Below are 121,896 nucleotides of genomic sequence, written 5' to 3'. Positions count from 1 at the left end.
GAGTGAAACCCAGAGTCAATCCGCACTGCACTGTGAAGTGCATACCGCCACCCCAGCTTCCAGCCAGTAGTAGGATGCAGACGTGTACTGGGAAAAAAAAAAAAAAAAAAAAAAAAAAAAAAATCATTTGTAGGAATCCATGTGACAGCACAGGCTCCGTCAGTATTCCTTCGAATGTATTCCCATGCTTCTACCACAGCAGGTGGTACTCGAGACCCACAGGAGCCCGAGCACGCCGAGTGCTCATTCACTTGAGGCACCCGACCGCTTCACCGCGGCTGCCACACCGGCTCCGCCCGCTTCCCCCGGCGGGGAGCTCGCTGCCGCCTGCGCCCGGGGCTCCCGGGGCTCCCGGGGCTCCCGGGGCTCCCCGCTTCCCCGGGGGAGGAGCCCCCCCGCGCCTTCCCCCCGCCGGGTGCCGGCCGGGGCCAGCTTCGAGCTGCGATTCTGTGGGGAAGCAAACTCTCCTACCCCTGCTCCGCGCGAGCCCTGCGCTGGACGCTCTGCTTGCGCTCCTGCTACCGAGCCCAATATTTAAGACCACAGCCACGTACTAAAAGCAGCGTGCGGCCGCGCCGGGGGGGGGGGGGGGCGCAACCCCCAGGGCGTGCAGGCCCGCCCGTCTCCGTGAAGCCGAGAGCGCCGCGGGTCGGGGCAGCCCGCGAACCGCAATTCTTCGCGGCCGTGCCCCCCCCCGGGCTCGTTACCGCGGCGGGGGGGGTGGGCGGGTGTGTGTAGGGGGGGGTGGGCGGGTGTCCACCCCGGCGCCCCTCACCGCGGCCGCCCCGCCGCTGAGGCGAGGGCCCCGGGGGCGGGGGGCCGCCCCAGGTGAGCGGCGGCGCTGCCCGCGCCTGGCCGGCAGGTGGCGCCGCCCGGCTCCCGCGGGGCGGGGCGGGGGCGGGGAGCGGCCGCGGCAGCCCGGCGCCGGCCGTCAGCGCCGCCCTTCGCGCGGGGTGGCGGCGGCGGCGGCGGCTGCGGACGGCAGAGCCCTCCCGCGCCATGGAGCCGCAGGCACAGGGTGAGTCTCGTTGGGACAGAGCCCTCCGGCCCCCCCCCCTACCACCCCCCACCGTCCTTTCCGCCGCCGGGGGATGCCGCTCCCCGCCTCAGCGAGGGCCGAGCCCGCGCGGGGACGGCGGTGGCGGTGCCTCCGCGGCGCCCAGAGCCGGAGGGCGAGGGGCGGCCCGGGGCACCGCCCGCCTCTCCGGCCAGGGGAGCGCGGTGGGGAGGGACCCGGGAGGGGCTCCCCGGCACCCCCGCACCCCCGCTGGCGGTGGCGGCCCCGGGCTCTGCCGGGGAGCGCAGGCCGGCCCGCGGAGCGCCCTCGCCCTGACCCCCCGTCCCGACCTGGGCTCCTTTCGGCTGTCCTTATTTCGCCGCCTGGTTGGGATGGTGGCGTCATTTTTCTCCTTCTGCCTGTTTTAAACGTTTCACGGTCGAGCAGCCCGCATGGCAACTTCGCGTTGAGTTAATCTCGGTAAGGGTCTGGGGCTCTTGTGGGTTTAAGTGGTTCTGTGGGCGCTGCCCGGGAGCGGCGTCCCCTCAGGCTCCCGTCCCCTCAGGCTCCCGTCCCCTCAGGCTCCCGTCCCCTCAGGCTCCCGTCCCCCGTCCCCTCAGGCTCCCGTCCCCCGTCCCCTCAGGCTCCCGTCCCCCGTCCCCTCAGGCTCCCGTCCCCTCAGGCTCCCGTCCCCCGTCCCCTCAGGCTCCCGTCCCCCGTCCCCTCAGGCTCCCGTCCCCCGTCCCCTCAGGCTCCCATCCCCCGTCCCCTCAGGCTCCCGTCCCCCGTCCCCTCAGGCTCCAGTCCCCCGTCCCCTCAGGCTCCAGTCCCCCGTCCCCTCAGGCTCCAGTCCCCCGTCCCCTCAGGCTCCAGTCCCCCGTCCCCTCAGGCTCCAGTCCCCCGTCCCCTCAGGCTCCAGTCCCCCGTCCCCTCAGGCTCCAGTCCCCCGTCCCCTCAGGCTCCAGTCCCCCGTCCCCTCAGGCTCCCGTCCCCTCAGGCTCCCGTCCCCTCAGGCTCCCGTCCCCCCAGGCTCCCGTCCCCCGTCCCCTCCGTGCTCTCGGGGGGAAGGCAGGACGGTGCCGGCCCGGGCCGAGGTCGCAGCCCTCCTCTTGGGGAGGCAGCCGCCCGGCGAGAGAGGCGCCTCCAGCATCAGGGACCCTCCGACTGGGCTTCCAGCAGAGCTCTCCGCCGAGACCAGCTTCGGTTTGCATGTGCGAAAGCATTTCTGCGGTTTTGCAAAGGCGGCTTTCGTTAATTTAAAGTGAACATTTCCTATCGCAACAGTTAGCTATTAAGTTAGCTATTTCTCTCTCTCTCTGGGTAAAGTTAATTGGCCTCCAATGGATGGAAGAAACTTTTCATGCAAGGTTTAGATGATGTTTGGGTCAACCTAAGGTATTTGGCATAGACAGATCTTGCTCACCTTTATGGTTTTGCTTCTAGTTTTCTGAAGAACCTTATGACTTTGCCATGCATATCCAGAAGTGATCAGTACTAAGCAAGAGGTACAAATATTTATTTGAAAGCAGGCTGTTTAGAGACCAGTTTATGTCATCTATGAAATAGGGAGATTAAGTAAGGGCGAGACATATACTTGTGGAAATTAACTGACAAAATAGCATTCCAGAATAGTTGAAAACTGCCTTAAACAAATAAACATCAAAGAGTCAAATGTTGATTGCAAATATGATTGTACATAAAGGAATAGAGTGGGAAATTCATGAATACAGTGGGGAGTTCATGATGCTTGTGAAGGAGAAAGCCTTTCTAGCAAAGTTGTGGTGTGTGTGCTATCCTAATGGATACATGATTGAAGCTGATTGGCAAAATAAATTGATCTGTGGCTCAGTTCCCAGGGTTTTTAAAAGTCAAGATTATAGCTTAAGGCTGTTATTTAAATTAATTTTCCAGATACGTCTGTACAGATACTATGGTGAGAGATTTGTATAGTAAAGAACTGATGGATACTGGTATATGTGATTTTTTTTTTTTTTTTTTTTTTTTTTTTTACTTTCCCTGACTAGTAAGATGAGTATGTTCTTAGTACATGCTAAAAACAAGTCAGTAAATGTGTTTTGCTAATACATGTTTTGTTCAGCAGCTCTGTTACTGCTGCAAGTCTTTAATAAATTCTTCTGGATGAGTATCTATTGGCTAGTGAGAGAATATAAAAGCATTTTGTATTGCTTAATTTTATATAATTCGAGATTTTTAGCTCTTCATTTTTCTTCATGCAATGCAGGAGCTCAGAAGCTTTTTCTTTTTTTTTTTTTTTAAGTCTTAAGCGCAGTTGACAAAAAGACAAATATGGTAATTTTCAAGTCTATACTCAATTCTTAAGTGACTTTTTTCTATTTCTCACCTGTGGGTTTTATTTCTACAGTTTCTCACAACAGTCTCCCATTACTTAGAAAAAAATATCTTTCTTTGATACACTAGCAGTACAAGCTAAGATTTTTTTTTGGTGTTTTCATGCCAGCAAACATTCATTCTAAAATGTCCCTATTTCCTTCTAGACTTAATTCAGTGCATGCTATTGCAGTTATGGAACCTTGCTGGCAAAAAGAATTTAACCTGTATGTCTCTAATGCAGTTGAATCCAATTAAGTACATCTAAGCACTGGTCAGAAATCTGAATTTTTCAAGCCTGCTAGGCAATTTGCAGGGCATAGTTACAGGAGGTTACCAACGGAACAGTAGCAATTTGCTTGGGGGGGGGGGCAACTACCACTTCAAGTATCTGCTTAAGCAGCAGGAGAAATATGTATACATTTTAATGAGTTTATGAATTGCTTCTAAGGAACCTTTAGATGCCCACATAGAAAAGCATCCTGAATGGTTTGTTGAAGTGTACTCTGCTGGGGAATTGCATTCCAATTGAAATGACAAAGTAAAAGCCATAAATTTGAAACCACTGTCAAATTTCTCATATTTAACACTTTAAAGATTTTCTTCAAAAGGACTTTTCTACATAATTATGTTGTTTGTGCCATTTTGTATTGTTCTGAAGGGAAGCTATGCCTGAGTAGATCAATTTCACATTCAAGAAATACGCACATGCAAGTATACAGTGTAGATTTCTTCAGAGCGGGAAGATAATTTTTGTCAGTGTTTTTACATAGCAGCATGAATCCACCTTATAAATTGTAGTGCAGCTGTGGACAAAAAAAGTATGACTACGTGTAACTGTATCAAGCTACTGCATACAGGTCACAGGAATTTCTGTGTGGTTGGAGGCACAACGTAAAATCTGTCCACACCCCAAAGACTGTGAAAGTGAAATGCTCTGATAGTTATCTTAAAGCAGTAGAGACAGTTCACAGACTGAAATGGAATTACTATTATACTTAAGTATATTGAGCATGTCTTGCATCATTCATGCTAACAAGATGAGACAGTCTACCAGACAGATAGTAGTAGTGATGAATGTTAAAATGATTTTCAAAAGAAATAACCGTGTGTTCCATATAAGCAAATTCATATGTATAATAAAAATCATAAACTGTGCTTTACATAAATTGTATCTTTAAGCCTCTGGGTGTTTTTATCTTCAATCACTTTTTCCTCTTACGGGTCCCAGAGCTAGCTGATCCAGGAGCACACCAGCTACACTTATGCTAGGTGCTAAAAATTCTGTAAGAGCGTATTTGTTTTCCTTCTTATGGCTGTCAGTCATTTTTAAAGTGAAAAGTTTGGAAGTCTGAAGAACAGTGTTTCTCTCTAAAGATAGGAAAATCGGAAATGTGTATTTGCCTCTCGTCATACTCATTCTACTCTAGGTCCAGATTAACTGTCTGTCCTGTGTAGTCCTGCTTTGTAGTTTAAAACTGTGAATGTCCTCTAATAATGACAGTACCACAGATGTCTTCATCTGTGTCTCATCTGAGAATCCCATGTGAGTTTTAAGACTGGAGCTTTGCTCTTAATATATCTTTCTCCTTTTGCAATAATTCTCCTTTTTTTACTGTATCCAGCTATAATTGTACCTCCTTCTTTCTCTGTCATATCCTGTCTTGATTCTTACCCTGATAAAGCTTTGGTGTGCAGCTTTCTGCTCTTTGCCCTTTTACCTACCCGGGTAGCTCAACCAGCTCCTTGCTTTTCCAGCCCCTGAAAGGGTTTTGAGGCATCTCCCTGCTCTTGCAATTCTTCTGATAGCTGTTCCTGACAGATGTCCTGCATCCTCTGCTAGCTGTGCACTGTAACCACAATACGTGTATACCTGCGAAGTATTGTGATGAGAGCTGTAGTTAGTTCAGCTGTTGGATGGCTCCTCCTCGAGGTCTGTGTCTCACAGGCCTGCAGCACCGTGCTGCTTTCCTCTGCTGTGTGCAGCTGATGTGCTTCATCTGTGGTCCTCAGGCCACTTGCATCTGGGGTTAGAGAGCGGAGAGGCAGCACCTGGGCACATGCCATTTGGCTGGAGTTTATGATCAGAGGAAGATCATTAGAAGTCACAACATCAGCCCAGTCGCCCTCTTCCTGCCACAGCGGCACCTGTCATCTCACAGTCAGATGGTCTGAGGCCTCCCATGGTGGGAGGCAGTGGTGTTACTTGCAGTATGGTGTACAAGAGTCACTGAAACAGGGCATTGGCAGCTTGGTCAGCGTTCTCTCTCCCTCTTTCTCCACACTAGCTGCTCATGTGGTTATTAATACAGAGGCAGATCTGGATAGAGTCAGCCTCACAGTGGGAGGATGGGGATGAGAAGCACACAGATGTCATTTCCCTGCAGCAGCAGTGCTGTGGCCATCGTATCAGAGCACAGTCTCACTGGAGAGGGCAACATCTTCCCTAATCTCATGTTAGAGGTTGGTGGCTTTACCGAGGAGCAGTGACTGTTTTGTTCTGTGTTCACCTTTCCCCTAAGGGCTGAGTAAAACTAGTGGCTTGGGGCTGATTTAGTGTAATTGTTACAGGAGAATAAAATCTCTCTGCTTGTGTAAGTCCATCAGCACACAGGTTGGTCAGTGTCGATACACATGATAAAATGGGAAGGATGAGGCACGGGGAACCTTAATTTTCTTGTCCAGCAGCAGCTGCTAGTTCCTTCCATTGCGAGAAGTGCATTTACATTCCCCACCTACGTTTGCAAGAAAAGTACCTGGCCATACCGTAATTCCGAGGAGGCTTCAAGAGTCACTCTAATTAACCAGGGGTTTGTGCCGTCTCCATACTGCCCTCTGGAGCTCGCCATTGCCGTGCTATGGAAAACAGGAGAGAGGACTTTGCAAAGGGTCAGGAGGATGTTGGAGTAATTGAACCAGCCAGTGATAACCTGCATATTTGGTGGCATGATGGAAGTCTCAGCTGCCGTGTTAATAAGATCACATGAGGATGAGGTCAAGTGAAAATGGTAGGGTTGTAATTTATAACAGGATTCTTAAAAATTTAACGAGAGCGCAGAGCTCAAGATAATTGCTCTTTCATCCTTTTTATACAAAAATAAGGGGAAATACATGCATGGATTGAGTTATTTGGTATGTCAGGTTTTAAGCAAATGTCTGAAATCAAATGCAGTGCTTCTGTTTTACCCTTTTGAACCTGTACTGCTTTCAGCTTTATGATACTTGTCACAGGATGAAAATCAGTTTCCCAAGGCTGGGAAAATTTGCGTGGTTTCATGCTACACATGAGAATTGAGAATAAAATACGGTGGAATTTGTAAAAGAGATATAAAAAAGCTACCTCCTCTAAAATCTAGGGCCAGTCTTAGTAGGCATTGTAACTTTTCCAGTTTTACAGCCAGGAAGATAAAAAATACAGAAAGCGTAAAACCAAACACATCAAACCCTAAAACGTATTTTAAAATTCTTGCTCTACTTTTTCTTCTGTATCTTCTTATTTTCACAGGACTGCTGGTATGAGTCCTACTGTGAGGCAGCACAAGTATAGTCCAAGTCTGCTGTCAGTGTGTTCAAGTGCACTAGTGGAAAGATGAGTCTGCTGATGCTGTTCTGATGTACCTTGGTGACCTATGCAATACAGTACAGAAACGTGTGGAACTTCTGAAGTTCTTTGCTTAGGCCACGTGCTGCATGAAGGTCAAGGATGTGGCACAAGCTTGGCAGAAGATTGCAGAGGGGTTGAAGTATGTTCCGTGTGGTCACATTTAGAAATTTAGATATTGTTTAGTAGCTTGTTTTAGTGTAATTCTGGAATTTGGATTTGGAAAGACTAGTCAGCCTTTGTTTCAGAAAGTGTTTTAAGGGTAGAATTAGATCTTTCTTACTAATTGGAAAATAGCTCTGTCATGATTTGAGCCCAGAGGGCAACTGAGCACCACTCAGCGGTTCACTCCCCCTTTCCCTCCCAGAACTAAGAAAGGAGAAAATGAAGCAAAAAGGCTTGGGAATCAAGATAAGGACAGTGAGGGGTGGCTCACCCATTAAGGTCATGGACAAAAGACAGACTTGTTATGAGAAGAAAAAGAGCATCACTTCAATCCAAACACTGACAAAAACAACACTTGACAGACAAGGTGAGACAGTGAGAAGCACCACCACATCCAAAAACCACCTCCCCCACCCCTTCCTTATTCCCTGGCTCAGCTCTGCTTCTGATCTCTCTACGTCCTCCCCCAGCAGTGCAGGGGATGGGGGTCACAGTCAGCTTGATGATTCTTTCTTCTCAGGAGGGAGATGAACACCTCACATTCCTCCCCTGCTCTGTGTGGCTTCCCTCTCACTGGTGACAGTCCTCCATGTACCTTCTACAACATGCGTCCTTCCTGCAGGATGCAGCTGTTCCCCTGCTGCTCCGGCGTGGGTTACCCCACATGCTGCAGTCCTCCCAGTGCCAAACCACTGCAGCAGGGACTGCTTCTCTTCTCAGAGTCCTGGACTGGAGTCTCTGCTCCAGCTCACTTCCCCTGCTTCCTCCTTCTTCCTTCCACTGACTTCTGTGTTCACAGAGGTGTCCTTATAATTCCTCCTCCCAAGTCCCAACCCCCTCCCAGGTTCCCCTTCTTAAATAGTTATCACAGAAGCACAGCCACTGTCATTATTTGGCTCAGCCCTGACCAGAGGCAGGTCCAACTTGGAGCCGGGGGGAGATTTTGAGAAGCTTTTCACAGAGGCCACTGCTGTTGTCCCCTCCCCCACTACCAAAAACCCTGCCGCAGAAACCCAGCATAACCTTTTGGGGTAATAGATAAATATGAGATCTGGGCAGGCTGGTTTTATTTGTATCTTATAGAAATGCACAGTTGCAGTGCCAAATTTTAAAAATGTAATCTGCTGTAGTCACGTTGCTGCTCTCTAAACTGGGCATTTTGGCTGCTGCATTCTCTAAACCCATCGTGTATGAGAAATAGTGAGAGGGGACTGACAAATCTGGATTTTAATATCGCACTGACCTTCTCCAAAACCTTGGGCATATTAGTTGGTTGACTTGATTCACTAGAACAGAGGTAATGCTGCTTAGCTATTTTTGAGATCCATGGATCAAAATCGTATTACAATCGCTAACTAGGCTGTCATCATTACACTGCTGCATCCATGGTGTGGTTGAGTGTTGCAGGTGGAGAACTGTAAAAGACAAAATTATTTAGCAAGTGTTTGTATTGCACTTTAGCACTAAATCTAATTTTCTTTCTCTTGTGCTGTCTCTCATTCCCTCTCTCTTTCACTTTGTAAAAAGTAGTATGCCAGCAGTGAGGATCTTCCTGCAGATGTTCCTTATCTGTAAGTGTAAAATGAATGCAAGAACGCAACACGTGTGAAATGATACTGCCTCAAATACCATCTTATCATGATGGTAAAGGTCTTGCACCAAGTCTTCCCTTTTCCCTCTTCCACTTGGCACATTGTACCTTTTCTGTGCTTGTAGGACTTAAACTCTCTGGATAATAAAAAGGGCTACTAAAAAGCTGTTCTTGTTAATTACTTCTGTGTAAGGTTTCTTGAACTTTCTGTTTCTTTTTCACTTAGTCCAGTAAAAAGGTGTTTTGTTTATAGTAATGTCACGGGGTTAATGGCAGGGTAAAGTGAAGGATCCACTCTTGGATCCCCAAGCAGACAAGAAAGTTCCACTGCAAATAGTCGCATAGAATACTAAGACTTTCAGTATTCTCTCCACACTGTCATTAAGTTTTCTTATGTAAGACTGGTTGCTGAAAGACATCTCATATTCATAGCTGAAAGCCAGGGCTTTTATAACAAGCAATAGCATTTATAAAGTCAGGTTTACAAAAATAAGGAAAAGTCATGATTACGTGTGTGCCTCCTGTGGCCAGATACAATAGATTCTCTCGTCTAGCCTGCTGTCCAACTAACTGGCTTTCAGATGCTTAAGAACTATGGAGTCAGGGATCCAGTTCTTGGCTAATTTTTACATCTTGGCATATGTAGTTACTGAAGGAGAATCCAGGGAGTTTGGAGAAGCAGGTAGTGGGTATAAATATCAGGAGGACTAATGCCTTGTGTCACTTCCAGAGAAGGGAAGGTAACACTATGCCTTGAGCAGTCAGTTCCTTCTGAAGCAGAGGGCTGTCAGAAAAAAAATGTTTGCTTCTGATTTGTTTTGGGTTTTTTGTTGGTCTTCTGGGGTTTGGCTTTTGTAAAGTTGTCCTGCTGTCACCACTAACTGACCTTAGCATGCAGTTATCCTTGCTGTCCACCAACAATCTAGTCAGTAAAGTGTTTTAAAGTAGTGAAAATACTTAAACTGTAATGGAAAGCAGTCGCTTATCAGCTTTGCTGTCTCAAAAACAAAATTAGACTTATAATGTTTTTGTAAGATAATAGAATTTAAAGTACTTTTAACAACAACAGATTCCTCAAAATGAAAACTCAAGATTAGCTTTTAGTATAGCACAGAACTAGGTCTGTAATGGTGCTTTTGGCAAAGAGAGATATAAAATTACACTCTGAAAACATTTTTGATATTCATGCAAGCGTAAAGTGCATATAGATATGATGTTGGTTTTCCCAGTAGAAAGTGTTTGCACAAAGTGTTTTTGTAGAAGACACTGCAGTTTATTCTCATCTGCTTCTTGCTGAAAGGGCTACTTTCGTTCGCTGGTCAGTGAAGTTATTTGCTTTCCCAAGCTCCAAGGGACCAGATCCTGCCCCAACCATATCTACTTCTTTTGAGAACCATTCTTTTTGGTTTTTTCTGTCCATTTGTACCGTCTGATTTCTGTCTGGCTTTTGCTTTAACTTGTGAAACACCCCTCCTCTTTAGCAAATACGTAAGTTCTGTCTCATTAGTACCTGTGCCGCACTTTAAGGTTGTATTTAATAATTGCCTAAGAACTAAAATTACTAATTTATAAATTGTATGGAAAGCATGATTAAAAACTATGTATGCTATGGATTTAAAAGGCTGTATGATTTATATTCTGTAAATATAAATGGTGGCTGAAGTGAGCTGATGCTTGCCATGTTTGCTGGTTCAGTAGAGTTAGGTTTTCCTGTGTTTGCCTGTTTCTTCAGGTGTTCTCTTTTCACTGGTTTCCTCACCAGGAAACTGCTGTGCCACCTGGGTGGAACTAAGGTGGCATAGGTTTGTGCTTTCAAAAAGGTTGCTCATAACCATCTTAAAGTTTTAAAATACTTTTGCATAGTTTAATTGGAATGATTGTATTCATTGTGCTTTAGGTGGATTTAGTAATAACTTGTCATGCTGATGTTGGCTCAGGCATTCTAGGTGCTTATCTAATTCCTCTTCCTATGTTTCACACTTTAATTAAAATGTTCTTAACTCCACTGAGTAGATCACAGATAGGTCACTCTAGGAAATAATGAAATTTTCAGAAAATGATGTGGAGCAAATGTGTTTAGTTAGAATATCTTCTAAAGGCCTCAGATGTTTTATGTTCTTTCTCTGCTGGATTTGTGCATGCTAAATTTTCATTAAAAAGTGATCAAAGAGTTGTATTTAAACACAACCAGATTTTCCTTAGAGACAAGTAAAATGTATGTACATTACAAAGTTAGAGGGGCAATTATGCCAGGAACAGAAGATTATCTTCTGCTCAAAGTATTTTAATAGGCAGATGGCAGCTATTAACTTATTGTGGGAGGAAGGAATCAAAGTCATAATCAGGGAGAATGATGTTTGCCATGTAATTAAACTATCTAACCAGTGCTGTACACTGTTATGTGCATATGAGAATACTGAAGAACCAATGAAGCCATGTGGTCTTGCAAGAGTAAATCCTTCAGTCATGTTGTGGGTCAGATGGTGTAGAAGCTTTTCATAGCTAAGGAAAGATGATGGTGAAGAAGGATCAATTAATTGAACAGCCTGACTGATTAAAAAAAAAAAAAAAAGACTGCTGAATAATGTAATTCATATAAACTGAATCACAATGTGGTTTTGAAGATTTAAATAAGGACTTTGCAGAGTTAAATAACATATTGTCAGGAAACAGGAAGTCAAATAGAGGAAAAAACATCTCCTCTTGTGGCTTGAAATTCCTTCAAAAAATAGAGAAGCATAGATACTGAGCAATATAGATGAAGTCTGCATTAAGCACAGGGAGTAAAGAGGAGTACCAAATGGTAATAATTTGTACCCATTCAAGAGAGGTTCAAGGATAGGAACTAGATTTAGACCTAGATCTAGAATTTGATGCTGCTCAGTTGTGTCCAGATCCGCACAGGAATGTGGAGCATGAACACATCCTGAAAGGGGAGTAGCACTATTCTGGTCATCACAGTTAGATGCTACATGTGGGAATCAAGGACAGGGGAAGGGTAAGAGAGAATAAGATTTTAACAATTAAGTTGAGTAGGGATGAAAGTGTGAATGGAAGCTGTTAGCAGAGAGGCAAGCATTGGAATATTGGTTTATTTTGGCAAAGTATGGTGGGTTATGTCATCCTGCAACAACATCCTCAGAAAAATCTTGCGTAAGGTAGTAGAAGAGCAAAGAGAAGACAAGGACTGTCTTGTGTCCTCCTTCTAGACCTTCTTGAGGCACTGAAGTTACAATAGACATGATAACAGACTGGGTGATCAGTATGGCCCTAGGGTGGTGGTTTGAGTGACGTTCTTGCCACTGGGTGTAATCTAATGCAATCTCGAGGATGTAGCAACTTGTGCCATCTGCCTAAACCCCTTCGTTCTCTCACCAGCTGGCCTTCCATTACCTGTATCCAGAGCAGCTGTCGGAGAAGCCAACCCTTTGTGCTTCAGGGCTTATCTTCCAGGAGGAAAAAACACCCTGTCTGTGGTGGCTGCCATTTTGGCTGGGATTTGAGGGGAAATCAGTGACCTCAAAGGCTGAGACAGTACAGTGTGGCTGAAAGTGCCAGTCTCGTCTTTTGGTCTGATAAATAGCTTCCCCTCCTGCTATATGGTCATTTGTATAACTGGGTCAACTGCAGCGGCATGCCTCCTGTCTTCAAACCCTACCCAACAGAAGGAAGGGCCAAGAAACCTGTTTCTATGGGAACTTCACAGATACCCAGAGCCCCAAACCCCAGATGTCTCCACCCACAGCCTCACTAAGCAAACATTTCTTTGTAATGGCAGGCTACAAAACACTGAGTGGGCAAATCCACAAAATTAATGATGCCAAAAACTCTGAAGGCCTTAACGTGGAGCTTAACATTAAGAGCAAAATAATAAATACCTCATTTCACAGTTCAGGGTGCTGGCAAAAAAAACTGCGGGGAAAAACAAATGAAACTTTGAGTTGAACAGGCTGGGCTAGATGGTGCTATTCTGATGGAGAAGTATTTTGTGTGCCCTCTGTCCAGAGAATTAGTGTGACACTAACTCCAAGTTCCAGGTTTATCAGAGCAAGCCACCACAACAATGACTGCCTAGCTGCGAGGCAGTGCATTTGCAAGAAACGAGGTGGCACAAATCAGAGATGCTTTTCAATATATTTGGAGTACTTGTTTTAACATTTTTTTTTTTTTTATCTTAAACAAAGGGCCTGTGCAAGGGAATACATGGCCTTTGTCTCTGGTATAATGGATTGTTTTCAAAAAATATTTCTATGAATGAGCTTTATTTTTATTGGTTTTAAATGGGAATGCAATTGTGTTGCATGTAGATGCATCCAAGAGTTTGTTTGGAGAAGCCTGGGGGAAGTCTACACTGTCAGATGAACCCCCTTGGGAAGGCAAAAATGCACTGGTGCAAAGTAGTCTTAATTATGAAGGGATTAAATGGTATTGCAAACTGAAGCAGGTGGTTCTTAAAAAATGGGGAGGTGAAGGAAAGATACAAGACATGTCTGCTCTGGGGAGCACGTTGCCTCTTCTTGGTGGCCGTGAACTCTCACATTGTCTAACATAAAAGCTTAAAAACTCTTGGGACAAGAACTGTGTCATATTCCATTTTAGTGAGTCATTTATTGTTGTTAATTTATAATTATGATGTTGCCTACAAAGCTTAGTCACAGATCATGGGCATTTTGTGCCAAGCAGTATGCAAAAAAGACTGTCCTGGTCCTTAAAAACTGTAATCCTTATTCTCCCAATGTGAGAGATCAAGAAGATATAGGGGAGGATAATTTGTCCCTTCTTTCTCAGCATTCCTAAATGTGTATTTTAGAATATGTAACAATGCTGAGACATTTAATCTGTATTAAATCAATGGGAATAATCAGTTTGATCCTGAAGAAAATAAAGAATCTGTCGTGTAGCCAGTTATAATTGTTTCCTGTATATTTTCCCTGCTAAGTTTACAGGATCAGAAGTGACACATTTACTTCACATTTTGAGATAGCTGGATGGGTGTGTGGGGAAAGTAAGCAACCTGCTGTCTGCAGCAAGATTTTGCTCATTTTAAAATCGGATTTATAAAGATCTTGTTTGCTATGTGTGTTATGATATAAAGGATACAAATTATAGGTACTTGAAGAATTTATTTTTTAATTAAAAGTATAATTTTATCACTTATTGCAGCACAGATACTTTGTTGGAAGATAATTGAGGAGGCTTGTGAGTTTAATTATACTGCAGTTAGATTGCTATCTAGTGATATTCTTTTTCACCTGGCTTTAGAGAAGTACAATAAATTGATCCTTTCTTAGTAGAGAAAGATTATTAAATCTTGCCATTAAGTTTCTGTGATTTTGATTGTCAAGCAGATGTGTGAGTTTAACTATACAGTTGATGGGATTGCAGTCACTTCTACCAGCTGAGGATGGGACCCAAGGTGCCTGTCTATTCTGAGATTAGAAAAATGTACCTTCATGTATTTTTAGTATGAAAGGGTGGGTTTAAGAAATGTGAGTGACAACTTCCACCTCTGATTGCCAGCATTTCCACGTCATAGCTCTGATCTCTCCCTACATTTCTTTTTCTCTCATTTGATTAGATATGCTTTATTCCTTCATTTGTTTTATGCAGTCTGTTACAGTTTCTGGAGAACCTTATTTGTAGAGAACAAGTCTCTTTTGTGACTCAGTGTCATCCACTTTCTCATTCCCTATTATTCCATCGTGACTTCATCTTTTTTCTTTATTTTTTTTTCTGTTCTGCCTCAAGAAAGAAAAAGAGATGATAACCCTTTCACTTGTGGCATCTTTTTCTTACCCTTGACCTCATGGAAAGTTGTGCAGAATAATCAATAGAATACACAGTAAGTGGTACAATACTGTCATTACTTTCAGTATTGACATAACAGAAAGAAGCATCTGCTGTCTTTAAACAGTTACATTTCACAACAATTGCTTTGTATTTCCATAGCTACAGCATAGAAAGTGATGTCGCCCTTGTTTTCCCCAGGCAGGCAGGATTATTATTTTATAAAGAGAGCTGGCTATTGGATAAAATGTGTAAGATCATGCCTTTCATTTCTGGCCATTTCAGACAATTATTTTGTTGGGAAGATCACCTCTCAAGTTACATGCTTTTAGTAAGTGATAATATTTTATTTTTCCATGATTGCTATTTTCACTTTTTTCTATTTCACTTCTGTCTTTAGGATTATTATCAAACTCCTTACCAATGTCTATGGCTTCTTGGTGCAGTGGTCAAGCTGTGGAGTCTGGTTTTTGCCAGTTATTTGTGTGTGTAGATTGTCTCTCTTTACTGGCATAGATTGGCAGCTGTGTCAATGGCTTCTGGGGGAAAAATAACAGAGAGCGCCTCAATGTATGATTAGTTTCTTTTTATTTTACTAAAACAGATAAAAGAATTAGCACACTACGACTGGCTGTTTATCCAGGAGCTTCAAATAAAAGTGTTCCTTTGTTTGGAAACCTGCCAGTCTATCTCACAGCTATGGATAGATTTATTAATGCCTGGTTTTGCAGGTATTAGGAGAAGGAATGGAGAGCCTTATTAAGGTCTGTAATGAGCTGCTCCAGGACAACTGGGGACACTTATTCTGAGGTGGTAGGCTAAGTCCTAGAGCTCTTGAACACCCAAAAGCTGTACTCCTTCCATCTCCTTGATGCCACCACCAACCCACAGCTCAGTGGAGAGAGGAACGGAAGACACTTGGCCATCCATATGTCTCTTCCAAGGAGCATACTCAGAGAAAAAGAAAGATTGAGCCCCCGTGGTCACAGGAAGTAGCAGCTGCAGTTTTGTTTAATGTTTATGCTTTTGATCTATATGCCCTGCACACCTTGAGTTCTTCCCTCTCTGAACCAAGATGAACCCAGCCTCTGGGTTTATTTTCCAGTCATAGCTTTGAAGTCAACCTTCCTTCTAAGTCCTCTAGGAGAAAGGCAGGCCATATGGTAATTTCTAGGCTCAAGCAAGCCAGACGTGTCCACAGTTAAAACCAAACACAGAAGAGATCTTCCTTCAAGTAGTTTGTTTCCTAGGTGGTTTAAATTAAAGCATATTTTCCTATTTGGATTCTTCCATAATAACTTGAGTGGCAAAAATGGTATTGGAAATCCTTGCAATTTTTAATAGCTTTTCCATCAATTTAGTTATTTACTGTACATGCTTCTAGTCCCCCTTTTTCCCCCTTAATCTCTGTATCTGGCATTAAGACTATATTATAACAAAGATCAGTCACTAATGCAATGTCTGGACAGTTCCTTTGTTTTGTTTACCATTTCATCCATTTGAAGACTTAATTGCAATTTAAATTTGTAAACAAGTGTTTTCCAATTTCAAATAAACAGTTCTGCATACCTTGCTATGCTGTTAGCTGCACTATAATGACATGGCAAAAGAAGCTGTAACGTGTCATTTTGCTTACTAAAAGGGTTATATAATTGGAAGATGTCTTCTCATTATTTGATATCAATACTAAGTAACAAGGTGTAGGTATACTATTTTTAATTGGTTGGGAAACAAAAAAATAGAGTAGTAAAAGGGCTTCAATTCCTAAATGTTTTGTTAGAATAAAGGATCATCTCTATATATTTCCCTGAAATGAACATCAGAAAATGTACACAAGCAGAAATTTGATGTTCTTGCCTTTGATTTTGCTGTCATTATGGTTAATTCAACAGACATCACTGCCAATAGTGTGGACTTTTTTTTGGTTGGGTTTTTTTGTGTGTCTTTTTTTTTTTTTTTTTTTAACATGGTCAATATACAAGAATTAGCTTGATATGTAATACTCTAGAACATGAGCCTGATACGAATATGAAGAAAATACATAAAAATCACTAATTAAAACACTTTCATCTAGTCAATCTTCAGATACCTGAGTGAGTCTAAAACTTTTTCTTGAATTTTATCATTATATTGTTTGGTTAATTTAAATTTTGTGCAACAGTTACAGATTCTGTAGTTTCTAAGTGGCTTATTTAATTTGTCATCCCTACAAATCTAGTAGCATACATACATACAGGTACAGAGCAGTGCTGAAAGAGTTTCTTGCATTAAATCAGATTTAACAGCAGACTGAAGAATTTGGGTTACTAGTCTTAGCCGCAAATACCATGAACTTTGTGAGAAAACTCAAAAATGCCTGTGAAGTGCTTGAGCGTTCTGTAACTCCTTGTACAGTTGTTGTATTATCTTGTCGTATGAATCTTTCAGAAGATCACATTAAATGTGTTCCCCCAGCTATCCACCTCCTACTTTTTCTGTATAAATATCCTAGTACAAAGGATTGTCTGCTCAATAGTTTTGAGTTGGATCCTTCTGTATGACTTCTGTATGATTACTGATAATCCCACACTTTCAATGTTTCCTGCATATTTTATCTAATTATATGTGACAGTAAGTACTAACACTTTATTTAAAGTAAAAGCCAAACAGCTCTTTGCACTGACTCATACCTACTATATGCTTTCCCATACCTCCTGGGGACTTTTTTTTTTCCCTTTTGAAGTAACATATGTCCAGACAATCACTAGTCTGCTTGTTTGTGGGGAATAAATGATTTACACATGAGTATATTCTTAGTGTCATTTGTTGTAGGAATATAAGGTTTTAAGAAACCATAGAGGCATTCAGATCTTATCCCCAGCAATCTTAGACCACGAGAAGAGGGGTTGTTTGGAAGAGATAATGAGGGAGGTGGGCTGGGTCTTGCATGTGTCTCTGGCTATATCTCACAGCTAAATCTTGGTTGAGCTTGATTCCAACTGGAAGAAGCAGGGAGAAGGGAATAGGCAATGAGGACTCAGCTAACCAGGGGAGTAAGGGTTGGAAATTTCATGGAATAGGTTCTAGGATGGCTTCTGCTCTGTTGATGCCTCGTGTGTGACTTTTTCAGTGCAAGAGAATTGCTGGGCACCAGGCACAGCAACTGAAATTAAATTGAGGAGAAACATGACTGACTTAATCTGGATAAGATGGAGAAGGAGAAGAAAATAGATGCTAGTAAGTGGTGGTGTGGGGGCTCTATCCTCATGTCCTACCTGTTAGTGGCCTGCTTGACTGAAACTTTGAAAACCTGTACTTTAAACAAGTATGAGGAGGTCAATGCCTAAAATATTGTGCTGTTAATGAAGGACATAAGAGGTACAGGACATCACCAATGCAGTGGGTTCTTGTGATAGCTGGTAATCTATTTGATGAAGCTACTAATTAATTCTAGGAAGCTTGCAACACTTGTACTACAAAGAGAAGCAGAAGCTATTCACCCACCCAACTACTAAATTGCTGTTCTAAATAGATGGAAAGTTAATTCCTGATTCCACACCTGGATGTTGGTATAATTCTGAAATCATAGCAGCTGTGCATCTGAACAATTTCAATAACCATTGTAAGTATGGGTAAGAGGAGCAGGGAACGGAACTTGTATGTGACTCCTCCATGAAGAAGCACGTACATACTAGTCACAGTAGTCAGGGAAAGGACGAGCATTGGGAACCTCAGATGGACTTCCCCCCCACCCCCCCCCCCCCCCCCCCCCCCCTTTCTCTGCTGCCAAAGATTTTATGTTAATCTTGAAAACATCTCAGCTACTTGTACAACTCCCTTGCCAAAGTGACCAAATCTTTCACGGCTCATAACTAATACCTCTGCATCTTTAAGCAAAAGTACTGTCTCTCCCAAGCCAAGTTACCTGTGTGTTGTCAGGTTATATAGCTGGGCAGGAGAGCTACCAGGTACGCAGGTACCGTGCCTGCCCAGGATTTTGAGACTGTGTGAGAACAGTGCTTACGGGTGGGCTTATATGACATCCCTTAAAGTGCATTGTGGGGTTCTAGGCTGCTCCTTGGAAACCTGCCCTTAAGGGGTGGCTCTATCGTTGTCAAGGTCTCACAGTACTCCCCTTGGTCTGGAAACTCTAGTTGTAAGTGTGCAAGATGACAGTATCTACAGACAGAAAGCAGTAGCAGCAAGAAATGTTCTGCTGTCTTTGCAGTGTAGCACAGTGCAGAGATACCCACAAGCTCTGAGCAACTGGTATACGTGTGATCCAGAGCAGACGTCTTAGCTCAAGGCTCCAGAGCAGTGTGTTATGTTGTTCGTGTGCCTGAGCTGGTAAGACGTGTAACTTGGCATGGCTACCTAGGAGAGAATGAGTTTATACTGATGCAGCTGTAGTCTGAGTTCAAGTTGGTGGGTGCTGACCTATATTTTGCTCTGTTTCAAACATCATAATGTCGTAATTGTAACCCCTCTGCTTATTGTTGCTGCTTTAGCAATGCCATTGACTATGTAGAAATTGACTTCCATTTAGCAGGATTAAAACATCATTATGTATTGGTCTTGGGGAGTATCAGATATCTTGCAGTTCTAGAATTACCGTGAATCTCAGTGCAGTGAAGTCAGTTAACTTTAATAATCAGGGATGGGAACCCTAGCAGGGTAGGATCTTTTAGTGGCTTTACTTTTGTGAGCATGCAAGTAAAACTGCTTTAGTTCCCTGCACATAAAACCAGTTGGTAATTTGGCAGTAATGATTCTGACTGGGCATATATTTGTCACTTCATATGGAAAACTAATTTAGCCATTGGGAAATGTTTCACTTTGAAATTTTATGTTCCCCATATTTTGTCAGAAGGAAACTTCACTGAGTGTTAGTAAGTAATAAATATTTTCCCTAATCCTGTAAGTTAGGAGAAAGAATGACTTAAATTAATTTTACAGCTTCCCCATATTTTCAGTAAGCTATTGGAAAACAGAGCCTTGAAATGTTAACTGACCAGATTCCCAACTTCCCATCAAGCTTAATTTAATAAGTAGCTAATGATCATTTGAATACTATTATTTAAGATAGCCTAAATTTAAAGTAAAAGATAGGTTCTGTGTAGAGATCAGCAAATGGAAACTGAGGTGCACTGTAAAAGTTATAGTATTCCAATGCTGCGTGAAAGATTTGCCTTGGGCATCTGATTAAAATGCCGTTCCATATTTTAGTTTCTGTGAGAAGTTACAGATTATTTATATAACTGTAGATACATTATGGCTATGTGTAGATATACAGTTATATATATAGATACATACTATGTAGATATATTTAATTCCAGGTGAGTAGGAAACCAGTTAAATTCCTTCAACCCCCAAAGGAAGAAGTGTGAAATTAAAGAGCTGTGTTACATGCTCAGCTGAAGCAACTGTATGTATAAACTGAATGTCTGTACATGCACAAAGATGAATGTCTTCATTGCTAAAGTGCAGATTTCTTTGTTCCTGGGTGAGGTACATAATTGTTGAAATTGGATCTACATGGTGAAGTATAAAAATGTAGTGTTATCTTAAAATTCTGGCTTTTAGATGCTTAAACCTGGCACTCTTCTATATAGTGTAGAAAAATACTTAGATTCCAGCACTCAGCTTTAACCATTTAGTTGAATCCACTCATCCTTCTGTATGTGTTCACAAATTGTTAGGTTGTGTTTAACAAAATGTGTAGCTAGATTACACACACTAAACAGGATCCTACCTTGTTCCTTGTTTCATAAAGAATTATGCGGTTAATTCAAGACATATCAGGAATCCCACTGAGCTCTTGTATGCTATTTTGCTTCTGTACTTGGTGCATCTATAACCAATGTCTGAAAGGTATATTTTCCAGATTGCCTAGTTGAAAGAACCCTACAGGGAAGCTTGAGAGGAGGCTGTGCTTCCTGCAGAGTCAAAGGTGAGAGAATATTTTGGGGTCAGCAATACTAGCAATAGGAGCTGTTTTACTACCAAAATCATTACCGATTCATGTATGTATTGGTGTGAATTTTGCTTCAGGTTCCTGCTCTCCTTGGAGACTGCAAAACTAACAAGTTGTCTTACGAATAGGAAAATGTTGATGGCCTTATTTCCCGTGGTTTTCTGTCTGGTGGTTGGCTGGCTCCCCTGAATCAAGTTAGTACCATAGAACCATGTTCCTCCTGACTCTGTGCTGAATTCCTCCTGGGTAAGGTGCTGTAGGAACCTCACAGAAGATGTGCTTTGATGGAATAGGTGCTGTGATGCTCAGAAGTACAAACATGGACATTTTTTTCTGTTTTTTTAAAACAGATTTTATGAATGACCCTTCTTCCCTATTGGATTTCTCTGATGCCTCATATAAGGATGAGCAAATCTAGCATTATCTCTGTCTATGAAATCACTTTAAATCTTCTCTACCAACTGACTGTTTTCCTTAAACTTGTTTTAGGAGACCTCTAACTGTTTGAAATCTAATACAGGACACAGTGACTATGAAAGGGGAAATAGGGACAGGCACAGAAATTGGAGAAAAAAAAAAAGACTAAGAAGATCAAAGTCTTGGGAACCTTGCCTGCATACTTCCTGCAGAAGATTGACATGCATATGCTATTTTGGAATGGATTGTAATTTTAGTTCAATCTTGAAGTTTGAACTTGACCATTGGGTCTAGTTAAGTATTACTTGGTTGTCTTTGGTGATTTTGGCCCATGTTGGTTTACGTATCTATCTAACCACTGTCCTGCAATTCTACCCTCTTTACCTAGCCAATCCCAAACTAATGCTGTCCCTTGAGCTCAGATCTGCCTTCTTTTTAGCTCACGTATCAGTTGCTCCAAGATCATCTCACCTTGCATCTACCTCGAGATTTTCCTTAAGGATTTTCAGCCTTAACCCTGTTGCCCCTGAGATTCTTCACAGCATTTCCAGGAGCTGCCCTGTACTGCTGCACCTCCATCCATGAAAGAGACTGCTTTCAAGACCGATGGGACTAAGTTTAGCCTGATTCCCATAGCAACACTATTAATCCTCAAACAAATACCAAACAACAATTGTGGTTTGACATGTAGGGATGTTAATAAAGGTGATTTGAGAGTATTCCTACTGAATAAATGTTCTTTTCCTTTGTTGTGGCTTTGGCAATCTAGGTTTTCCTGGCGAGCTGCTTTTTGGGTAATAGCTAAGGTATCATCTGTATGCTTTCAAGTTTTTTAAAAGGTTTTGTGCTTAAGGGTGGTGCTCTATTCTTGCATATGGTGCCATGCAGGGGTTCAGCACCTGTGTTGCTGCTCTTTATCTTCCCACTCAAGGGAGGTTGTAATTAGCAAGGCTGAGTTCTCCACATTGTGCTCTGCAGTGCAGTTGGTGGTATGAATCAAATCAATTCTGTTCTGTTAAATAGAAGGAAATCCAGGTACACTGGGGGACTCTAGATAGAAGAAATGGCAGAAAGCTGGAGGGAGTTTTGTGCTCTGCATGAAAATATAAAGTACTCAATTTCAAGTTGTTGAGTGCTACAGCCTTGCTTCTTGTAACCTCTATTCCCTACTGCCAAAATTTAACAAAGTTAAATTCTAAGCGCTATGTAATAGAGTATACAGGCCTCTCTGGACCTGGGAAAGAAGTTGTTCTCTTCTGTATTAAGCAGTATACAGATGTCAGGAGTCAGCTGAGATGGCTAATTACCCTGCTAAAGAACTGAAGTACAGGGAAAAGTATCATCCCAGATGTAGCCTGGAGGAGAATTTTCTTCCACAACAGAAACAGATTGAGAATTTCAAAACAAGTTCCAAAGGAACGAGAATATTTTCTGTTGTCTCATGTTTTGCATTGTTTTGTTTGCAGACAATAAAGAATGAGAGGTTCTTAATGGCTGGAACCCCGGCAATCATTCTTCTCTTTACTGAATGATTGAGAGATAAGTTATATTTTGTTTCATCTGTATGTATTATACCAGGCAGGCCCAGGTCTAGCAAACATTTATGTATGTGCTTATCTTGGTTATCATGCATACTGATCTTGATCTTGGACACACAGAAGAAGGAAGTGACTGCAGGTCCAATATAATTGTTCACCCTTAACAGGTTTAAAATGAGCAATCAAGGTATATGTCTCTCTAACATTTAGAAAATTTGAACAGTAGGTATAGCATTTGCTTCTGCAAACTGTGTACAACTGTAAGGTTCTCCAATTGCTGCAATCAGAGGTACTTTTAAAGCAAATTTGGCTCAGTAATATACTTCCTATATTGCTCAGTGTACTGTTGCTCCTATTCACATCTGTGATCCACATTAACCAGCTTTCTTATTTTGAAGAAAAATATTTTTTTTATTTTTTTTTATTTTTATTTCTTTTTTTCTTCTGTATTGTTAGAATCAAGGAAATGACTTGTCAGGGACTAGTGGGGTCCAAGGTGATTGTTTTCTGCCAATGAGTGGCGTTTTCACATATTACATTGCTTCTATGCAGATATTACCATCTGATACTTCCAATAGCTTTTTAGAAGCAGAGGAGCAGAATCTAAATGCCCTTTAGCAGGGAAAGGTTGTTTTGTTTTTCTTTGTTTTTTTTATTCCTAGTGGGCAAATATTATATCATTCTTAGATTTTTTAAGGGAGGTCAGTATCATAGCCGAAATAATTGATAATGGTTGTCTTGACATTTTAACTCTTTACTTTAAGGCCTGTTGGAAACCCAGTCTTTTCATGAAGCAGATGAAGATGTGGTCAGTGATGTTGATTTCACCAATATGATTTCTGAAGAAGAAAAGGAAGAGTTAAAGATTGAGCTAGCCAAGGTAATGAATTTGAATTTCTTTGAGTGTTACTGTTTCTGCTTCCTTAAACGGGAAGATATTAATTGTAGGATGAAGTACTCATCGTAAAGGTATGCTCCTCCTTTTTAGTAAAACTATTCTAGGCTACAACGATGTGAAGCAGTTAATTTCCTTACGTATTTTTTTGAAGTTTCAATATCCTTCTGCTTGATGATTGTAGAGAGAAGGTTAAATATACCTGACCATTTAGCCGAGACGTGTCTTTATTTATAAACCTTCCTTTATAAAGAATGAAAAGTGTTCTTATTGGATCTGTGGTATTGTTGTTACAGTGGTTGTGACACCTGATGGAAAAGTGTGGTGCTCAGAGGAAAAGCTGCTGCTGCTGAGCACAGTAATTTTACCACATTTTTATTTCCTTTGGCACTGATGTGTTTGGAGAGGGTTATATTTTTGGTTTGTATTTGTTGTTTGCTTAATGAAAGAACTTCGGGAGATATCATGACACCATGAAGAGATTTAAAAATAGTACTTAATAACAAGGAGATGAGAGGAAAGAGGTGTGAACCATGTGGTCTTTTTATTACGAAGATTAAAGAGATTGTCTAGATTGGTCTGCAATGGGAGGGTGGATTCAGTTTTAATTACTGCTGCTGAATACCTCAGAAACAGAAGTGAAATTCCAAATTGGAAAATGAGAGAATGGGAAAAAATAAGGATTTACTTATTTTAAATATGAGATAAATAACATAAATCACAGCTGTATGAAGCAGGGGGAGTTGGTTTTGTCTTAGTTGAAATAATGATTTTTTTAAGACAGTAGATTGGAAACATAGCAAGAATAAAATAACAGCCCATTTGAATAGTAAGAAACCCAAAATTTGGGACTGTGAGCATATACCCTCAAAGTGTAAACTGGCTAGGGAAAAAACGTTCTTTCCTAATTGTTCCATAGTGCTCTGCGAAGCATTTGCTACTACTACACACACAACAGGCACATCCAGAGGACAGTTCTTTTTCAGAGATTGATCTCTGTCTTTCATATTAAGTTGTAACATGAAATACTCTAAGAAGTGACATTCTTAATGACTCTTTAGTCATTTACCTTCAGTGCTGATGTAGGATTTTCTAGTGAAACAAAAACCAAAAGATTAGGTTTTTCTCTTTAATGTTTTATTAGGCCTTGTGTTTCTGAGTTGCTAGTTAATTTTTATTTATTTGCTGTTCCTTCCTATCACACCTGTAAATAGTAAGAAGGAAAATGAAACTTTACATGTTCAGTTCATCACATAGCGATGAGATAGGAGGTGGGATGTTCATTATTGGCTTTTCATCAGGACCAAGGGCAGTGGGTGCACACTGAAACACAGGAGGTTCCCTCTGAACATCAGGAAACACATTTTTACTGTGAGTGTGACTGAGCACTTGTGCAGGTTGCCCAGAGAGTCTGTGGAGTCTCTATCCTTGGAGATACTCAAAAGCCATCTGGGCACAGTCCTGGGCAGCTGGCTCTGCATGGTCCAGCTTGGGCAGGGGGGTTGGACCTTCCAACATCAGCCATTCTGGGATTCTCTTCTCCTTTTTGGTGAAAAGGACTTAAGAGGCAGATGGAAACAGTGAAGAAAAGAAAGAACTTCCTGCAACCACCTGAGAATGATATGCCTCTCTCAAGAGAAGTAATCTCAAGAGTTTCTGGGCATTCTTCCTGCTTGGTGATTCTTGTGGGAGCGGAGAGTTCTCAGTGGCTCGTGGTAGAAATGCTTTAATTCTTGTACAAACACACAAGTGAGAGATTGCCTTTCAGATATTATGATCTTGGTTGATCTAGAAATTATTTTTTGAATTGCTCGCAGCAGATTACTGGCATACAGTTCATGCTTAAAAACAAAATAAAACTGATAATTATGCTAAGAAAGGTTTGGGAGACTTGAATTTAGAGTGAACAAAATTAAACTTAAATGAGGCTTATGATTCTTAGAAAAGACTGTAGAAAAGGTGTAAGACCTTGACTCCTTCAGAAAGAAACCTCTGTGGGAATTGGCTGATGTTTCCTTTTGAAGAGCTGTTAGTCTTTACTTCCAAGCCCCTTTGGCTCCATCGGTGGTAGTTTTGTTTTCTTCCATGTCCTTATGTGTTGGGTAATACCTGTTTGAGCCTGTAGGAACAAGCACCTTTCTTCTTATTGTTCTGAAATGTTCAAATCTTCCTTAGTGCTACAGTCACTTAATGGGGAGCTATTGTGCATGTATTTAAACAGAAAAAAATATGTTCCATCTCTGTGTTGTGTATCTTTGTCTTCTTCCTCTTCCTCCTTCCCTCCTTGACATTAGGAGGGGAACTAGCATGACTGGTTTTCTGTATCCTCTTTACCTATTCCCCTGCTAGTAGTCTCTTTGTACTAAAAGCTTTTCAGAGCATGGACTAACTGTTCTAGTCTGGCTAACACAGCTGGGCTCTGACTCTAATCAAGCCTTGGAATTTCTACAATGCAAGTAAAATGAGTAACTCTTACAGAAATTTCTAGCCGTCATTTGAATAAACAGAGGTCAGGCTGACACTTTGGGATAATAGCAGAAAATTGTAGCTTGAAAACTTTACATAAGGCCAGAAGCTTGTTAGCAGAACAGATTCTTTTTCTCCCCCCTTCCTCCCTCAGTGTGAGGAGCATGGTACAATGACTCTTGAGTCATGGTGGGGGCTGAGGTTTTGAGCTATCTCACTCACTGCTGTCAGTTGTCCTTCCATTGCAGTCATCAAAGTTCTCATTTACTCCTTGCTGTCTTCCCCCTCCCATACCTTCACAAAAGCAGCTATCTCATCTGATTTACAAGCTTTCTCGGTGATGCACAGGTTCTGAGTTCAGCTATGTGTGTTGCTGAATGTTTATTCCCAGTCCGAGGAAAGATGCAAGCACCTTTTTCTGCAAACTGAATTTATTTATGGGTGTCCCTGATGTCTCTGGGTGCTGTTCACCCAAGGAAAAACTTATAAATCAACAGGTACTCAGCCTGAGGGTGTAAAATATGAGCTATAGAATTTGATGCAGAGGTGAAGTTCCTGTTATTTTTTTATGCTATGTTATTCTATTACACTTAAAACTATCTTCTTTAAAAGGCTACTAGAGTAAGGTGCTCACATCTCCTTACAAATATTTTATGCTTGTTAGTATACATGTTACAATACTCAGCAATTTTGAAAAGGGGTAACAATTCAAAACCACTTCTTTACTAAATACAGTAACTAATCAAAATTTAAGGGTCCCATGGATTGGCTTTACTGAGACAGTTTTTCTGTATGTTTGCTGTAACTTTCTTTGTGTCTTCTGACATAAAAAAGATTATGTGAAAGAACAGTATAGAGAAGATGCAGTCTTGTGTTTTGTTTTGTTTTGTTTTTTTTTTCTGAAAGCAAATGAAATGAAGGAAAAGATTATTTTCTTCCTCACAAAGTGAACTTCTTTCTGTTATCATGTACCCCCTCATAGTTGCTCTTCCTACCAGTGATAGAGCGGGTCCTTCCTTATTACATTTTTTGTCTGTTACATGTTTTCCAGCTTTTCTTACAGGATAATAGCTATGCAGAGAGTTGATGTTCAGTTCCAGCACAGGCAGGCAGGTGCACACTGCAGGCTGATTGCCACAGTGGTGGTGAAGTGTGTGAGCCTGCCCTGAGAATCCAGAGTATTTCCAAGCTGTGGTTCCATGATGTGAGACATTTTGTGGCAGTGCCCTTTCAAACTTTGTACCCCTATTATTTTCATCTCTGTGCCTCCTGGCTGGTTTTGGCAGCATGACTAGGAGGTGCTGTCAGCTAGTGAGTGGTGCAGCTGTGCAGGGGGGGAATTCTGATCCTGCAACTGGAGAGGGGTGTACCAGCTCACAGGGGCCAAGGGGAGTTCCTTGGGACAGCACCTGCTCCCACACCACCCTGTCAGGGGACTGTGGCATAGGCTTCTCTGCTGGCTTTGCGGTAGTTGCCAGCTCCTTCTCAAGTTTTTGTCAGCATATTATCACACTGCTGGTGTTGGTTGCATAACTTTTTATTTCTTTAAACAATACCTGACAAAGCCTGTCCCTCAGGTAGTTCTCACTCCTGAACAGCCATATCTGCCTGCCTTTCAGTAGTGATGTATGCCTGTAGTACCTGTCACAGAACACAACCTCCATGGGTGTACTGCATGTGCTGCTTTAACTGATCACTGCCTTCCTCTCTTCTCCACCTCCAGCCACTTGTTCTTGCCCTCTGTGCTGTACCTGCACAGGTGCTTGCGCACCTCTCTGCACTGGATCTAGGAAATGATCTGGTTTAAAAATAGCCCGTGTTTTTTCTGTGATGGCTTTTACCTGGTTCAGCTCCCCCTGGTGAGGAGGGCTGTGCAAACAGCCAGACCAGACCATACACATTTGGGTGATTTAGAGGTAGGGAAAAAGGATGCTTACTGTAAATTAGAAGTGTACATTTAACTATGCTGGCTTCTTTTTGCTGTTGGGGCTCCGTAATATTTTAATCACTTACTGTCTTGATCCTTAAAACAAGCATAGTAAATAATTTACTATTCAGCTTACCATTCAACCCATTCATCAGTATTATTCCAACCAGTAGCTGAATCTTTCCGCCTCCACATTTTACATAGTACTATGTTTATCTCAGAATATAGATAATATCAACTGACATATTTTTTAATTAATAGTGGTTTATCCAAAATGCTTCATTTTTCTGAATAAGTACATTCTGGTTTGTTTTTTAAGAGCTGTTTTGTGAGTGTCTACTGGGAAAAATGGGAAAAGTTAGAGGTTGGAGAATTAGTGGGGTGGTTTTTTTCAGGCATGCCACCATCTTAAAAGGATGTTCAACCCCGTAAAACATACAATTTGCCCTAAAATACTTTAAAAAGGTTAAACAAGAGAAAATAATTTTTTGTGTTTGTGTACTGGACTTCTTCCATATTATTAGTCAGTCCCAGATTTCAGAGAGATCTATCTGTAATTGTGGATTTTTTCCAGAGGTCTCACCTTTGTGTGATTTACATGTTACTCATGTCAGCTAACCATGGGAATCGTAATGTCTTAGGTGGTCAGCTCCTCTCCTTGCTTTTACATGTCCCACACAATAACACAGGAAAGAAAAAACAGCTATTAACTCATTCATAAGCCCACAAAAAGGGAGAAGGGAACTTTGTCCCTATATGATGCATCTATATTCTTCTGACTCTTGCACTTAGAAGGAAAGGAAACATGGGGACTAGAAGCTTGTATTTCTGTTGACTTAAGCCCTAGTTTCATAATGGAGTCTGCATTTATAAAAGCGGACTTTTCAAAAATGCCTAAGCAGGTGATGCCTGACTTCCATGGGAGTTAGGTATGTAACCTGCTTAAATGCTTTTTAAGATGCTACTAGAAGTCCCTAATCCTTTCTACCTACTTCACAGTCTTCAGTCACTGATACCTGAGCACTTGAAGGGAAGCTTTGAATCTGCCATTGTTTTAAAATGATGGAACTTGAGGAGGATTTTGTCAATTGAAAACTCATCTCTAAAGAAAAATACTTTATTATTTTTAATACAGTCAAAATGTTGTTCATACTTATGCCATTGAGCACATGGTTAATGCTAGCTTAAGGCTTTACAGCTTTAGGCGTCTGTTCAATGGAACAGATGGAAAGTAATTTTAATAGAAGCCCCCAAATGTTTACATATCCAGGTACCTAATGATCAGCCTAATGCTAGCCCATATGGAAAGCATTAATCTTTAAGTACATGTAGGCATACTGGCATTGGTTTAAATTGAGTTCTTTAGCAGTGTTACTCAGGCAGACGTGTGCACTAAGGGTTTTGCTGTGGGTGGGAAACAACTACAGGGAGCTCTGAACTGCCCACTGAGGAGTGCTGACATAGTGATTTGTAAGTATAGTGATCTGTAAGCATTTAACCAGTTATCCTCTCAGAAGAGAAACTCATGCTACCTCTTGACAATTTCATTTGCAGGTTAGGACTATAATGGAGCATAAAGGACATGGGAAGGAATAAAGCCATTTTGGATTGTTATGTATTCTACCAGTGAAGTGTTGGTATCACAGGCATTGGTGAACAGTGGTATCTGCTTCACTGAAGTGATGATTTTGCTTTGTGTTCATAGTCTTGCTGCTTAATTCCTGAACTGCTTGAATGATTTAGATAGCAGGTAGTGACCAAAGAGAAACTAATATCTGGGGGATTCAAGGGCAAGACTTTCCTAAGAACAGTGAGCTTGCAGCCAGTTTTACAGGGAAGCAGAATGCCTATGTGTGTAAAATAAAAATAATGCTGTTACTGACATCCTAAATATAGCCCTGGAGGTCAGCAACTGATTCATCTGGTGCTTGCCTCATCCCGTGCAGCCTATGGAGTTAAATCACAGGGAGGCTGTGGTTCCAGGGAACTTAACATATGGTAATCAGATACATTACCATATGCTATCCTATTAACATATGGAGGAAGGAACACAGTTGGTAAGGGAATTTCTAAACCTGAAGTGAAAGGCAGCTGCTCTGGTGTCACTTGCCCTTGTTAGCTTCAGTACCTCTGAGTGCTGCTTGTATAATTGATTGGCTTGGGAGGCTTCTGGGCAAAGAATGCAAACCCATGCTGGTAGGAGTGCTGCCCAAGGTGGGGATCCTGCGCCAGTGGCAGGCTGATTCAGCCATCCCCCCTCTCTGTCAAGTGTTCTGGACTTTGCCTTGCTAAAACTTGGTTTAAATATGTAAATGTTTCAAACAATATCCACTTCAGGGAGAATTATATCCCTCGGTTCGGGCTGAATGGCATCTTTACAACTTGAATTCACACCGTTTGGTTAATGCCTAGGAGCTCTGAAAAGACTAATCTGCTGTGTCTTCTGAATGCTTCTATGCTTTGGGGAGGACCTGTTCACTCATGTTAACAGACCATCTGCTGCATATTTTTATGTTACTATTTTGAAATATGTAGGGTCTAAAATATATAGCTAAAACTCATGTGACAAGGATGTAACTTTTTATGGTACTCTCAAGTCCTATGTTATCATGTGATTTTTTTTTTTTTAACCTACTTCTAAGAATTTGCATCTATTTTTTTCTTGAGTGAAGGCTAAAAAGCTGCAAATGTGAAGTTGAAAGCCTGTGCATTCAAAGAGAGATGTTTTCCTGAATTATCCTGTCTCTTCTTGTTCTGCTTATTGCAATGTTACTAGTGAATGAAAAGCTGATGTTCGAGACTCCTAATGCCCTAAGGCAAATCTTGGTCAAGTTGCTCAAGAGTCACTGGAGTTACTGGAGAATTCTCTCTGGTCAGATGCACGTGTGTGATGGTGCACACAGGTGACGCGGTTTGAAACATTAACTTAATGTTAGTGTCAGCTCTGTTCTGGACATGTCTTTGTGATCTCCACAAGCACTTGAATCTCTCTGTCTCTAGTCACCTAGAAAAACCACAAGTTTATGTGAGATTCATTTAATCTTTTAACATCATATGCTTATCATTCTGTGGGAGCAGGTTAACACCTTTCTCCTCCCTCTTTGTTTCTCTCAGCTAGAGGATGAAATTTCAACTTTGCGGCAAGTGCTAGCAGCCAAAGAAAAGCACCTGGTTGAAATTAAACAAAAGCTTGGCATAAGTCTGATGAATGAACTGAAGCAGAACTTCAGCAAAAGCTGGCATGATATGCAGACAACTTCTGCGTGAGTACAGACCTTGCACAAATTCATCCTTATGTGTTATGTAGCATGTTGGAGGTGTTGTCTTGATGAGCCCTGGTATGAAATTTAGCAGTAGAAATACTTGCCAGGAGTAGAAGATGGCAGGGACAAATGTCAAGCTTCTCAGAGCAAGGTGACCTGAAAAAAGCCTTCCACAGCAGCAACATGCTTTTCTACTGTGTTGTACCTCACTCTTGCAAAATCACAGCAACTAAAACTGTTGTGGTTCTGCGAAGGTTATCTTCCTGTCCCATGATGCATTCTTACAGAGTCCTTACTGCAGAGACAGAGATCCTTTTTTTTATCTTAATGTATTATATTTTTCAACATCCAAGAGAGACTATGTAAAAAACAAACCAACCAACCAAACAAAAAACCCACCAAAACATTAGCAACTATTTAAAAAAATAGTACCCTCATCTGAATTATAAAGAATACTGGCAGCATCAGTTGATGTTTGACTGTTTAACTCCTGCTTCTGACTGTCCAAAGAAGCAACAAAAAAAATACCTTTGGAGTAACTGTACCATCTTTGAGATTATCGTAAATCCTATGGATGTTGTGGTTTTTGTTATTTCCCATCAGTGTTTTTCTTAGACAAGTCCCTGAAGCTTCTCGCAGCCTGGTTTTACCACTGGGCAGGGTATGTAGCAGGTTCACAAGAGTTCAGTGAAACTTGCTTTGTGTAATATGTAAGCAGCTTTGGGTTCCCACCAGAGTGAAAGGTAATGCATAAATATGAAGAACTGTTACTCCACTGCTGTTATTTAAATGGTCTTAATTTGAGTAGTGGTTTGTTTTTGTTTTTTTTTTTTTGCTGAACCAGCCCAATTATACTGTAGAAATCTGTAGTCTAAGTCATTTGCTGCCTTCCAGCAGGGTCTTTTAAAAATATACCAGTTCTTGCATGAGGAACAGGGGAGGAAGGTTGCTTGGGCTTCAGCTTGCTGCCAAGAACTACTGGTGCAAGTCTCACATAAGGAAGGAGTTGAAAATACATACATGGACATAGTGACAAGACCTATCCTGAATCTGCCACAAAAAAAAAAAAAAAAAAAAAAAATGTTTAAACCCAGGATAGGTAGTGTTACTTGTGAGCTTCAAACTCTTTTTGCTCTGTATCTCTGATGGAGCGTCATTGAGAAAGATAGTGAATAAAGTTATGAATTTCAAAGCTCTAGGAAGGCCATGATGATTACTGAGGGGCTGGTCTCAGCTTCATACTGATCTTTATACTTACACATATGAACATACCATGTTCATCTAAAACTTTTCAGGCTGAATTAATAGCAACTTTGGTAGAAAGAACCACCCACCTTTCATCAAATGCTGCCTGAAAAATTACTTGATTTTTTTTTTTTTTCTTTTCAATTGACAACTGAATTTGACACTTAGAGAGAAGCAAGAATGAGCTGCTCCACAACAGAGCTGAGCTGGGAGTTGACAGCAAGGCAGGCAGGGCAGTGGCATCACCCGTGAAGGAGCATTCCCACAGAACCTGAACAAAGGTAGCAGAGCAGGTCCAGTGACAGTAAACAGGGTCATGCCAAGAGTTCAGATCTCCAGGTGAGTCTGTAGTGATGAGCCAAGTCCAAGGTCAAGCCAGGACGTCAAATCTGTGAGTCAATGTCAGTGAGGGGCCTGACCAGATGCAGGCACACCAGTAATGTAACTCAGGCAAGGACTAAGGGTTTAAATGCTGTCTCAGCTTTAGTGTAGCTCCCAAGTGAAGGGGAGATGTGCCTGGCAAGGCTTCTCCCAACTCCTGCACACCACTGTCACCACAGTCTTACCCAAGGTTACACAGTTGTGCAATGTCAGAGCTGGCCTTGAGCCCAGGTGGCCAAACCTGTAGGAGTGTGAGGGGGAATAGTTTGCAGTACCTCTTGGTGCACTCAAGGCCTTGACAAAGACTTGGAAAAAATATGTTAAAATGTACATTTTTATATTAAAATAATAATTGTTTGTATTTTAATGAGATGTCAAATAAGACATAAACTCTGTAATAGGAAATGTAGTTTGTATGTCTCCTACCTCTAACTTTTGGACAGTTTCTTAATTAGGTCCTATTTCTCATGGCATGTCATTAACAGGGGCACCCATGCTGGCTCAGTGAGAATGTCTGGCACGTGCTAGAAGAGGACACTCTAGAAACACTGAGCTTTAGAAGAGAGGAGGGGCACAAGCCACCTGAACTAGAGTTACTGGGAGACACTAGAAACATTCTGAAACAAAAACTTTTGTTTTTACTTGAAATTTGGTAGCAAATTCCAAGACAGCTTTTCATTTTCCCTTCACAACGTTGACATTTTCTACAGGGTTAGAGAGTCATACGAGACTTTATCAATATGGTAGTTGTTACTTTTTATTTAAGATAAGTTTTAAAAACAGCAAGCCTTGAACAACTAGTTAAGACTCGTGACCTAACTCACAGGATAGATGCCACCTGGAATGACTAAATTTAAACTTGAAATTCTGACTTTTTAAATATTTACATGTTAAATGGTTGGCCATGGATAATTTAGCAGTTCACCTGAGCATACTTGACAAGTACGTGCCAGAAATTGTCATTAAAGGATTTCTGTGATTTATAAAAAAAATAAAAAAAGTCATAGTTTTCATACTGAGGAAAGCTAGAGCTGGAGGCCAATGGGCTAGTGTGCTCCACAGATTGAAGATTATGTCAGGCTCAAAACGTACAGTTCTGTACGAAGTCTGTTTTCTTGTCACTAATTCATGCTTAAGGTATGCAAAAGAAATTCTAACTACCTCTAGTAAGACATTACATTTGCAACAGTAATGTGCAGCTATTTTTGTATCAAATCACAGCTTTTAAAATCAGCTTTATTTTTCTCTAAAGAAAACCTTTAATGTTGTTTTGCATTTTCCAGCCTTATATGAAATACACCTGAAAGTCATTCACTTATGATGATGACCAGAATCATAATGCATTTTTTAAGTTCCTTGTTCATTTTCTCTGCTATTCTTCAGAGGTTCAACTATAGAGGACATCGGTAACTACAGAGAAAATGATTGCCTCAAGTTTAATTTTCTTTCATGGTGGTAGGGCATTCAACTGGAATGACTTCTCCCACGCACCTTTTTAAAGATCAGGTTTCCAGTGAATAGAGGTGGGTGGATATTCAGATAGCTTCTAGCAATGCACATTTTTTATTTGTATTTTAAACATAGATAATTCATTCTAATTTAGATGTTAGAAGCAGGATAACGTTGGCAGATTTCAAGGTTATTTATTTTAGCTTAAGAAATAATTAAAAATGTCTTCAAAGGGATATTTACAAAGACCATCATTGAGCTCTTCTAATTAACATTTTGCTACAAAGGAAAGGTTTTATGTAACCTGAATGCAGTATGTTTACTTAGTTAAAGCTTTTTGGTGGTGCTTCGTAAAGTTCCCACAGCTCTCTCTAGCCCTCCATACGTCAGATTTTCACTGCATAGTGCATTAAGGTAAGAAGATAGCTTCTATAAAGATTGACCTAGTTTTATATGGTATCACAGAATAGTTAAGGTTGACATCAATGTCAGGAGACTGTCTAGTCCAACTCCCCCTTTCAGAGCGGGGTCAGCTAAAGCAGGGTGCTCAAGACTATGTCTGGACAGGTTTTGAATATCCCTCCAGGGATGGAGACTCTACAGCCCCTTTGGTCAACCTGTTCCAGTGTTCACTTAGCCTTACTGTGAAAAAGCTGCTTCTTTTGTTTAAGTATTTCTTGCGTTTGATTTGTGCCCATTGCCTCTTGCACTTTCACTAGATACCACTGAGAAGTTTGCCTCTGTCTTCTTTACTCCCGTTCATCAGGTTATTGATGTGATCCTCCCATAAACCATCTCTTCTGTCGGCTGACCAGTCCCAGCTCTCTCAGCCTTTCCTCATACGAGAGATGCTTCAATCTCTTAGACATCTTTATGGCCCTTCACTGGACTTGCTCTGCCATGCCCACATCTGCCTTGCACTGGGGAGTGCAGAACAGGACCCGACACTTCAGGTGTGGCCATAACCAGGGCTAAGTAGAGGGGACGGGTCACCTCTCTCAACCTGTAATCACTTGTCCTGATTCAACTGAGGATACTGTTAGACACCTCTACTGTGAGGGCACATTGCTGACTCACGTTCAACTTGTCTACCAGGACCCCAGGTCTTTTTCTGCAAGGCTGCTTTCCAGCTGGTCGATCTCCAGCCTCTACTGGTGCATGGGGTTATTAATCCCAAACTACAGGACTTTGCATTTCCCTTTGTTGAACTTCCTGAGACTCCTGTTGCCCCATTTTTTTCATTCAAGTTCCCAAGTAATAGTATTCTTCAATGCAGTTGCAGAATTGCATTGTATTATATATGGAGAAGGTTACAAGGGTTAATTTATCCTCCTCACCAGTCCCTCACATGAAGCACTAAGGACATAAATCCACAAGATACCTTGGCCTTTGCTAAATATATATGTTGTAACCATGCTCAGCTTTGTCTCTCAGCTTTTAATTTGGTGCTCTTCTTCTCTGGAAAAAAACAGTAGGACATTATAGTGTTGTCCTCTCAGGAGATATTTTGGTATTGCTGAGTTTCTAAGGAGCAGTTATATCTGTAAAATAACCCACCAGTAACCTCACTCCAGCCTAATATTTCACGGAGGCTCCTATGTCATTCTTTATTGAAATGTTAGCAACTGTTAGAAGGCAAAGGCCTCCTCTATTTTAAATGGGTAACCTTCCAACCTACAGATGGAATAGTAGTATAAGTACAGAGATAGCTTCTAGGCATATGAAAACTTATGGTTTTACTGCTAACCCCCCCAAAAAACAGTAGTCCAGATGTTCAGACCACTGTACGCAGCAGTTCTACCATGGCAAATAAATTATTAGAATAGCTAAAAACTTAAAGAAAACCCATTCTGTTTTTGAGTGCTATAGTAGTGAAATGAGGTAAAATGTCTCAAAGCCCATATACTTAGTGATTCTGGCCAGGAGATGGGGAGGCCTTTGGTGTCATGGAAAATGGACCCATGCAAGACTGCCATTTAGGATGGGAATCTCACAAAGCTGTTTTCAGAATGACTTTTCATCTTTTGCCCTCACAGACAAAAATTGTTCCTTGTTGTAGAAAGTCTCATGATTTAGAGTCTGAAATCAAGAAAATTGTCGGTGTTAGCTCTGAACAGTATGTGTCCTAGGCAGTGCCTGAGGCTTTCTCAGGTGGTGGCTGTCTTTTGAAGCCTTTTTAGGAAGGTTTCAATATTGCTCTGCTCTTTACATGTAATACTTACCTGAGATTTGGGACAAGAGCATTCAACATGGACTTGGCTTTTCCCTCCAGAGACAGAATAAAGATCTCTTAGTTGACGACTGGTTGAAAACTCTGTGAGCAAGCTTAGTTCTGCTGACAGGGAACCTGAGGACAATTGTATGAGTTTCCACAAAGAGTGAGAACTTAACTTTTTGTAGTTCAAATTTCTGCTGAGTGATGAGAAAATAGAAAGCAATAGTTGCGCTGCATGTGTTTGAGACTTACAATTTATGGTACCTGCAATCTTCATTAGTATAACTTTAAATATATAATAATGTGTTCCAGAGGTTCAGAATTTTCTCAGGAAGTCAGATATAATTTGTGGACAAGCACAGTCCTACTGTGACTTTTAGGAATTCAGCATACCGTGTTCCCACACACAGACTTGTTATGCGTGGTAGTAAAAGAAATGTGGGTGTTTCTGTTCATTGCAATGTGTAATCACCTTTTGACATTTTCTTCACTAAATTTGCAAGTAAATGTAGCAGTTGTGTAAGTGAAGAAATTGCATGTGTTCTTTAGCAAGCACATTACCTGCGTGTAAGCCTGTGCTGCGTGGAAGGGAGCCTCTCACTTCCACTGACTGTGTCCTTTGGGTCAGATCAGGCAATGTTCATGATTTCTTTAAAAATATTTTTTTTTTTTTGCTGCTTTTCCACATGTATCTCTGGCCTTGAATTTGGAAGGTTGGAGTAATAAGGTCGGAGAAGGGACTTTGAGAAGTTAACTTAGTCTATTCTCACTGTCCCTTTTCGAAAGGTGTATATCCACTTGTTTACACCAAAACCTTCAGCTAGTGGAAGTTCCCCAGCAAGGTTGGGTGATCTGTTCTAGACCAATTAATATAGTGTTAGTTTCTCAGGAAAAGCCCCCTGTAATTATCATTGAGCACCAGAAAATATATACATGTATATTGTAGTTATCTGTATATATGTATATCTAACTGCAAGGTGGGGAGAGGAGGGGAGGCCTGAACGTGAATTGAACTCTTTGAAATGACCAGGATTAAAAATATCTAGGAAAGGATCAGTGGAAAAGGAAGGAAAGGAAAAGGAAAGGGAGAAGTGAAAGGAAAAGGAAAAACAGAAAGGAAGCAAAAGGAAGGAGAAATAAGGAAGGGAAAGGGAGCAAGGAAAGGAAAAGAAAGAAGAAAGGGAGAGGAAGCAAAGGGAGGAAGGAGAAGAAAGGAAGAAGGAGGCTGGAATGTGTTTAATCTGCGTAATTTTGTTGATCTAGTACAGTACAGAGCCCATGGTGTTTTACTAGCATAGTTTAAGTTGTGATGAACTATGAAGTTTCAGCCTGGGATATCTTAAACTCATCTCTGCTTAAGCCAACATATTGTGGCTTTTCTACTTGGAGATTAGCTGTGTCAAAACTACTTGGTTTTCCACTATTTTGTGCTGCATTGCACAAATAGTGCCTTTCACACAATTGTATTTGCATTTTTTCCCAAGTTTTTGAAGATTACAGTGCAGGACAGCACAGACTATTTGTCACTTTTGTCTGTCACCTTTCCTGACCCGTGACTTGCTCCAGCCTATGCAACAATCATCTTTTGTGTGCCACGCACAGATTTCTGGCTGCAGATGGGTCCTCTGCAACCTGCAGAGGCGCAGTTCCCTCAGCTCTGCCCGCCCTCTCTCTGTGAGAGAGGAACTACCTGGGGCATAATTCCTGTGACTGTTTTAGGCATACGTACCCATCCAAGTGCCAGCACAATTTCAATTAAATTCTTAACATACGTGGCAAAGGGAAGAATGTCTAAAAAAGTACACCTGTCGTTGTTTGGTTTTGAAGTTGGAATGAATTTAAGGTGAGCACTGAAAAAAAAAAAAAAAAGAAAAAAAAAAACAACAACCACCAAACAACCCCATGGCACATTGAGTTCATTTGTGAGCAACATGGCAATATGAATGCTCTTAGAGCATGTTTTATATACATGTTATCTGCCGTTCATATATGCATTTATCTAGTGTGAGCATTAGTGTAATTTAATTAATGCTGAGCCCTGTTTTTCACAGGAAATCAACAGAAAAATAGTTTTCTAGCTGAGAGTTTCTCAGCAACCCAGATGCTTTACACTGATTCCAGAAATGTCATTCTTAAGCTGACTAATGGCTTGAAAACTAAAAAGAAGCAAGCTCCATGGGGCATGGCTTGTGCTACCAGTCTCTGCTCTGCTGTATGGTTTTGTTGTTAATTGTTTGCATTTTGTAGTATCTTATGTAAGCTTTATCACAGAAGAGGGTTTCTCAGATGGATTAAGTTTGCCAGCAAGCATAGATGGAGAGGCACAATGCTGAATGAAGATGTACTAATTAGCAGATGTACTAATTTTACAGAAGCAGTATTTAAATTCTTCATAATTTACTGTAGTAGGTTGAATGTGCAGTTTGCCATGCAAAATGTGCATATTATATTTGTAGCCTACTTCGGTCAGCAGTCCATGTACTGCACCTATGAAGGAAGGATAGGTTTAACTCTGCCACGTGAAGCACAATTCTGTACTGAGTTGAGATGAGATCAGATAGCATGCAGTATGATTATCCTGTCTTATCCTGCAGATGATGTTGGTCATTTAAGCGCCTAGTTCTCTGAACTCTCTTTATGCCTGCTACCTGACTATACTCTGTATGAAGCACTATTTCCTTCACATGTTGTGTTTCATGTATCTTCTTTCATTTGCTTTCACTGGCTATAAAAATCAGCTAGTGAGACCTGGTTGTCATACAATAGTACAACCTAAGTGCAGTATATGAAATAGTCAGGTCAAAATGTAGTCAAAATATGCTGCAAATCTACTTTACCTAATTAGTATGTTACAGTACTGGAGAGGTGAGTTATCTTTAAAGCTTCTTTTGAATGTTTTTGGCATATTATCAGAATATAATTGCAATATCAGCATATTTTATGATAACTTCTAATAATCAGTTTTATAAACAATTCCTTTTGTTAAAGAAATAAATATCCTATTTTAAAAACCAAATTATAATTGGAAGTTGATGGATGAAATTCTTCCGTTAATGTCATATAAAAAAAAGTAATATTCAGAATGATCCAGGTGAGTTTTATTTATAAGTTTACTATTGTGACAGCAATTCCCACACCATACTTGTTTAATCCTTCTTGTCTGTGAAATACGTTATAAATATTTACTGTTAAGTGCTAAGTGAAAAGCATGGAATATGATCCTTGTTAGCCACTACCAGCAACTCTTCCATGCTATGGCGTGTGTTTAGATGCCACAAAAACAGAGAAGGCATTCCTACTCTAACTGCATAAATCAAGTAGCTTGTTTCTACTTTTACCAATGGTGCTGGACATCTGGCTTAATGCTGTTAAACTCAGGTTGACTTTGTATTAGTGTAAGAAAGGCACAGAGCCTAACGATGTATTTGTGTACAAATACATGCTGCAGGTTGGATAGAAGATGGTATTTCTTGAATATCCATGTCCTAAATTCTCTGAGTTTGTTTCTGCTGGAGCATTTCTGCCTTAAGGTTCAGGGTCACTGACCTTATTTGAGCCAATGGCTGACTGCCTGCTGAGATGCTGTCACCTGTCCTGATGAGCTGGGGGGTCAGTACTTGCCGAACAATTGACCGCAGTGGCTGCTCAGAGGACGAGAGCGGGCAGGTATTGTAGATGATTTAGCCTGTTGGAGCAGTTAGTTGGTGGTGTTAGGAGGACCTAAGCCATACACACAGCACTTTTTCCAATGAATAAATGTTACTAGGTCTTCAGTGGAGTATCCGACTTCATTTCTACTCTTGAAGGTTTCTCAAAATTATGTTAGCTGTGCAGTGCATTAAAACAAAGCTGCAAAATGGTGTGTGTTACATGAGGTTATGAAAACTGCTTGCTCAGATTATTAATACAACTGAGCAGATTCCCAGAGGCCAGAGAGAATATGTTGAAGAGATCATTGTTACCAGTGTTTGGCAAGGTAGCAAACGAATGCTGTAAATACAACATAACTGTGGTGATAAAAATATCTGAACCAAAATACTGTGCTGTATATCAATGTAGAACATAACTAACTACAGGAAGGCACTGTGCTCTGTGGAAAGATAATTTATTTATGAAGAAGGCAGTGATATGCATAATGTGGAGAGGCAGGGATGAGGGGGACTTGATTTTTAAGCTATCAGTGAGCTCTAATAAAATGCAAATTACTGTTTCTTGTCCCTGCTGACAGGTAGTGCGTGTTGCACTGCATTTTAACCTTTGTTTTTTGATGTTCCTTAAAGCTCTTCTCGAGCTTTGCGGAAAGAAGGAGGGCTTCATGTCAAAGGTCGTTTTTGCTGAAGTTGGTGCTGAAGAGAGACCAGTTGCGTAATAGTCTTAGCTGCATTTATGCTGTTATGTAACATCGAAAGCATTAGGAACATAAATGCAGTCTCTGTGTCTTCCTTGCTAGTGGGGAGGTAGTTGGGTTTATGGGATTTACAGAGAAAACACAGTATTACTTGAAATGCCAAAATCAGTGTCATTTCAGCTAATTCTCTGAAGGTGTGTTCTGACCAGTGTAATGTTCAGAAATACATAGGGAACTCTAATGGTTCACAATTAAAGCTGAGTCCGTTTGCTGCATGAGGTATTTGGGACCATTCTCTTAACAGTTTTACACGGTGTGAAGAACCTGCAGCAAAAGGGTAAGACATGGTGATCGTTTTTCATGAAGCTAAATATACCCATGAATAAAATTAACTCCAAGGTATCTTCTTCAAAAAATTAGTTCAGAAGGATATCGGCAAAGTATTTTACTGTGTACAATCAACCTGTACATAAGTTCTGCCACCAAGGACATTTTAGACCTGGAAGTCAAGTCTTGGACTTTGTCAACAGCAAAATTCCACTTGTGCTGAATGGTTTAGGAAACTTCTCTGTTAGGAAAATGCTAAAGATTTTTATGCAATAACGTCAGCATTTTAAGAAATGCCTGTATATCTATTTGTCTATATATAAGCCCACAGGCATTAGAATATTTGATTTTTTTTTCCATAGGTAACACTTATCAAAAAGATACATGATTATAATTTGACTGAAGTATCATTAATGTCTATTTTAGGGTTTCATCCCACTCTAGTTTATATGAGAGTTTGTCCACAGGCAACAAGAGACTGACAGAGCTATTAAACTAGTTAATCTAGAGAGTAAGACCTCAGTGAAATAATAAGCATTGCAGTCTTGCTGTGCCCACAGACAGCAGAGCTGAGGAGAAAGGAGACCCAGTGAAAACAATCTTTTTCGGTCTTCTTTGTATTCTGCCAGAAGAACTAAACCAGACATAACTAATGTTCCTGCCTTTCTATAATTATAATTTGTGTTCCTTCTGTCACTGTTGCAATGTTTTAGCCCTTGTTGTCATTCAGCATTGTTCACGTGATTGATTCAGCTTAACTAACTCTGGGTTTCTAAAGACTTGGTACCCTGGTCTAAGTTGCTCCCTGTAGACTGTCTTTCTAGTCAGTGAAGAGAGACAAGCACCTTCATAGAAGGAGCCATTTCACTTGGCAGTTTTAGAACTTGTTAGGTCAGTAATCTGTAAGATATTTTGTGTGTTAGGAACATAAAATCAAGGTATTTGTATTGAGAAAAATTAATTATTGATAGACTGTTGTCTGAAAAGAATAGAGCTTTACTTGGCATCTGCCTTCTAACCTGTGGTTTGTAAAACACAGTCCTCAACGGGGGACTTTCAGCAATAGGTATTGCTAAGGCTAAGAGGACCCAGCGTGAAATGTGGTGTGCCATACTGCAAATGTTAATCTTCTCTTATTTCCCCGCCTGCTTCCACAAAGTTATATTGCTTTCATATACCTAAAAGTAAGAAGAAAATATTCTGTTTCGGGAATTAGGCAGTAGGACTTTTTTTTATTAATCACCAGTGTATTTTGGTACATACTTACAATCTTAGAAAATTCGTTGAAAGGAGAGTTAGAAGCAGTGAAATTGTATTTCTGAATTTTTCATGATCATTTCTTCAGTTTTTGTCTGCCAATGCACACCACGGGATACAAGACTGATTATAATGTGCTCTCCTTTTGTTACTGGGTCAGTACTTCTAATTCTGAGCTTGTCTGCATCACTGGGAGTATCAGATAATTTACTCAGAAGGAGGCCTCTGACATGCTCAGAGTTACTTTACTCAGCAAAAAAGCGTTTGTGTAGAAAAGCTTATTGATTACTCTGAGGATGCAACTTAACTGTACTGAAGAGTCAGTTTGGGTCAGAGCGTATATTCAGGATCAGGAAATTAAGATGATTCTGTGTTGGAATGCGTATGCTATATGTGAAACAGATGACTTCTAAAAGGATTCAGTGCTATTTAGAATAAGCATTCACTGCCTAGATTTTTTCGTCTTTCTTTCTCTGTCTTTCCCCAAACCTTCTTCCTTTAAAGAATTTTTTAAAAACTAAAATTGTAGCATATGGAAACAGATTTGATCAATTTTGTCTAATTTGAAACAGCAACAAGTCATTTTGAAGTGTACTGGTTAAATATACCTAATGTGTATATGCATGGGTGAGTAGACTTGTGTATGTCCTGATTCTTGTCTGTGCTTTAGACAGCAGATTGTGCTACCGAGTCAGTGTCTGCTGCTAGAATGCTTATCTGATGTAAATTTACAGAAATTGTATTCAACAAATCACTGTATTCTACTTTTTAAACATCTTGCCCTGACCCACTCAGGGCATGCTATCTGCAAAGGGGAGAGGCACAGTGAAGGATTGCTCTGGAGAGCATTTTGCTCGTATTGGGATTAAACTGCATTTAAGAAGCTGTGCAGAAGTGAGCATCTTTGTAAATTGTTTTGTGCTAAAGTTGTTATGTTTCTTAACCTTTCAGTGGATAGGACTTAAGATGTGAAAATAAGGGAAAAGTGAACTAATTGCAAGGAATTTTAGTCTCTCTTTTTTAATACTTACCACTGTTTCTGTTCTTTGTTTTGTTTCCAGTTACAAGAAAACCCATGAGACCCTGAGCCATGCAGGACAAAAAGCAACAGCAGCAATCAGCAATGTAGGAACTGCTATCAGCAAGAAGTTCGGAGATATGAGGTATAGGGTTCTGCTGCTTCTGTGGTCTTATTTTGAGGTCAGAAAGTATAAGTCATCTGTCCGCTCTTCTTTTCCTTCTACATTAGTGTTTTAGAGGTTCAAGTAGTTTGTACTCAGAATATATTATAACGTTGATGGTGTCAACCAAAAATAAGGGATAATGATGAATGAAGATATAATTCTTATTTGAGTGAGCCCAGGTTTAAAAAAAGAGTGCAATTTTAAATCCTTTTGGAATAATTTTGCAAGGTCAAGGAAGTGTACAAGTAAAATGGAACAAAAAATTTAAAAAATACTTCAGGCTGGTTTTCATCAGCTTTTTCAAGATGTACAAAGGCAAAGTTTTGTTCTGCAGTTACATGTATAAAAAAAGATATGATGAAAGTAACAGGAGTTGAGGTCAGGAGAAGAACTGTCATTTAAATGGAACATAAATGTCAAGCTTTATATGTTGCTGTATCTTTAAAAATATTGATCTTAAAGTTCCTCAGAATGACAGCATAAATGAAGACAGCACTTTGGTTTTTGACTTGGTAGCAGGATTACAGAACTTCTCAGGTGTATGAGGGAGCTGACTGTTTTTGTGATGAAATAAATGGACACAGATAACTGAGCTGCAGAATTAAGGTCTCTAATAAATGAGAGACTGGTATGTACTCACTTCTTTGGTCATTTTGTAATGTATGAGGTAACCTTAAGGACTGTGTGAATCCATTTCACAGTATTTCAATTTTTTTTTTTTTTTACTGCAAACGGCTAAAGCATAGTTCTTGGCAGCTAAAACTTATTTTTTCCACTTTTTATACTGAATCTTAAGAAATTTTGAGTCCTTCCTTCGTACCTACCTTTTACATACATCTTAATAAACCCTCTACAGAAGTACTACTGTTTTTCTAGGTGAAACTGAAAATGGAAGATCTTCATCACTGTATGATTTGCTTTACAGTGTCTTTTTCCACATAGCAGTTTAAAATGGAAATCCAGTGAGTGACTTGCAACCAGAGTGCAAACATGAACTAAGAATTGTTTGACTCGATACAGTTAAACATCCATAGATAGTATATGTCTAGAAAAGGATATAAGAATAAGGAGGCATGCAATTACATTTTCCTAGTACACTTTTTAGCACTGAGCAATCTGAGAGCTGAAAACTTTCTAAAACAGAGGTTTGAGCTTTCATTTAAATGTCTTTGAAGGGTTTTTCCTCATGATTTTTCTGTTTCTTTAAATTCATTTTAACTCGTATGAGCTTTTGACATTCATAATACCTCATGCCTTCCCAGATGAAGAGATAATTATGTTGTAAAGAAGTGTGTGGTTTATTTGTTCGTTCATTCATTCCCTATTCTGAGTCTCCCTGGTCTTTCCTTTGATGCCTTCTGGCTCTTCTATTACAAGAAACAGTGAGTGTAGTCCTTCTGCTGTCCTTCCTGTCACTCATTATTTCCTGTGGTTTTATTGTATTTCACTTCAGTTCCCTCTTTTCCAGGCTGAGGCTCCAGTTGCATGAGTTGCTTTCACAAGCCTTTTTCCTACCCATGTTTATTCTTACTGCTTTCCCTGCATTTATAGTTGTATTCTGTATTTCTGAGAAATGCATGAGATGCTTGTGCTGCATGTGTCACCAGCATATCCTCTGTTTCATTTTTTGTTCTTTTCTAACACTTCTCCTGTAACAAAGACAAGCCCACTGCTCAGTGAACAAGTCCTGTTGCTGCTTCCATGCTTTAGATCCTACAGCAGTGACCAGAGTTGGCGTGCAAATACCTTGAACGCTGCCTCTTCATCATAGAGGGAAGGATGATTAACATTTCAGTACTTCTCAGGTCTTGCTGCTTGTGCTTTGCATAGGGTATGAGATGAACTGCAAAGGCAGAAACGTCTTCACTGTAATACAGCATGTTTTTCCTTTAATGTTTCCCTTAATTAATCACTGCTACCAAATTCCTTTGTCCTACCTATCAGTACCAACCCCCCACCCCCATGGTGATCTTGCTTCTGACTGGTGTTTGGAAAGCAAATGGGTGGTATTTATCCCATTAGCCCTTTAGCCACAAAGCAAAGGCTGAGTCCAAAAGCATTTTGATTAAGTGAGAGGCTTATTTCTAGTACTTTTCTTTGAGCAAAAATATTGCCTTGAACCTGCTTCGGAATTTTTCGGGAAAATGGGATCTACCAGCACTGCCATTTTTTGTGGATGCTTATTGTTTTCAATTAAGTTCTCAGCTAGGAGAGTTTTCATACTTGATGATGAAGCAGCAAGCAGTGCAGCCAGTATCCCATAGCTACATAAAGCATGGCATGACTTGGGCCTTCTGTATCTGCTGACCATCCTGACCTGGAGTAGTGGTCAGTATGCTTCCCTCAGCAACAAACCTGGCCTAAGGTCTTGGCTCAACTTGAGCAGATGCTGTCGTGTGTTGGAGTCACACTGTAAACCTTATCACCTGGTTTTAAAAATCTTCCCCTCTGCTACTCCAATTCCAGCCGTGTTTGGGGGAGTACACTGTAAAGAGGCATGCGGTTTTTTGTTTCATTGTTTGCTTACTTTTTTGCTAATCCAAATCATATTATGTCCGTGGTGGGTGTAGTATATGGATTATCACCACCCACTCTGACTTAATACTCTTGGTTAGGCATTAAGGCTGATGGTCACCAATGGCATCCAGATGCAAATCCGTGTTCTGCTTACATTCAGAGCAGACACTTGAAACTGATTTCTAAAATCCTGACGATCATCATAATTCCTGGTATTTTCAGCAGTCTGGTGTGTTTGGCCTTTACCCCCTGCCTATGGTCACAGTAATTTTGAAACAGCTTATAGTCAGCCTGAGTCTAAATATTGAAGCCTGCCTTCTTTGTGAAACAAAATTCTGTTTTCCAGGTTGCCTGCTATGTCAACTGTACAGAGCAGCGCACAAAGCACATATTTCTGTTCTGAAAATACAGGGTATTAATTTTCACCTTGTATTATCTCTACGAATATTACTAATATATCATAGATCAGCAACAGGCCAGATAGACTACCCTGAATGTGCTATTTTGCTGTGTTAGAATTCAAGAACGTGGAATCTACAAGAAAGAAAAATGCTAAAACAGAGAAGCCACCCTTTTGGGACAAAGTGCTTTTCATGCAGCTGCTGCGCTTCTCTTTCATCCCCACCCCAGCTTCCCAGTGTTGCAACTTTCTAATTCAGTTTGTGCATGAATAATCACTAACATTTTACATTTCTAAATTTTTGAGTAATTATTAGGGTTTGTAAGGTCTCTTTGCAGTTGTAATGCATTCTATTTAATATTATCATGTTACTAGAAATACCAGAAATGCCTATAAAAATAGTATACAAATACTTCTGCTTTAGGACAGAAAAGAGGCACTAGTAATACAGTAAAAATAATACATTCTTCCTGAATAGCTCTTGTCATTGATGATATGCCATCAGGATTTTTTGTAGCCTCTCCATCCCCAGCTCATATTGTCTCCTTTAACATTTTCTGACGTGGAGAAGGAAGGCAAAGAGGAAGAGGAGAATCCCAGGTCCCTCATAGGGCGGTAGCGTGGGCTCAGATCTCTCAGCAGTAGAGGTTACAGTAACATTTCAGCATGGATCTTGCCACGTAGAGCACAGACGTGATACAGAGTTGAGGGTCTTTATCCCTTGTGCCTTTGCGTATTGGTAAAGTCTGGATCTTTTCATACAGTACTGCTGGACTGCTCTGCAGCTGTCTGTGTGGATCTAAGACTTTCAGCCCTACTGATGGCTTTTTTGGAAATAAGTTGTGAAACCAAGTGGAAGACTTCCTGCTTTTCTGGTTCGCTTAAAAAAAAAACAACCAACCAACCAACCAAACTACATACACTACACTGCTACATGCACACTAACAAAGGCATGCACGCAAATCAGGATGTCAGCAGTTATACTGCTTATACATCCTTCGTTCAACTGTCTCGTACATTTTCTTTAACTACATGATCACACAGACCCCTTTCAAATTCAGTGCCTGGGATGAACCAGCTCTGATAGATGATTGAAGGTAATATACTGGCTCGTTCCTGCCAGGAGTTGGAAGACTCATGTGGAGAGAGACAGAAGACTGCAGGGAGGGATAGCTTGGGGACATGAATGTGACAGTTGAATGTACCCTTCAGAGATGATGGGAATAGGCACAGAAGGCATATGAGGTCCCAGGGGGGGTGGAGGAAGGCAAAGTTCATCCCTCTGGAAAGGGTCAAGGAGAGTTCTGGGAAATACAAAGCAGATAGTGGGGGAATGCATTAACCTTCTGTTTTCTAAGTGTCTAGAAGATAACGTGATGGCAAAAACATAAAAGCATTTGTCAAGAACGATTATCTTGAACTGACAGCACCTGTCATGGAGGACAGAGGGGAGGCAGGAGATGTGATAGAGCTTGATTTTGATAAGCTGTCCATGCTGTTCACAGAACTGGAGAAATACAGCTTAGGTGTTACTGCTTTAGCAAGAAGAGGGCATAGGGAGTTGAAAATGATATTCAAATAATAGATCTCAGCAGCTCACCGTAATGCAGGATTTTGCAGGCATCTGTCCTGAGTCTGTTATTCTTCAGCATTTTCACTACTGGTTTAGATGATGGTATCATGGTACACCCTGGATGACTGCAGTGGGAGGGAATACAAACACTTTAGACACCAGGATTAGAATTCAAAATTATTTTAAATGTTAAAATAAAATTCAGTGTAGGGAAGTGTAAGGTGCTTTATTGACAGATGGAAAAAAATCAAAAGCAGAGATGGGAAGTACCAACCAGCCAGCTTTGCAGGCAAGGGCCTTGCAAGTGCTAGGCTAGTGGCTCACAACAGCAGCTGAACAGGGGCATAGATTATTTCTGAAGGCTGTGAAATCTCTCTCATTGAAAGTTTTTAGAAGCAGGTTAGGCCAATATCTGTTGGCGATGGCTTAAGTATAATTCATCTGCTTTAGTGCTGTGGGAGTTGATTTTTGCTGTGCTTTTATTGTTGTGCCTTTTTGAGTTTTTTGTTGCGGTGGTGAAGTTTTTGCACAGCCTTTGACTGTGCATTTCCAGGATTTCTCTGCTCTAGGGATGTTCTGGGCACTTAAAACTGTTGCTGAACTCATTGGGAGCTGAATTCCTTGAAAATACTGTATCTGTCATACCCAAAAATATCATTCTTAAACCTCTGGGTCTCTGATATATCCCCTATCAAAGAAATAGTAATTCTGTCTTGCTTCAGAAGGTAATTTCATAAGCATTTCTTTTGCTGATGGGTGAAGCAGTTGTTTTCTCTCATTTCTACTGACACTCTCCCTTCATTTGTGCTGGTTTTTAGAGCTCTGCAGTAACAGTTTTCTTGATCATATGGCTGCACAAGTATCTGTATTAGCATGGAGAAGGGGGTGGCTGTTAAGTAGGAGTCAGCAGGTAGTAAAAGGAGACTATGTATGGCAACAGTATTACTTAAGCTGGCCTAAGCAGAAGTATGTTGTGAAGATAAATTCATGAATGTTTGAGAAGCACTAATATACATGATGATGAGCCCTGTAAATAACCCTGAAAAAATCAATGCTTTTTTTCAGAGCAAGGTATGAATATTGTGCAGGAAATCATGCATCACACCACACATTGAAAAAGGATGTGAAAAATAAGTATGGAAGAGTACACCATCTATCTGGCTCACCGCATGAGGCAGGTGTTTCCTTGAAGTGGTCTGTAATTAAAGACTACATCAATACACACAGATGAAGGAGAGGCTGCCTCATCATTTCTTGACTTTGGAACCTTAATGACATCCTTTGAATATTGTATATCAGTGCACCTCTCCCAGTTCTGCTGCCTTAATTAAGTTTCTTGTGAGCTGGAAAACAGTGTCAAAGTGTTTCAAATATTGTTTTCAACAAGGAAGAAGTATTTTTGAAAATGTCATTTTAGGAATTAAAAGCCCCTTGTTTTTTCCATACTCTTCTCAACTGAGAGATGATTAAGAAATCCAGAGGGGGGAACAGAGACATTTGCTGCTGATGTACATGTACAATTCCAGTTCACCTATACTTTAATGAGATTAAGGTAGGATTTTGGGAGGGAAACCAGTTAGCATTGTTTAAATCCGATCTAATAAAGAGAACACAAAGTTTAGCAGATAAAACTTCCATTCTTTGTTGCACACAGAATAGGTGACTGTGTAGTGAAGGAGTGTGTGAAAATTTTTTCTTTGAAGGAATCTGAACTGATCCACATTCTAGTGTGAATTCCATTATCAAGGTTTGAATGCAAATGATTTTTTTTCTCCTTGGATAGTTTGATATTCTACAGAAATGTATGTATATTTTTGTTACATTTTCATAATGCTTTTAACTCTTGCTTTTCTTTCCTTGTGCATCCACCACAGATCGCATTCAATTGGGTAAGACACATTACTCTCCTTGAATACTGCCTCTGTTTTTGACAGAATTTGTTTTATGGAATATAATGCGGTAACCTCATTCCTTTCAACATCCTTATGTAGGATATAAAAACATTTGCTACTTAAACTGTAATGCCTCAGCATGGTGAGTGTAATGAGGAAAGGACTAGTCTAAGTGTTTGCCGTGCTGTTGAGTAGGTTAGTCTCGAATTCAAATAATGAACACATTCAAAAGATGTTGCTCTTGGGAAAACCTATTTATATGTAATCCCATTCTCTCAACCATCTTCCTCTGTCAGAGGTTGGACTGTAAACAAACGCACACTAAAAATTGTGTTCAGCCATCAGAATTTTATAAAGATTGTATAGAGTATTTAATTACCTCCTTTTAAATAAGGCAAAAGTATATTAGTCATGAAGTGTACTCAGTGACTCTTTAAAAGTCTTGAGTCCTGGGGAAATTTCCGGTAGTAGGCCACGTTCTTAACATGATTAAGAGGGTTCTTTAGAGCTTGAATTTATTGATGCTATAAAGCACTCCAGTATATGATGAATTATAAAACAATTTTACGTGTGCTCAAAGATTCTGTAAGCAGTCTGGCTTTATGTCATTTCACCCGCAGAGGGGCTGAACAGCCCTGAGTCCCCTGCAGTCCCTCTGGTCTTGGAGCATCACCAGTGCACAGGAAAGCTCAAGAACCTTTTCTCTGTTATATGAAGTGATCCTGATATGGACTCTTACTTCACTGAGAAAGCTTCAGAATGGGGCATAGGTTGACCTTCCTATCTTATTTTGACATTAAACAAAAATGTAGTATTTAGTAACCTTTGTCATGAAGGATCTCTGTTCTCTGCCTCTGCACTGATCACTATTACAGATGTGTGTCTTTAAAAAATCTTAACGTTTTAGGCTTCTAGTAAAAGAAGATGTCACTGTTGCTGTAATCCTTACCTCTTTAGAGGAATTACAAGAGGAACTCTGTAAAACATGCATTCAGTATTCAAACTGTGTATCACATGCCATCTCTCAGCTGTGCAAATTTAATTTGCCACAGTGTAATCTTCTTTCCTAAACCTTTGTATTTGGAATGTTTTGCTATTAGAAGAGGAGCAGCCTATGCTGAAATACTTCCAATCTCTTGTTTTTGCCTGTTTGTCATGTGTTACAAGACTAAAATGGCAAACATGCTTGTTTCATTTAACTAGGATTTTTAAAGATCTGCTGTACTTGTGAAATATTTGGGCTGATCTTTCTTAAGTCTTAAAAAGGGTATAAGAAATTGAACATGAAATATTTGCATTGTCTGCTGTCAGTTTGTGTATGTCTGAGCTTAGCAGAAGCCTTAAAATATATACAACAGCAAATAATTAGTATAAAATCTCTCTGTCCCACCTGCATGCCAAATAGCTCTTTCCTTCCTACCCTCCCCCCTACCCCTTTTCTGAATCTTTAATCTGGAGAAAAAAACAAACAAACAAACAAAAAAACCAAAACAATTTACGTGCATATGCACACAGTGCTGCTCTGAATTTATATAGTTTAGAACAAATACATGTGCTGTTTATATGAGAGCTTTCATATCTAATGCTATAATCATGCTTGGCTTGATTTCAGCCAAATGTTAGTGTCCCTTAAAGTAAAGCTCTCACTGTTTTCAGTCAGACCAGGCTACAGCTGTCAGTCAACACTGAAAGTAGCCACACATGTATTTTTGAAACAGTACGTACTCTTGCAGTGCACAATTTACTTATAACGTTCAGCTCTAAATGTACTTATGGACAGTTCTCACACTTCAAATAAAGATTCATACTCAGAACAGGCTCGATGCTTTGCAGCAGCGGGGAATGGGTGACGCTCTGATGGCAGAGTTGGCTTTGGTGGCTCCGGTGGGAGAATGTGGTTGATGTAAGTCGAGCGGCTAGAGTGGGCAGCCATCTGCAGGGTTAAAGGTGTGCAGGGTGACCTGGGGATCTTTGAGTGATGCAGAGGCTCCATCCTCTGCTTGCCAACCTTCCAATACTCTGGCTGCTGGGAAGTCTGAGGAGGGAGGCGTCGCAAAGAGAGCTGGACAAGAGCTGTGAAAAACAGCTTTCTACCCTTGGTAACGTTGAGGTGTGATGGAAGAGGTGAAATGCCCTAGAGAGATGGGGACATCAGCTGCTGCAGCTGAGGGAGCTGCCTCTCTGGTTGAAGAAACCTCTTGTTTAGTAGCCTGTTGTGCAGGAGTCTGTACAGATTGGTGGCTGGCACTGGCTATTTGGATTGTATACGTTGTACATGCAGCAAAGGCAGTTGCCCACTTGCCTGCAGCCTTGAGCCAGCTCTGTTTATGTTGGCAAACCCGAGGCATGCTGCACTCCCCCAACACAGAGCTTATCATCTGTCACTGCGGAACAGGGAGGTAGCTCTCTGTTCCTCTGCCACACGTCTTCGTAGGTAGCAGGGGTCTATGTCATTTAAATGGATATTGCCAGAAGCTGTTTTGCATCATTCTTTTGGGTCCTATTAAATTGCTGATCAGTTGACATGAGAATGAGGTGGTAAGATCTTCAGTGCTGAAAGTGAGCTGGAATTCACAGGTGAGTTTGATAAGCTGTTGCCATCAGGAAAGGAATAGTACCAGCACACTTGAAAATATGTATATATATTTTTAAAATTAAAAAAAAAAAAAAAAAAAAGTTGTAATTATGTTGCAGACTGGGTTTTACAGCTTACTTTCCTTCTCTTTTGCTTTCATCCCACAGTTATTCCATTCGCCATTCTATAAGCATGCCTGCAATGAGGTAATATGCTACCCGTATTCTGTTTGTCATGGTGATGTTCAGCAGCGTTGTAATGAGGGGGGATTTGCATACTTTGATCCTGATCCTGCAGTTTTTAGTTGGATGAATAGTCCCGCTTCAGTCAATTAAGGTTATTCGTGTAGGTGAGGGCTGCAGGACAGGCCATCTGTGTTTTTTTCCTTTTAATTGTATTAACTGTTTAATCTCTTGTACAAGCCTTTGAGTAAATGAAGCAGATCTGAGATGTATTTGGGTAGCTGATTGACATCAGGTTTGTATTACTGAATCTGAAATTCAGTTGTTTTGTTCCCTCTAGAATATCATCCAAAGCCCATTAACGTCAGAGATGCTTTCCACTCCAGCAGGCTTTGGATCATGCTCCTATGGAGGGATTTTATATGAGTGCTTTCATATTTTAATGGCTGTAATCATGCTTTACTTGACTGCAGCCAAATATTGATGTCTGTTCAAGTAAAGCTCTGATTGTTTTCAATAAAATTAGGATCCAGCTTTCTTTTTAACCCCTTGGCCTCTAACTATATGAATATCCCCACTCCCTGCCAAGCGTGTGGGGAAAACAAATCTCCTAACTATACGAGGGATGATAATTCATTCAACTTCAGCAGGTGGGTAGTTTAAGGCCAGTGTTCGCCGGTGTGATCTATGAGTTAAATGCAAATCATAAAACTCAATTTCTCTCTCCTGTTGACTCTTGCCCTGTTTAACAGAAACCAAAATGAAATCTGCATTATTTTTCCAACTGGCTTCCTTTTGCCCTTTCCTTAAATTAGGGCCAGTTTAACTTAGCCTGATGAGGGATATGATGTAAATGTATTTGCACAAATAGAGGCCATCATCATGCTCCTGGTAAGTTCCCAGAATGTGCAAAGGTGATGAATAGGAACACTAAAATTGTAGCAGCTGTTGGCTTCATCACTTCGCAGAATGAAGCGCAGGCTCCTGCATGTGTTTGCCCTTCCCTGTGGCTGGCACAGACGCAGGTGAGCCTGCCAGGGTAAAGTGGTTCTGCCTCATTGTTCCACTGGGAAGGTACCTTCTGTTATGGTTAAAGATCACTGTTACGTTTTATTTCGTGTAGGAACAAATAGATATAGTGAGTATCACTGTTATGTTTTATTTCGTGTAGGAACAAATAGATATAGTGGGTTTTGTCCATCCTGGTGGCCAGGTTGTTAGCAATTACCACTGCCCTTTCAGTGGTAGTAGTTTCTATAATCTCTTTCTGAATAAACCACAATAGACAGGTGAAAAAAAAAAAAAAAAAAGCTGAAGAACTAAATACTCAATTAAGTAACTGCTTCATTATACTGCACTGGGCTTAGAGAGATCCTGTCACCACTTTGTTTCTTGTGGTAAAGAAAGTACAAGAGGAACCCTGCTGGACAACGGTCTCTGGCTGCAGAGTCTTCACTAATAACGAAGCACAAAGTATGCTGTAACTGAGCTCTCAGCTGTCAAGCAAGGAGCAGAGAGCAGGAAGAAAGTCCTCTTCACCCTCTGTAGATTTGTCCCAAGTCCTTTGTGCTGGTTGAACTGCTGGAGGAGGAGACAAGCTTTTATACTCACGCCAGCTTGCTTGTTTCTAGCATGTCATCTTTCTACATGGGACAGAGACTGTCAGCAGTGGGGAAGCTGCTGTGAAGAGGGGAGAAGAGACATTCATCTTATGCAACTCAACTGAGGGGCAACTTGAGTACAGATCTCTATGGGTTACCATACTCTCACTTCAAAACACTGAGTTTAAAACAGACAATATTATATTCATAATATTATGTGGCAGATATTGGTTGTGGTCAGTATGTTCTGTTTGCAGGAAGAGATTTAAAAAATTTAATGCATTTAAAATGAGAGAGAAGCTATGTTTAAAGTTTTGGCAGAAGGAAAGAAGGAAAGAGAGAGAAAGAAAAAACAAGGTTATCAGGCAAGCCAGCAAACCAACTATGTGATTTGCTTTAAGAAGGAAAATCACAGCTGTTGCCTTTTTTAAAATTATTTTAAGATATGTTCAACTCACAGTTTTCCCAAAACCATTGTTGTTTTCTGTTCCACAGGGAGTGAAAGGCAGGGAAGAGCTCGTCTTTGTCATAGGGGCACCCCTGGAACAGAGTCTCCCTAAAGTCTTTGTCTTTGAAAGCAGCAAGATACACAAAATCATCAAACGGGGTGGGTCAGGATTCCTCAAAGGCATTTGGGACCCAATTCCTATGTAATTCTAATCTCCTTCAACCTAGCTTCAGGACATTAAACTGTCATCTTTTTAATTATGTATATTATAAACTTGCTCATCAGCTGAAAAAAAAATGTTGATTTTATTACAGCAACAGCACAAATGGATAAAGCCATAGAAATGCAGCACTACAGTCAGCATTCCCCGATTGTTCTTCTGAGAACGTGATAAATTTACCAGAGGGACAGGCAGGCCAGTTACTGATTTCAATTACTAGGCAGGTTCTGCTTTTGCAAATTTGTACTCATCTGCTTACTGTAATTGGGTTTGAGTGGCAGAGCACAAGAGGCTGGTCATTCCCTGCCAGTCTGTAGCCCTGTGCTGCCAGCCAGCCATCATCAGCCTTGCTGCCTGGTAAGAACTGATCAAATTGTGGAGTTACCCCATTATGATTGCAACTGACTCTTCTTTCCTTCAACTTTCTTTTCCTCCTAGGAATTCTCCAACTTTCAAGTCGTTTGAGGAGAAGGTTGAGACCACTGTTACAAGCCTTAAGGTAAAAGTTGGACTCCGAGTTACACGGCTGCGCTTGTTAAAGCAACAGCTTAGTTGTCGCTATCATTGGTACAGGAGACAGCTTGAATTCGCTGTCCCATCAAGAATTTCATGGAACTGCAAGAGCACTAATGGAAAATGAAGGCAATGTGCAGAGAAATAGTCTCTCTCTGCTTTGTTACTAAGAAATTACTTGTTGTCTGCCAAAGTAAACAAATGGTCTCAGAAATGCCCAAAATATGGTCATACTAAAATGGAAAGCAGAAGCATCTCATGAGGTGTGACCACGGCTGATTATGCTGTGCAAGGCAGAGCCATGGGGAGATGCAAGGTCAGATTATGAAAGCAGTGTGGCCTCGTGAGCCTTGTGCAGTGCCCTGCCAGATGGAGACGTGTGCCTGCAGAGTGAGCTGCCATCCCCGAGCTACTCCCCCTTCAGTGCTAGAGATGTACTCGCCAAGTGGCTCCATACTCAGCTGGTGTAGATGAGTAAAATGAGTAAGATCCCTTACTCGTTCTTTAATGCAGGTGTGTTTCCTCTCAAATTCCAATGTTTTGTCTGAATTCAAAATTTCAAAACTATATTGACATATTTGCTGTGGGACAGGAAGATCTGATGACAAAGCTACCAGTTACCACTAACAGCACTTGTTAAGGCTCTTATTCAGCAGGACAGAGCATGGCAAATTTGCAGTGAGCTGATCTCTGCTGCATGGCGAGGCACATTCAAGGTGGGGAACAGGAGGGTTTGACTCCTAATGGTTCTTCTTCATCAGATAAAGTCAGGTGTGCTCATGAAATGGCATTTTACTTTGCTGTGATAGGAAGATTCCAGTGCATTCCAAGCACAGTCTGTTAGTGGGCAAGGGACAAATTGATCACCCCTCATTTTAGGGGGAACTGAAAATAGTAGGTTAATGCCAAAGGGTATTATAGCTTGTAAAGCATTAAAAAAGCAAGAAAATGGCCTTCCACTTGGGACAGAAGGACGTTCCTTGTTACAGAAAATGCAAATTACAGCTAGAACTGAAGCAGCAGGTGCACAGGGCTTTTCCACGCCACTGTGAAATCATATAGTGGGTAAAATTTTCCAGTCAGTGTCTGAGGAAAGCAGGCAGCAGAGAGCTTGATTTATGTTTCTAAAGACCCATGTCCATCAAAGAATGGAGATTTGCTCTACCATTTTCACGTTTTGAATGTTCACATTTATTTAGTGATGGGCTGTTCTGACAACTTTAAGTTTTGCTAGTGTAAGGTAATGTCACCTCCATTGCACCATGCCAGAGAAGGAAACATCATCTCAGTTTCACAGGTGAGAGGCAGCATCCCAAGGAAGACGAGGAGCCACAACAGAACACAGGCTTGCAGAGCCCCAGCTCAGTGCCTGTCTACACCTTCCTATTCATTCTTTTCACCGTAGGTGCAAATGCTTTTTATGCTACACTCAAGGAGGAACCATTCATACAGTCGTGTGCATCAGCCTGGAAGGTCTGAATTCCTGTTTGTCACTGTCAAGTGTATCGCTTGCTTATCTCTTTGTTCCTTCTACACATTTAGATAAGGGATGCAGCTCACTGGAACACCCGAGGTCTGAAATGGATTGATTTTTTTTTTTTTTCCTTTGCATTTTTCATCACTCACAAGTTAGAAGAAACTACACTGGAGAAGTGCAGCACTTTTGGGACCCATTTAGTCACTAAACCTTCTCTCAGGGCTTTCAGTAGTACCTCTAGATCCCAAGCTTGGTTCTAGACTACTCTAGACTCCACAAATCCATTCCTCCTACACTTATTGCCAACCTGTGAGAGGGACAGCTTAAAGCCTTTTGCTTTGCTTTGAGGGTTAAAGGACAAATGTGAGTGATGTCCTCTCAGCAGCAGGGGTGGCGTGTCTATTTCCAGTCACCTCAGCGTGTCATTCAGAAAGAGAAGTCAAGTCAAACTGCACAGCTCTGAAGATCATTTCTTCTCAAAGTGATCTGCTTGAAGAGCCTGATCTTACTCTGCTTGATTAAGCGGAGGATTCTTCCAGAGGAGACTGTCCTGCCAGCTTCTAGCCTGTCATGTTCAGGGTGCTCCTAGATCATCTTTTAAAGAATCTTTAGTTAAGCAGGACAAAACGAAAAGTCTTGAGTCTAAAGTCATCTTCCACATCCCATGAAACCTTCATTGTCCATCTTTATTGGCAAACCCACTGACATTTTCTGAAATATTTTCTCTCTGTACTCTCTTTCTTTCATTTCTTTGTGTAAATGAGGAAAGGAAGGTGGAGTCATGGACCTAGGGTGCCACCAACATAAGCTGTGGACAGCTGGGAGTGTCTCAGCACTCTTCTTGCTTTTCCCTGCCCCTGTTGCAAGGCTTGCAACATTTGGAAGGCAGCGGTGGTGGGCGTGGGGGTGGTGAGAAATCATAGGCTGTCTCTCCAATTCTAGGATCCTGTTACGGTCTGAAAAAGTGGAGAACTTCCCAGAGAGGCTTCTGAAAAAAGAACAGCAGTAGCCTTATCACCCACCCCCCTCCCCAGCCACGTTAGCTACAGATCTTCAGTGGTCCTACAACGCTCTGGAGTGAGCCAAAACTGATGTTCTGATTTTACACATTTAGAAGTCAGATTTCAAATTAGATTTTATTTACTCTTGGAGTTTGGGTTTCAGCTTTCTTAAGAGAGTATATTAGTTCAGCTTCCCCTGGAAATCAAGAGGACCTGGATGGCCAACTCTCTTCAGCTTTTCTGAAAATCAGAACACTGATGAATGAAATGTTTGCGTAAACACCGGGGTACTGGCCAGAGGCATTCAGTAAAGTGACTGACTTACTCTTCCACCTGAAATCAAGAATGATGTAAGCAGAAAAACAAGTAGAAAATGAAACTGCATTTATGTTTCTGATTTTAAGGTGTCCAAATTCAGATGCACCTTATCTGAATCATTTGAAAGAGTGCAGGAATACTTCCACAATCGCTCTGTTCAGTTCAAATCAGTTTTCTTTTGAGAACTTTAATTGGCAAATAAAAGTGGCTGCCTTTTCACTGCCAGTTTGGACCTACTAACATTTAACAATATGTGTATTTGTATTGCTGTTTGCAAAATTCAGTGATGGACTGATAACTTTCTGGAAGTCAGCACAGCCCACTAGACTGGATGCAGATACCTCTTGAGATGGGAACTTCCAAAAACTGTGACTCAGACTATCAGAGCAAATATCAAGCCTAGTACTACCTCATTTTATTTTATTCTCAAGCTGGACAAGCTCCTGTGATAGTTGATGGTACAAAGGATTACGTAGGATTAACCCTTTGGAAACCTAGGACACAAAATTGATTTAATTCAGATAATCTTCCTAAGCATACAGTGGCTGACAGGCTGGAAAAAATGCCAGCTTGTCTTTAAGTCTTGCTGTAGTTCTGGGATGGAGTAAAAAGTTCTGCCCCATTTTCAGGCTTAACTCAACTTCAAGTGGGCATATCAGCAAGCCAAGCCATAAAAGAACGTTCTCTTACCAGGAAAACCCAGTCAAAACAGCTGTCTCTGTTACTTAGTCTTGACCATTTCCAATTCTTTAGATAAAGTTCTGTCTGCTTGTTTTATTCTTTGGTTACTATATTCCATCTACTGTCTGAAATCCCAGTAATATTTAGGTGTTTTGAGAGCAGCTGTGCTACCACTGCTGGCGGATGGACCACCTGAAAAGGGAAGTGACCCAGTTGGTTTTAATACCCATCTCTTATTCGGCTTCTGCAGAACCGGAAAAAACAGGGGAGCCTGTGTGAGCTACTCATATGAAGAACTGCACTAAGTTTACTGGTAGGATCTAGGATCCTGCCTGGGATCTACTTAGGGACTGGTTAGGATCCTGCCTGGGATCTACTTGGGGACTGGTGCCTTTAAGCGAATGATAAATGCCACTGGCAGATTTTATGGTTGCAACCTAGGAGTTTAGGAATTGAAGGAGGAAAGGGGTTGCTTTATTTGACTGGTTTTATAGCTTCTGTTCTAAGAAAAACCCAACCCTACGTGTTCTCTGCCTGCTTTGAACAGTTCCCAGCCCCCCACGGCCACGGGGTGCAATGCAAATGGGACTCGCTACACAGGGTGAGCAGGGGAACTTGCTGTTCTCTTTGTTTGCCTTCTTTCAGACCAAGGTTGGTGGGACAAGCCACACAGGGGGCAGCTTTGAAGAAGTTCTCAGCTCTACAGCCCACGCCAGCGCTCAGAGCTCTCTTGCTGGCACCCGACTCCCTGAGAGCGAAGAAGAGCTTCAGTGTTAGACCGCAGGCCCTGCTGAGCCTCCCCTGCCTCTTCAGAGACTTGCCTAGCCAGTGATTTTTAGACCTCCCTCGCTATCCAACTCATGCAACAATGTTTTGCCAGCTGTGGAAAATTGCCTCCCTGGCCTTGTGCTGGAGAAATGTTTCCTCGTTCTATTTGTATTTTAGATGGGCCGTTCTGTCATCAGGAAACCACCCGCAAGTTGTTGACTTAAAATGCTCTACGTTAAGTGACCAAAGTAGTTTTAATTTTCATGTAACTTCCTTCCAACAATCTTCCAGACTCTGTTTCTTACTTCTGTTAGTTTGCTGTTTTCTAGCTGTTGGTTTCCAACTCCCCTCTCAGTGCCACATCAGACAGATGGACCTAGAGCTGTGCAAAGGTTTCTACTGCCAGCAACAGTCCATACACCAGCTGTCTACCAGCCATACCGGGTGCCCTTTGCTCAGGAGTGTCTGTACATGAGTTGTTTCTTAACAGAATTAAATCACTTGTCACAAACAGTTTTTTCTCCTTCACTGGTACAGTCTGGCATTGCCCCCCACCCAGAGTTGAGGAGGACAGGAAGAGACACCCGGTTATTCATACAGAAACTGATCACAGCTGCTGATTTAAGATGGACACTGTAGGTGGAGAAGCTTCAGTTTAAAAATCCGTTCAATAGCTTGCTCCCTGTGGCTTGGTAAGACTGGACAGTGTAAGTTAATTACAAAAGGAAGTGGAACAGAGGGAACCTCTCATATTTATGCCTCCATATCTTCCCTTCAGAAATAAGGGAAGGTTTATTTTTGAGCCTCAGTCAAGATACAGCCTTAAGTGACCGAATACAAAACCAACAACTGGCTTCAGACATGCCATAGGTTAGCAAGCCCACGCCTTCAGTCCGCATTTCAGAGCTGCTAGTGTAAACCCCGGGACCTTGCCATCCACAGGACGAGTAGGAACTTCACTTTCGGTGTCAAATTCTGTCATGCTTCGCTCCAGGACGCAATTCCACCAACCGCATTGCAGCTGCTTAATCACCAAGAGCCAGTCATCTCTCAGCTTCGATTCAGCATGTTTTCTTGCATCCTTTTAGCATTTTTTTTTTTCTAAGAAAAGAGCAGCACACTCGTGACACTATCTTGCTGTCTAGTGAGCACGTGTCAGTCTGGGTGCTGCATGACTCCGTTCACCAGACTGAGAGGAGCACAACTTTATCGGTAAACAGGATGGAAAACAGTCTGGCTACTTTCAAAATGGATGCATTTTCTGAGCATAAGCCAAAGCTTCCAATCTGTGCTAGTGAGTTTGACGTTACAGACTGCTTAAAATCTTGTGAGAAAACTTGGCTTTAAGTGATCTTTTTCCTGTGTGGCTTTTGTTACAGTTTTTACAAGGTTGGAAGTCATTTCGTAATGTTCTACTGGCCATAAGTTAACTTTGGACATTTAGATCGAATGCCTCCTTAGTGTGATTTGTAGCATGGAAGCAAATCTAATTAGATTTTTTTAGTAGTTTTATTGTGACAGTTTGCTAGCTTATTTCACATGGGTTTGTGCATAAATGTGGATTTATTTAAATAAAAAAGATATTAATGGCCAACTTAGCTTGTGTAAATTAAGTTATTATTATTAAAAATAAATTTCTCTTACTCTTTTACACTTTGTCATGTTTTCTTTTTAATTCTGTGTATTTACCAGTATTACTGTGCATCTCTAAGCCTCACTCCATCACTGCAGAGTATCGAGGTAAATCCTAAGAACATAATTTGCCATGCCTACAGTTTTTAAAACCTGTTCGGTCCCTTCTGGACCTGAAATTCCCCATGGAAATCTGTGGCACAAGTTCTGAAATTGTTGAGATTCAAAGCAGAAAAATGATGGAACCGCGTTCAGTAAAAGTGAAACGCATGGCAGAAAACATCTTCTAGATCTGGAACTATTGTTTTTCTTTTGAGCAGGGCCAGCAGCCAAACCGAGGTTAAAACGCGGAGCCCAAACTGCCACTTTCTACAGGACACCAACTTAGACTTCATTTATATATTTATGTACGTATATATATATATATATATATACACACACACATACACACACATAGAAAAATGTTTGTGGGAAAGCAGTAAATTGCTTTTATCTACATCCATTAAGATCATAATTCAAAGAGCTTCTGCAAGTATGACTGTGGAGGTAGGCTGGCCAGGTAAGCTTCTCCTCCACATAAATCCAGACACGTTACTGGCTGTCGTGGTTTGGGCCTGATTGGCAGCCAACCACAATGCAGCAGCTCTCTCTCCCTTCCCCTCCGGCAATGAGAAGGGACAGAGAGCCGGGCTTGGGGTTCAAGATAGGACTGGGATGGGGGAAAATCCCCCTTTTATGATCACGAGCAAAAGGCAGACTCGTTAGGGGAAGAAAAAAAAGAACATACATTTATCACAGACACTAACAACACATAACAGAATAGGACAGTGAGAAGTGTTGCCACATCTTAAGAACACCTTCCCCCCACCCCTCCCTTCTTCCCGGGCTCAGCTCTGCTCCCGATAGCTCTACCTCCTCCCCCAGTGGCGCAGGGGCAGGGAATGGGGGGTGCAGTCAGTGCTGACACTTTCTTCATCTTCGGTGAGGGGAGTGTCCGAAACTTGTTACCCCCTGCTCCATCGTGGTCCCCCTCTCACAGGAGACAGTCCTCCACAAACTTTCTCCGACATGAGTTCCTCCCACGGGCCGCAGCGTTCCCCACATTGCTCCGTCATGGGTCACTAACTTCCTCCGACTGGATTCCCTCCCACGGCTGCAACCCTTCCCGAGCTGCTCCAGCGTGGGACTCCCCCGCATGCTGCAATCCTCCCAGCACTGAATTACAGCAGCAGGGCTACCTTTTCCCATGAGACCCCGGCCTTCTTCGGGCACAGCACCTTGATCAGGCGAACAGGAGCAACAGGCCATAAATCAATGTCTGCTCCACTGTAGATCTTCATAGGTGGCAGGGGGGGCCGCCCTGCCATCTCACCACAGGATACAGGGAGATCATTCCACTAATATGTGGTATTATTGCAGCAGCTGCCGCGCTCTGTAGGGCCAGTGTGGATAGAGCAGAAGGACGTGGGAGGAGGCAGTTTCTCCTCTTGGAAGCGGCGTGTCCAGGCTGTAGCACTTTTCCTGCCCGTGAACCGCGCGCTCCGGGGCTGCGTTGGGAAGCCTGGAGCCCTCCAAGCCGTTTGCTAACCCGTATTAGCAACCTGGCATCACGGCTCAAGCCTTCCCATCACCCTTTCTTCAGTCTCTTTCCAACCACCTCCTACCTCTCTATTTCTACTAAAATGCAGCGCCCAGACCTGACATGGGATTGCAGTTGCCGTGAGTGAGTAGAATGTAATTTTAAGCACCTGCTGGATTTCTTGAAACAAAACCAAGCCCCACACAACCACGTCTCCCTTTCCCAGGCACCTTTCCTGCAGCACTGCACTGCTGGCTGGGGCTCGGCCCTCCAGCCCCTGCCCCCCCCCCCCCCCCCAAGGACAGCCTGGTGCCAGCCAGTAAATCCTGCTGCGCTGGAGGCACAGACTGCTCCCACCAGGGCCGTGCTTGCGCTGCGCCCATTTACCAAACAGCTTTTTAAGGCCAATTCTCTTGTCAAAAACGTTCTCAGTTCTGCCTTCCAATGCATCCGTAGCTCTTTCGTGCCTGGCATTCGATACAAACTACTGGAGACTACAGCTCGCACCCATCCCGGGGCAATAAAAATGCTGAACAACAATGGGCCCACCCCACCTCCCTCGCAGCGTGACCGTCAGCCACCCCTGAACAGTTTCGTGTTGCTCAGTGAAGCGCAGCTTGTTCTTCCAGTGCCTCCGCAGGGCAGAGCCCGAGCCAGAACCCCCCCTCTCCCCCCTGGACCGACACACCCTGCCGATCCGGTGCCTCGCACCACGCCTCTGCCAGAGGCGCCAGCCCCAGAACGCAGCCCCAGCTTCGGCCAGCCCGCCTCCGGGGGAGGCTTCCCCGGTCGTGGTGCCTGAAGGGGTGGCGCTCCGCTAAATCGCCTTTAAAAGGGGACGACAACTGAATTTAGTTCTCCTGCTGCCTCACCTGACAGGAGGCTGAAGACACAGCAGCTAGCTCCAGGTCCCTAACCATGTAATTTCTCCAGGTGCCAAGTTGATCTGGCAACTGGGACATCGCCCGCTGCACGCACAACACACTTGGTAGAGCAGACTGGCCTCCTTAGAGCATTTGCCACTACAGCTTTCCATGACAACCACGCTGTGCTTTCACCTTAGCAGAAGGAATAATGCTAAAAACTGCCATTTACAGCAAAATCGGCGCCGGCACGTAAGGGCATTAACGCAGGCGCGCCAGCTTTGCAGGGGCGTCCAGGCTTCTGCATTAGACTGAGCAAGCCCCAAAGGTGCCTCCCAAGCTCAGCTACTCTGCGACTAAAACTCCCTGGGTAAGCGTCTGGAAAACCACCAGTGTGGGGTGAGGGGGAGTCGGGCACACTGGCCTTACGGAAACGGCAGCACCATTCCCCGCTACAACACGTGAACAATGGAAAAAATCATAGGGAACAACAAACATATTGAGAAAGTGTAATTAATGAGCTTACCAGTTTTATCCACCGTCACACTTCTTAAGGCTTACGCCCGCCAGAGAAATCCCATCTCTAAGCCTGGCTCTGTCAAGAGCTCACTGGTCTCGCCTCGGTGTAGCGCACTGAAGAGGCATCAACCCATTTTGATACAGGAGGCACCTAAATCCATATAGACTTAGAAGTCACAGAACAAGACTACCCGTCCCAGTCAGTGCACCACATGAACAGGTTGCACTGCAATCAGCTAATTTTTACACTTACCTGAATTTCCCCAGTAGAGAATCTGTAACTGAGAGTGCATCGATCACAGGCTGATTAAGAAAAAGAAAAAACCCAAACGCGCTAATTCTAAATATTTGTTTCTTGACACAACCTCCGATCTGGGAGGTAACTACCCTACCTACCCTATCTAAGTGGTCCTGGGATTCTCAGCAGTAAACGCACCAAAAAAAAAATCTGCTGGCAGAATTAATGATGTTATAGGAGGAAAAATAACGCACAGAATATAAAACAAAGTATTTATTGTAGCCACAGCATTTAATTTAAGAACACCTCAGGAATGTGGATGAGATGTAGCAAGTTTTTTATTCCTTTCTGTGTTAATCAGAGATACAAGCTGGAGTATTTCTGGGTGAGCAAACTTTCCTGCAAAGCAAAAGAAAGGCAAAGTTAATTAAAAACGCTCTCATTTTCCTACATGGGAAAGGCTGGCAGTGAAACATTAGCAATGGTGTCGCTTTAGCCTCAGAATAAATGTCAAATTTTTCTTCTGAGAAAGAGATTACTCCCAGTTTAATCCAACTACGGAATAACGGTAAGAGTAGTTACAGCCATCCTTCCCCAAAAACTTGTAAAAATATTTTGTGCTCTATTAAGACAATTAAGAGCTGAAAAGGGGATGCACCCGCCCCGACCAAGGTAATCCCATACTGTCTATCCTGCTACAGGAAACCACAGCAGTTACGGGTGCACTCGGGGTACATGCTGTGGCTCCTCCGAGGCACCAGCTCAGTGTAAGTTCCTGAATTCTGGTAGGAGGGCAAAGACATCAATCAGGAAGTGAAGTGCTCCACCTCTGTTGATATTGTCTTTTTCTCCTCCTGTAATCAAATTATTGCATTTTTCAGAGAGCTTATTTTCCTAATGAGTCACCAAGGTATAAATGAGACATGTCAGGGACCGTGTCTGGTGATTGCTGGCCCCCTTCCTGAGTTTGCCTGTGCCTAGTTTTTTCCCAGGATAGGATAACTTGAAGTCACAGTCCTTTTCTGGTGTTCAACTCCCTTGCTAAAATAAAGACTATTATTTTACCTATTTTTCTTTTTGACTATCGGTTTATTTTTGAAAGGATGAAAAGCAGTGGACAGAACAAAAAGTAATACAATTGCACCTACAACACTTCTCTGAGCTGATTCTTACATGTGCCTTGGCCAGGTCACACGAGGCCACAGCTCACGTAGGGATAACAAATTCCACTTCACCGGTTCATGAAACACTAACAAAGTAGAAACAAGCTGCTGTCAGAACATCGGTGAAGAGAAGCGTCCTTTACACCCCCTCTGATGTTACAGGGAGATCCTTAAAACACACGCAGATGTAATGAAAGTTGGGCACCTCTCTAGGTAAAAAGTGATGTAAAAGAAACATGGCATAAAGGAAATTCAGGTTCAGTACCTACAGATAAACGCACAGTATTTTCACACTGCAGTAAGTTTCCCCCCAAATATTTTGGGTACTCAAGCAATGAGTGAAATAACCTCACTTCCTCTGAATGTCTATCAGAAAAAAGACAATTAATACATTTCACTTCATTTTCAAAAGAAGAAGAACACAAAATGTCATACCAGCAGTTGAATCGTAAAAATCCTGCAGTCTGCCAGGTGTGTTTTCCAACTCTTCGTACTCAAATGCTTGCAGTATCATCTCACACTGATCCAACTGTTTTACAAACTTGGCTTCCGCAGTACACTGGTTTTCATATTCCTGAACAGATTTGCAGTTATAAGAAAAAAATTTTGTTGTTCTAAACCAAGAGTATTAGAAGCTCTTTAGATATCTAGAATTTTCTTCATTAGTACAAGCCACTCTAAATATTCACAACAGCTATGTCTTTCACTCTCTTTTTAAGACTGCTATTCAGCAAAACACTTTAAATAAGTACATGCTAAATTTCTATTAAATGTAACAGGAGTTAAGAACACAATTCTTTGGCATACTCTAAACATACCAAGTGTTTTGGCTGATTCAGGGATGATATGGAGACAACCCTACACAAAATACAAGTTAAATAATAGGTTTCATTTAACAACATTTTATACATAAAGATCTTTTCAGGCCAGACTAAGGCTATGCATTACCATTATCTATTTTTAAAGACCCACTTTGCACTTTTTTCCAGCACTTGCTGTTTTTATAAGGAGTCGTTCTTTACATTTCTCCCGTCACCACTTCTTAATCTCTTTGGTCTAATCTGTCTGAGCTGCTTATGTCTTTACGTCTCTCCTAGGAGATAAGGAGGGGAGTTGTTAAATTCTGAAGGGGAGGAAACCCCTTAAATCCATTAATCTCTCTGCTATCTTCTTCCCCTCTCCCCAGTCTTCACCAGTATACATTTGTGAGTCATTCACATTTCTAGGCAACAATTTTGCTGTCTTTTGCTTCCAGTGATGGCTGTGGACAGGTTTGCCATTTCATTTTCTCTTTCCTAACTCTACTGCACTGTATTTCATGTCTCATCAGCTGATCCTCTCCCAGCTTCCAAAACCAAGCACAGGAAAAGGCTCCTACCACTGCAGGCTACCATCTCCCTGACACCCTCAGCAGGTCTGGCCCCCTTCATCACCACCACCACCAAGAACCAGACCAGAGGCCCAGGCCCACACTGGACCCACCCGTGTTTTCAGATCCACACAACCCGTGACACACCACAGTTGTGCAGAGGAGAGCAGCACCAAGTGCAGGAAGAGTTCTATCTCCTGAGCACAGGACACGGCATCTCTTTCTGCATCTTAAGGCTCCAGCTGTGGGCATGGGTGTCATTCACAGTGGCATGATCCTGGGTTGTAACTCCAGCACAGTGATGCTCAGGTAAGTGTCCTGGTCTTTCCCTGTCTGACATACTATAAGGAGCATGTTTGTTCTTATGCTTGTTGCTTTACATTTGAAAGTCAGAAATCCGTATTATTTCGATAGCCACCACTGATTCATATACTACTCTATTTGGATTTGAACGATGCTTTGCATTTTTCAATTACATTTTGATAATTATTTTAGTAATCAATTTCATTTAGACATTTTTACACCTTCCTTTCCTCCTTCCAATCCGAGCTTTGGCTCATCTTTAAAACGTTCAAATACTACTTCTTAAGTTCTTAAATCTATTTCTATTCTTTTTCTTTTTTGGCCACCAGAGAAAACAAACTCTTGGCAGTATTACAAAGGAGAACTTCAGGAGAAGGAGAACTACGGCCGTTTGCTTGTAAAGGTCTGTCCCACCTCCAGCAATTAACTGGGAATATCAATCTGTTACCAACCTCTCTGTGCCACACAACCCACCGGATCTTATTCATACCTCAGTTCACATTAACCTCAAGAAACATCAGCTATTATATGTGCAACTGTGCACAGTGCTGAAATAAACACTTACTGATTCCTCCCCTCAGGTGTTTAAGAGTGTGAAATAACAGTATACTCTAAAAAAACAGTAACTGGTCTCTCAAATGCCACAGCCTGACTTTTTAAAAAAAAGACTCCTGTACTTTTGCTCTTGAAAATAAAAGAGCTTAAGTGTGCCAACTCATTTAATTTTTTCAAATATATTCTGGGTTAAATTATAAAGTGAAAATATATCAGAAGCATCTTTCTACTACCCTTCTCCCCTACCCTACACTTGCAGAGAGCCCACCAACACAGCCCAAAGCAATAATCCTCCTCAGGCTGAAAGGGAAAGGGGCGGAGATGAGGGCAGAGCAGTGCAGGAAAGACTTGCTAAAAGCACCAACAAATTTTTGTCCTGGCCACTGTTCGAACAGCTCTGGGCCACAGCTTCCTTCACTCACAAAAAGAAATCAGAGGGAAATGCCTCTGGCTAGCTGAGAGCAGAATACCACACTAATAGAATACCACTTCTTATTTTCTGCCCTCTTCTTTTTAAGAAGCACCTAGTTGTTCCATTTAAAATAAGACTAGAGGGACTACACGCGAATATTAGATTTTTAGGTTACACTCGCGGCTATGTGAGTTACATTCATTGGAGACTCAATGCCAATTAATTACCCTAAAGGTAGAAACAAAGAACAAATGATCAAAAGTGTGCATATGTTAAATTACGGTTAATGAGAATGATAAAAAGCTAACATGCTGAAGAACTAACTGCATACTGAACCAGTACAATCATAAAAGAAGACTGAGGCAAAGAAAAACAATATTCGGAAAAAAAAAAAAAAAAAAAAAGTCTTACAGGACTAATCTGATCTATCAAAAACTCTTTTCCCTCAATTATAACAGCTTCTCAAGGGAGAAGGAACTAGTGCTCACGAAACAAATGCACACACATTATTTCCCAGGTCTGGTTATGATGGTTTACCCCCTTTACCTTGAATTATAGCACTGAAAACACATCCCCCGTTGCCAGTTTCACCACACAACTACAACAAGAAAAAATCCCAAACAAACAGGCTGCTGTAACAAAAGGCTGAAGTTGGCTACAAATATCTGGAATTTAAATATAGTCCAAGTGGGAAAGTAAGAATGTCAGCACAAAATACAGTTTCAGCTCACAGAGTCCAAGAAACATGTAATGCTTTGTATGCAGCAACATGTGAACAAGAAATTGTTGATGCACTTGTCTTCATGCGACTGTATGCCAGGAGAAGATAAAGCATAGTAATAATAAACTTGTATTGTTTGGAAATAATCTAATGATCCCTAGTTTGCAAGTATAAAAGATCTTATCAGTTAACAGCATGAGTTCACATTAAAAAGTTAAATCACCTTCAAACAGAGAAGATACTTTCCAACACAAACATTTAAGGTACCCAAGACCAGCCAGCAGTCTGTGCTGTTTGCAGAAAAGAACTGTTCTGGGTCAGTACACCACATTTAAGTTTAAACCAGAAATTACTACTAAGTATTTTAGCCTAATGGGCTGTACGATAAAGAAATGGAAGCCACATAAACTATTACTTGCAGAAAATACTCCACAGCATCATCAGCTCCCATTATTTTCTCCTGTATTAAAAGATCATGAGCTGCAAATGGCAAGATATAAACAAAGGAGATGATGTAGTGAAAAAAAAACAGATTTATATCTAAGAGGGCTGGATATAGAAGACAAACTCTTCCTTCACCTGCACAAACCAAGCCCTGGACAGGTTCATCTGGAACTCTAAGAGGCCAAAGGCAGAAGTTGGTTATTATACCAGTTTGGGTTATCTATTTGAAAAGGATCCCAAAGTGGCCTTGACTCATACCATCAGCTTCATCTCCCAAGCAAATGAATCCATCTTGCTTGAGGTCAAAATAAGAGATGACACAGTTTCAGTGATAAACAGGACGAGGACAATGGGTCACCCTGAATTTTAGAAAAGGATTAAAAGAATGCAAGCTTACTTCCCAGAGCTCATAAATTTCTTTTCTGATGTCCTCTGATAGAAGATGGGTCAGTTGTTGCATAGCTGCCTGAAAAAAAGAAGCCATTTCCATTCATCCATTTTGTGAGCAAGCACATTTTTATCCTATCTTTTTAAAGAATGAACTACTTGTTGCCAAATTTGTAAAAACATACACTACACTATATTTTATTCTAAAGCACACACGTACATAAATCTGCCAGAGAAACAGTAGGACCACGCAGCAGAGAATCTTTTCTGGGAGCTGCTTAAGTAAATTTTTAGAGAACTAGTCTAAAACATGAAAAAAACAACCTGAATGTGCTTCCAGTATCTTCAAGAATCCAAAGCAAAACAGGCAAGTCAAATGCCAGGAAACCGCCATCAGTTATCTGCTCTGCCTTCCAGATTTAACTAGTAGTGACAAAATTTGAACTTAATAGGTTACAGGTGCAATTCATAAAGCAGCTTCAATACTAACTGCCAGTGTTGACAAGCAACTGTCCCCTCCCAAACACTCAACCAGCACATTTCCACTAGCAGGACTGAGAACAGCTACTGTCAGGCTGGCAACATAACAGAAGCCTCTAAAAATCTTCAACTTTGAAAAACGAGAAAAAAAAAAATCCATTTAATACCCTGCAGCAATAAAACACAATGCTCCCAGACTGAGATACCATTTGTTCAACAACAAAAATCTTGGTGTGAGGTTTAAGGCAGTATCAAACCGATGGTATAACCAGCAAGCAGAAATCATTCTGCAGGCTCTTAGTGCTCTCCCGGCTGAGCAGTCTCGTTTCTGTGCTATTTCTACTGTTTTCCTAGTAGCACTAAAGGCTGCTTCCAAAACAATCAACATCACAGGCAAGACAAAGGTTTTGTGCCGTGACTGTTTCTCCACTTCAAATACAGGGTATAGTTTCCCAATATGCCTGAACTGAACCGGCTGCTCCCCACCACCGAAGCAGCAAAGTCTTATTCCTTCCCACCTCCTTCCAGCTCTGGAACTCATCAGATCTCAAGGTCACCAGGCCAAAATGACTTACCTGGCAATAAAAACCAAACCAGACAACCCCAAAGAAAGAACCCAAACTTTCTTTCATTTTATTTCAAGTTCATTTTCTGGTGCCTTAGCCGTGGTGAGACTAGCCAATTAAACTTACTGCACACACAGCAAACTTCAGAACCAGCTCAACATCAGCTGTAGAGCAAAGGGAAAAAAAAAGGAGAACTCTGCAGCAGAAGCAGCATATTGATAGTTCAGCTCAAGCCACTTCATGAAGCCGCTACCCTTGGTGTATTTTTACAACAAAGTATTTCAGTCAGCCTAAATGTTTAATGCTTGACCTTCCTTCCCACAAAGTCAACAACAAAATCGTCACTGAGTGAAATTGGAGCAGGAGCTGCAAGTACTTAAGAAAACTTCTTAAGCATAATTAGGCATTCAAATATCTTTTTCATTGCCTGATCACAAATGAGAATTCCCTCTAAGCAAAGTTGAAGCCTGATCCTCAGTGACAAAACAACCTTTGGAGGCTTCCAGGAAAGAGGTTTTTTTGATTTATTGTAAGAATATACTAGGAAGTAGATTGAAAAAAAGAAATACCAAAATTGCAGTCAGTAAAGACAGTTCTTCAAGAATGATGAATACCCCTTTGATCTTTAATTTCCACTTTCTTAGCAAAGAGCTTACTTCCAGAGTTAGTCATAACCCACCCAGCTCCCAGTTTTAAACAGGTAAGCATAAAAAGTGGAGAGGAAAATAATCACAGGAACAGTAGTTTTTTTTACACTCTTTGAAGAGCTAATTGTAGCCTCTGAAGAGGTTCTGAGGCATCACGTTGCCCTCTAGCTGTGGTTAGAGGAGTGCTTTACATTTTCTTCAAATAATGCAGCAGACCAGAAATGACAAACCAACAGTCTGGATATGTACGAGGCCAAAAATAAAATAACTCCAGGCACACTGCACTCAAAGACTCATGACCTGTGCACCCATGTCTGAAGTCCTGTGCAAAGGATTTAAATAAAGTATCTGTCACAACCACACGATCTGGCAACACACAACTATATGCCACAAACTGTCATCCACCCCTCTTGGTGCACCAGCTCCCTGCTCCCCACCTCTTGGTAACACCAGTCAACATGACCAATTCAGGAATAAACAGCCAACGTGAAGAGCACTTCAAAGGTTCACCTTCTTAACTTGGTGAAGTTACACGTACAAAAATCACAAGTAGAAAACTTTGGTTGGTTGTGGCATACTTGCCCAACGCCAGTGACAGTATGATGTTGCTTAGAGGGTCTCTTCGCTACCACCGGAACATTAGAAACATGCAGAGCACTTTGCAGATGTGGCTTCGCTCCTTATGTCCTCACCTCTTCTCTCCTGTGTTTTTCCTCTTTTGAGATATTATCTGCAGGAGCAATATCTCCAACAATGCATTCAGCCATATCATGAACCAAAGCTAATCGTATGCATCTGAAAAGAAGCAAAGACAGAATAGTTTTTCAGCATTTTAACCTCAACCTCGTTATTCATAAAGATAAGAGACTGCATAATTTATTCCCTTCACATATTTTAAAGGGTTTTTTGTTTTTTTGTTTCATTTTATGTAACATTTAACTTCTTTGGTAAGGAGAGTAGCTTCCACCTAGACATGAATTTCATTCCTGATTTCTAGCTACTGCTGCCTGTACATGTAGATTCACGTATAAACACAGTTGTTGTAAGCCTGGCTTCTGGAGATTTTGTGATAACTAACTACATTATACGCTCCACAGTAACGCTGCAGCAGGTAGAAGTTAATCTGATGGGAGCCATCCCCAATTCAGTATATAATCTGACACTCACAGCTCTGTAGCTATGTCAATCTGCAGCAGAATGCTCAAAAAAGCCTTTGCTGTTTTCATCAGCTCCTGAAGGGCCAAAGCAAGCACGATCCCACACTACACAACTCATCCAACACTAGCAGTGCTTTCTCTGTACGATTTCTGAGGTTCCTTGCTGCTGCTGAGAGCTAACTAAATCTATCAAAATGCACAGAGTGCATAGATCTGCCTTTGCTGTCTGTTGCTCCCAACTGTGTTTTAACTGAGTGCCTTCAAGCTTTGCTTGCTTACGGCTTGAGAGAAGGCCAGCTCAGAGCCCCTGCACTAACAACTTGCCTCAGCACCCGGAATTGAGCAAGGGAAGTCTTTAGCCCCTTTCAGCTCTCCAGGCAAACAGCACCCTGTCCAAAGGATGGAGGGAAATGAAGAGGGGGAACGATTTCAAACTCCTTCAAGTGTGTTTTAGCTTGAAGAGGAAGAGCTTTTAGGAACTCTGGTTGCAAATCTCCCACGACATTAACGGACGGTCATGATAGCCAGAGGCGCTCTCACCTGTCCTTGTTCAGGCTTTTGTCTTCACTCACCAAAGCCATCATCGCCATTCTGTACATATGATCGGACACGCTCTCTGGCTTCGCCACGTTCCTGTACACCCACCCCGTCCGTGGGACCCTCTGCGCGAGGAGAGCGAGCGTCACAGCAATGCAAGCGTTACCACCTCGCCCCCCGAAGGGCCTCGCCCCGGAGCCGCCGGCAGAAATCCCGCCCCACCGTGACCGCCGAGCCCCGGTGAGCTCTGGCACCCCCGGGAAACCCCTGCCCCAGCGACCGGGCTCCCCCGAGGCGCCTTCACGCCTCCTTCGCACCCACCCCCGCAGCCGCCCTCCTCAGCCCGCCGGGACGCCCCCCGCCCTCCCCGCGGCCGCCGCCCGCCTCTCCCCGCGGCAGCCCCAGCACCGGGGCCGGCCGTGGCCTCCTCCCGCCTGCGCCTCCCACAGCCCGCCCGCCACCGCGGGCGACAACCGCGGCCGCCCGGCCCCGCCGCCCCGCTCACCTTGAGCTGCCCCAGCAGCCGCAAGAAGGGCAGCAAGCAGCCGCCGCCGCCGCCCGCCCCCGCCGCCATCCCCGCCCGCTCCTCCTCTTCCTCCCGCCGGCCCACGCAGCGGGCTCGGGGGGTGCCGGGGAAGGGGAAGTTGCGGCCGGCCGGGCGCCTCCGCCCCGCCCCGGCGGCGGAGCGACGCCTCTCGGGCTGCGGCCCTCGGGGCGGGACGGGGCGTGGGATGTGTTCTGTGGGGGCGTGGGATGTGTTCTGTGGGGGCGTGGGATGTGTCTGTGGGGGCGTGGGATGTGTTCTGTGGGGGCGTGGGTGCCGGGTGTGGGGGGGAGCCGCATCCCCAACGCTGTGGCCCCTCAGGGAGTAATTAGGAATGGCGACTCGGGCTGCGATTGCAACCAGGAAGCCGGCGAGGGAAGGCGGGGTGCGCTCACGGGCACGGCGGCGGCGGTGTGGGGAGGGGAGGGGTGGGGAGGGGGGTGAGTGGGTGGTGTGGGGGGTGTGAGTGGGTGGTGTGGGGGGTGTGGGGGGTGTGAGTGGGTGGTGTGGGGGGTGTGGCCGCTCCCGGGGTGCGTTAGGGAGGAGGAGGGGGCAGTCCTGCGGTCAGGAGTAGCTCACACGGCAGTCGAAACCGGTGGAGTCAAAGCAGTGAACTTCAGCGTACTTTAAAAACAAACAAACAAACAAACAAACAAAAAAACAACAAAAAACCCTACAATGGTGAATTGTGCAAAATCACGTAGTTATTCAGAGAGGAGATGGGAGGTAGCAGAGTTGCTGCACTCAGGAGTTTTAAATTATTCAACATGTAAAAGTGATGGGAGTGCCTGTAGCCAGACTCCAGGAGGCCCCAGAATAATTTAAAACTCTCGAGTAAATTACTGTACAATCAATGGATTTTCAAAATGCATTGCATTTCTTTGTTATTTTTATATTGCCAACTGAAGTAGCAGAAAACAATTTGGATCTGGCAATGAAATACTCTGTTTTCAGAAACGAACATCTGCAGTTTGCCAGATATCAACAGATGGCAGAGTATTTTTATTTTTTCTCATGTGTGTACTTAAACACACTCCCAAATTAATAATAAAGCCCAGACGACATTTTGGTGGCCATTCTAAGGCAATCTTCCCTCAATAAACAAGAATCACAGAGCAGGAAACTCATCAGCTTTACATTGGTGCACGATCATAAACAGGTTGGTTGGAAAGGAGCTCCGGGTGTTACATAGTCCAGCCACCCTGCCGAAAGTAAATCACAGCTCTTGAAACCATCCAAAATAATAAAAAAAAAAAAAGATAGTTTGCCCAGGTTAACTACCTTCCAAATAAATAATTTGTTTCATAATGTTCCTCTTTGAACCTCCCAAGCCACTTTCACCTGTGGTTTCCCGCTGTATTGCCTACCACTTCCAATGAGAGTTTAGCTCTGTTGTATGCATAAACCCCCTTCGAGCAGTTGTAGGTTGCTGCTGTGTGACCCCTTACACTCTTCAACAGGCAAGACAGGCCCAGGATCCCTCAACATCCCCGTCAAGGTGATGAGATTTACATCCTGATCATCCTGGTAGCCTTCACTGGAGGTGCCCCATCTTGATCTGGGGAAGCACCAAACTGGGCCTTCCATCCAGCCCGGGCCTCACCAACACCCAGCAGACGCGGGCAGTAACTTTCCTCAGCCTGTTGGCCACACTCCTTCTAACGTAGGCTGCTGTGCGATTTGCCCTCGTTGGGACGAGAGCACTCTGTTTGCTCGTATTAGACGTGGCTTTCACATAACCCCAGGTCCTTTTTGGCAAAGCTGGTAGCCAGCCTGTTTCTTCCCAGCCAGTACCAATGGAAGGGCTTATTCTGCCTTGGGTGCAGGGCTGAGCGTTTCTTCTGGTTTGTGTTTCTCCTTGATGAACATGGTAAGGCTTCTGTCAGCCCAGTCCTTGAGCTTCTCAAAGTCCCTCAGAACCGAACGCTCTACAGTTTGGTGTGTCAAGCACCCCCCGAACTTAGCGTTATCTTAAAATATGCCGAGGGTGCATCCTGTCCCATGGTCCAGGTGTTTGATGAAGACAGTGAACTGTACGGGCCCTGGTATCAACCCCTACAGTACTCAACATGTTCTGGGCCTTCAGGCAGGTTGCCAAGCCACCAGTTGCCACCACTGAGCCCATCAGCAGAGGCAGTTTTCAATACATCTAGCAGCCAGCTTGTTCATGCTATATTTCCCCAGTTGGTGAGTGAAATTGCTGTGGGAAATTATTTCAAAAGCTTTACTGAAATCAAGATCTATTGTGTCCACTGCTCCCTCCTTGTCCATGTACTCAGACATTTCATCATAAGACACAGCTGGGTTGGCCGAGGGTGATTTGTCCTTCACAAATACATGCCACGTGTTCTTGATTGCCATCTTGTCCTTTACAGGTCTCCTTCTAATTGAGCTTCATCAACTTCCTTTCTGCATCTTGCAGTCTCTGCAAACTGAATCTTTCTGATTTTCTGAATGGTTGTCAAATACCCACTGAACTCAGACAATCATAAAAATAACACAGAGAAATTTAATAATTTGCATTTTAAATGAGATGCTGTATGTAGTTCAGGAATGCTGTTTTTAAGACTAGCTGATAACAGATGCCTTGTCTTTTAACTCTTCTTGAATTGTTCTATTCAATGTACATGTTTAGTATTCATAGCCCTTTAAATCCAGGAATCCACATGCTTTTGAAATTCTTTAATAATTCTTTAATATGGATGAGTCTTGTACAGCACACATGAGGAGGCATGATTTTCAATTCCATTGTGTGACAACTTCTTTGCCACTGATGTCATTTCGATACATTTCTGGAATCAACTCTTCTATGACATTAATGAGGTTGGGCTCGCAGGCCCTGGCCTTGGCTGTCCATTTAGTTTAGAGAACACTATCAAAAGCAGCATACCCACATTCACATATTGATTTTCTGGTGCACTTAATATCTCTGCTCCATCTGAACCCTCTCAACCCTGAGCTGTGAATGTTCTGGAGACCTGAGGTTTCCCATGTGTTAGGAAGAACAGAAAACTGGTGGGTAACAGGATGGCAACGACATCATTTAACATTGTGGTGGAGAACAATTTCTCAGGCATCAGCTATAAATAATGTCTTGGTTTATTTTTTTCAGCATGGATTTCTTTGAAAGTGTATACTCACGTATGTACTCGTGTGAGCCAACACACGCAGGACGCAGGAACAACCACAAAATCATGGATGAAACGCAAAGACTAAATTTATTTTCGTTACCTCGCAACCCAGGGGATCTCTGCAGCAGCACCCGGGCAGAGGCATGCAAGCGGGGATGCCAGCACTGCGGAGCTCCATCCTTGATAGCCAGAAAGAGGGGAAGAAAGAAAAGATCTCAAACCTGCTGCTTTCACCTGTGTACATGAGGGATTTTCGCAGGCATAGCTTTACACTGTGCTTTGATCTTTCCCACAGCAGGGCAGGAATCTCAAGGATGTTTGATAGGTGCCTCTGAGCCTATCACAGGCCTGTGTTACCTAAACACAGACGTTCTACCAGCCAAGCACACAAAGCTAAACAACAATTAGTATGATATGTGTGTTTTTCGACACCCCAGCTGCAAGTTGCTTATAATCCTCCTCCTCAATCTTCCGTTGTCTTCCCATAGTACCATTTGTGTGGGATAAAACGTACACAAAATACACTTGTACTCAGTGCAACTCTTTTAATTATTTTGTATTTCTATTTATGTAACTTTTATATTTGTGTAATTTTTGTCATATTTGTAATATTTTGTAATGTTTGATTTTATGTAATTAAATGTATTTATATAGTGTAGTTTTTGTAATATTTGTAAATTTTGTGATATCTGTATGTATATAATTCTTCTGCGTGTGCTTTGTGTGCTATTTTTGCATATTGCTTATTTACAATATTTTTCTACTCAGTCATTCAGGGACAGTACTAGAGGTACCATTTATGAGCTTTTCCCAGTACTTCTCTTCAAATGCATCACATATATTATTAGATGCATAGACTCTCTGTAGGCTGGGGGGTCATAATGTAGGACAAATTTCAGCTCTGTTAGAATCTGATGTGATTTTATTCTTGACTGACTAGCCTGAAAACAGAAACAAACTTGGGATGCTCAGCCCCTTGCAATTTTAAGCAGCTTTTTTATTTAAATCAGAAACTTTAGAAAGTATTTGCATAGTCTCCCTGCAGGATATTAAGATAGTGTTAAGGCTTAAATCTCAATCTTTCATCAGTTTTGGATGTTTTTTTTTTCTCCATCTTTTTACGGAACAGATGGCAATTCCAAAGGAGAAATTCCAAATTGTTACTGCAGAGTAATTATTATTTGGTAGCTGGAGATGGCGCTGTCTGCCCACAAATTTCTGCTTCGACCACATTTGCTGCTGCCCACTGCCAGGCTGAAATTATGATTCAATTTCTTTAAGAAATAGCGCTGGGGAAAAGGAGATGCTTTACACATTTGGCGCAGTAATATGAAAGTCATCTCCACAAATTCCAGATGACTGAGGACGGATCCATTAACTTCTCATAAAGTGGATCTTAATCAGCTTGTGTTTTACATAAAGTAACGCTATGCCAACAGGAACACATGGGATTTCGAAAACTCTTATGTGTTCTGCCAACACGGACAGTGCAAACCTTGTGTTGCCAAAATATCTTCAGGAAAAGTAGGTAATTGGTTAAATTCATTTGTTACCATCTGGTAGGGGGGAAAAAAAAAAAAAAAAAAGTAAAAACAAGTTTTGTAGTTCACTGGATATAGTGAAATGGTTGCGTATCACAGATGCAACGGGCAGGAACAGCATCCCAGATGGCCTCCTTAAGAGCAAAAAGATGGAAGAGCGCCTGCCAAACACTGTAAATGGTCATTTTCGTTCTCCAGACTGTGTTCTATCTTCCCGCACCCGAGGCGATCTTAGCAACGATGTAGAAGTTGCTAGCGAAAACCTGTTGGAAGAACGCTGGGTACGGGTGCAGAGAAGAGCAAACCGCTGGGGCGGGGGGGCCGGTGGGTGCCATGTGGTGCTCTCCCCTCGGCCACGCACCCCGGCGGTGCCGGCGGGGCGTCCCCGCGCCCGGGGAGCCCCGTGCTGCCCTACGCGGGCCCTCGGAGCGGGCCGGGGAGGCACCACGCGCTGACGTCCGTGCGAGGGCTGGACGTCTGCTGCCGCGACTTCCTCCGCCGCTCGAGCAGGAAAGGCCATAGGGAGTGGGTTAACACTGATAGCGTTAACGGTGGGCTGGTTGTTGTCCGTAAATACAGGCCAAATCCAGCCTACGGGTAAGCGAACGGTGCTTAATTTGTGCCGGCCGTTAACACTGATTTGACCACCGAGCTTGGCGTTTCAGGAGGGTCCGGGCGTTGGGTTCGTGCAGGAGCGCGGGCACCTGCGTGCTGCCTGTAGGAGCAGCGGCTGTCGCCAGGCTTTGCAGACTTTTAGTTCCAAGCGTGTGCGTGGGAACTGGTTAAACGCGCGTGGCCTAGAAACTGGCTAGGCTCCCCTCGCGCGGCCTTCGGTAGGGGCTGCTGCTGTGAAGGTCGGTAGACACAACCAGTGCTGGTGGTCTGTCTGCCGGTACTTGAGCTCGGGAGCTCTTCTGGTGCTAACAGCATCAGAAAACCTGCCAGGTCCGCCGGGCCGTGTTTGGGGGAAAGGGGTGTCACTCAGCCGCCCCCCGTCCACACGGCAGCGTGAGGCAGTCTCGGCGCGTGAGCCACCAGACGTCTGTGGAGCAGCCCGGCCCGCTGTTTTCCCTCCCGTGACCCTGCACGATCCACCGCAGGTGCACAGCGTGGCGGGAGGTGGGGACGCTGCAGGGGGGCCCTTTCCCCGCGGGGGTCCCGGCAGCAGCCCCGTCACACGACGTGGGGCACCAGAGCCACCACATCAGAAAAAGGTGGGGGGAACAAAAAGGAGACGAGGAGATCGTTTCAGTCTTTGGTGGAACGTGCGTGAACATCAGCGGAAGGTGTATCAGAAGGCTGAGGAGAAAGCACACTTATGGTAGCCTTCCTATAGTCGTCAATAGCTGACCAGAGGAGCCCCGTTCAGTGTAGGTAACCTGTGGGATCGTCACCAAAAAGGAAGATCTTCTTCTTGCTGCTGTTGCATAACATCTTGGGCTTTCTGTGATTAACAAGAGATTTTCTATCAGAACCCTTAGGATTAGCCTATCTAAACCTACAAACTGAAGAAAAAGTGGTCTTCCCTTATTTGTGTAACAGATCTGCGGAGCCAGGAGTAGAACTTCAGAATAGCATGTTTAACCAAAAAAAAAAAAAAAAAAAAAAAAATTTGAAGAGCAAATCAATCTTATATGAGCAGAACATTCCTAATGTAAAAAGGCAGCTGAATTAGAGGATTAGGTCACACTGCCCGATTAACATCATTTGATCTTCTGCTATTGAAAAGCCACTGGGCTTCTCAGAGAATGGAAGCATTCAAACTTTAAATGAAACCACAAGCCTGGCTTAGAAAAAACCTGCTAAACTGAAAACAACTTGCCTTGCTTCAGTAATTGTCAGTTTCTCTCTGCTGCTGGGGGATGCATCCAAATCAGGATTTAGAAATCCCTCACATTTCAATATAACAAAGAAAGGCTGTAAAACTGAACGAGGGCATCACAGGCACTACCTGGGAGAGGCTTACAGCATGTAAATCTTCCCTTGCTTTGCCATATCATATTTATTTCTTGTTTAAAGGTGGAAGAAAGATACTCAAAGGCCTGTTTGATGTTTGTTTTCTTTGTAACACACTCACTGCCGGTTTTGCCTTTTTTAACTTTTGGATGGGAGGAGGTGACAAAAAAAATGAAGCTCACCCCAGACTGCAAGGCCCACTCAGGATCTGAGAAGTACCAACTGATGACATTTGATAAGAAAGCAGGAGAGGAAGGGAGTTCTAGTTATGGTTGTTATTTTTTTTTAAATGATATTTATTTTAACTTGAATGAACTTTTTTAATGAAGGAAACTTTTGTTAAAGCTTTAACTCTTGCTTGGGAGCCTCCAAGCAAAATGATAAGAGATCAGCCTGGATCTTCCAGAATTTTCTAAGGTAAAACAAGAAGGAAGGAACCGTTCTATGATATAATTGAGCCCTTTGTCACTGTAAACACCAAGAACAAAAATAAAACCCACATAAAAAAAAATCCTCTGGCTACCTTTCATATCTTCTCTGTTAAAAAGTTTAGACTATTTTCACTTATTGTACTTAAATGAGTTTTGAAAGGGTTTTAACAGTCCCCTGTCACTGTCAACACTTAAAGTAAGTAAATAGCAAGCAGACAGAAATTAAAGAATTTGTTTCCTATCTCTAATGACCTGATGATCAGTTTGCTCAAAGGGTTTTTCTGTGCTCTTTGGAAAGTACAAACCACTATTCATGAGCAGTCTCTTTTTATTATTATTATTATCATTATTGGTATTATTATTATTTGAAAAAATTGCTCATTTAAGATTCCATATATTGATTTCGGTTGTGCTGTTATTTCAGTTGCTATATATGGAGAAAAACAATATTTTAAAATATGGAAAAGCTGTGAATATTCTTGTCTTTCCTCCCAATCCTGCTTTTAAGCACTGTGTGTTCATATAGCAAGCACACAGATCTTGCTTAGTCTACTGCATTTTCAGCACTCTCCCGGGTGCTAGCCAAGTCAGACCCTGCTTAGCTTCCGAAATCAGATGTGACCGGGCATGTAACAATGTAAAGAAAAATAAGCTCTGAAAGGCACTCTGAATTATAATGTAAGTTTTTTTCTGACATGAGAGAAAGAACAAAATGGAAGTTTTATCACAGCTCTGCTTCCTTTTGAGTGCCCCCACCCACCCTTATTACTGTGAGCAACGTTTTCTCAAAATAAAGGCACACTGATTTGTTTGTTATTTTAGGCTCTGAGAAGAAGGTCAGACTGGAACGCTGTCCAAATACATGTCTCTGGTCCCATGCAGGACCTGTAAGTGTACCCGCCTCCATCCATTGCAAACCAGTGCGTTGTCTTCCAGAGAGAGCTCATGGTACTCTGTAACTCTGTAAATCACTTTCTAGCTGTACGTCGCTCGCGCATCCTTGCAGGATCTGGAGCCTCTTCGTTCCTGCCGCTCCTCGCACAGGGAGAGATGCACGTAATTAGCTGTGTTAGACTCATGCTCCCCCACTGCCCACCTACTATTTTGCCAGCTGGTGAGGGGGCCCTGAAGCCTCCCTTCCCCTCTGTCCCCCTGCATGGCAGCCCCGGCTGGGCCGCCCGATTTGTGACAGCCCTGCGGGGGCTGCAGCCCCGAGGCCACCGCGCTCTGCCCGGGGGCTGAAGGAGGCTGCCAGGACCCCTCGCCTGCAGGAGGCTGCACCCCCTCCGCTCTCATGGGACCGACACAGCTCCTGCACTAATGAAAAAAAAAAAAAAAAATTTCTGCTTGCTATTTTTGTCCAAATATTTGAGCTGCTCAGACATCCCTGGACAAAACACACCAGCTATTGGCATGCTCTTGCTAATCCAAGGGAACCTTTTGCACGGGCCTCTGCTTTCTAACCTGAGATTGACTTTAATTATCCATTATTTTGTCTTCCTCCCTGTGAGCCTCTCGCTGAATGCATTGTGCCACCCAGCATATTAGTCAATCATCACAGCTTACGGAGCACTATACTTTGGATCTCGGCTTCAGTGTCATTCATGTGCACTGAGTGAAGACAGCAAGCAGTTTTAAGATGCTGGGTAGATTTAAGCATGCTAGGGCCTGTCTGTCCCTATAGTAAATAGCTTTGCTGACATTTAAGCTGCACATGGCTTGATGTTAGGTCAAACAAAAATGTCACAGTATAATCACTTTTTAAATAGCTGTTTCCGGCTCAGTTAGTACTGTATAGTTCCAGAAGAGAAAGCACTTACGAGCTGACAGACAGAAAGAGGAACCGTCTGTATAGGATGTTTGCCTAATCCCATCCCTGCCCTTGCCTGTCAGGCTTGGAGACTTTGTTTGTTTTAAAGAAAAAGAAAAAAAAAAATGCATATAGAATTTAATGCCACCATACTTTTCAGCTGGGCAGACTCTTAAAGAAAACATATGAATATGTTCTTGGGAGAGTCCTTTGATGTACCTGTGAGGGATTTGGTTGGCCCAGGAGGGACCCTGCCCTCAGCAGCATTCAGGGCTGATACTGGGTCTTGGGGCACTATGCTGCTGAGATGCCATTGCTGGGAGGAGACATGTAGGTAAAATCCTAATGAGCTTCGACAGCTGAAAACGTGAGGGTTTTCGCATTCCCTGATACCACTCCTTAAATTAGTCTCTACCTCTGAACCAGCCTGTGGAGGACATGGACCCCAGGGGAAGCCATGCAAGACAAGCTTCCTCTCTCAGCCAGCTCTGTTGGGCCCATGACTCTCTCCGTATGGTCCCAGTGAGGCTCTGGTGTCCTAAGCGGGCACTAGCACTCCCACGGGGCACAGCAGTGCTCCCCGGGGAGCGGGTCCCCCGCCACGTGGACAGGGAAGTGGGTCAGAGCACCCTGCGATGAGGCTGAGGTGTGTGCAGGGCTGAGGTGTGTGCAGGTCCCCAGGGTGGCTTTCAGTGGTGGCTGCACAGCCCAGCCGGGTTCAGCGTGGCCCATCTTCAGCTCATTTTGATCTGAGTGTCCTCCTGCCCCGGTTACTGGACTGTGAATAAAGCACCTGTGTCATCAGCTGTTTGGCATGAAGGAGGAAACCAGCCTTTCTTGACTTCCACTGTAACCTTTCTCTTCTTAATTTAATCTCTGTCTTTATTATTTCTAACAAGCTGGGGGGCTGAGAAGGTGTTACAGACGTGACTGAACGCCTCCATGAACCGAGCCCAAGCCTCCAACAACCCTGACTGCTGCTTCACGGAGGCTGCTGACCTCAGCTTGTAGGTCTTACTTGTAAGTCATTTCCTTTCCCGATTAGGTCAGAACGGTCGCACCAATCTGAGTGTGTCAACATGGGGATTTCCTGCTATGTTGATTTTCCTCAGTATTCTGAAGCAAGGTGTACACTATACTTTTCAAGTTGAAAAGCAAGTTTATTCTTGTAGGGATATATTTACAAGCTGCATTTAGACAGCAAGCAGTAAATCTTCACACATTCCTCATTTCACATCATAGTTACAGCGGGTGGTGGCTACTGTCTAATCACATAATAATGAACATGATAGATAAGCAAAACTCTTCCACATTCAGACTGTGGAAGATAAGCGTTTGCCAAATGCAGTTACAAACTGTGGGACACTGTGAAAGGGGAGCTGGGAAAAATATTATAGCCTCCAAGAAGCCAGGAAGGATAATCTTTTGTTTATAACTACCCAACATCTCTTAACCCAGAAGTAATTGTTTAACACCTTGAATTTGTATGAGCAAATCCTTTTCTTTCAGGCACAGCTTAACAACTGGGAATGACTGCACTCTTGCTCATCCACTGATGTGAAGACACGTGGATGCAATTGCTTGCAACTTTGGGGATGGTGGAGAGTTCATCCTGACTAGGAGATGGGTAAGGAAGAAATGGAGGGATGGAATATGTACAGTGAACCGTGAATTTATGAAAAATGACCATGCATTCAAAGTCCAACCACTTCTCCCTGTTTTAGGCCGTCTGCCACTACAAGGAATGAAATAGGACTAGAGAAGCCAACTGTGAGCGAGCGTTCCTGAGAAAGCATAAAAAATGGCATGCACTGAAAAACAAAATGCTGTGATTTATGATCTTACAGAGATTCACTTGTCAAGAGGACTCTGGTTGGGGAAAAGAAAAGGCCCCACTGATGGTTCAGGCAGAGACTTTCTAAATACAAGTTTATACTTTGTGTTGTGGAGTGCTTCTTACTTGTAAAAAACACAGTGCAGAGTCTGGTCATCACTGAGTAAAGACTAGAGAACACAACGAAAGGAAAATTTTCTTCAGTCTTACAGTATTTAAAATGCATTAGGGCATTCAGCTGGAAGACACTTTCTAGGAAATCAGAATTTAATAGTTGAATACTATTTAAAATATGACTCTTACCTTTTATTTTTTCTCATTCAAAATACTTTACTTCCTTTGTATTGTACAGCACGTACACAACATTCAGTAGTATGTGATTAGCAAACATGTTCTTGCAACATCATGCATCATTCTTGTTAATGAAGATCACAGAATCACAGAACTGTTGAGGTTGGAAGGGGCCTCTGGAGCTCATTTGGTCCCCACCCCCTGCTCAAAGCAGGGTCAGCTAGGGCAGGTTGCCCAGGACCATGTCCAGGCAGATTTTGACTGTCTCCGAAGGTGGAGACTCTGCAACATCTCTCTGTCATCTTCAGTGACAGAATGCCATCCCTTTGTGCCACCTCTAAAATGAGAAGAACTTCCCATATGCAGTTAAGTGAAAAAGAAAAAAAAAAACAAAACAAAACAAACAAAAAAACCCCCACCACACTATAATGAGAATTAAAAAGATGCTAACATTTCCACTATTTCCACTTTTTGCTTTGCTGACACCACATTCTCTAGTTATATGTAAAAATCTGTGCAAGGATTTTATGAAGTACTTTTTTTACACCCACAATTTTACTGTTTCTTTGCAAGTGGATCATAAATCCTCAAAATTTGTAAAAGCTAAGACCTGCAGCCATGTACCGTTGAAATTCCATGGGATTTTTCAGTATTACAAATTGTCTTCTGAGGTACCGTTGCTTTTCATATCCTGTATTTTTCATATGGGAAATCTAATATGGTAGTATCCACCCGAATTTCTACTCTGCAGAAAAATACTAATTTTAACTCACTTTCCTTTTAAACTTAGGCTCTTTAGGTGAGTCAAATATGCAGACTCTTTTTTCTTTTTTTTTTTTCCCCCAAAAAACCTTAATTTGGACACTTGGTCTTGAATATATTTTATATTTTAATGCAAAATTATAATCAATTTACAGGTTGTGTGGACTCATCTAAACAGAAGACATGCTTTTTGGGACGGTGTGTACCTCAGTTAGGCTGTTTGAACGAGCACATTGGTAGATGTTATATATGTCTCTTTTTTTTGTTTTGTTTTTTATTGTTTTGCCAAGAGTAAACTTAGTGAATGTTTTCCTAAGCAGAGGAGCAGGATCCCTGTCGGGGAGCTCTCTGAGTGTGAAAGCAGCACCGCGCGCATGGGAAGACTCAGGAAAACATTTCAAGACCGCTGGTGGCTGCAGTATTCCAGTGCAAGGCACCCAGCTCAACCTCTGTGCAAACGTGTGCCGTCGCGGGGCACGGGCAGGTCAGTGCGGTGACACTAGGAAGGTGACAGCAACGCTTGAACGATGAATCGACATGAAAAACATTCACTGCTTTTTGTCTGTTTGGAGGGTCAGTCCAAATAATGCTACAAAAGCGTCGCATTATGAAATTGTTGGGGTGAGATTTGTAATTGTCTTGGATGACATAGTTGGCTGGCCTTTTTAAACTAGTCACTGTGCAATTCATGAATCGCAATAAATCCTACCCCAATAAAATGTCTGTACATCGAATTCTTTGTCTAGATGCTTTTTTTTTTTTTTTTTTGGTTAATAGGTTTGATTTTTACAAAGCTTGTTGGTAAGATTCTTGCTGTTTCAAAGTTCTGGATTTTTTTTTTTCCTACTATGTGAACATTTCAATCAAACCAAATATGACAGCTTAAAGAGGTGCTGATGGCTGTCGAGCTGGAGAGCGCTGACTGTCTAAATTAACTGGTAGAAATGGGAGTCTTCTACTTGCCTGACTGCATTACGGCTCTGCTAAATTAGTAATGACTTTTTCCTCAGTCTTAGTTCATAGCTTAAAGTTTTGTACCTTCCCTGGTGTGGGCTGTGACTCTGCTAATGGTAAGCATTTAATTTTTTTTTAGGTTATGCTAAGGGGCAACTGTAAATCCCCCCCAAAATCCCTGATTTCAAAAGTGGTTGGTTGGTTTTGTTTTTTTTTTTGGTTTGGTTTGGTTTGTTTGTTTGTTTGTTGTTGGTTTTTTTACATTGGGGGTGTCAGTTATTCATTATTGTTATTTGACTTTCTCTTGTGAACATTCTGGTATAAAAGGGAAAAAAATAATAAGGATGTGCAGAAAGGTGAAAGAGAAATCCTTATTTTCTCACAAAGCTTGTTTTCCATGATCTAAGATTTATCTGGATTTTTTTTCAATTTATATTTTCTCTTTTTCTTCAATTTCTTTTCTTTTCAAATTATTTTTCTTTCTTTTTTTAATTTGGTTTTTTTCCCCAATTATTTTGCCATTTCCTGTTCCCTCATAACTTAGCTCCTAGCAGCTATATTATAAGGTAAATGTTTTAGGTAGATTCTATTCTGAAAGGAAAAAGTATTCTGCTCTAGAGAAGCTACAAAACCTAGTTTGTCACCAAAGGAAAAAACGTTCTCCCCCTTCCCTGTTCTTACATCAGGAGTGTTTTAGTGTCTGCACTAGAAGGCTATACTACTATCAAGTAATAATATTTCAGGTAATTGAATTTGGTTTTTTGTGAGTTTTTTTGTGGTCATTGCAGGATAATTAAGAGCTGGTCTTGGATTTTAACTTTTCATTTTTGAAATATGAACCCTTTTTTTACATAGATTAATCAGCACAGGTTTTACTGTGGCCAATGGCTGAGATACTCAGTTTATAATTGAATTACGCGTTTAGACATAAAATTCCAGCTCCATTTCATGCAACTTTTTGCTTTGGATTTGTGACTTGCCACGTATGAAAAGGGAAGACTTTCTACAGTAAGGAGCTGCCGTGCGGTTCCGTATGTCGTTGCTGTGAGGTGCATCCTCCCTGCGGGAAGCCCATTCCCGTGCAGGGGGTCCTTGGACCCAGGGAGATGTTTTCTTTGCCTCTGAACGCAGCTGTGAGAAACAGGCTGTATTGTACCAAATACAGTTTGCTGGCATCGGTTTGAACTTTATTCTGCTCATTTTTTTTTTTTTTTTTCTGTTTTCCACATGGAAGTATTTCAGCAAACCTTTCTGTTGGCTTCTTGGCCGCGATATTCCTGAAACAAAGCAGGTCTTTCGTGACTTGCAAAACATGGAAATGGGAGTTTCAGTGGACGGTTGGAAGCAGTGCCTCCAAAACTTTGTTTGCAGGTGTTTTTCAGGCACCCAGCAGCGCACAGAAAATACCACCGTCACTGTCTGTGATGAACACAGCTCAGATATAGGCTGGACAATACTCACAGCTTGTCTTAAACAATCTCCTGGCCAAAAATATTCCAGAAAGGAGGTTATAAGTAATTTTTAGTTATAAATATCTTTGTGGATTGAACAGTTCACAACAAGAAAAGACAAATGTGTCACTTTTAAAATATATTCATTGGAAATAATTTTCAATCAATCAGCTTTGCCAAAAATAGCCTATGAAAATAATTACGAAGGTCACTTTTATTTTGGGATTGGTCTTCACTGCTCCAGCTATCAGATATTTTTAAACTATGTTGTAAAGAAAGATTCCAAGCCAAAATTTTCAGGATGCTTCCCATCCCACTGGACTTGTGCAAGTTTAATTCAGTGCTATTCTATTATTATACTCAATGTATTTTTCACAAGTGAAATAAAACATTTAAATGCTTTATGCAAAGCTTTGCCATGTCTTTCTCTTTGCTGATAAGATACCTCTGTATGAATTCCTCCCTCATTCAGTCCTTAAAAGTTTTTGTGTTCTGGGAGGATGGACACTGGGAACATGTGCTGCTCTAGCTGGGTGTGAGAACTGAAAAAATATTTATCTTCAAATCAACAGAGTATTTTGGACTCAGGGATTTATTTTTATTTTTTAATTAAAAGAGGAACGTTTGCTCATAAGCTATTATTCCAAAATTAAATATTTTTTTTCTGAAAATATTTTTTTTTCCTCAATTCTATCTCTATTTTTTCATCCAAAACTAGTTGTTGGATTTGACATAAATTCTTGCATGGTTTCAACATGTGTCTGCTTCTGCTGACAGATAAACTGCATAGGTAAAAAAATGACTCACTCTAAAGCTATCACTTGCATATTGGAAATGTATCTCTTGCTTAAACAACAGCAGTGGTTAAAATTACAGTCAATTTATCACCCAGTCCTCTGAGAGAAAACCATATTATCTTTTTAGAGAAGAATATATATGTACATGTTCTGCCGTTTGCTTTTGAATCACCCATTGCTGCTGCTTGATCACAAATTTTAATTACTGAGACGGTCTCCCAGACCCTGCTAGTAATTAATTGATGTAACTCGTGTGTGCCTTTGTGAAGCCCACAGTGTGCCTGCAGATAAACAACTAATTAACACTTATATAGGAGTGAAATGGATTTCAAATTATTGCTATCTTTCCCCTCCCCGCTATTCTTCACACGCGTTCTGCTGGGGCATCAGGGATGCCTCGTGGCTTACCGAACCAGACAGCCTTGTCTTTCTCCTTCCACCGTTCAGGAAGGGTTTAGTCCAAGTCAGGCTGCACCAGCCCTCGTGCTGCTGTGCTGGTGGCAGATGCCTTTTGAAGGACAGAACGAGCTTTTTATGTAAAAGAAGGGAATTTTAAAGAGTGTTTGGGCAAGAACAGCCGTGGTGGTTTACAATTAGATGTAACACTGCCAGAGAGTAACACTGGTGTTAAGAGTCTGTCGAAGTATCCCGGGTCACTAGGTTAGCTCAGAGGGCTAAAAGGAAAAAATGTAATCAGAAGTATCCAACGTATACCGGCACAAACTAGGAAATCCAGAAGAATCTGTAACATGGTGTATTACAAGCAGCAGAGAGGTGCAAACTAGTCCTGTGACCTGCTTATCTGCAGAAAGCTGGGACTGGATCCAGCCACTTTGATCCTCTGAGAAAGGAGGGAATGCAGCATCGTGTACAGCTAATTTGGTAGAGTTCACCTAGAGTACAGCTCCAGCCCTAACGTGGGCCGGGCGGCACGACCCTGGGGAGAGCTGCCCGCCCGCCCCGAGCACGATACTTCTCTTTGGCAGCCGAGTGCCTTTGCACAGGGTGGGATTTTTGTCTTCAGAGTTTCTTTAAGAAAAAAAAAATAAATGCCTTGCACTTCTTTTGGTCCAAAGAGGGACCCACCTCTTGAGCACAGTAGTCCTCTGTTTCCACCGATGTATTTGGAAATCTTTACAGCACTGCACCAGAGCCAGTGCAACTTCGATGCTTTATTTCTCAGAGGCATAGAAAGTATGGAACATATTACCTTACCAGGGAAAATCCTAACTTGGATTATTGCTTTAGCACTTTCAGAGTGGTCTTCTCACACTGTATGCCAAAGTGCCTCACAGGGTAATAAATTACATTACCCACAACCAGAATGACCTCAGTAAGATCCACCTACGGCCAAGAGTAGCTCTTTGTTACTGTCAGTTAATTAGTGGTGGTATTTGTTAACTGAGGAAGTGAAAGTCAGGAAGCTATCCTTTATTCTTTGTGGCCAGTGTCATGGCATGGCACAAAAGCCATCTAACCAGTCACTGGCAGCTGGCCGAAGGGTGGTTAGATATCTCCAGGAGTTCATTCCTGTGGCCCATGAGAAGGGCATGGCTCACCCACGGGCACCCTTGCATGCACACCACATGCATGATCACGCTTGGGGTTGTCATCCCACCTTCCTGCAAGCATGACCTGACCCGCCGTCACCTTAAGCTGTGCACCGCTCTGACCTTAAACCGCAACCCTCTGTAATCTGAGGGGGGTGGCTCCCCGGTCCTGCAGCCTGGTGCCCTCTAAGTTCAGCCGAAAGCTTGTTCCTGGACCGTATAGTCTGCTATGTCTAAGCACACCCACCACACTAACACAGTGTTAGCCAAACCCAGATAGGCTGTTTGCTGCCTCTCTGTGGGCCATCCAAGGAGCCTTTCTGGGAACAGGAATCAAGCAGTCCGTACTCTAACGCGTAGTGAAAAAGGCATCTCTGCTTGTGCAGCCTGACATTATTAGTGCCCGGCCTTACTTCTTGCAAGACTAAGTAGTGAACTGAGGTGCAAGCCAGTGGGGATCTGGAGGAGCAGCATGTAGCTTCTTCTGCCCCTCTAGCTGGAGCTGCTGGGGTGGGTGCTACCAGCAGCAGGCAGAGGGGCCAATGTTGCTCACAGTCCCACACCTGCACAGCCAGAGCCCTTCTAGCCCAAGGCACCCTTGCCCTGCAAACAGAACCGGAGCTGAGGCATTAGGAGGGTTTTGATCCATGTGAAAAGCAGGCAGAGACCACCTGTGTGAGCCTGAATGCAGATGTCAGTCTCAAGATCTCACAGAGATGCAGATGTGCTCTGATGGACTTCTCCCTGAATGCTAGCATTCTTGGTCTTTCTGCTCCTTCTCGGCTTCTGACAGCCTACGGGGCTCTTTGGTATCACTCCTAGTTCCATCCAGAGTTCATCCATCTCTCTTACCACCCTTTACTCTGTCACCAACCTTCCTCACCCTCCCACAGACAGCAGACACCCAATTCCCTCCTAGAGCTTTTTTTTTTTTTTTTTTTTTTTTGTTAACACATGAAGAATTCCTTCATGCTTTTCCCTCTCCTCCTCCACTCTGCTCCACACCACATATTCTGGAAGTCACCTTCAGACCACACTGGAGTGTTACCTCTATTGCCCAGGGCTGGGATCATGTTACAGCTTTCCTCTTCTCACTAAAGATGTGTGCTCTGATTTGAACTTCTCCAAAGTTCAGAGATGTTTGGAATCTGGACTTTTGGCTTGGACCCCTCTCGGTGCCTCATGTCGGCGTACAGGAGTTGCCAGAAGTTGTTTGCGGCTGGGGCAGCCAGGTCTAAAGGATGCAAGTGACCAAGAATAAAAGAAAAAAATCCCAGCACTCCAATGAACAAATTAAAACAGGTCCCATGATGAATTTCGTGGCCTTTGGAGGCATACCAACCCCTCTTTCTTTCTACCCAAGCCACAGGTCAGGCAGTGCTCACCTGGCTGCTGGAAATCCCAACAAGAAAGGAGATTTTGGGAGGTTAGGGTTACACACCCTGGCCTGATGGCATACTTTCATATTCTCACTTTCCCTGCAAGGGACTGGGCTAGGAGAAGGTGGTGGAGAAGATCCTCACAGAGAGATAGCCCCATTTGGCATGTGGCCACTTTCCCTTTGCAATGGCTCTGGGGAGGCTGGTCTGGAGGAGAGAAGAGGTGATGGGCAAAACAAGTGGGTTTGAATTTTTCTTTATTATAGCAGAGTAGGGTTGGAGAGCTCAGCTTTGCCTCCAGGTCAGGACTCAACACGCACAGGGTAAGGGGAGGAAGATGAGACTTGTTTCAAAGCCCTTATCAAAGTTCAGGCTGCGTTGCTCTCTGGGCAGTGTGGCATCACATCTCCGGGCAGCATGGTGTCACACCTCTGGGCACCATGACATCCCATCTCGGGGCAGCGTGGCATCACATCCCTCGGGGTTGTGCCTGCCGCTGCTGGGGGTCACGAGCGAGGCCATCCAAGGCTGTGTCCTGCCTGTGCCCCCAGCCCACCCCTCGGGGAGGGGGTCCCACAGCGCTGGCTGGGTGTCTGTGCAAGCCTCAGTGAGCGTGCCCGCTGTCAAAACAATCAGGGCTGTCATTTTCTCTCCTTCTGGCTACAGGAACTGAAAGCTTCCTTCCTGTCCTTTCCTCCTGGCAGAAAATAGGCAGCTGAGAGAGGGGCCAGTGAGGGCAGGGAGAACCAGCAGCCCCCGCACCCCCCTACTAGGAGGGAGCTGTTGCAGCCCAGGCTATTTTTAACCTGTTTTTGTTACACGCTGGCAGTTGTGTCCCCCGTTACTTTCTTCCTTCTCTGTGTCTCTGTGTGTCTTTGCAGCTCCTTCCTGCTACCGTGAGATGTGTGAACTATATATGGCCTGGGAAATCTGCAGCAGGCAGTATTTTTAAACCACCCAGGCCTCCGGTTTGCAGGCTGCTGTGACGCAGTTTATCCAACTTTGCAAGTTTCTCATGGGAATGCAGGGTGCCCGGCAGCAGCCTGTGGTGCTGGGCTGTTTATTTTTTGCCCTCCACGATGCAACCCCTGGGGCCCGGGCTGACATCTCGAGACTTGGGAAGCAGCAGACCTTGGGCATGCACAGGGGAGGGTTTAAGCCAGGCTGTTGTCGTGGTGCGGCTTTCTGGATATCAGCCTCAGGTCTGAAAAATGAGGTGACTTTTGCAGCCAGCCAAGAGTTGCCGTTGAACCTGGTGGGCTGGGCACAGGGAGGACCTCCCTAAATGCCTGCCCTCCTTCAAAGTGAGTGCCTCAGCTCCAAGTCCCCTTTCATACCCTCCATGGCAACGGTACCGCTTCATCATATTTGGAAGTTAGCACTGCCAAATTTGTTGTGGTTTGGTACATCACTCGGTCCCCCCCGGGACCTGCCCTGTAACCTCCGTGCCCTTCTCCAGCCGCAGGGAGGAGGCTGATGGAGGGTGGTGTGCTGCTCCTGGACGGCAGCGCCCGCCACGGCTGAGCATTGAGCTGGGTCCTCTGGGTCTTGTTCCTGAAGCTTGTGCATGGCGATGGATGATCTGCCTCTGGAGCAGCGCTCTAGCTAGGCAAAAGCACTGGGTGGGGAAAACAGGCAAAGCAGAAGGTAATGTCCCCGCCACTGGGAAGGCTGATTTAAGGAAAAGAGGAAGAGGAGCATAAGTCCTAAGATAAACCAAGGACATCAAAATCAGATGGAAGGTGCAGGGGAACAGGTTTAAAGTGATGAAACCGTGGTCAGTAGACATCTGGTGTAAAAAAGACTGAATAAAAATACAGGGAGAAATATTTGGGAGCAGTTCCTTTGACCAGCTCCACTTTCCCAACAGACCTTTGCTCTTGTCTCTTCTTCCACAGCTAAAATTTTCCCTGAGTAAAAAGGTGCTGCTGAGGACAAAAAGTTTCCTTAGGATTTTTTTTTTTTTTTCTCGTTGCCACCTTTTAATTTCTGGTTTGTATTCAATGGAGAGAAAGTTAAATGCTGTTTTGAGGCCCTTTGCTGGAAACATCCTGTTCAAAAACATTCTTCAAGCATTTTCACTGTGAGAAAAGACAGGAGCCACTTGTATTGTCTACAGCACGAATATCCATTTTTCTCTTGATGCTATTTTTTTGCTGAAGTTCTCTCAGAAGATAAGTAACGTGATTTAGTTATTCACAACTTTGTAGATAAAGAATTCTCTTAATCAGATTTTCTTATGTGAGAAAATGATGTCTTTCCTTGTGTTTCTTCTTTTAATATTTATGATTCAAATAAACTCAAATTAAATAACCACTGCCTGAAGGTCTTGTGACTGTACTACTGTAGAAGAAAGAACTTGCCTGAATGCATATATTTGAAAATATGTTTGTGTTTCTATATAAGCATGTGTTTTTATCTACTATTGTCATTTGTACTTTGTTTCCTCAGTAAGAATCCTAACCGTGGCAGAGAGGAAGTTTACTTTAAATCTCTGGGATGCAGTCGATTCTCATAGATTTCACTGTACTTTGGACCAGGCCCTTCTAAAAGCTACTTTTATTTGAGCTGCTTGATTCTAGGTTCATGAAAGTAACAGTAATTTGTGAAGATTATCCTTTCAGGCTTTAAGGATTTACACAGTTTAAGGAATGCTAATCAGTGTTTATACTGTAATAATTTGACCTCTGCACTGACTTATTCAATTTATTTTAATTGATAATAAGGCACAATAGTTCATTTTGCCAAAAAGTGAAAGATCACAGGTATTATCAGAAGCCCCCTGGTTTTGGTATTATGGAATATTGTGGAGCAGGCTAATTTCTCAGGGCCGATTGGACCAGTGTAGGAAAGCCTCTGTGTTCAGGAAACTGTTTTTCATGGATGATTAACTCCGTGGTTTTATAAACATTTAGGTAAAACAACACCAAGGGTGTGAGTTTAGCAGGATTAAAGGAAAGCATTAGATGTGTTTATCACCAATAGATAAGACAAAGAAGACAGATAAATCCTCATGACTCCACTGGTAACAACCATCCCCAGGAACGACTTAGGAGCCCAGTGATGTTAATAAAGATGAACTCTCATTTAGTCAAGAAAATTTGAGATAAAATTCTGTTGAAGGTGGAGTATTAGATTAAGTAAAGCAAGGATTTTATCGTGCTTGGTGAGTGCTATTTCCCAAGTAGATGTTTGCTTATGAAAACTGGGTTTTTTCTTAATGTGGCACCATATCAAAAACTTTGCTGTAATTGTCTTCTTTCCATCAGAGAAAGCCTTAGTTTAAGCATACACTTTATTTTGAGATCAAAATGGCTTTATCATTCCAGAGATACTTTCCCGAGTGTTCCCATGACACACAGTGGTCAGCGGACTTTTAATTCTGCAGATGCCAATTAGAAAACAAGGCCTAAGAGGAAGTTCATTTCTGGGCAGTGAGAGCACATCGTGGGTGGCCGTAGACGCCACAAAGCTCACAACTTCAGCCACCTGAGAAATTAAATAACGAACTCTGACTGAGGAAGCTTGTGGGCATTACATCATTTACACATAAAAACAAAAAATAGATTTATAGGGCACGTGGGTGGCTGTGACATCACCAGCAGCCAATTTAGAAGTCTCAGCTACACCCAACAGACTAATGCCCTTTAATACAATTCGTTGTAGAAGGGGATCCCACAAACCTACCTCTCTGCTTTGAGTTTTTGTTTTCCAGTTGTTGCTACAGATTGACTGTGACATACTGACTCTGAGCTTAATTGCCTAAACTGCAGCTGTACGGGGTGTGCTTTTCATTGGAGGCATAGGATGTGCACCGGGTGTTTTTCCAAACAAGCGTAACCCTGGAGAGAAGAACTGCTGCTGCAATTTTAATGGGGATTGGGCACCAACTCCAGGAGTTTCTGGAGATCTGATGAGCTTGAAATATTTTATTATGGTGGCATTATCTGCTCAGAAGTTGGGATAGGGCTGTTCTATTTCAGAAATTATCCTGAAGAGTAACTAACAGTCTGAAAAACAATTACCTGGGGGGGAGGAAAAAAAAAAAAAAAATGCATTGCCAAACACAAAAGCTTGAGAACTAATACCTTGCAGTAGTAGCTGAGCAGCAACAGAGCTGTAGCCAGAGGTGGCAGAGGACATCACTGCAGTGGCCCCTTGTTGGGAATGGTGAGAGGAGAGCCCTAGGACTGGCTTTAAACAAAGGAGGAACCATGGGAAGATTCAGTTGAAGGGCAGCGAGGCTGATCAACCATGGGAATAGCAGCTGGCAAAAAGAGGAGGCACACAGGAGGCAATGGGATCCTTAGGGGCAGTGGTTATTTTGGGGGGTCTGGGCCTCCATGTGTGCAAAGGCAGCTATAGGGTACTTCTGAGTGTAATCCATGTCTTTTGCTTTAGGCTCTGCAACTCCTCCCTCGCCCCAAAATGCACCCATCACCTCAGGGAGCAAGTCAGACCATGACCAGCTCCTATCCCCGAAAAAGCACCTTCTGCACACTGACCCTGGGCAGTCTCGCTAACAGCATCTCTGAGCTTTCTTTAATTAAAACTTTGATTCAGGCTCAAGCAAGAGAAAACAAACATGGGCCGGTTCCAGCGTTCAGATCCCTCAATGTAATCCAGATGTTACAGCTGGTTCATACAACTGCTCTCAGTGTGGCAGCCGTGACCTCCTGCCGCATGCCACAGAAAGGCAGCGGTCAGGGACAAGCCTGGTAGCCGTCTCCACGCATCTTGCTTTCATATTTAGTCTCAAAATATTTCCTGGTCTCGATATTCTCGCTCCTCTCTTTCTTTTTTTTTTTCCTTCTCTCTCTTCCCTCCCACCTTGAGACTTGGCACACAGCGCATTACCCAGGGAGCAGAAAGAATTAAAAAGAAAAAAAAAGGAAAAGAGAAGAAAGAAAAAAAAAAGTCCATGTGCCTTTGTTAGTTTCTAAGGCAACAGGTAGGAGAGGCAGAGAGCTGGCATCCTCCCAGCTGCACGCCTGCAGTGTCGGGGCTGCTCGGTGCCCCACGGGGACTGGTGGGAGGCTGTCTGTCTGTCAGCACGGGTGCTGGGGAAATGGTGTGAAACAAATAAGCCTTGCTTGTGCTCCCATGTCAGCCCTTTGTGCGGGGCTGCCTCTGCGGCTGCCCAGTCCCCGGCTCCGCTTACCGGGTGACTGGAGGCAGACGAGCAGGCAGGCAGGTGAAAAATGTGTCTTGGGCAGCCCCAGATGCCAACCTAAAGGCTGAGACACATTTAAAACAGCAGGACCTGAAATAAATTATTTCCTCCTTCCGGGGTTACAGCCAGGTCATGCAGGAAGGGGGACAGGATTATCACTTCAGGAAAAAGAAGATGCATTTGGTGGTTACAAATTTTACTGAAATAGATAAAAGAGAAGGCTTTTCCTTCCTTTTTTTCCTTCGGGATCTGAATTTCCTTCACTTGCCTCCATCTGTCATAAGCAATTGTCATGGGGGGGACCCATGAAGCTGGGGTCACAGTCTAGTAACACGGGCAGGAGGACACTCAGATCAAAATGAGCTGAAGATGGGCCACGCTGAACCCGGCTGGGCTGTGCAGCCACCACTGAAAGCCACCCTGGGGACCCTCCAGAGCCCTGTGGGTGCAGTCAGGGGCACGAGCTAAAGCAGAAAGAGGCTTATGGAGAGGTTGGATGACAGCAGCCTGCAAACTGGGTCCTGACCCTGCCTCTGCAGGAGAGCAACCTGAACATAAAATCACTGCTGGAATGACTGGCCAGTAACACTTTTTCAGCCTTTCCACCAGATATAGGCTGGGAAACATTTTCATACAGACAGGTCACTTTGAGCTAGGCTGCTGGATTGTACAAGAACATGACAGAGAAAGATAGAAATTGTGATCAAAATGTGACAGAGGTGTCTGAGACAAGAGGAGATGTACTACAGGCCGGCTGTGGGGGCTTGGCCCCTTCCCCTGCCTTTCCTTCTCTTACTGGTGGAGGGACCTGCTCCCACTCCACGTGATGAGGGCTACACAACCAGCCCCAACCCTATAGACTGAGGATGGCATCGTGATCTGTCTCATTGATTATGGCTTTGATGATCCAACCCTGACTTTGCCTGCATGCTTTTGAAGGCTACAGTTAAGTTACTTGGAAAGGTTTCATTGAGCTGAACTGTCTCCATTTGCTCAAAAATATTGAGCATCCAACTTCTCATTGTCTTCAAAACTAACAGGTCTTGCAGAAAGCTCCACAGAATTTATTTCTGAGGTTTTCTGAAATACTAAGCAGCTGACCTGTCTTCCTAGCTGTTGCACTAAATTTCAGAAAAAGCCCAAGCAGTATCCTGAACACTTTTTAACAATAAATTTAACTTCATCTGACTTCAGTTGATGTCAGCAGAACCACTGGTGCCTGTAAAAAACCTAAGTTGCTTACAGGGTCTATAGAGAGTGCAGGAATACTATGCCCAGCAATAAATAATTGCAATTGCTGGGTAATCTATGACAATAGGAACAATGAAGCAGTTCAAAGTGCCAGTCTGTGTTTTCAGAAGCTACAACAGGAGTTTATCTGCAGGCAGGTATGTTGCAAACCTAAAATAATTGTCAGGGAAATACAGTGGAATTCTATTGCAAAGAGTGACAATATTTCTTTCCTAGATTATGATGATTAAATTTAAATAGGGGGCTAATAAATCACCTCTTACTCAGTCTAGTTGAGTCTTTCATATGTAATAATGACTTTTCCATGCAGAGTGGGTTAGGTATTGGTAATGAATAGCGGGCTGTAAATTCCCTGAGTCTACATCTGTACGTATATGTGTGTCTATGGCTGCATGTCTGGAAGGTGTGAAGCATGTGTGTGAATGCTACAGGGGATGTTTTATGAAAGCAGTGGTAATAGCAGCAAGAAACAGAAATACTCTCCATGTGATGGTTGCAGAGAGCCACCAGCATAACTGCACGTACCTGCTGTACATCATACCCAGGCTAGATTAAAAGGTGGATTTGCATCTGTATACCCAAATAACCTTCCATGAATAGACAAAATCAGCAGGATTTCTTATTACACTTACTTAACATTTTTGATATATGCGGGATGGTTAGCAAATAATTCTTGGAGCAGTAAGACTTTGCTTGTTTTAGAAAATTTTACTTGTCTTAGAAAAATAATGCCTTCTATTTCTAAATTAACACTAAAAGGACATACTTAAAAATTCATTTTGAAATGCTCTTAGGCCAAGTTACTTGGATTTGCAAATTCAAAGCAAATGTGCAACATGACTTCATTCAAGCTCCAGATAGGGTTTAGGAAGCATCTTGAAAAAGATCATAGACTAGAACTTCCATTCATTGGTATGATAACATAAAAGGTTGTGAGTGAGGGGTTTTGTGGTTGTTTCTTTTTTACATTTGGAAGATAATGTGTCCCAGATCTGTTGTACCTCTTCTTTATTTATATCCGAGACTTTTTTTTCTATGCATCTTTTATTTTGTACCGTGGCTCCTTTTGAAAGAAGCATGTTAAAAGAGAACACTTAATCTTTTATACAAAAAAGTCCTTCATCCTGTCAGAGGTAAAGAACTGTAGCTTTTATTTTACTATATGCAGCATGACTACCTCAAAAAACAGTTTACTTTACAACACTGAGATTTCTTATATTTGTCTCTGTTTCTCATTTTCTGTCATAGGATTGTTTTAGGATTTCCCATTTTCTAAAAAATCTGCATATTGCAGACATGAAACCCTGCCTACACAAAAAAAATCAAGATGATGTTTTTCCTTTGCAAGATATGTATAAGTAATTCTGGGACAAACAAGATGAGCAGTTATAACATCATAACACTGGGGAAATGTGGTGTTTTACATGGTAAGAGATAAATAGAAACATGTTCTTTGCCCTAAACAATACACATCAAAGACACATAGAGAACTCCTGTGCTTAAATCTCACTCACAGATCAGGCAAAGAGGAATCCAGATCTGTGCCGTCCCATTCTTAAGACACTCCAGCATGATCTGAGCAACATAGATTTTATGTTTTCCATGGCAGGAGGGGAGGTAATAACTGGTTATGTGATGCCAAACTCAGGAAAATGTTGAAGTGTGTCCCAGTTTAAGCACTTGAATAATCACATTACAAGTCAGATGTTCATACAGAACTGCTTTGCACTGTCTGGATCATAATATTTGGTGTTTGGCCAGATGCATAAATTAAAAATCACTTCTCCTGGTTCTCCTAAGGGCACCAGGACTTTTATGTTATGATTGCCCAAAAGGCCTGTACTGAGACATGCTGACTCAAAACATGGGTTTTTTTTTCACAAAAAAGATGATACAGGAGGGCTCCTTATGCATCCACTGTGCAAGCACCATTGCATTTAGGTCACTGCCTTTACAACGATTGTAATGGAAAAAGACTATTCCCCAAGGTTTGGGGAGAACAATTGCTTTCTAAGACAATCCCCCTGCAAAGGCAGCTGGAGTGCAGAATCTCTCTGCTGGTCTTTTTAAACCAAGTAGGGGTGTTCAAAAGTCTGTGAGTGCTGCCCAGGTGGAGGTTTGTAGCATCTCTGCTGCTTTGGGAGATGGTGTTGGGGCTAGTGCTGAGGACGTTTTGGCAATGCTCTGCATAAGCACCATTACAGATAGTGCAAGTTGTGGGGCTGTGGAGACCCTATGGCCAGCGTGGAGGTTAGCTCCCTAGAGATACTCCAGCTAAGGCTGGGAGGGGAGCCCTGAGCGAACATGCTCAGAAGACCAGCCTTTTTTTTTCTTGGAGAAGACAAGGCCTCAGAGGCACAGGACAGAGTACCACCTGGGGGGAATCCAGCCCAAAACATCATTCTCCTGAGAACTAAATGGCCTTTTGAGCGAGACAAGTGCCTTTGACAGGAAACTCGTTGGCGAGTATGTGAACAAGCAGTCTGTTCCCACACTGGTGACGAAGCCATCACTTGCATAATGACAGCCCCTTCTCCCTGCCCCCCGTGCGTCCTGCTTTAAGTTTCATTAAAATAACAGTAACCTTTAAACTCTTGTAAGAGTTAAAATAATTTCCAGATCTTGAAGGATATGGCATTACCTGATGCTGAGACCAGGAACTTGTAACTATGGCTGACGCAGCAGCAGTATTTGCTTCCTTTACCCTTCACTTTACCTTTCCTTGCTCTTGTGCTTCCACCTGATCTGACAGGACCATCTCTTCAAATGAAATCCCACTTCTCTTTCCATTGCTGTTTATTACTAGCTGAGCTTTCTCTGAAAAGACAGGAGGAAGGCAAACCAACTTCAGATAAAATTGTACTGGTTACAGGGATTTTCACAAACTTGAATGGCTGTTGCTTGACTCTATAAACTACATCCCATTGCCAGCTTATAAATTACCAGCATTATTATACCTCTCCTTTCAACACTGACTATACTCTTTGCCTGCTGAAATGAAGATGGAAAAATAGGGGGAGGCACAAACACCATCTTCCAAGGCCAGTTCTCACGTTCTCAGGATTTCATGCCCAACGGTTTTGTAGTCCGTGAGGCATTAAAATGCTGAGCTTTCAAGCCAGTAAACTGCAAAAATAATCTGCTGGTCCCCTCAGCACAGAGAGAAGTCTGTCCAGCTGGACTGTTTCTACATATGCTGTCAGGCAGAGAAAGATGTCCACGAATTGTCACCTCCTCCTTTGGCTTCTGAGGCGACTCTGCATAATTCACTGAGTGTGCATAGATGTTGCTGGCATGCACAGCAGCGCAGGCAGCAGGGAGGAAAGCAGGCATTACCAGAGGAAACAGCATACGGAGAGCACAGCTTAGCACCCTCCCACATATGTGTATGCACACACACATATACGCTCATGTCGTGAAATATGAGAAAGAAAGGAGAAGCTGGAGGGGCAATGAAGCATAGCGGGTGTCCAGGGAGTTGACTATTGTGGCTTCTTTTCAACTGCAAGGACTTAATGCAGTGTTAATCTCTGGGGCTCTTGACATCCCTGATCACAGTCTTCTGATTTCATCTGAGTCGGCATTTCCAGCACAAACTTCTATTTTCTGTGGGAGAATTGATTCCATGGGGAAAAAAGACCCTACTTCTCTGGATATTGATTTTTATTTTCCAATTAATTAAAACAGAAAACTCTTTCCACCTTTGGATAATGGGAATACAAAAAAGCTCAAGGTTGGCTGAGGTTGTTTTTAATTCACTTGATTTCTGGCATTTAATGGGAAACATAGAAGTGACCAACTTAATTATATTTGAGAAGAGACATTATTTGAAAACAATCAAAAGATTTCAAGTGAATTATCAGCCTGGTATCAAATCCTTTGCTATTGATACTAGTGGCACGGCTAATTTGGCTCAACAGCAGCAGGCAGTAGTCTCTACGTACAGCCACAACCTGATACCTGGTGCTGTGATTGTATAGCATTCCCCTAATTTTCCCAGGACTGAACAGAGCCAACACTTAACGAAATCCACCAGCAAACCCCAAGGCTTTCTTTCCTTGCCATGCAGCCTGTCTCCGCTAGCAGTAAGTTTGTGCTGTCAGGACTGTGTGTTGATGCAATTTGCACAAGGTGTAAGTGCTTCTACTTCAGAATAGAAACCGTGGCACTTCTGTACTTGGAAACACAGGAAAACTGTGGCAGCATCTTTGCAATTGCAAGGGCACTTACCCAAAGTGTGACCAAAAGAATATCTCAGGCTTTTAAATTGTTTTCCAAAACAATACTGTAGCTCTGTAAGTTTGTCATTGCTGTCGGAATAAACAGACCACTGGGGTCTAATTTAAGAGTGGGCACTATGTGGATATGCTGAGCTGTCAGAGAAAACAAGGGAGAATTGACCGCTATGATTTTATCTACCACAAATGTCTTTATCTGACTGGTTTTCAAAAAACATACCTGTAAGGCAGCGAGGCTGGGTATCTGTCTAGCTGTGACTCCGATACCCTGCTCTGTCAGAGAGCTTCTGGAAGAGGTTTTGGAGCTAAGGAATTACATCTCTACCAAGGGATAAACTGCTCTTCTACCCTATTTTTTTTTTTTGTGACATGGCTCCGTGTTCTCAGACAGCAGCAAATATCTGCTGCATGTGAGAACCAATGAACAAAGTGACACTTCTTATCATCTCTGAAACATGACTGGGAGCTGTTTACATAATCCCAATGAAAGGAGCAAATTATTGGGAATATTATGTGGTAATAACAAAATACTTATGCTTGTCTAAGACGTAACCTCCTTCTTTGGTCCAAAATCTTTTGAGTAAATATAGTCCATCTGTCAACATTGTTGTCGTGCATGGTTGAGAGTGGGAGACCAACTTCTAGAAAAAGTGCTCTATGCATGCTAAGTGGCAGCTCTGTATATGGTAAAATTATAATTAAAAAGAGTAATGGAAAAAAATGCCCAAATATATATTTATTATACAGAAAACTATATTTATTACAATGGATTTACTGTATGATTTAATGTCATTTTAGCATGGCTAAAGCTACATGGAAAAAAAGTTCAAACAAGACAAAAAATAGTGACTTTAGAGAATAAATTGGGAGTGTAAAGTCATTATTTCTCCCTTCAGGCTGTGGTTTCTCATGGCCTGCAGGAGCAGTCTAGTGACCTGAAGGCTGAAAAAAATAATATGCATACTTGAAACATGTATCTGAACACTTGGGGTAAGCCATCGTTTGTGCCAAGTTTTCTTTCACATATGCTGTATAAGAATTGATTGCCTTTGTGTTTTTTATTCTAGCTGAAACAAATGCACATGTTGTTCTTATTTGTATGAATGGCTAATCCATTTTAATATGCCGTTTTGACACATGTACATGACTTTTGCAAGTTAATAGAGGTGATTCACATCTGTCATGCCTTCCCTTTGGTACTTTTTCCTCTATACTGGCTTATATTAAGAATAACAGGGAAATATATCCTTGTGCCAATGTTAATGATGTGGAATTTTTTGAGGCCTGATATACATCAACTTGGTACAGTACCAGTAACCCCAACATGCATCCCTTTTGGAATGACCCTCTACAAAATCACCAGTGTATGAAATTCCTCTAGGCATTTTGTGTCACTTCCTCATCTTGCCCCCAAATTGCCTTCTGCTTGAACTCTCTGTGTGGGGGTTAGGATGAGGACAATCTTTTGGTACATGGAATAGTCAGGGAGATTTGCATAAACTCCGTTGTATTTTTTCTTGCCACAAGGCAATCAGGCATAAAGGGGCAGATAGAAACATTTCTTTCCTGCTTTATTTGTACATGTCTAAACCATTTCTCTGGATTTTAACTGTTTTCTCTGAAAATAAACAGATACCTTAGCAAATCTCCCACAAGTTGGCCCATTAGTCATCAGAAAGAACCAAAGGCAAGAATTCGCTTGGCCTCACCTTACACACCTAATTTTGGTGTCATTGCCCGATTCAGAGCAGGAACTGTGAATCACTGGTTGAAGGAGCATTTGTCATTCTATTGATTATAGTAGTAGTCTACAGAGAGTCACCTTGGGCAAGACAAGGATTTCCTCTCTAAAAGAGTCAACAGTTCTATTGAATTTAAACCTAGACTTCAAAACTTTTAATCAAGATGTTCTTAGGAGAAGAGGATAATCTTGTGCCGCAAAAGATTGGAGAACATGAAAATAAGAGTAATCAAACTGTAAGCTTTGAGGGGGAAAAAAAAAATCTCCTAATAGAAACTGAATATTTCCCTGATTGTTTCCATCTGCACTACACCCTGGTTATCCCATGCGATTGTATCTGATTAGTGGGGAGATGGAAAACAATTTTCCAGAAATATTTTGCTGCACTCATGCAATAAGTACATTCCGGTTCACAATTACTTTCTATGTAAAAGCCAGGTCCTTCTACAGTATTTGTATGAAAAGAGTTATCTAAACAGGGGCTGTGTACAGTGTGGCTGCCAAGGTGCTGACCACATGAATACCCTGTGACATAGATTTGGCAAGAATGAGATTAGACTTGTTATCTTGGCCAGATTCCAGAATAAGTAACTAAAGTTGGACAACCTAATTTTCTCTCAGTTGCAGCAGGAGATACTGAGTGTGATGCTGCTGCTTTACATTTTAAGCAGTTGTTCTCATTATACAAGGAGGATATAGAATACTGTCTTCTTGCCATCACATGTACTCTGGTTTTCCAGAAGTAGAAAGGACAATTAATCGTACAGGGCAATCAAACCATCACATGGCTCTTCTAAATTTTTCCTACAGCTGCTTAATAGCTGCTTCCTCCCAGTTAGACAAGGGGAATGTCCCTGTACCCTCAGCAGGCTTCAATCTGGAATACTTTCTATTGACTTCAATAAATTATCTGCTTGCTTTGCTGAAAGGGTCTAAGGAGAAATTTGTCCCAGAACCATTAAGACTGAGCAGTAGCATGTAGTGTACTGAAACTAATAATGATATAATGCACACTACTAGATCAGAGGTCTGCATTTAAATTTTTCTTGGTACTGTTGGGAAGCACATGGCATCCTGTCTTCTCACTGCAGGGTGAGTCCTGCAGCAAAGGTCAAAAAGAGCTAAATAGCTGTGACTGACAATTAGAGACTGTTATTGTCATGGTAGGAGGCACTAGATGTCCACAAGAGAGGTCTGGGATCCTTTAGGCAAAAGTACACCCTAGACATGCCTTTGTGTAGGCTCAGACTTCATGTGAACAGTGCATGCTATTGGCACTGCTGGTTCTTTTAAGAGAGCTGCTGGGTAAATGGAGCTGGGCATGAACAAGGGAGACGCTGCGTTGGTCTCTGATTAGAATCAGTGCTTGAGACAATGCTGGTCTCGCAGAGCAGGCATTGGCATGGAGTTAGGATTCCTAGGAGATGGAAATGACTTTTTCTCCCAGGGCTAACACTCCTATTAACTGGAGACATGAGACACACACGCCCCCTCCTCCCCACCCCCCCCCGCCCCCCCCGCTACAAATTTGACTTGATATCAGACTCATTACTCAAGTCTCCTTCATTCAGGCAGTGTGACAAGCAGCAGAATACTGGCCAAACATCAAGCAATGGGCATAGCACCCTGCAGCGAGGATCCACTAGCCAGTCTCTGCTCTGCCCTGGGGGACGAGCACTCATCTCAGGGCAGGTCAGCAATGGCTCTGCTACCTCCTCCCGCTACACACTCTCGCAGGGGAGCACCCACTGTGCTCCTGCCAAGCCTCCCACTCAAGCCTGGCTCCAGAGCCCGAGCAGGCTGCGGGAAATCCGCCCACACCTGAGGTGAGCTCTGCAGCACAACCGCCATATGCCCATGAGCACCCCGGGCTCAGCAGCTGAAAAAGCTGGGGGAAAACTCATTAAACTGGAGTCACGCTAGATTCACTGCTCTGTACGGTTCAGTTAAGCTTCACGTTGACAGGGAATTTGTTTGAATATGATATCCAAAAGGTACAGAGGTACAAGTTCACGTAAACCAAAGTGAAAGAAAAAAAGGGCGTTCGGTTTTAGCATTAATGATGATGTGTCACAATTTAGCATGAAGCTTTCCTAAACTCCCTCTGACATGAAACAAGGTATTAAAAAAAATAATCTGCATTTTAAATGCAGGTTTTAAAAAATTGGAAATGGCCCTAAACCAGAGTATGTTATAGGCTTGCAGTAAAAAAAGCCTGGCTTAACTGTAGGTATTTCTTAATATTAATTCAGTCTACACTCAGTCAAGTCTTTCATTGATATCAGTGGGAATTGTCCTGAAAAATGACTTTACAAAGACTGTAGAGGCAGTTTGATTTGATTAATTTTTAATTATGCACACACACACCCTCCCCCACAAATCTGTTAATTTCATTTTTGCTTCAGTAAACCCTTAGTACTTCTAAATGCTGCTTAAACAGGGATTTAGATGAAAGCGCTTTGTGGAATATGGCTTTTGTTAGAGTTACTAGAGCTGCTAAAATTCCATTCTTTCAGTTTTAAATCTAACATTTCTTTTCAGGCTAATACAAAGTACCAATACATACATACAAGAACATGAAAAAAAAAATCCAACAAACCAAACCAAAAAACAATGTGGGCAGAAGAACTGGATTGTAGATTTGAAAAATGTCAGAGAGCAGCCCAGTCAGTTCATGTCCATGTAAGTACCCACCCATTTTCATTCATATGTTTTATTTGTTGTTCAGGCTCTATCCACTTTTTCTATTTAATTAAATAGAATATTTTCTTCCAAAATGTTCCATGTGACAAAAACTAATGAAAGCCAAAGCTTTCCCAGCTATGGACAGACAGACCCCATTTTCAATGGGACAAATTCACCTTCTGATGGAAACCCATTACAGCGGCCTTCCAGTACTTAAAGGGAGCCCACAGAAAAGCTGAGGAGGGACTCTTTATCAGGGAGTGTAGTAACAGGATGAGGGATAACAGTTTTAAACTACCAGAGGGTAGATTTAGACTAGATATTAGGAAGAAATTCTTCCCTGTGTGGGGGGTGAGGCGCTGGCCCAGGGTGCCCAGAGCAGCTGTGGCTGCCCCCTCCCTGGAAGGGTTCAGGGCCAGGTTGGATGGGGCTGGGAGCCCCCTGGGCTGGGGGAAGGGGGCCCTGCCCATGGCAGGGGGGTTGGAACCAGATGGTCTTTAAAGTCCCTTCCAAACCAGAACATTCTATGACTTTATGAAATTATACTACACATAAATGTTATCCAATATACACATCAATGTTGCCTCAGTGTCATCAATTCAAAGTGGTTCATACCCGCCCCCCCACCCCAAAAAACCCAACTGATGTAGAAAAAGCAATTTTCCAAAAGTCCTAAAAGTTTATGATATTAATTTATTATACAACAAGTAATAGAGAGCTTTTCCTCAGCCGTATTATTTTAACTTCTGGGGACATGTATTGCATACTCAAATCTTTAGCTTCCCTCTCAAGTCAGAGATGTGGAATGGTTTAGATAAATGATATTCAAAATACGGTGTGACAATTTTTTCTCTGACATTACTTTATCATTATGGTATGCTACTTTTATTGGTGAAACTAATATCACACTTTTCCAAGATTTAGATAACTCTGTACTGCATGCCTTATCCCCTGGTTTGTTATTCTTTGATTCAGGCAGTATTTACTTGTAGCTGTTGAAAACCTCAGCAGACTAGTGAAACATAGCTGCTACCTTGTTTTCCTTTCAACTACGAAATTATGTTAATTTTTAATGCATAATTTCTTTATGTGAAAAGGCAATTCCAAATGTTGAAGATCCCAACAAGGATCCCATCAAGTCTTGTCCTCTTAACACTGAACTTGCCTGCCCCAGCCTCTTCTTGGAAGTCCTACACTACAGCCCACACCAGTTTGGTGGCCTTTGCTGGACTGGTTCCAGGATGTCCATGTCTCTCTTGTACTGGGGAGCCTGGAACTGGACCAGACCTCCAGGTGTGCTCTCTTCAGTGCTGAGCAGAGATGAAAGATCACCTCCCTCAACCTGCTGGTGATGCTGCCTAATGCAGCTCTGTATGAGATCGATACGTACATGGGCAACTATAGAAGGCAAAGAATCTATTGTAGTGTTTGTTGCACAGGTAAAATAACAAAACAAAGGCAAAAAAGTTGGGGGGGGAAAAATGATTCCACAACAAGACCAGGCAGGATTTCTGGAAATTGAAACAAAAATGCTTTTTCAGAAAAATGCATTTGGAATACCCCTAAAGGTCACTTCAGGAAAAGAGTAGTGTGTGAGAGGGATGCTGCAACAAGACTGAGACACACTGATTTTATTCTGATTTCAACATGATAGCATCTATCACAAGAGGAGCTGCAAAATTTGCAGTAGTTCACATGGTAAGTAAAGGCCAGAATCTTAAGGAGCAAATTCAAAGGAAAAATATATAAAGCAAACCTGACAAATCAAGAAACAAACAAAACATGTTCTTTACATGAAAACAAAAAACATACACATTTTTCCCCATAAGTTTTACCTGGAAGTATCAGAATTTAATAACTTTTTTCCTGCTTTTAGATAAAATCTTCTAGGTCATCCCATTCAACTATTTAGAGTGTTTGCACTAAACAGATGTCCACAACAAATAAATACACAATGAATTAACATAATCTTTCTCAAACTGCTGAGACTTTACTTAGAGATAGCTTACAATATTTGTTCTCCATTCATGCAGATAATTCTTCAGGAAGAAGAATATAGTCAACTTTGAACCTGTAATGTGAAAAATGTGCATGTGTACGTGCTCACACATACACAAACATATTTAACAATCATTTTAATATTGGCTTAACTATTATTTTCTCTCTCTGCCTCAGAGTAAATAGAAGAAAGAAGATGACAAACCTTTTCATCTTGTTACACAGTGATCACTTCCACCACCACCTCTCTAATGTCCTCCAAAAAAAGGCCATATCCTTTTTAGGTTTACCTACCTGCAAATCGCTTAAAAATATATGGGAGTTAGTTACTGAACTTGCTGACAAGTGTCACCGGCTGTCAATGTCATTTTGCCATTGCAGCAATATAAAAGACTGAGGCATGCACACCCTGCACACATGTCAGTCCTAGCAAGCTGTAAGGCCCCGAAAAGAAGAAAGGGCGGAAATTATACAGAAAATGTCCCTTATGTGGACAAAGCTTCTGGAAAGTGAAGTGACTTGCCTGGGCTTACGTACAAAACCAAAGGCAGCCCAGCTTCACTGCTGGTTGGGCCTCTGTGCATGCCTCAGACGCATATTTCTTGCAGGAGAAGCTCCTCAGCTATGGTCGAGAGACTCTTGCAGACTTTCTGATTCAACCAGTATGGTTATCCATAACAATTTCATTAAACTATTTCTGTACAGTCTTTTGCTTGTTAGTCTTTCCCCTGGTAGAAGACTATGTTGAAAACAGTATGTTCTATGCTCCACTCCTAAAACAAACAACATGCAGATAAATATGGTGCAAAGCACTTACCACAACTGAAAAATAAACTTCTAACCACAGTGAAGGAGGGGAAAAGAGCTGGGTATTTTGTGGTCCCTGAAGGAAATTGAAATCTGCTTTTTGGTGGAGACATGCTTCAAAAGATGAAACCAACCAAATGGAGAAAATGTCTCTTTTTCTTGGGTATGCACACAGCACATATTAATGGTTGCCATAAGTTAAATGGGAAATACTATTGATATTACTGTCTGTTTGTTATTAAATAAAATAATTTAAGCTTTGTTCTCTTCTGCAGTGGATTAAAGAAAGACATCACCCTGAATCAAATCTGATCAAGTTGCCTTTTAGCATATCATGCCTTGCTACAATATGCTTCAGACAGTGGCTGATGCAAAACATTTTGTTTAGTGCCTTGTTTATTATTGTTTTTCTAGAGGAAAAATGGTCCCAAACATAATTTATTTTTTTCCCAAATTCCAATGGTCTGCTATACTTTAAAAGAAAACAGATGATAGGCTTCTTACGAAGTTTTGTGTCTTCTTTAAGGGACTTCACAAGTCAACTGAAATTATTTACAGAAGAAGTTAAGAAAGAGAGAAGGGAGAGGAAAAAGAGAAAGAGAGAAGGGAGAGGAAAGAGAGAAAGAGAGAAGGGAGAGGAATGAGAGAAAGAGGGAAGGGAGAGGAAAGAGAGAAAGAGGGAAGGGAGAGGAAAGAGAGAAAGAGGGAAGGGAGAGGAAAGAGAGGAAAGGGAGGGAGGGAGGGAGGGAGGGAGGGAGGGAGGGAGGGAGGGAGGGAGGGAGGGAGGGAGGGAGGGAGGGAGGGAGGGGAAGGGCAGAGACTTTAAGTTAGTTGGTGTAGTTAGAGTTTATTTTTTAAATTAAACTGACTAGTATTTTCTAGACTACTGTTTGTATAAACATTCAGAAAGATGTTTGTATTTGTGTGTACTTCAGAATTCCCCAAAAGGATTATAAGAGAATAATTTATATATGGTATTGAACCAGACGTTTTCATGTCTCCACAGACTCTCAGATGATTCATGTCCTTTCCTAATGACAATAATACAGTAGGCTTTTGGCCACTAGTGAGCAGAGCTGGTTTGGGCTGGTGACCCGGAGATGAAATGTTTACTGCCAATCTCCTGGGCAACCATCTCCCCCTACAGGCACCTTTAAATAAATCTTCCCTTCTCTATTTCCAAAAGACACTTTGGAAATACGCCATTTGAAGCTATTGAGAATACTTCCAAAAATCCTTTTGTTTAAGGCTTGTTTTCATAAGTATTTTGTGTAAAACAGGCAAAGTTTTCTTTCCTTAAATTTTAAGTAACTTGTAGATCTTAACATGGTTTTCTTCCTTTCATTTCTCGATGTCTTATGCCATAGCCTGTGGCATGGCACTTTGCCTGTGAGCATTCCCGCATTAAACACTGCTTAGGCGCATGAATCCCAGCTGTCATCTCTGCTCCAGGGAGGAACCAAAAATGCACTATACGCTCCCAGTCCAGCTTCCTCTTCCACATTGCCTTCCATACCCCAGGTACCCATACCTCTGCAAACCCCATCTTAAAACTGAATTCTAAGAGAAAACAGAATGATGGAAATATAAAATTGATCCTGATATAAGCCACTATATACAACTTTAAATGAGGGATTATGAGAGTAAATTGCTCCACCATAGCTCAGCATATATATGCAGTATTTATGTGTAGAAACAGAGAAAACAGAACCTTACACAAAGCTGTGTTCTTGGAGATCAGCTAATAATCTCCATGTTTAATATTCCCAGAAGGCAATGTTTAATATTCCCATTGATTTCATTCAAAGACATGCCCATCTGTTTGCGAAACTATCGTATAAAAACAATGGTTCCAGCTCTCAATGCCTTACTCAGGCCTCTGTGAAACCAGTTACTGGAATTTTTGTCTGTGTTTGGAATTCAAAACAAGGCACAATAACTAAGTTATGATTCAGATTTTAATATGATGAAACACTCAGAATGGAAGTCGAGTCTAGGTTTTTCTATTATTTTTGTAACTTTCAGTGCTAAGAGGAGATCATTACCATACTGTTAAATGTTGTACTGTAACACTTACAACATGTAGTTTCTCTCTTTACATCTCCATATATGCAGAGTAAGTTATGTCACTCTACCTTCAGATTTTTACCAGTTTATATCTCATAAAGACATGGATGAAATACTTAACTAAATGCGTACTCAAGTACCTGGCATTTTGAATTTCACCTACAATTTTAGTAAGTTTGTATTCTGCTAATAACAGTGGAACAGCAAATTCATTTTGTACAAGTGATCCACCCACAGCTTTGTCTTCTCTTGAATCTTCTGATCTGCAGATGCCTAAAACAGATCACTGTAACTCAGTGTGTCTATGGCGAAGGCAGCAGCAATGCTCCTTCTGCCATGTGCAGCGAGTTTATCCCTTCGTGGAGGGGGTGAGACACTCCCCCTTTTGGCTTCAAACTTTGAGTTGGCTCCCATTGCACTTCCCTTGCCAGTTCAGGACCTGTGGTCTAGTCTCGTCACATCATTGCATCAGGCTTACCCACAGACACATCTCTCTATACTAGTCAAGCTTGTCTGGGCCAATGCAGCTCATCAGCCAGTCATGCACATGACAGCTCCACACTTAGAAGATTTGGGCTTGGCTGATGCCTGAAAATCCAAAGAATTTACATGACTTTCATTGCTGACAACCACCAGAGCAGACTGCACACCCCTCATTTTATGAAACCAGAGTCTCACTTTGAGGATATTTAAATTAGAGGCAAAGGGAAAGAAAAACTCTCATTTTTCCCTCACTTTCCTAATGAGATGGATGCAGCCTCCCATGGGGAAGGCAGAGAGCTCTGTTCTCCTAAGTATCTGGGTAACCTGGCACTGCTTTCTTGCAGCTGGAGGCAGAAATTGCTTCCCAGGCACAGCTGAACTCACTGATTTACCAGCCAAGGTTACGAGCACTGTTGCTGTGACAGGCAAGTGTTTGTACCCTATGGTGAGTAGGAACTTAGAGGGACCAGGGAGCAAGGGAAACAGGAGGATTGAGCTGAAGTGAAAGGATGGTCTAGAGCAAAAGGTGTTTGATTTGTTGCTTGTAAGAGGTGACCAGGGAGAGCAGCTGGTAAATGGGAAGTGATTCTGATGGTCGGATCTTCCTGGGAAACTCTGTATGTATCTTTAGACAGTGAGCAGTGATTTCCACCAGCATCACTATATGCCAGAAACATATGGACAAAATATCTACCTTTGTGGCTTCTTTCTGCCTACAAGGGGAGCCATCAGCACTGTAGGGGATCTATTCCAGTTTGAAGACTCCTCTCAAGAGGTTATGAGAGCCACCAGTGATCTGGAGCAGGTGATTTTTAGAATCTGAATTGGATTTCTTATTTTCATCCAAATCCCAGTACTAAAAAGAGAGAAAAAGTGTGAGACCCAGAGTGTGAAAGCCTGTTGTGAACAAACATCAGAGAAGGCAAGCAGCATCTGAGGTAAGGGTTTTCCCTTGAGTTACATAAGAGATGCCACAAACAACTCTTGTGCAGGCTCAGGCTTATGGTCATTTCAGCAGAAATATTCCCTTAGGATGGTACTTCACAAATGCACAGATTGCACTACACAGGGACATGGACTCAAATACCACCTGCTTTTTGTTGCTGTGACTCATTTGCTGAAATTATTAGGAGTCTCTCTGGTACAAACAGAAACACAAAGAATTCAATGCCTAGCGTAATGTTGTTTTCTCTGGATCCAATTTCCAGGATGATAAAGCAACCATATCTTTAATTCACATGACTTCACTTCTGACAAATTTTACAACAGATTGTGACAGACTTGGGTGCAGAATTGAGCTTTGCAATGACAACACAACAGAGTCCTCCAATGAGTCCTTAGAGCATTTCTATAAGTGATCCAGACAATACAAACCTGTTTAACCTGTGGTTCTGCTGAGCATTGCTGGTCCTGGATGTTCTGGAATAAGGAAATTCATGTGTTGGGGACCTAATGCCTTTGATATAAAGAATATCGAAATGCAGAAGTGTGGAATACATGTAAAAAAATAGGTAATAATTTTTATCATTAACTGCATAAGGATCATTTCCATAGGTCAAAGTTTCTGAGCAAACTGCAACCTTTGATCAAGGTCCCATTTTGAATGAGAAGATCTGCCAAACTCAGAGGAAAGGACTTTTGCTGATACAATAAACTGTGAATGCTGCTGAAAGGAGAGAGTAGGGGACAGAGAGCAAGGATGATACAGAGAGTCCTAAACAGTGTTCAAGTGGAAAAGACTGACAGGTGGTTGATCAAGAAAACAAAGAATAATATGGCAATAAACATCCACAGAGAAAGTATACAGGAATCTCAAATGTTAAGGATGAATGGATGGGTTACAGGCAATTTTTCAGCTTGACATGCCCATTTTCATGTAAGGCAGCATGCCCTGAGGTGAAAAGAAAGGAGGAAAACCAAGGGAAATGTGGCTTATAGTTACTGGGGGTAATTTTTTAGCTACAGTGAGATGGTAGTAATACAGCAACACAATAAGGATCTTGAAATGATGAAATTACTTAAATAATAGCATGCCGTGGCAGAGAGCAACAGAATGTGTTGGGATATAATTTTTGAATAAAAGCAACGCATTTTCTGTTTTAGAGGAGAACCAGGTATTTCATTAAACTGCCGGGGTATATCATCATCAGATGAGGAGTTGCGCAACCCACAGCTTGCTCCAAGTCAAATTTGAAGAGACTGGGGCAATGGCTGTTGGCTGGGGTTGTTAGAAGTCACATACTTGATTGCTCAACACTGCAGTTGTAATTAGAAGAGTAAAGACAACTTTATGGAACAAGAAACAATTTAAGAGTTTTATTCTTCCCAATGGGATGGTGAGAACTGACGAAGCAGAGCTTAGTGGCCTCCCTGCATTCCTTCTCACAGGGCATTCATGTATGCTCTGTTAGAGGCCTGGTATGGGACTACAGAGCCATTTAAGACATCCTCACAGACCCATCATGGACAGGTGGGTCTCAAAGACAGTGACTGAAAGGGGAAAAAAAGGTTTAAATTTGAATAAGAGAGTTGGAATCAGTCACATTCACAAAGAATATTAGGGACTCCTCTGATCAGCCAACTCAGCAGGGATCACTAAGCATGGACAGCAGCTGAAGGATATTCAGTGAGCTGCATTATCAACAAACCATTTCTTCTTTTCTGCAATTGCTTTTCCCATTTTGAGCAGCATTACAAGTTTTTCAGATTTTGGTAAATAAAGAAAATGTCTGGTTTGGGAGGCTATTAGAAGAAAGGAAGACCCAGCAACTTTGTTCTCAGTTTGTGCCCAGCCATGACATTTGTGTATTAAAACTATAAGATTCTGGCTGGGTGGCTTGATCCTCCATCCACATGCATTTTATTACATAGTTGTGGATTTTTTGTATGTAGCCTTTTGTAAATAGTTAAAGAGAAGGCAATACCAGACCCTTCCAGGATGAAATAGGATTATCCTGGGTATCCATTAGCGCACTCTCTCTCTGCCTCCAGTAGGCATAGCAAGGTTCTGTGGGGTGGTCGAGGTGGAAGAGGGTCTATGATCCAACACTGCAGGTGCCATGGGTTTTCCAGAGAGGTGGAAAGGCTGCTGAGCAGCTTTGGAAAGAGCAGGGTGCTGCTGGAGACCTTACATATCTCCAGAAGAGAATCCTGGAATTGTAGAAATATTGAGATGTAAAGTACCACAGGGTATGAGGCACTATGACCTCCTTTTACTCAGAGGTAAGATGACATTTGCCAAGACAATCTGAATGGGAGGTTTATCTTACCTCCTTTCAAAAATCTCCAGTGGAGGAAACTCTCTACCTTCCCTAGGCTGTCTGTGCCACTGTTTCAATATTTCTTTAATAAGGATTGGGTTTTTTCCTAATACATAATTTAAATGCCCTTTATTTGAAATTAATCTGATTATTTATTGTCCTAGGACTAGTGGACATAGTGAGGAATTCATTAATCTCTGTAACTGTTTACATGTTAGAAAACTGCCATCATGTCCTACCCCATTTTTGTCTGTTCTAGACTAAACAAACTCATTTCCTCTGACCCTTCTCATAGGTTAAATTTTCCTAACCTCATCTCCTTCTTCCTTTTATTCTTCTTACTACATGTTTCACATGGGGTAGCGTCCTGGGGTCCCAAGGTCCCTTCATTTCCCTAGGTGAGGTTTGGACTAATGAGGTCTCATCAGAGAAAGAGGAGACAATAACCTCTTACATTTTACAAATAAAAGTTCTGAAGTTGCACTCCAGAAGCCTTTCTTCTTTGCAGTAACACTGTTCATCTACAATAAATAAAAATAAAATGTAGGTGGTGATTCTGAGGTCTTCCTTTGTCTTGCTGGTGGATATAAGGATCTTGGTGAACTGTCCTCAAATTGGGCTGTAACTTCACAATATATATTGGTCACATTAATATTTTATTACTAATATTCAGTTGTGGTTCAGGAACTGAATTGTACTGTGAAAATATTTTTGCTCCAGATGGGGCAAAATGCCAGTAGTACTTTCACAAAGTCAGTCAATGTTATGTTACTTCTTCATATTCTTACAGTGTCCTATACACTATCACTGTAAACATACTGCCCGAATTTGCAGTGCTTTTGATTTTTTTCAGGTTCTCTCTGGCACTACATGTAACACAGTAAAGAGAAATACAATCTATCTGGCAGTTAAGGAAGGAATAGCATGCAGTTTGGACTTTAATTTTCAGAAAGTTCATGTGTCAAAGAGTAAGAAATGGCCACTCATCTTTCAGAGTAACTAAGCAGTGCCATGAAAATAAGAAAAAAAAATTCTACAGAGAAAAGCCCATACAAAGGTTCTTGTCCTTCTGCAGATCACCAGGATACTTCTACAGGGGGCTTTTTTTACTAGAGGTTTCTCTATTGGAAATATTCAGGCAATTGTACTCTACCACAGGGACCAAGTTCAAGAAATAGCTATAGTGAAAGATCCTCAAGGAATATTTTTCAGAACATCATCAGGCAGTCTTGCATTGATTACGTGACTGTCTCAGTGGGGCACTTTGTGAATTCAAAATAATAGCATTCTCTGTAAGTGCAGGGATAATAGTGACAGACGTTTTTAAGGCAAATTGTTTACCAGAAACAGCCTATGAGAAAAGCACATAATAGACAAGGCTGCCCCTAAGGCTGTTGCTGTGGATTGAAAGAGACTCAGTTTGGGGGGGTTTTTGTACTGTTCTTCTCCTTTACTACCCAGGATGAAACTGCAAGATCCAAGATCAGACTTGTCACTTTTAGACTTTTTGAGACCTCACAGAACACCTTGTCTTCTCATTTAATCACAGATATTTTTGCCAAGTATTTTGTTTCAGATCATCATAGTTATTATAGAAGTTATCTTACCTATGACCATGCTGCTATAGTTCAAGCTGGTTGTTGAGTTACTGGCTAGCAAACTCTGACAAAATGACAGGTCTGAAGATGTTGGTAGGCACAACAGCAGAAGATGAGAGAAGCAACTTTTTTTCAGTCTCAATGTGAAAACAGAAAGTGACATGCTGCCCTGTTGTCTGTGTAGTGCCCATACCTACAGTCTTATTTTGGACATTTTGGTTCCATGAATATGGAAAAGAGGGAGAGAGGGAGGGAGGGAAAGGGAAGAGATAGAGATAAATACTCTGAGCAGAGCATCCTACAGTAGGAAAGCACGCCAGAAATGGCGGAAAGGACTGTTTCAAAAGCAACATATTAAAGTCCACAGGATGCTCCTCATTTACAGCAGTCAACACTGAGTCATGTCCTGAGCACACAGATACAGGGATTTACTTAATGTGTGAATTACAGAATCTCAAACACCATGAATTAACCAACCCTAGCAATACATCACCAAGATGGAGGAAGAGGGGGTTTTATCTGTTATTCATGTTTAGTTGTGTTGAAGACCTGCAGTAATCTCAGGTTTAACTCTAAAGCATTGAAACTGGTAGCAGTTTAGTTATTGCTATTAGTAATAAGGGAGGAGGAGAATGATTCTTCCACAATTCTGAACTTGAGCAAAGCTCACGTTAAAGAGAGACATTAAACAGGATGGAGGAGGACAGCCTGAAAGCTGTAAATTACTGAGTCCCATTTAAGTCCCTGCACAATTACTTTTTATTAGAAGCACTTTCTAGAAGCTCAGGCATTTGTGACCTAATACATAAAGGCCTTCATTTAAAAGACATGAAGTTTGAGAGACTAAAGGCAAGGCATTCAAAGGAGACATGTATAGTTCTGTCCTCTGCACAAAGTGCACTGGAAAAGCAAAACTCACGCAGTGTCACGAGTTGACTCTTAGTTTTGAAGATGAAGGCATTTCCCACATTTTCCATGTTAGCCTTTTAGATGTGTATCATGATGTTTCTCATAAATATTATTTATAAGTAGAAAAGTTGCCTCATGATGTTCCTCTAAAGAAGCAAGCATATCTGTTAGGAGCCTAGTAATGAAAATTCAGCTGCTTTTTGCTGGAAACCCACATGTACACCATCACCCTCTTATCAGACATGCACATTTTCATGTAGGATAGCAAAGATGTAAAACTGAGTTTCAATGCTAGACTCAGGTTTTCTTCTCCACTCATGAAATTTGCACAAAGGAAAAACTGGTGTTCAGACTGGTGGGTTAGACAATTTTTCTTTGGCCACACACATGTTACACTTACTAAGATTTAAGGTAACATTATTGTGAGTCATTTAACACCAACTAATTTAAAATAAGATATGAAAGGACTACTAAGCTTTCATGCATTTTTAAAATGCAGTTCCTAACCTTTTCTCTACAAAGAAACACAATGAAAATATAAATTATTCCCCCAGGGAGAGGCATAAACAAAGAAATGGGAATAGAGTATTAATTACAATGGTAACATTAAAAGATAATAAGTGTTTATAAATCATGGGTGAGGTTTCATGACTGGCTTAGGCCAGTCTATGATCAAACCTGTGCCAAAGCCATGGTCCCTCCTTCACTGCCTCTTGTTATACATCTCCCTATATCCCTTAACTGACAATAGCAATCCTGGGATCACACACCAACTTGGGTCAGCTAAGTAACCAAAAGGAAAGTGAGAATAAAAACCATCCCTATCAAGCCTCCCCCCTTAGTTGTATATGAGGGTGAAGGAAAATCTGCAGGAGATTAAAGGACGGCAGAAAGATGGAGAAAAATGTTGAACATTTTGGGCAAATAACTTTAGCTGATATAAATCTAACACCACTAGATTCAAGAATAGATTCAATAGATTTGTATAAACTGAAGCTGATAAAAATCAGTCACTGTTGTCAAATTGCTTCTGCAGCTAGTCTTCAGTAACCACTGTCTTCATCAGAACCTTTATTTCACATGCCTCTACACCCAGTGACGTGTTTCTCACCTAACACTTTTCCAAGCTGACTGAGAAAGCAGCATTGGATTATTTGACACTGAAATGAGTCTAACTATAGCACACTAACCATGAGACATCCAGCCTAATATCTAAATTAGACTCCCAGATTCCCCTGTAGTCAGTGATGAGACAAGACAGCCAGTTTCAGGTCTGGTTTTAAGACAGTGGGAATAAATCCCTTTGGGGCTACCAGCCCTCTCCAGGTATCATGACTCCAATGTGCTTAGATTAGATGTCTTTCAGGACATCATAGGTCAAAAATTCCAAAAAGTTGTGCTCAGCTTTCAAATGAGAACTACGTTGTGTTTGCTGTTTGTTTTTTTTTTTTTTGATGGGTTGGTTTATTTTTTTTTTGTTTGTTTCTTTGGGTTTTTTTTAATAAGCTTGTTAAAAGAAGCTAGAAGATGCAACTAAGAATGGGGATGGGAATAATAGTGTAGTATTCAATGCTGAAATCTAACTACTGGTTGTTCACTTGTCATCTATTTAGCCTTGAAAAAGGTTAAAGGGAAACTGATGTGATTAAATAGCAAAACAGGGTGCTTTATTAGATACAAGATACTCTTCAAAAAGATTAAGTTGTATCCAGGTAAATTCTAGCATATCTAATATAAAAACATAAGCCAAAAGAGAGCAAGAAGCAAATGCTGAAGGAATCAAAACCAGGACTAAATTCTTCTAGCACATCAGGAAGGAGTAAAATTCCCTCTAGAGAGTACAGAAGACTAAGTGATGATCACTCAGAGTAGTTAATGCCATATCAGTGTGTATGTGCTGATCCCCTTCTTTTGGAAGGATATATGAAAATTGGAAAAGAGCAATAGGGAAAGGCATGAAACATCTTCTACATGAGGAGCAACTGAGTAGTAGTAGGAGTCTTCAGACTGGAAAATAGGCAACTTGAGCAAGAAATTACACTTGTCTACAAAATCATGAGTGGCTTAAGAATTAAGTTTTTCCCGTCTCTTCCCGTATATGAACTAGGAACCATCACACAAAGGCAGTAAGATCCCTGTTTGGAGCAAACAAAAGGAGATAGTTCTTCATACAACATAGATCTATAACTGTGCTTGTCCAAGGAAAGTGTTCACATGGGTTCAAAGACAGACTGGACAAGTAGCTGAAGGAAGGATCCATTGAAGGTTACTAAGCAGACAAACTGCATCAGGTCCCCAAAAATTCTTCTCAGCACAGAAAAGTTGAACATGACAGGGGACTTAAAGAGGGAAGAATCATACATTCTTGTCCTGACCTTATTTACCCCGATTATCCATTTATGGACACTGTTGGGGGAGGAATACCAGGTTAGAGGGACATTTGCTCTCAATGCAGTTGTTTATAAAACAAGGGTGAGGTTTCATGACTGGCTTAGCCCAGTCTATGAGCAAACACATGCCGAAGCCATGGCACACGGACATTCCTGTGGCCGCTACTGCAACCCATGCTGGTAAAGTGAGATGAAAGCACTACTCGAGGTAGACATCTAATTTTTATACAACTAAACTACGTAAAGTGGAGCGCTCATCTTGCGTGTATAAGATGCATAAATCTGCTCAACTCTTTTCTTGTGATTCTTTCTTGAAAAAAGAGTTGATCTTTCTTCCATTTTCAAGAAGTTCACAGGGTCACGGACAAGTGCTAGTCCCTAGTCCTCCCCATCTACTGTCCTCATGATTTCTTGTGAGGTTTTTGGAGGGGTTTGCAGAGGCAGGGAGGTGTTGCACTGTTTTTATATTTCTCGGGAGAGTAATTTTCTGTTTCCAAATTTTCTGCTTCCAATTGATGAATATTATTTCATCCAGTATAATTTTTAACACATAAGTCAATCTAATGTTGTTGGTTTCCTAGCAGCTAAACCTTAAGTATTCTAGCAGCATAGTTCAAGAAGTGCACTTGTTTAAATGCGTTCTCCCTCTGCATGAGATAGAGGGTTTGAGTGTGTGTACGTGTACCTGCAAAGCTCTGCAGGAGAATATACACTTCAGCTCTTGCAGCAGCAACTTCTAAATGCATAATCATATGTGTACAATCTGGCAAGGTTCTCAACTGTGAGAGACTCTCTCTGCTATGATATATTTTTAAAATAATTCATAATAAAAAATCATAATTAAAATAATTAATAATTTTAAATAATTCATAATCAAAATTCTGTATATGAAAGACTTTTTTTCCATAGGCTGTCTGAGCAGAAAACACCAGTGACTTGAGAGCAGTGTTGGAGTCACAGCATGCATTTTTTAAGGTAGATATGCCAACAAAATCAAAATGTCATAAAATCTCATTTCTAACCTTGATGGAGTATACCATGGAAAAGCACGTGTGTGTAGACAGATGACTGTCAGTGTATTTTAAGGAACACTGCAGGTACATCATGAAGAATATGACATGACTATAGATGCAAGCAAATTAAAAGGGCTTTTTAAACCATTAAAAAGAATTCCAACTTCACATAGCAGTTCAGGTGTTTTTATTTCGTTGTGCATACATGCATATTTCATCAGTGCTGGAGGAATTATTTTTGAAAACAGGAGACTGTAACTCCTCAGTAAAAGAGCATATGCTCTCTGGAAAAAGTGCAGATGTGTAAAGCCTTAAGTCAAGATGTCCTGTCTTTCTTTCCTTAGTCCTAAACCTCTCCATCTTGCTAAGAATGTCAGAATTTTACCACAGTGGCAATGACAGTATAAAGTAACTAGGTAAAGTCAGTAAAAGCCTATTCATACAGTTAGTTGACATCAGCAAGAGGTGTCATGCCCAAAATATGTGCAAATAATGTGTATAAGATTGCGCAGACATCTGGTAGAGAGAAACTTTTTACTTGCATCCAGTACTGAGACAGACAGTAAGATTGCTGTCTTCAGAGCTATAAAAAAGAACTCATATGGTTATGCTGAACATGTGGTTGCTCAGGGAAGAAGTTTCTCAAAGACTGTCAGGAAAGGGAAAACACAACCAGGACTGCTTTCGTATTTCCATGTTTAGTGGTTTACAATAGTGGAATTTGGGGCCTGCTATCTATTATAGTGGAGGGAGTATGTA

General features: G+C 42.1%; 2 protein-coding genes across 9 annotated transcripts; one reads left to right on the top strand and one right to left on the bottom strand.

Moving 5' to 3' along the window:
* The first annotated feature begins 905 nt into the window (after positions 1-905).
* On the top strand, positions 906-61,172 carry TPD52L1 (TPD52 like 1). Of its 8 annotated transcripts, XR_004407863.2 has the most exons (9): positions 20,400-20,419; positions 23,163-23,278; positions 30,801-30,949; positions 43,233-43,334; positions 44,733-44,737; positions 49,720-49,734; positions 52,480-52,518; positions 55,202-55,262; positions 59,399-59,451. XR_004407863.2 is itself a non-coding variant. In XM_032998063.2 (8 exons), the coding sequence occupies exons 1-8, from the start codon at positions 1,000-1,002 to the stop codon at positions 59,528-59,530; spliced, it is 633 nt and encodes a 210-aa protein (XP_032853954.2). In that variant the 5' UTR covers positions 906-999; the 3' UTR covers positions 59,531-61,172. The 8 variants fall into 8 exon arrangements, 7 of the variants coding, with proteins under 7 accessions (XP_032853954.2, XP_042651732.1, XP_032853955.1 ...); XM_032998063.2 differs by lacking the exons at positions 20,400-20,419; positions 44,733-44,737 and adding an exon at positions 906-1,018 and having other exon boundaries at positions 59,399-61,172; XM_042795798.1 differs by lacking the exons at positions 20,400-20,419; positions 44,733-44,737 and adding an exon at positions 1,153-1,477 and having other exon boundaries at positions 59,399-61,172.
* Positions 61,173-64,610: 3,438 nt separating this feature from the next.
* HDDC2 (HD domain containing 2) lies at positions 64,611-73,799 on the bottom strand. The gene is made up of 6 exons (XM_042795799.1): positions 73,599-73,799; positions 73,097-73,218; positions 72,092-72,194; positions 69,717-69,785; positions 65,951-66,089; positions 64,611-64,751 (listed from the first exon to the last, which is right to left on the bottom strand). Exons 1-6 carry the CDS (start codon positions 73,665-73,667, stop codon positions 64,660-64,662), a joined length of 594 nt encoding a protein of 197 aa, XP_042651733.1. The 5' UTR covers positions 73,668-73,799; the 3' UTR covers positions 64,611-64,659.
* Positions 73,800-121,896: the final 48,097 nt, after the last annotated feature.

This window comes from Tyto alba, unplaced genomic scaffold (assembly GCF_018691265.1).
Source record: "Tyto alba isolate M040663 unplaced genomic scaffold, T.alba_DEE_v4.0 Super-Scaffold_22, whole genome shotgun sequence".
NCBI lineage: Eukaryota > Metazoa > Chordata > Aves > Strigiformes > Tytonidae > Tyto > Tyto alba.
This window is presented reverse-complemented; position numbering and strand designations above follow the sequence as displayed.

Excerpts from the sequence above, each read along its gene's own strand:
- TPD52L1 (XM_032998063.2), top strand. Across the intron at positions 30,950-43,232 it reads GATATGCAGACAACTTCTGC|TTACAAGAAAACCCATGAGA; the intron begins GTGAGTACAGAC and ends TTTTGTTTCCAG. Across the intron at positions 52,519-55,201 it reads ATAAGCATGCCTGCAATGAG|GAATTCTCCAACTTTCAAGT; the intron begins GTAATATGCTAC and ends TTTTCCTCCTAG.
- HDDC2 (XM_042795799.1), bottom strand. The coding sequence starts at position 73,667 with ATGGCGGCGGGGGCGGGCGGCGGCGGCGGCTGCTTGCTGCCCTTCTTG. Across the intron at positions 66,090-69,716 it reads AAATTTATGAGCTCTGGGAA|GAATATGAAAACCAGTGTAC; the intron begins GTAAGCTTGCAT and ends AAATCTGTTCAG. Across the intron at positions 64,752-65,950 it reads TTTTTACGATTCAACTGCTG|GAAAGTTTGCTCACCCAGAA; the intron begins GTATGACATTTT and ends TTTGCTTTGCAG.